The sequence below is a fragment of the Vicugna pacos genome, chromosome 28, assembly GCF_048564905.1.
Source record: "Vicugna pacos chromosome 28, VicPac4, whole genome shotgun sequence".
Classification (NCBI taxonomy): domain Eukaryota; kingdom Metazoa; phylum Chordata; class Mammalia; order Artiodactyla; family Camelidae; genus Vicugna; species Vicugna pacos.
In genome coordinates, this window is record NC_133014.1 from 7875896 (window position 1) to 8020074 (window position 144179).

Genomic DNA, 144179 nt, shown 5'->3' on the forward strand with positions numbered 1-144179 from the left:
TTGAACCTCTTTTATTACTTTTTCTGTCATATGCTAAAAGTGCAAATAATACATTTGTGAAAATGAAACACACAAATTACCTGAGGCAATGCACACAGATGCACGTGCAGTGTGGAAGGAAATGCATTCCCTCCCTTTGCTGCAGCTCAGCTCATTTGTTTCTCGGAGATCAATGCCTCCGTCCAGTGTTTTCGAAACCACTGTGACATACATTTTTATCAGGCGTTTTATTTGTTTCAGGCAGGGGGTGGGGGTGGAAATCCAGTTCCTGTTGTTCCATACTGGCTGAAGTGGAAATACACTGTCATTACTGCAGTTTTTCCCAGCACACAGAAACTGGGCGTTATCATTGAACATATCACTTAATGTCATTGAACATAACATGCGTGGTAATGTAATATCGATAAATTAGCATGCATATCTGTCCTGTAGTCCAGCCTTGAATCCCCGGGGAGATGAAGAGGGACAGAACAGTCTAATGGTCTCTCTGCAACCTGGCACACTGTCAGCACTCAGCTGCTTGCTGAATAACTGAATGAACACATGCAGGCTTACATGAATGCATGCATGTACGAATGAATCACTATGGTTGGATGAATGGCTTCTCTCCCACCCTACCAGTTCTCCACTGTGCAGACCAAACCCAGATAACTGCTCCAGGGCCTTCCAGAGTTCTGGGGGACAGTGTGCTTCCCCACACACTATCTCCTGCCTTGTTCTAGCTCCTTCTCTTACTCCTCAGTTCCTGCCTCCCTGCATTAATACTTTTACTCTGATGCTGAGCTGATGTCTCTTTTTCTTTCATATTTTTGGAAGTGGATTCCTCCTTTAAGCTCTTTGCCATAACCTTGGTGACCCCCCCGCTTTTGGGAATGTAAGCATCACTTTTAATTAGGTTGTGAATTTGAGGGTATCACAATGCTGCCTTACCTTTTCTATTTGCAAAAAGCAACTAAGATTTTCCTTATTAATAATCTGTACCCTATTCTTATCTAGCCCCAGGGCTATTACTGACAAGAAGAAGAGAATTGGGGAAATTTTTTTCACTTTTGAAATTAATGAAGCTAATTTTACCAAAAATCATTGAACAGAAGTGAATAATTTTGTATGCCATTGTTAAAATGTGTTCAAAGACAACAGTAACAAACAGCCCGATAGTTTTGGAATGTTCCCAGTGTAAGAGCTTTTATTCTGCTTCCACGCTCAATTAGAGGGACCTACAACAGACTAGAGACAAAAATAATTAGGGACGGCTCAATAAAAATTTCCAGAAAACAGTAAGATAGGTAACGTTCAGCCTTGCAGCTCTCAGAAAAGTTACTAGGACTTAATTTCAGTCCTAACATTAAATGATAAAATTCCTAATTCAGATGAGATACTCAATTTAAAATTAGATGGCAGGCTTGGATTGGAACTACATCATTTCAAGATTAGAACTACAGATTTCAAAAAATTTAAAAATCCCATGACAGTAATCTGTCAGCTCAAACTTCCAGGGTGGCGTGGGGAGTTTACCGGAAGACTGAGTACAGTTCCGTGAGGACAGGGAGAAGAACGGGATAAAGAATGGTCCGGAAAAGCCAGAACCACTAAGCTCAAACAGGCAGGGGGTCCGGGTGGAGGGCGGCACGGAAGTCTGCCTGTGCTGCAACCGGGACGGGGAGGGCAGGGGGGAGGGCGGCCTTACCTCAGCAGGGGGGCTAGTCCCACAGTGTCCGGTGGCTGAGGCAGCCCTGGAGGGACACTGGCTCTCTCCTACATGGTTGCCACCAGCTGCTTTAAGCTTTCCCAGCGATGCTCCTCAGCCCTTTGCTGCTTTACAAGGGCAGGGTGGGACTGCTCCAGGTGGAGGCGTGGCAGCGATGGTGTAGCTGGTTGACTCCTAGACCCCAGGGCCGAGGACCTTCTCTGGGAAGTGGATGTTAGCGTTACTTAAGGGTGTTAGAGTTTTTGCCGTGGTGTGGCCTAAGCTGGCCCGGAACCTGGGCAGTGACCGCGTGTGCACTACCCCCGGGAGAGGTCTCAGGGTGCTCCGGAGACAAACGATGTCGTCCCCCTCCCGCCTTGGGCTTGACGTGTCTCTTGGGGCAGGACTCTCGGGACCTGTTGCCACGGGAAGAGTCGTCCGAGTCCGAGGATGCCATCTCCTGGAGAGGCAGCCTCTTGGCAGCTTTCTTTTTCTTCCTTCTAGGGTTCTCCTGTTTTAGTGCTTGTGAATCCCCAGTGTCAGCTTCTTGGATTGGCCATACTGGTAAAGTAGAGTTTCTCATGTCCATGTCTTCCCTAGAGAGAGAGAGAAAGAGAGAGATCAGGGTTGCCCTGGTCTTGACAGCTGCTCTGTCTACAGAGATGTCCAAGCCAAGAGGTAACAAGTGTGGGTGAGGATGTGGAGAAAAGGGAACCCTCATGCACAGTTGGTGGGAAGGTAAACTGGTGCAAACACTACAGAAATCAGTATGTAGGGTCCTTAAAAAATGAAAAATAGAACTACCATCTGATGCAGCAACTCCACTTCTGGGTCAAAAGCCAAAGTAAATGAAATCAGTATGTTGAAGAGATATCTGCCTTCCCCCGTTCACTGCAACATTATTTACGATAGCCGAGATATGGTAACTAAATGTCCATTGGTGGGTGAATGAATAAAGAAAATGTGATATGTATGAAATATTATTTTGCCATAAAAAAGAAGGAAATTTGCCATTTGTGACAACATGGATGGACCCTGAGGGCCTTATGCTGGTTGAAATATGTCAGAAAAAGACAGATGCTGTAAGATCTCACTCATATGTGAAACCTAAAAAAAGCCAAACTCATAGCAACAGAGAATAGCATGATGGTTGCCAGCAGCTGGGGGAGTGGGAGAAATGGGGAGATGTTGGTCAAAGGGTATAAGAAATAAAACAAAATATACTGGGCAGTTTATTTTATCTAGAAGTGTTGTCCTTCAAAAAAGGCATCTTGGGAACACCATGACCCCATTCTAGCCATGCCATCATGACACTCCATTTTGGGAACTTGCTTTTTTCAAAGCCTTCAAGGTAAATTAAGGACAACAGCTGCCTAGTGTTAAAACTTATTTTGTTTCCATAATCGGTATCTGCCATCTTGGCTCACCCAGCTTTCGCTCTGAATAACTGTGACCATGGCTGCTTCGGAACCTTTTGGAAATTGTCAAGAAAAAATTAGCAGATGTGAGAAAAGATTTTTAGTTATTTTTAAACAGGAAGTCCCATCAATCATATCCCTCTTCCAAGGATTAAGAGTCATCTACATGTGATACTTTTCAAAGACTGGCTCAAGGACCCAGGAGGTAATTTCCAAGAGAGATTAAAAAACTGGCCACCCCTACTAGGATAGCTGTTGCTGAAAAAAAGAAAAAACAAAACCAAAAAGTTAACAAGTGTTGGCAAGGATGTGGAGAAACTGGAACTCTTGTGCACTGATGGTGGGAATGTAAAATGGTGCAGCCGCTGTGGAAAACAGTATCAAAATAGTAACAATAGAATTATATGATCCATCAATTCCACTGCTGGGTATATACTCACAAAAAGGGACCCAAACGGATCTGTACACTGATGTTCATAGAAGCATTATTCACAATAGCCAAGAGGTAAAAGAAACCCAAGTGTTCATTGACAGACAAGTGGATAAACAAAATATGGCAAAATCATGCAATGGAATACTGTTTAGCCTTAAAAAGGGAGGAAATTCTGGCACTTGCTATAACATGGATAAACGTTAAGCCAAGTGAAATAAGCTCATCACAAGATGACAAACACTATGATTTCATGTATACAAGGTCCCTAGTCAAAATCATAGAGCTAGAACATAACATGGTGGTTGCCAAGGGCAGGGTGTGGGGGGGAGAGGGGATGGGATGCAGAGTTCACAGGTGCAGAGTCTCAATTTGGGAAGAAGTTCTGGAGGTGAATGGTGGTGATGATTGTATAACAGTGTGAATGTATTTAATGCCATTGATCTGCATGCATTAAAATGGTAAATTTTATGTTTTGTTTATTTGACTACAAATTTTTAAAAAAATGGCCTGACTAGTAGCCATAGCATTGGCAAAATTCTTCCCAGGAGACCACCAACAAGATGATCCTGAAATGTTAAGGCCAGCACCTGTGTGGATGTCTAAGTTCTGTGAGGCCAGGTTCTCGGAGATTCATCTTGAAATCACACTGCAGGGTTGTAATCACCAGCCTTGTTCTTTGAAGTCTAAAGTCTTATCCACCACACTACCATCAACTATCCCTCAAATTGCTATCTCCCTCCAGAGCAGACCGAGTTGATACATATACTACTTCCTTCTCAGAGGTTTTTCTTTTCTCTATCTCCCATGTATTAGGATTGGTCCCAGTCCAGTCTACAAGCTATAAACTGTCAGAAAGAAGAGAAACAAGGAAGGAGGCGTGGGAAGAGAATTTTTCAGGTGCACCAGAGGTACCCAAAGAGTAAGGCAGAGGAGGGGCTACCTACCCACCTGAAGGACACTGGGAAGACGATCTTGGGAGGAACCCAGGAAGAAGAGAATCTAAGACCAAGAGCAGCGCACATCTGGCCCTCAGTAGGGGGTTGGTCACCTAAGTTATGGACAACCTGAAGGATTACACTGGAGGCAGGCAATAATGAAACAGAGGTGCCCTTGTCATGCAAAGATGCAAATAATGTATTAAATGGAAAAAAATTTGCAAACCGGAATGTATGGTACAGCTTCATTTCTATTTTTAAGACTGAATGCATGGGATGACTGGAAACCTTTGATTCAATCTCTTAATCGTTGCTTCAGGGAAATGTATGCCAGTGGAATCCTCACTTCCTCCACATTAAACAATCTTTTCTCAACTGTCATAAATAATGAGAAACAAAGCTTTTTATTTTGAGGAGAAAGAATCAACATAGCAGAGAAAACACTCTAGAAAGATATATATCAAAGTATAAATGATTAGTTTTGAACTGAGGGACTATAGATGGTTTTTTATATCCCTTTTGCTTTTAATTCCTAAATTCTATTAACCATGCATTAACTTTTGGAATAAGAAGAAAACCACTTAAGTTGTCATGATTAGAATAAATATGAGCTGGGATTTTGATCCTGGAAAAGGAAAAGCCTTTATTTACATAAACAAAGCATACGCTGCTGGGCCACCCTATTTACTCTCCAGAATGACGGAAGTTGACCAAGTTCAAGATATTCCACAAGGAAATGTCCCCTCATGGGATGGGGGAGCAGGGTAGATGCGATCTGATGTGAAAGCTCTTAGCCACGCCCTCCCCACCAGGCACCCTCCCTCTGCTTGGCCCAGCCCACTCTGTGGGAAGGGGAGGGGTGGCCGAGCTCTTGACACCGGCTGGTGGGCTGGTGGACCGTCTCCATCAGCAGGCTTGGAAAGGCACTGCTAAATGGCTTTCTTTTGCCCCATCTCATGACCAAGAGAGTTAAATTAAGTCCCCTATGCATAACTTTAGGCTACAGAATTGGTTAAATAACATGACAAATGGGCCAACACTGCGGGGAGCCAGGCACTGTACCTTTGTGACCTTTGTGGGCTCTTCAGAAGCAGCTGGATCCACTTCAGGGAAGAGACAGCTGAGCACCCTCTCCCTGCTCGCTCTCTGTGTCTAGCTAGGCCCACCAGTTCGCTTGATCAGGTATTGTCCCCTTGGCCCTGTTCTTGCTGGTTCCCTGAGGCCTCAGGTTTTGTTTTAAGCCGTTCAGACATTTTTTTTTTCTTTAACTGGAGGTACTGGGGATTGATCCCAGGACCTTGTGCATGCTAAGCATGCGCTCTACCACTGAGCTGTACTCTGCCCCCAGGGCTCGCTTCTATTCTGCCCCGAGTGTGTCTCATAGAACATGAAGAACGGGAGGAACTCTGGAGTCAGCACCGAACAGGTGTCTGATAAGGACCAGGAGGCCCCCGAGTTTTAGCAATGCAGGGGCAGAAAATGGAGAGGCTGATGAGAAAAGGCTGTTGTCATCCAAACAGCTCCCACTGGCCCTCAGGAGTAACGAACCTCCACGACTCTCTGCGTTCTCGTCCCAAGCCCGAGCATGCTTTTTGAAGACACAATGGCATCTGTCCCCCGGGATAAGGAAGGACACACAGACACGGTGAATGCTGAATGCCTGCTTTCCCAGCCTCAGGATCTGACCAGAAGGGACCGACAGAGCGCGTGACATACACGGGCTTAATGGGTTCAGGGGCACAGCTCCTTCTAAGGGAAAAATAGTAGTGGCCAAGCGAGATTATGAGAAGTGATTCATCTCATGCAATGTCAGAGGCGGCGCTGAATCTTGAAGTTTTCATCAATGACTTAACATCTGTGCTGTCGGGAAGGCAATGTGAGGCCGCGTGACGTGGAGTAAGGGGAGGAGTGTCCAACAGCATGGGAATTATAATTTCCTTGGAGGCACACTCCTAAATCCAAATAGCTTGATGGAAAATTAACTGCTCAAGGAAAGATAACGAGAGACGAATATTTTGTGTAACAGAAACTGAGAGCTGGCCGCAGACCCAGACAAACCTCATGTGAGCCCCGGGAGGGGGTCTCCTCTCCAGGACTCTCATGCCCAGCCCTGGCCCCAAGGCCACACAGTTACCGGCACACATCAGCGGACGAACACGCCTGCCTTCAGGATCTCACTGCCCAACAGCCTCCTATAGATGCCCGGTGACTTTTCCGGAGCACAGAGGAAATGATTCGTCCAGTCTGGCCTTGCTTTGACCACACTTAGAAGGTGGCTCATTTCTTCAAGAAATCAAACTCCCTCTAAGGCGAATCTTCTTAAGGAGAGAACTTGAAGGTAATTTGCCCAAGTCTTGCTCTGCCAAGAAGGAAGGGAGAATGGATTCCAGCTCTGCTGGGAGGGATTCCCAGCCCGCTACACGGCACCAGCCGCGTGGATTCAGCCCAGGCCTGCCAGGGGCGCCCTGCCCATAGAAGCATGTGGTCCCCACCTGCGGGTGGTTGAGTAACACCTGGTAGAGGCACGTCCCTTCACTGGAGAAAACCAGAAGCCAGAGCATGAAGCCCACCAGGAGTGTTTCCCCTGAAGGGGCCAGAGGCCACAGCCTTCTGACGTGACCAGGACCTCGGGGTGCAGGAGGTAGTCAGGGAGGAGCTTGGGCTGTGAATCTCCAGCCTGGTGAGGAGGGAGGAGGCCAAAATGGGGGAAAATTCCTTCTGGTCCACTCGCTTCTTGGAGTTAGGAGAAATTACATGTGTTTTCTCTAAATGGACAAAGTTATAGACACGTTAGGGAATATTTTCGTTTAGAACAGACATCTCTGATGCCATGAACCGTAGAAGAGCTCATGGACTTTCCTGAAGGTGAGGCAAGAGCAAGCATTCCCCTCCACCCTCTCAGGAGCTGTTAGAGAACGCGGTCACCAGGTTGCCAGGGAAGGAGAAAACTGCAACAGCCTCACTTCATTTCACACCACAAATACAGTGATACTAAAATTCTCTCCTTTAAGAATTAGTTCTTTCGCATTTAGCGAAACAGGTAACCTATTTTACAAGCCAACCTTGCTATAAGTCTTGAAGAATCATTTAAGTGTCAAAATTTTGAACTGAAAATGAAAATTTGCATCAGCTGTGGCCATATTCTGCCATTTTGAACCCCTTCCCCTTCCAAATACTTTCCTTCCTGCCTTCACTGTGTACCACCCTCTTTAGGAACCAGGAGAGATTCAGACAGTTACTAATTTGGGAAGTGAGGGGCTGCAGAGACAGAGGGAAAGCAGTCAAGCAAGAAAAGTGATGATAACGCAAACAACAGTTTAGTGACAAAACCGAGAACTAGTTCTTCCTCAAGGGATAAAAATAACAATCTGACACAGATCTTTGAGTTGTTCTGCAAACATTAAGACCACCCCCTCCACTGACCCAGGGGGAGGGTGGTGACTACATGCCGACCACCTGCACGGAGACCCCAGACTGGTTGGAACTTGAAGGCTGATGATCAAGATTCCTGAAACACCACCATGTTACCTCGCCACCAACCAATCAGAAGAAAGTCCACGAGCTGATCATGCACTATGCAGCCCCCACCTCAAAGGCTGCCATTTAAAACCCTTCCCTGAAAGCCATTGGGGAGTTCGGGTGTTTTGAACGTTAGCTACCTATTCTCCTTGCTCAGTGCCCTGCAATAAATGTACTTTCCTTCACCACAACCGGGTGTCAGTAGATTGGCTTTGCTGCACGCAGGCCAACGGACCCAAGTTCGATTTGGTAGCAGAAAGGAGATGAATCCCACTGTGTGCCAAGCACCTGCTTTACGCCAGGCATGGCAATGGCTGTCTCCAGTGCTCACACCACCCTAACCTCACGATGAAGAACAACTTCTGAGGTGATGAGCAACCTGCCAGGGACACATAAGTGAGTGAGCGTGGGGCTGGGACAAGAGCCCAGGTCTTAGTTTCCGACGCCTCTTCCACTGCAGTCGTCAACCATGGTGGCACACTGCAACCACTCGGGGAGCTTTAAACAACCTGACCCCAGGTCCCACTCTCAGACTGTGACCCTGAGGCAAGAGCACAGGAGCAGTCTGGGTTGGAGATGGAGATAAGAGGTCCTCAGTGTCAACGGAGTCATGAAGCATTGGGTGAGGGTCAAATCAGGCAAGGAGGATGTCCAGAGAGAGAACCAGCCTCAAGAGGCGGGGCTTAGAGAAGGAGGGCGTGGCCGATAGGCAGGTCAGCATGAGTGGAGATGATCGGTGTGAGTGTGTGAGGTGCTGAGCGGTCCTTGTGGAAGCAGTTTCTGCAGGGGGCAGGGTGACACACCCCATGCTTAGGGAGTCAGCAGGAGGTGAGACAGCTGAGCTGACAGGCTGTGAGTCTGCACGCAGAGCCGGGCGGTGAAGGCAAAGGCAGTGCTGGACTGCACTGCAGAGCCCAGCGATGTCTACTTATTTAGGATGTGTGTGCACACATGCGTGCACAGATGTAATAGGGGAGGCAACTGTGGGTTTTCACTGAGGTGAAGGCATTGGGGGAGAGGAGCTAAGGTGAGAGAGGAGGAGAGTCCAGGACACGGGCAGAGGGGACGGGCCTGGTGGACAGATCAGACTTGGACGAGAGGAGGGACTTTGACACTGCGGGGATGATACAGGCTTGCACAAGCCCAGGGGTGGGGAAAGAAGCTCAGGGAGAGAATGTCTGGTGGTTCCTGTTTATGAAGTATGAGGTGAGGCCATTGGGAGATGGATGTTGGCACCCGAAGATGGCACGCAAATTCCAGGTGAAGTTGGAAGGTGTTTCCTGGATCCCTTTCCCCAGCTCATTCTCAAAACCCACCTCCACCTCCAAGGTCTGGGCTCCGGATTCCAACTTTGATGCCCCTCGTTGGCCCCAGGGACCTGGGGTTTTGCCTGCTCTCCAGGCCTCAGCTTTTTCTTACTGATTTTGCTTTAATCCACCTTTCCAGATTTTAGCAATCCTGCTTTGCTGCCTCAGATGAAAATGTGTTCACCCTGCTGTCGCCCCTGGAGACCCACCCCATCCCCTGCCACTCACCTGGGCACAGGCAAGCCAGGGCCAGCACCTCACTCTCACCCTGAAAAGGGAGAGGTGACAGGTGACTGGTCCCAACTGCAACTTAATCTACCTCGTACCTTACGGTGAGACTTCATTATTTGAATCCTTACAAATAAAAGGAAAATAAATCCGTCAGATTTGTGGCAGGATTGAACACCTTTTGGAAGGGTCAGTAAAATATATAATGTTGAATCTGAGATCAGAACCAGACAGACAAATAGCCAGCAGGTATAAGGCGTGACGCTGAAGGCAGGAACAATCGTCACGGAGCTGCATTTTAAGCAGGAGGTCCCCCAACCTTGCTTTTCTCCCCAGGTGTTTAGAGATCATGGATCTCAACTCAGAAACAGAGTAAAGGTGCAAAGATATAAATAAAATTCAGAAAGTAAAAAAGTTGGGTCCACTTACACTTTTGAATCTTCCAGAATTGGAGGTGATTTTATTTGAGAGCAAGAGAGAGCATATTTGTTTTGGCTGATCTTGATAAGTGCACTCCGAGGGCAAAATTCCTGTAAAAATACCAAAAGTGTTCATTCAAATTTAAATCAGAAATGTCCACAATTCAGATGTAATTTTATTCTAGCTCAACCCATTAGAACAGCTACTAGGCCATTATCCTGTTCCAGGCGGTACTTAAAGGGCAGTTTAAATGCTTGATAATTTTACACGGAATAAAAGTCGTCATTTGGTCCTCTCTGTCATTTTCCCATATCCTGGATTATTTGCCAAGTCCGCCCACATAAGATGTGTGTGTACACGTGTGTGTGCACACACAAACACTCCTTCATGTACCCACCTTCCCGTCTATCTTAATTTCAGCCTTGGCCATCTCTTTCCTAGACTTATAAACTGTCACCGCCATCCCTTGCTGGATGTCCCACCATCAGCCCAAGTCTCCCAGAATTTCTATCGGAATTGTGCTCAGTGTTCCTCCCTGAGACCATGCCATCTGGTCCAGGGCCCCACTGCCCTGTGGGTAACTTCCAAGGTTCTTTCTGGGCTCTGAGGCTCTTTGTCAGCGATGCTGGGTCCCTTGCTTCATCTCTCCCCACATCTGGGATCTGCCCATGGCCCCGTCCCTTCTAACGTCCCTTGTTCTGCTTTCTCCTCTCTTGCCTGGTCTACATCCTCAGAGCAGGGCCACCGGGCTGAGATGTTCCCACCCGCTGCCCTTCCAGGCTGCTTCTTCACTGCCATCCAAACAGCTCCAGGAAAGCCCGTTGTCTCTCAGGGAATTTTCCTGGGTTGATAAGAAGACGCCCTTTCCCTGTCTTGTTCTGTTAGATTAGATACTGCGCTCCTGGGGCCACTGGCTCCGATGGTCTCCACTCATCCACCCTAAAATTCAACCCTTCATCCTAAAATCCACTCACCATGACCGCTTCCCTGATGGCCATGCCTCGCACTACAGTCAACAACTGACTGGATAGTATTTAAATACAGGCAGCTGAGCACAGACATTCAGGGTGCAGGCGACTGAATCAGACTGCCTGGGCTCAGATACCCGTCCCACCACTTAGCCTGGGTGTGGTGCACCTCTCTGCTTCGGGTTTCTTATCTGAGGATGGGGATAATAGTACAGACCTTTTAAGCTTTATTTCTTCCCCCTTAACAGAGGCGCTGGGAACTGAACCCAGGACCTTGTGTCTGCCCAGCACGCGCTCTACCGCTGAGCTGCACCCCCACCCCCCACCTGACAGTGTTGTGAGCGTTCAGCTGTTCACCGTGGGAGGCACTCAGGTTAGTATTTGTGCTGGGTAAGAAGTGTGTAACACAGTGAACACCAGTTTGGTTCGCTGCTCGGTGCTGCCAATGCATTTTTCAGGCATATTAAGTGGACCATCAGAATGGAAACATCATTCATTCAAGTACTTTATAAAGCAGTTGTGAGAACTTGCTCTTCGTCAGGAGCTGTGCCAGGGATGCACAGACAACTAGGACGCAGTCCCCGCCTTTAAGGAGTGGGGTGATCGGAGAGGCAGCCAGCGTGGGAGGAAGGCAGGACAGTGTGCGGGGGAGCCTGAGGGCCTCGGCAGAAGTCGGGCAGAGTCTTGGGGTGGCAGGAGCTCTTATGGAAAGAAGATGGGGAGGCGGTTCAGGAAGAGGTAACACCCAGGGGCTTGAAAAAGCCCCGTGTTCATGGAGCAGTGAGCCTTCCACAGAGCTGGAAGCCAAGCTCACAGGGCAAGCTGGGCTTGGGCTGGGGTCACATTGGGCTTTCCCTTGAGTTTTCTGAGAAGTGAGTTTGGGGGCGGGGAGGGTACATCAGGCAGGCAAGTGATATCATCAGATTAGTAAACTGATAAAGATTGTTTTCTCGAATTTCAGGGAAAATACACAGGGAAGGACAGCAGACTCAGCCGCAGTAGTTGAGTCTTATCTCTAAAATGGGTTAGTAAAGTTTCCTCTCGGGATCCTTGAGTCCCTAGCTCCTGGTCCAGCTTCCTGCTTCCCTTACAGCATGCTCGGTCTCAGCCTCTAGCAGAACGGGAGGATCTGTAACAGCACCATCATTCTCTGAGGGCAGGTCCAGGTCACGTCTCAGCCCTCCCTGGGCCCCCTCTACAGCCCTGCTCCTCTGCCTGCCACCCTGGCACCTGCCCTCTCTTATCTCAAGGTTCTGCTCATCTAGCTCCCTTTGTCCCCAGGATGCTGTCCAAACCCCTGCTCGTGGGGGTCACAGCCTTCTCAACTGAAGGCTGAGAGAGGGAGTGTTGCAGTAAGAACCCTGGGAGGCTGTGGCCGAGGCCAGGATGGGAGCGAGCCTCCCCAGCCATTGGATGTGGAATGAGAGCCCCAAAGACCGTCTGAAGGGTGAAGGTGTGCTAGGAGGCCATGGCGACCTTAGTGAGGGCAGATTCTGTGTTGCACAGTGGACAGATGTCTAACCACAGGGAGTGGATGTCGGGGTGGTGGTGGATAGATACAGCTGAGAAATCACTTTCAAGACTTCCGGCAGTGCCAGGAAAGAGAGAAGCATTGCCCACAAGAAAGGCGGGGTAAAAGAAGCTACTTTCTGCTTACAGAGAAAGTTCTTTTCTAAATGAAAGTCTACTTACTCTCCGGTTGTTACACTTTAAAACTGTGTAGAATTTATCTTCAGCTGCATCCTGGTTTGGAAGGGCTATGACAATGGCGGGGACATAGAAATCAAATCCTTTGGGTACCACAATTTTGGCAAACACGTAATCACCAACCTGTAGATGAGAACATAATTCATAGCAAATATTTTGCTTACAGATGCTATAGACAATATCAATATAAGCTTGTTTTACATCCCCCAAGATGATTAGCAAGTACTAATGCTAGAATTCAAATATTTCTTTTTTCTCAATTGGAAAGAGTCACTAGTTCCAAAATTCTCTGGGCTCACTGGGCCACAGCTAGAAACTTGTGAGCAGTTTGGCAAAGCCTCATTTTTAGCAGGACTTCACCTGACATAGGTCCCAGGGACAGCTAGCAAGATGGCAAGGGGTCTGGAAACCATATCCTACAAAGACTGGTTGAAGGAACCTGGAACGTTTAGAGCCAGGCTGGGACCTGGGGCCTGGGGCCCTTTGCTGCAGTGCTTGCACCTGGACAAATGTCTCCTTGAGCAACAGAATACGAAGAAACTATAAGGGGCCAAAAGTAACTGTGTGCATGTGAAGTTGGGGTGAGTTATGAGTAATAAGATATAATAAGAACAAAAACCCAACTGCCACTTCTGAGGTGCGGGGAGCAAAAGTAGGGCACTGCCACACAGCACCACCAAGGGGGTGAGCAGACTACCTGAGCCACCCCTCTGACCTGACCTCTTGACCTGCTCCTACCCTCACCCCATTTTAGGAACAAGCTGGCCCCTCCAAACCCCCCAGGGAGTGAGCAAGGGCACTGTTACTTTTTTTTTTGCTGCAGCACAAGTCCCAGTAAGGCCTTGCCTGAATTCCTCCTCTGGCCTCTTACCGATTTCTACTGATTAAAGGGTCCAGGAACCCGGGTCAGTAACAGTTTCACACGAGGACCACAGAGAGAATGAACAGCGCCCTACACGTCTGAACGGTGATCAGGGCAGAGGAAAGGATGAGGTTTGTTTAATGTGGCTCTGAAGCGCATACATGGGGAAAAGTCACAAAGAGAGAAGTTCCAGCAGAAAGCAAATCTCGTGAAGGGGCACACAGGGCTGCTGGGCATCTGTCAGGTGGAGGGGATTAACGGTCAGGGGCAAAGTGCACTGATGTGTGCCTCAAGTCTGCCCAGGGGAGGCAGGGACAGACACCAACGTGGAATCCTGTGAGTGCTCCCAGGGTGCTCTTTGCCCTGGCTCCCAGTATCCAAGAAACAGCAGCAGTGGAGATGGGGGAGGGCTTTCTCTACTCTTTGGCCTTGGTGCTGGGATGAGGATAGCACAAGGGGACAGGCTAGACACAGCACCATTCTGACGAATTTATAAGCAGATGAGAACACATCAGCCTGGCTCACCCCTCAGATGTATGTTCTGGGCATCAAGGTCTGGCATCAGCTGATTACAATGTCAAGGAAAGTGCTACCTCTGCTCTTTTTTTTTTTTCTTAATTGAAGTATAGTCAGTTTACAGCTTCTCTCTCCTCTTGTTATTAAATCTGTTTTAGTATCATCTTCTGCAGTTCACGAGCACCAGCAGTCATAGCAAATCCCTCTCCCAAACTGTCTAGTGTCTGTTAAGTGACAAGGGCCTCAAGGGGCAATGCAAACAGGTCTGTGCTGTCCTGAGCTCCTTAACAGGGTGTTAGCAGATCAGGGTCAGGAGCAAAGAAATTGCTAGGCAAGAGGTCATAGGAACAGGGGCCACTGTTATCCAGAGCTCTGGGAATGGTGAAAAAGGGCCCGGGAAGAGATGGCTGGAGCAGGTACCTGGAGCAGTGGGCAGGGCATGGCACCCCCTACAGGCGTGATGAATGAGATGGGCACGACCTTGGTGTCTCCATACCGGAAGCCCACGAGCGCAAGGGTGGGGCTCACACACTTCTTCACAACCCCTGTAAGGAGTCAGATTTAAAATAAAATATAAAGACAATGCCTATTCCCTTAGGCTTGCCGCAGCCTGTTGACTTCACTCAGCTGTAACACTTTGCCTGTTTCAATCAGTGTGCCTGCCACTTGATTTCTCCACCAGATAACACTGGATCCTGTGGGATGCCTGCTCAGTCAGAGTGGTCTGGAGCTGAGCTGGGAAGCTGAGAGAACACAGGAAGCCCGTTCAGCCAGCATCACCAGCACCGTCCTGATGGGAACATGGTTCCTAGAAATATTCTCTCCCCAGACACTTCCTAGCATCCGATTCTCTTGTTTGTTTCTTTTAGCCGTATTTCCTTCTGTAACACTTGGAGATAGAAAACCGTTATTGTTAAGTTGTGAACGTGAAAGGAAATATGAATTCCCCTCATCAACTTTTCAGCTAATATTACACACCCAAAGGCTTCCCTAAAATCAGTAATCAGTAAAGGAAGGGAAAAAAAGCAGCAAGTTTTCTTGTCTTTTAGTTATATACAGAGAGAGTATTCTAACAGGAAAAGAAAATACTGGTGTTAAGGTGCACGTATTTTGTCATTTATCCTAGTTGAAATTTCTTTTCCCATTAAAAAGGGATTATAAGCATTAGAGGGAAGTTTTGACATGACATTTCCCTGGCAGTGACAGCTGCACTTGGACCCCCTAGTCCGAGACAGAAATGTGTTCGACCCCACTGGGCTCCCAAGGTGTGAGTGCCTGGCACCCCTGCTCCAGCTCCCATGCTGGCCTTGACAAATCCCGTGTCCTTTCATGTGGCAAAGAAATAGCTGCTGATTTTCGATTCTTAAGTTCATGTGTCTTGTTTTAAATGGCCAAAGAAAGGAAAAAAAATTTTTTTAATGTCAGTATCATGACAGATGATAGGAAAGGCTAGAAAATGATTCTAGATTAAAAATGATGAAAGAGACACGGTAACAAAATTTTAATAACGATTCTGAATTGAGACTTTGTAAGAGAGAAAAAAATGCTATAAAGGTTATTATTGGGACAATTAAGATAATTGGAATATATAGTTAAAAGAGTATATAATAATATTAAATTTCCTGAATTTGATAACTCAACTGTGGTTTTATTAAGAGAATAGCCTTGTTCCTGAGAAATACACACTGATGGATTAACGGGCAAAGGGGCATGATGACATTACCTAATCTCAAATAGTTCAGAAAAAATAATGTATGTTTTATGGGTAGAGCGAAGGAGACAGAGAGAGAGAGAATAGAAAAATAAAATAATAACGGTGGTAAATAAATGTGACAAAATGTTAAAAACTGGTAAATCTGGGCAAAGAGTATTTGGGCGTTTATTATTCTTGCACATTTTCCGTAAGTTTAAAATTATTTTTTATAAAAAAAACGCTATAAGGGTAAAATAGAGTTGAAATTCCCAATTAAAGAAAAGATTCATTGACTTCGGTGCAAAGGGAGGAGGACTGCGGGGAGGGGAACAAAAATTAAGGACATCCAGTTACCCAGCCTCATCATTTAATTCGGCAGAGTCAGTATTTACTAACAAGCCACTAATCAAAATAACTGAGTATAGGACTAAATCCAAATGTTTATTACCTTTAAAATGATTTATTTGAGCCGCAAATTAAAAATTCCCAAATGGCCAAACCCCATGGAGCTGTTAGGAGTGCGTGTCCCCTGCTTCTAGCTGCATACTTAAAATCACCGGGGCAATGATCACTGCCCACGTGGCCTCAGGTACCGCCGGTGGCTAAGTGTGAGCCCCGTTTCCCCGATTCCCTGGGTGAGCGGCGGTTACCCTTCTGCATTTTCTTATCATACAGGGAAGGTGCTAGGGAAAAGTTCGAGCAATACTACTTTTTTCTGGGACCTTGGCCAGCAAATTGATCCCAAGCCTTAATCCAGGCACATTGGGAACCCAGTGCTTTCATGTATTTCCATTCAACTGCCAAATTAGCCTTGGATCCCTCACTACGGCTCAGATTCAGAAAACCAAGCAGGGCTGGTCTCCTATGATCAGGCCCCAGAGAAATGGAAGGTGCTCAGGCCCTGCTCTTGAAAAGCAGAGTTTCATTATCTCACACATCCAGGTCCGTATTTACTCCCATCCCATCAACTTCAAAGCACATTTACCCAGTTTCAAATAAAATATCCTAGTTGTCAGCTCTACACATGTGCCTGCAGGAAACCCAAACTCCTGTTGAAGTATTTTTCCTGCTTCAAAGGCAGATTTGATTTAATTATGCTTAATAAATAATTATTTTTAACTGGAGATTGACAGGTAATGCCTACATGTAAGAGCAGCTATATTTCGAAGTATAATCTCTTGACAGCTCTTTCTCAGGGTTCTTTCTCTAAGCTTTCTTTTCCCAGTAGGCCTTTACCATGATTTCAATGACTTTTGTGTTGAGGTGTCAAAAATCTCTATCTCCAGACAGATTTCCTCTCCAGACTCTAGATCCATATCTCCAACAGCCTCTCTGAGAACTCCAGTGCCTCATGGTGCACCTACAGCTCATCATGTCCCAGACACACCTCGTTATCTTCCTGTCCACACCATCTCCGACAGGTGCCATCATTTACCTTATGGCCCAAGCCAGGGACCTAAGTGACATCCTAATCCACTGTATATACTCTTCACACATCAATGGGAGAGATTTTTTCGAAACTTCAAGTATGATTATGTTTCTTCCTGCTTTAAATGTGGCTCCGCAATAAAGTCCCAACTTCTTAACATGACCCATTATGAGCAGCCCCATACCCACCTTCTCTGAAGAGCTTTGTTACTGTCTACCCTTCCTTTGCATTCTAGGTCCCAGCCATAATCTATTTTATTTCTCCAGACATATGCTTTTCTTCACCTCTAGAGCTTCACACATATGATTTTCACTATCCATAGAGTTCTTGCTGAACTTCACCTGGCTGATTCCTTCGGGATCACTTGCCCCAGATGTCTTCGGCAAACCTCTTTGATCCAGCCACACTGGCTCCCGGGAAGAGGATGTCGTGGACACTCCAGCCTCAGGACTTTGTACTGCTGTTCTCTGTGCTTAGAGCTCTCTCCCCTAAAGAATCTCATGGCTTTCCTGTCCTTTTTCAAGTCCTTATTCATAGGCCACCTTCCCCGGAAGCTCTTCATTAGCCACCATCTTTATTTATTTATTTATTATTTTTTTAAACATTTTTTATTGATTTATAATCATTTTACAATGTTGTGTCAAATTCCAGTGTTTAGCACAATTTTTCAGTCATTCATGGACATATACACGCTCATTGTCACATTTTTTTCTCTGTGAGTTATCATAACATTTTGTGTATATCTCCCTGTGCTATACAGTATAATCTTGTTTATCTATTCTACAATTTTGAAATCCCAGTCTAGCCACCATATTTAGAATTGCAACCTTCACCTTGACACTCTCAACTCCCTTTGTGGTTTGATTTTCCTCACAGCCCTGGATCTGAAACACTACATATTTTATTTATTTGGTTGGTTGTCTGTCTCCTTCACTAGCAAGTAAGCTCCACAAAGACAAGAATTTTCTCCTGTTTCCTCACTACACTAGAATACTTAGTAATATTACACACATGGAACAATAGATATGTAGTAAAAATGTGTTTACTAAATGAGAGATTTAAAATAAACAAGTTTTTCTGGCTATTATTTCCCCACAAATATGAGGAGAAACCTCACCATCATTTCATTTTAGAAGTGGAATACCTTCGTACAGCCCATCAAGTGTCAGTGTTTTAGGGAAAGTGTCAGTGTTTTAGAGAAATTCTAATTCCTGATACCACATTACTTAACAAAGGAATCTTACAAAATAAAACATCTACCTGGAAAATAAAAGCCATTTTCATCACATCTTGCAATCACCTTCTGGCCTTTGAGTGGATCCAGTTTTTTGGATTTGATTTTCTTTGTTGGAGTTCCTTGACTTTTCTGTTGCTTAAAAAAAAAAGATAAAACATTAATAATTGATAGAAAAAGTCAATGCAGACAGTGAAAACCACAGATACAGGATAGCTTGGGATTCTCTACTTGAATCGCACTGTTGAAGAATTATACAATGTGCACATACTATGTACTCACTCTGAGTACCTTCCATTCTATGCTGTTGGGAACAGGCTCTTAAAACTGAACTGATATGGGGACCACTGTACATAGAAAGTAAGGCAGAATTTGCAGCCTAAATTCCATCAAGCTTTGTTAAAACAAACACAACAGCTCGTTCACAGAAACACAGCATCGCTTTCCCGGGATGGAAGGACATCAGTCAGGGCAGCTAGACACACCATCCCTTCAGTCACAAGGTTGACAGCACCTGTCCAGGAAGACGATATCCTGCTGCTTTTGAATCTTGCCGAAGACTTTAGAGACATACATACATGTATGTACAGCCCATGCCAGAGAGCGCTCTCCACCCTGTTCCGTTCCTGCCACGTGCAATACAAGGATGCCACTGGGTTTTAAAAAGAATCCATAGAGGATAAGAGTCAGAGAATGAGAACAAGACATGCTAGCACTAAACCAATAAACCAGCACATCTCCAGGCTTAGGTGCATGGGGGTAGCTGCATGCCAGTTTCACTGAGGAAGTCAGGTGGGCAAGGACACCGGCAGTAAGGATGATGTCCACTGGGCCATTCGATTTTGCCTTGTCTCCAAAATTCAGAGAATCCAATTCACTTCTCTGCCAGATTCCATTACCAAGGGATGTAGATCACGATCCAAAATGGTGCCACCCTCCTTTCGTTTCATTACTTAGCTCCAAGGTCACGCTCTCAGGTTTGCATTGGCGGGGTGAAATCACTCAGTGTTTGATACTTTCGAATTTTCCATTTAACAAACAACGTTTCCACATCAGGTACAGAATGCATTTGTATGACGTAACTAGAACTAGTCTTTGGCTTGGAATCTTGTTATAAAACCACTATATATTTTCCTGACCCAAATCACTGAACTCTGCTGCATGCAACCTCTCAACTGTACCAGGGGCAGCTCCAACGTGCTTGTCTGTCCATGTTTGTCCCTAAAGCCGAGGAAAGTCTGTGACCGCTGTAATAGGATAATACATGTGGGGGCAGGCATGTTCTGACCTTTTCTCTGGCTAGGATTGCTGATTATTAGACCAGAACATTTGCAAACTGTCTCTGTGAATAATTCAACTCTTCTTTAAAACCTTGATGAGGAGATCAGGGCCAGCCTGGAGCGTTTTCTGACCTTCACTGTCTCTCCCCTTATTCAGATTTGGAGGGGTTTTCTCTACCACAAGAGGATCCAGGGTCTGCCTCCCTTTTAGAAATGGGCCCTGGAAAGAAAATGAGAAAAAATCCTCACGGGAAAATGTAAATCAGGGGTGGCAAACTCCTGCCCAACCCATCTCGGCAGCAGAGTGAGGAGTAACCCACGGTATATAAAAATAGATTTAAAAAAAAAGTTCCTGTTGTATATAGCACAGGGAACTATGCTCAATATCTTGTAATAACCTTTAATGGAAAAAAAATATGAAAACAAGTACATGCATGTATATGCATGACTGGAACATTGTGCTGTACACCAGACTGACACGCTGTAACTGACGGTACTTCAATTAAAAAAGAGAGAGAGAAATGAAAGGCTTAGAGCGCATTCCTTCCCAGGGTATTTGCATTTTATCAGGAGTCAAAACCTTAGGCCAAAGGATGAAGCTCCAAGTGGAATTTCCTGCCTCAGCCCCTCCTGTTTGAAGAGGAAGCTAAATCTCCTTGCAAGACCTCTCACAAGCACAGCACATTGGCACGGGGATCACGGGGACAATGAGGACACTGGGTGCGCCTAAGGCTTAAGGGGGAAGCTTTGGCCAGAAGGACGTGCAGAGTTATCATCCCCTTTAAGAAGCCTTGGGCATTTAGCGTTGCTTTAAAATCCAAAGCAGACTTGTTTTTGTGGAGTTGTTTTTCCCCTCCTCCTTGGGGAACGTCTGTCATCACTTCAGAAAACACAGTCTGATCAACACACGTCCCCAAAACTTCTACGTGGTTTCCAACTTCCCTCTGCGGGGGCTGCTTCCCGAGCAGAGCTGTCTAGTCTTACCCTCAACCCAGTGTGGTCCCTGGTGCTGTGCGAGTGGCCCATCAGGAAGCACGAGAAACAATCGCAGGATGAAGCCCTGAATTACCAGACGGTATTCCAGTCCCCAGCCCGGAGCAGCACTGGGCTATGGGGAGGAGGTAACCACCCTGAAAGCAAAAAGCTCCAATCCAGCCTTAACCAATAGCAACTCACAGGGTTTTTGTGAAAGGGGGAACTTTTGGAGGGTGTTTGTTTTTCTCTTTTTGGTAGCAGCAAAGGACCCTAACCATAAATATGCATTATTATGCTGAATGAAGCGCTTGCTTCCCCGAGCTTGCAGAGCAAACTTGTAATATCTTCTCGGGGAATATTCCCTCACTGCTCTTTGAGGGATGAACCAAAGAGAGAAAAACTTGAAATGTTTTAAGTTATTTAAACCTGAGAATCACTACAGCTCTGCGATCTGTCATTCGGAGTTATCCCTACTCCAGAGGTGCACAATAGCCACACTCTGGAGCCACTTTTGTGTCACTGCCTGCAGTGTGGACCACCACCAACTGTCTACTATGGTTGTGTACAGACATCCTGCATGAGGCTATGGCATTAAATTAAAAAAAAAAAAGATGTTGGGCCTTTAAGAAAACTTTTCAAGAGATCTCTGTGCTGGTTACTTTGGTCACTCACCGGGTCCATTCTCCCCCAGCCCTGTCCGGCTCCACGCCCCAGGACCCCCAAGGACAACACGCCCCCATCTCCCTTGCTGGCTGACTTCCCGATAGGGTAAGCCAATGGGAGGCAGGAGTCCAGAGGGCAGCAGCAGGAGGAGACTGGGGTATTGGCTCCCTCCCTCCCTCCCTCCGTCTCTCTAGGAACACCTCCCTCTCCTGCTGGCGGGCTTCACTCTCACCGGCTGCAGTACCTGCACTTTTCCCCCCACCGTTCAAGTCTAGGGGTGACGACAACTTCCCACTATTCCCAGTGCAGGGGTGAAATCCCCTGGTGGCCGCCTCCATCTCTGCGAATAGTCCCTTCATTCATGTGTCTTCACTTGAAGCAACTGAATGGGATGCTGTTCCTGCCTGGACCCTACGGATAAGCCCTCCACACTCATTTCACCTACTCCAGACAGGGAGGTCAGTGACCATCCCCAAACCTGTTTAGAATAAAATTTAGCTAATGAATAAAGATAAGCCTCGTGGCAGGAGGGTGCTGGGGTCCACCCAGCTGAAATCTCCAGCCCAGAGAGTTGTCTTTAGCTTTAGAAGGAAAAGACAATCCGGTCGCAATCTTTGTCCCTAGAGCTGATTTCCACCCCCCTTCCACTCGTGAACATCAAGATACTAGACAGACACCTTTTTCAGATAATATTTAGAGTTGGTGGGAGTTTTTCCTCCCATTGAATTTCTTTCAGTGGCTGGTGTTCCTGAGCTGGACCTTCTCTTAAATCCCTGCTAACTGTGGTGCAATCATGAGGTTGGCAGCATTTTCCCTCCAGCATCCTCACCCATCCCATCAGGGCACCTCTCTCTCTGAGATTTCAGTCCCCCCTGGTCACATGTCCTACATCCTCCCTCAGTCCCATTCCCAGATGTTAACTTATCACCGAGGTACTGGCTGAATGTGCAGGTGTCTCTTTTTTTTTTTTCATGTTTTAAAACAATATTTAATTCAATGGAGCATTGCTTAAGATATAATGTTAAATAAGAAATGATATGAAATATACATACAGTTGATTCTAATATCATTTAAAATATAAGTAAATTCAGTGATTATGCAGAATTGGATATAATCGATAGGCTTTCATTCTTTCCACCCTCAGTCCAAGTGTCATTCTCTGTGTGACGGCATTGCTGATACACAACCCAGACTGGCTAATTCTCCACCTTCTCCCCAGGGTGTCTCAAGTGTCCCTGGAGAACAGGTCACAGTCACCAGGGAGTTAATCTTCCTACCAGACCCAGGAATCAGCAGGAGAGACTGAAGTTTCTACTTGTGGGATGAGAAAGGCTGCCTAGTCAGAGAGGGTTGAGGTGTGATGCCTCCCTTGGCCCTTTAAAGAGGGGCTACTGAGAACTGTCAAATGATGAGCTACAGAGCAGGCATGACAATTGGCCCAAATATTATTCGGGAGCAAATATAACTGCTGATCCTGACTTTCATTTTATGCAACTCAAAGAAACTCCTAAGTCTCCCCAACTAAGTCACAACCCAAGATAATGTTTTCAAATCCAAGTGGTCCCTGATCGTCCCTTCTTCATTCTCCCCAGCCTCACCCCCATCCTCCCTCCCGCTATGCATTTTCCTAACCACTCTTCCTCCTGGATGCTTTTTCATGAAGTGGAGTGCTCAAGTCGCCATCCCTCAAGGCCACAGACTCCAGATTCCTTGCCAGTCACAACCTGGTGAAGTAACCACGTGCAGTTAGCTGTGTCAGTACATTTCCAAGGCCTCTTTTAGTGTTGCATACAGCTGCTTACAGCTTAACAAGATTTTCTGCCTCCAACATTTTTCAAGGCAGTCAAAGTTATGGGTGCAGAGATCCTGTTGGATCTTTCTGGGCCTGGATTGTTAGGATTTGCTCTGGAGAACAATCCTTATTGACAAAGGAAATGTTGAAGGACAACATTGCAGGGGCTGCCCTAGATCAGGCTCCTGGTGAGAACTAGGGAAGGTTAATTATAGTTCAGATGCCCTTGGTGACTTCCACCATATTGCAGCTCTGAGGGCTCAGGATTGGCCAACGATGCTGAAATCTCCCATCATGGCAACAATAGGGCGCGGGTGAAGGGAGCTTTCAAGGGGAATGTAAAATTTCAGAATTAAGATCTCTCCTTTCATTCTGTAGTCAGTAAGCTAAGTGCCCATCTCCAGGGATGCCACAAAGTCAGTGGATTATGGAAATAAGGGGGGAAATTAAGCATGGAATGTGTCCGGTGTAGGGTGCTGGGAAAAGCACGTGGATAATAGTTCTCTCCTATGTCTGATCTGGGGCCAGTAAAGGACTGCTAGTGAAAGCCGGAGCAGAAAGTCAGGATGCAGACTAGCCAGACACTGGCATGTGTAGTTACCTCTCCCCATCTCTGATCCTCATCAACAGAAAAATCACGAAGCTCTCCCAAACTCAGGAAGCAATGTAGCAGCTACGCTCGATGCCAACATGTGACAGAGGACAGTTATCAGAGAGCCACCAACATCCAGACTCCACAAGGTGCCCTGGAGTGGATCAGATCCCGTGACCACTCCCTTCTGAACATGCATGGGCATTTCTGATTGGGTCCCCTTCCAACCAACTTTGATTACCTTTGGCTACGTGCTATCAGTAAACTCTAGGGTGTCTTAATGAGAAATGGAAGGCTTCTTCCTCTCCAAATCACCATCCTTGATCAAAATCCTTGGTCTTTGCTAAGAGAATTTAAAATGAGACCCTATTTATGTATGAATCATTAAAGATGACTTCCATCTGTGATGAATTTTCACCCCAGGATCTCAAAAGCCTTGCAATCTTGAGATTTGGTTCCAACCATATTTCACACTGAAGGCTGACACCTGTTAGTGGGTCATGGGATCAAATCAGCTGGGCATGAAAAAAAAATGGAATAAAAATATCATACTTGGTAAGCAGAAGTATTGTTTTAAGAAAATAATATACAAAGTCTTTCACCGTAGAGGATTACTCAAAGAGAGGAAAGAACTCTGTAGATAAACTGTCAAATTATGAACCTCTCCCTGCCCATTCATTACCTACAGACAATTATCCTGGGGACATGGGTGCTGCCCTGGACAGACACTGGGGGCCTTAGACACCCTAGGTAGGGGCCAGGCAGGGAAAGGAGAGCCTTAGCCCCCAACTGAGAAAGGGGGCACCAATGGACCCATCACTTCCATTACACAAACTAAATGTCTCCTCCTACTCTGGCACACAGGTCAAGTTCCCTCCATCTTTTTTCTCTTTTCTTTCCTACGAAGACCTTGAAACAAAAGTGTTCACTTTCTACCTTTATCTTCCCAACTTCCACCCATGCCTCCACCCACTGCAAACTGGTTTCCACTCTTAAATTTCCACTGAAATTGTTCTGGCGAAGATCACGAACGATCTCCCTCTTGAAACGCACACGGCTTTCTGACATCACCCCGCAGAACTTCTCCGAGCTCCTCGGTCGTACTTTCGTAATGGACACAGCAGTCATGGGCGATGTACGCTGAGGGCAGTTCCTGTGGCGCACTTAGCACTGCACACCGTCCTGAGCACGGTCTGTGTGCTTGTCTCACAGCCATCTTTCCGGTGGGCAATGCTCCTTCTAATTTAAAGATGAGGGCCCTAGGCTTAGAGGGCCTGAGAAGGTCCCACGGCTAGAACGTGGCAGTGCTGAGACGTGCGATGGGGTCTGTCTGACTCCAGGCCCTGGGCTCTTGCCGCCTCTCCTCCTCGGGCTCTGGCATCACAGCTCCCTACCCCGGGCCTTCTGCTCCTCTGACTTTCCTGTCTTGGCCCCTTCCACAGTCTCCTCTTCCTCCCTTAGCACCTCAAATGACCTCCAAATCTATTTCCTTAACTCAGATTTCTCTCCTAAGCACCAAACATGTGGCTGCCTGCTGGCCTTTCTCACCCAGATGCTTTGTGGACATCCAAGAATCAAGAAGACCTAAAGTGAATTACCTCTCCCCGAAAACCCACTCTTCCTCCCATGGGACCTCTTTCTCTCATTCTTTCATTTGCTCATTTGAATGCTTGGAAGTGCCTACAAGGTGCCAAGCAATACTCCAGGCACCAGGAGTACCTAGAACATGACGGACCAAGTCCCAGCCTCATTCTAGCAGAGGAGACAGACCATAAACAAATATTTACACAATGTCCAGTGGTGAAACGTGCTGTGAAGAAAACAAAAATGTGGAAAGGGATTAGAGAATGACAGAGTGTTTTGAGGGGCTGTCTCCTTGAGGAGCAGAGGTGTGATGGATATGCTATGAGCAATGCCTCTGTCTCCCAGGTGTCCAAGACAGGAAGTTGGAGGGTATCCTCAACTTTGCCCTCTGGCTCACCCCACACCTTACTTTCCACCAACTCCTGTCTCTTTCACCTATTCCCTCCCCACTGTACTGGCCTGCCTCAAGGACTCAGCACCTCTCGATGGAGTTTGCACCTGGTTTTGGTCTTTCCCCTCTACGTTAGCCTCATCTGGCTCCCAGAATAATCTTTCCAAGACACAAATCTGTTTCCAAGACACAAATCTGTTACCAAGACACAAGTCTTCTACTTGCTAAAAATCCCTTGCTGGTATCCACTTTCTACAGGCTTAAGTCCCAGATCCTAGGAGAGATGTCCAAGTTCCTTGTATTCTGGGGCCATCTTCCCTTTCCCATCTGTCTCCTGCCATGCCCCTGGTGCACATGCCATGTTCTTCCCACCTTCCTGCCTTTGCACAAGCTGTTTCTCTCACTCAGAACACGTCTCACACCTCCACCCTCAAATTCCTACACGTCCTTCCAGACCCAGTTTAATCATCCTCCTCCATGAAGACTTCCTCAACTGCTCAGCCAGAACCCCCGTCTTCCAGCCGTTCTATGACTGTGCCTCTGCGGTCATATTTACAACACTCTGCTATGAGGACTTCGGTTTCATTTCTTCCATAAGCATTTGTCAAGAGCCCACTGCATGCCTGTCATCATTCTTGGTGCTATAGATACAGCCATGAGTAAGGCCAGACAGGATCTCAGCCCTCACTGGGGTTATGTTCTATTCCAGTACATCTCCTCCACTAGGAGGATTACGTAACAACACGATTATGGTCATTCTGACTGCATCTATGTCTAAAACCTATTCAAGGAAAAAAATTAAAAGTAAATGATCTATATAATCTGACTATACTACGAAAAAATAAAAGTAAAGGATCCAATGTGGTAATAAACAATAAGGCTGTCAGATATTAAATTTTCTTTTGAGAAGGTCTGTTTTATTAGCAATAGTAATTGCTAATACTCATGGGTGGCTTTCAATACTAAGTACTTTAAAATGCTCATTTTACCCTCATAACAACCCTGTGAGGCAGCTACTGTTAAAACGCTTTTTTTTCTGATTAAAAACAACAACAGCTAAGGTTGAGAGAGACAGCGTCACTGGCCAGGATCATGCACGGATTAGGTGGCAGATCTGAGGCCGCACTTTGGTCTGGCTCGTGTCAAAGTCCAGGCTTTTAATTACTACATTATACCTCTGTTTAGTTTTATTTTTCAATTAAAAAAGTATTGTCAAAAAACAAGGCCCGATTAAAATCAAATGGCATTTCCTTTCTGTTGAAAGAAGTCCTGAGACCGTAAGCGGGTTCACTCTAACTCTTAGAAAGCAGTGTGGTGAGAGATGGGAGAGGTGGGGGGAGGCCGGCGCAGGGATGGCAGTGACTTGGGACAGAGGGGAGGGAGGCACAGACACACCTCCACGGCACGTTTCTCTCCGAGCGCCCTGCTCACGTGATTCTCCTTCTTGGCAGCCTCCTGGAGCTCCATGGCCTGCTGCACGTACATTTTCCCAGCTAGGATTTCATTCTCTAGCACTGACAGCTCCTTCAATGAAATGGGCCAATTCAACCGTTCTAACGCCTCGTTTAAAGTTGCCTTGTTTTCCAAGTACCGCATTGGTTTGTTTGCATCTAACCTAAAAAAAAGAAGAAGAGGAAGAAACAGAAAGTGACCCTAATAGAAAAAAATACGGAAAGATGGTTTTTCAGTAAACTCTCCCCTGAGAAACATCTGTCAAAGCAGAAGTTAGGTGTCAGTGAACAGAATCTCAGCCGTGCCCTCTGGTCCATCAGGGCATTGGCAACCCGCACAAGTGAGAAAAAAATCATCTCTGAGTCTAAGTAGGCACTTTTCCCCATTACCTAATTTGGTTGTCTGATTTTATAGAAGTTTGATACATAGCACTATTTTTCAACAATTTTTTTCAGCGTATTTGGAACCCATTCCTTTCTCCTGAGGCCTAACATTTGGCAGAATTTCAAAAGTGAGTTTCAAAGAGATTTCACACAACTATGCCTAGCAGTGATTCTGGAAAACAAAACAAAGTGGGGGAAAAAAAAAAACCCTAAACCCAAATGTTTGTCTCAGTGCAATAATTCTTCTACTAGCTCATTTTAGCTATTTTTATCTCCTCTCCTCTTGTAAGCCTAAATAGGCCTAAACTTTCTGGCTTCACTGTTTGGTGCACAAAAAACAGAAGCCAGACTTTCTACCAGCTGATGGACAGACTGTGTGAGTCCAGGGGAAGCCAGTGTAGAGTGGGAGTGGAGGGCCCAAGTTCTGGGTTCTGTTTCCAGTCCCAGCTACTTTTGAGTCAGATACTCCTGGAAGGAGGTACAGAAAGGGTGGGGGGATTGATCAATTGAGAGAGATATGGGAGGAAAAGCATCTCCTAATTATCATTCTGTTATTGCTGAAGGTGACATTTCATTTTTTTAGATATCGTATGTTGGGAGAGCACAGTGTAAATCCAGTACAACCACACAACTCAATCCACAAACAAACTTTTCTCCAGAAGACAGCAAAAATCCTTATTAAAAATCTAAATTGGAGTGACATCAGCAAGATGGTAAAACAAGAAACCCCAGGCCCTCGTTCTCCTACAGAGACACCGACTTAGCAACAGTACATGGACCAAATTGCCTTTGTGAGAATTCCGGAAGCCAGTTAAGAGGTCACAGCCCTCCAGGAGCACAAAGCCAAGAAGAGCAGGCGTTGAGGTAAGTACGAAAGTTTACTGCATCTTGCCTGGCCTAGCCCCTCTCCTTCCCTGGCACACCGTAATGCAATTGGGAGGAAACTCTTAAATCCTGGCTTCTCCCTGGGGAGGGAGAGAGAAGAGTGGAACATACATCCAACATTCTGGTCTTTTGTGGGGCTGCCTGAGAGACTGGCATCGGTCTCACCTGACTCGGAGCACTAATAAGAATGGCAGTATATTTTGGATGCCAGGTTAGGGGCAGGTGAGAACAAAGGCAAATTATACCACCAGGTATCCTGCAGTACCAACGGCAGACTCCAGCAAGAGCAAAGGCTTATGGGCTCCTGAGAAAAAACAAGGGCAAACTTCTTTAACTGGGAAATTACACACACAAGCCTAGAGAAGACATTTCCCCAGGAAAGGTATGTGAGGTCCCCAGAATCTCTAGTCAGGGTGACTGGCGGAGGTCTTCCCCTGTAAGAAGCCATCTGTGAAGACTAGGAGGTGCCTGTTTTTTTTCCAAATGCCCAAATCTCACCTAAAGATACTAAAACACACAAAGAAACAGGGAAAGATGGACCAATCAAATGAACGAAATAAATCTCCAGAAATCTACCATAAAGAAATGGAGATCTATGAATTATCTGACAAAGAATTCAAAATAATGGTTTTAAAGATGCTCAGTGAACTCAAAGAGAACACAGATAGATAACTAAATGAAATCAGGAAAATGATGCATGAACAAAATGAGAATATCAATAAAGATATTGAAACTATAAAAAAGAACCAAATGGAAATTCTGGATCTGAAGAACACAATACTGAAATGAAAAAATCACTAGAGAGGTTCAAAAGCAGACTTGGTGAATCAGAAGAAAAAATCAGCAAATGATGACTATTTTAAGTCATAAATTGTTACAAGAGGCAAAGGAGGACATTATATAATGGTAAAATAGTCAATCCATCAGGAAGACATGACAATTATAAATATATATGCACATAATGTCTCTAATGTCAGAGCTCCCAAATATAGAAGCAAATATTAACAGAACCGAAGGGAGAAATAGAGAACAGAATTCAAGTAAGAGATTTCAATTTCCATTTTCAATAATGAAACACCAAACAGAAGACCAGTAAGGAAACAGAGGACTTAACACTGTAGACTGATTGGACCTAACAAATACAGGACACACCACCAGCCAACAGCAGAAAACATATTCTTCTTAAGTGCACATGGAACATTCTCTCTAGGACAAACCACACGTAAAGACACAAGCCTGAGTCCCATCTAAGGCTTAAGAGATTTCTCTCTTTGATCTTTCATTTCCCATTAACACCAATTTCCGTAGGTACTTCTCTCTCATTTGATCTTGTACTATTATTGTCTATGTGCACAAAATATGATCATTACAAAGCAGGGCGTTCTCTGAGGGAAAACCCCCTAGTTGATTCAGCTCTCACCTTCCAGGCCATAACATAAGCAGCCTTCTGGAAAGGTGAGACAGAAGAGCCAACGAGTTATGTGCACTCGACAAGGAAAGAATGGGCATCAGACTGATAGCACATAGTCCACTCACACCTTGCTTTCAACAGTGAGGAGGGAAGCGATGACATGAAAGATGATGGAGTAGAAAAATCAAGGAATTAGTCTTTTTACCAAAACAACTATTGAACCAGCAATGAATGCTAGAATAAACTATTTTGGAATTCTGGAATGTAGTGGGATACAGCACCCAGGAGAATGCCTGCTGAAGAGAGAGGCTGGCATTTAAGGAAGTCTCTGTCAGATCACTGGCTAACCACAGAGATAACACAGCAATACTTCAGGGAGCCCACATAACAAGGAATATAGTCTTTATAAAAACAGTGTGGAGAGACAAACACAGCCCCCATCAAACAACACCAGTCATTTCTGGGGAGGAAAGAGAATCTGATTTCCAGAGTTGCTACATTACAGTGTCCAAAATGTTCAGTTCTCAACAAAAAATTACAAAGCATACAAAGAAACATGCAAGCAGAGCTCATCCACAGGTGGAAAAAAAGAAATGGACAGATCCAGACACTGGGTTGGTAGACAAAAGCTTTAAAATAACCATCTTAAAGAGCTCAAAGAGGTGAAGGAAACCATGGACCAAGGACCAAAGAAATCAAGAGAATGATGCAGGAGAAACTAGACAATATCAATAAAGAGAGAGAAATTATGAAAAATGAACTAAATAGAAATTCTGAAAGGCACAATAGCTGAAATGAAAAATTCATTAGATGGTTTTAACAGTAGATGTGAGCAGGCTGTAGAATCAGCAAACTCACAGATAGATCAAATGAGATTACAAAGTCCGAAGAGCAGAAAGAATACACGAATGAAGAATAGAGTCTAAGGGACACGTGGGATTCTGTCAAGCTTACCAACATACGTCTTATGAGAGTGTCAAAGGGAAATGAGGGAGAAAAGGGTAATGAAAAAACAAACTGATATATACATACAACAGATACTGAAAGGAGAAGGAAATACTTTATATGCCACAACTTGGATGAACCTTGAAAACATTAAGTTTTTACATTAACTAAGTAAAAGAAGCCAGACACAAAAGGGCACGTGATGTATGACTCCTTTCATATGTTATATCCAGATGAGGCCAATTCACGAAGACAGAAGACAGACCGGCAGTTACCAGAGGGGGAGAGAGGAACAGGGAAGAATTACTTACTGGGCACAAGGTGTTTTCTGAAGTGATTTTAAAAAGTTTTGAAACTAGAGGAAGGTGGTGGTTTGCATATTTTTAATAACTTAAATGCCACTGAATTGAACACTTTAAAATAGTTAATTGTAGGTTATATGAATTTCACCAATTTTTTTTTAAATGAGAAGGAACTGGCTTACTTTTCTTTTTCTTCTTGAGATAATGCTCTCCAAACAATTTTATTCAAGCGCCTGTTTAAAAAAAATTAATAATTTTATTTAGTAGCAATACTTCATTTCATGAAAAAAGGCTACTCCACGCAGGGAGAGCCCAAGCCAAGCCCCGCCCCCACCACTGGACCACACCCCTGTCACATGCTTAAAGAGATTGGATGTGACCGTCTCCCTCCCTCAGCATCACTGCAGAAGCCTCATGGCTTTGTGGCAACCATGCTAAATAGTAAAGGAGGGCGTAGCTCTCAGCTCGATCGGGTAAACCCAGGCTGAGAAAAGGTAATAAGCAAGCTGGGCCTCATTATCTCCACATGGAGGTATTTCTAAACACCCACCGTTTTTCTTCTTAAGGAAAAATATAAGTGTGCCCTTAGCCTGCCTTCTGTAGACATTCTTCTATCTGGTTGCTTAGAGCAAAAAAAAAGAAAAAAAATGTTACAGGGTCACAAATAAGAGGATTGGGACACACTTTAGAGATCACTCAGTGTGACCTCCTTGTTTTCCAAATGTGGCCACTGAGAGGGGCAGACAGATGAAGCGCCTTACTCATCCAACACAGTGAGCTGGCAGGACTGAGACTAGAGCTCGTCACTGAAGGGATCTGCAGAGAGACGCGGGCAATCCGAGAGGAAGGAAGGAAACTGGAGCTTTCTATCAGGTAGTGACAGCCTTTTCTTGATACTAATCAGCGGTGCTTTTCTGAGAGCTCCCAGTCCAGTTCTGTACCGCTACATCACTACCCAAATCAGGCTTCCTGGAGTACCAGGCACAGAAACTGGCTCCACGGGCTGTGAGCTGCTGTTCCAGGAGGGAAAAAAGCTTCAGTAAGATGAGGTGGGAGAATGCCGCCACTCCCCAGGAGGCACGCTTCCTGAACCTTCCTGGAGAATAACAGCACCGCTCTCCCAGAGCTGCGGTGCAGACTCAATGAGCAGGTGTGTGCACGGCACAGAGAACTGTGTCCGATGCAGGTAAATGCTCTGTGACAGAAAGTCAGGAAGCAGGAAATATGCCAGCTCTGCTTCTGTCTCACTTGAAGTTTTTGGTTCTTTGGGGCCTATTTGGAAATTGGGTTTCTTTTTTTTTTAAATCATGTAGTTGATGTAACAATGATCAGGGCATCTAACACTCGTGCGCATTTCTTAAAAAAAAACTACTTAAAAATCCTTTTAAATCTAAACTTTGAGAGTGGAGGCAGTACACTTGGGAGGCTGGGAGTGTAGACAAGGACTTGGGAGCTACAAGGGGTCTGGGTTCAAATCTCAATGTTGGGGAGGGATAAACTGGGAATTCAAGATTTGGCAGACATCTATCACTATATATAAAATAGACAGACAACAAGGTCCTACTCTATAGCACAGGGAACCATAGTCAATACCTTGTAATGGTCTATAATGAAAAAGAACATGAAAAGGAATATATATATATGTGTATAAATGAATCACTATGCTGTACATCAGAAATTAACACAACATTGACTATATGTCAATAAAAAAGGAAGAATAATCATAAAGATTTAGTACAACATAAATTAAATAATCTGCTATTAGAAAAAAAAAATCTGTCTCCACTTTGCTGCTGTGTGATCCTGTTACATAAGTTTTTGAAACTCTGTTTTCTTACCAAGAATGAAAGCCTCGAAGCCCCAGTGTGCAGCCCTGCACCAGGCCTTCACGGACCAGGTAATTAGAGCACTCAAACATTTGAGTGATTCAAGCAAATTCAATTATAATACGAATGCTATTATTATATTACATTTTGAATAACTGAATTTGAATAACTAAACTTGAATTAGATCAAATTCAAATTAAATTCCAATAGTCAAAGATACATATAGCGACCCCTGCTAGGAAGAAGAGAGCAGGGGAAAGCCGGCAGCGCAGCCCCTGCCCTGGGGGGCCGACATGCACACAGCTGGGCAGAAGCAAAATGACAGCAGACCAGTAAATGCTGGCCTGGGCCACGTTGTTAACTTTCGTCTATTTTATTTCATTTTTCCCAACCACACAGTAGTAAACGAAAACCCAACTGCACAGTTTCCAGAACCAAGAACAGGCTGGCCTGGAGGAGCCGGGTAGCTCAAGTTCAATGCAGCATGTGCACCAAGGATTAGTAAGTGCAGGGGGCTGCGCGGGGGGAGGGGAGGGGATTAGAGAGCTGGGTAAGGGGGACGCGGGGTTACCTGCCCTTGTGAAATGAGGCTCCTAGCTCAGCACTAACACAGAGACTATTTAAGAGTATAATCTTCACAGTAGTCAACTGGGTCCTTTTCTTGATTTTGATATAAAAATTATTTAAATAATAACATAGATTATCTCCATTATCTCATTATTGTGGCGTTTTATTAGTCACTGTACAGAATGTTAGATGCTAAAGTGGCCCAATTCATGCTGCTAAAAGGAAATCTGTAGAGTTCACAGAAGTATGAGATTTCTCAGATTTTGGAAAGGGACGATGGTTCCCTTAAGTCTGTTGGACACTTTCAGGAAACGTACTTAACGCAACGCTGGCAGAGGAAGCCTCTTATGTGAGCTGCTGCCGCGGCTGTCAATATCTCTGATGGACAATTGTTACATAGCTGCTCCTGATGAAAAATCTAAGCTGAAACAAGGGAAAACAAGCCCAAATTCCACATCCATGGAAGAACAAAGCCAGGTGATACTCACTTTTCATAGGACTTAATTGCCTGCTCCACTTTTTGCTTGTAGATATCCAGCTTCACTCCTTGGGGGTTAATTAAAGTCACCTTATTTGTGTCATTGCACACATGTGCCAGAGGAAAGACCTATACACCAATGCCAAAGGAAAGTGTCACTTGATAGGTTACTACAGGCCTTCAAGAACGGATCTCATGGCTATACAGTATGTTTTTCTGATGATAAAATCAATACATTATGTTTGTAGGAAAATTAGAAAATACAGAAAATCAAAAAGAAAAAATAAGAATCAGGTATCATTGCCAATCTTTTCCTTCCAATTTTTAAAACTGCATAACTTTTTAAAAATAATCACCACAACCAAAACCAAAACAAAAAACTGTTTCAGGAAACCCTGATCAGAATCGAGTATCATCTTCATGAGCTTCTGTCAAATTGATGGGTGTTAAGTGATAAGAAATAGGATCTCATTTGTAGCTACTTTGTAAATTTCTAGTTGGGTTAAACATCTTTGTTGTGTATTTATTTAAATTTTGATTTTCTTTTGAGAATATATGGTTATAGTTAATACTTTTTGATTACTTCCTGTATCAGTTTATAAGAGATTCTTATACACATCAAAGAGAGAAGGCTTAGTGATCAATGAAACCACATTCTGTGAGAACAGCAGAGTACCAGAGAGGGAAAATTTTTAAGTTCTTTCTGTCTGCATCTGACACTTGCTTCTGGGTCTGGGGATGCCTCTGATTCCATGCTCTCTTAACAGTACCTGTAATACACACTTACCTGTTTGCATATTACCTCTTTCTCCCTAGGAACGTAAGCTCCCTAAGAGCAGAACTTTGTTTCATTCACTGCTGTATTTCTATCACCTAGAACAGTGCCTAGCCCTCTACAAATATTTGTTGATTAATGAATAAATGTATATTCACAAAAAGATACAGTCCATATCTTAATATTTACATAAAAAAAAGAAAAAGCCTAACAGGAGAATACTGACGTATAACAGCGTTTTGATATTGTGTGTGATCCAACCACAAGGATCACGGGCATTTTGGAAATGTGGGGAATTACTTTTAAGAAGTAAATTTTTACGTTCAATCCAGATGATATGGAGTTCATGCTTTTATGTTCTCCCTTGCCTCCAAAATCATACAAAAATTGTATTGTCACTTAAGGGGGAAAATGCATAGAAAAAAAAAGGAAAGAAATGAAGAAGGAAAGAAGGAAAAAGAAATATGCATGGTTGATATATTTTTATAGACAAAAAACTGAACAAGTCAGCAGGGCTGAAGCTCTGGGTTTGTTGACTCTTGTGTCCAAAGATGGCAGGGACCATGGAAGCTCAATGCCCAGAAAGAGAGTGGGACCATGAGTCAGGCTCGGTGCCTGAAGCCAGCACTAGAATGAGGTCCTTTCACCCATGAAAGAAGGCCCTGCCTCGTGAGAGAGGACACTGGTGTAGCCTCCCAACCAAGAGCAAAATCAGGCCACCCTCAATCTATACTATCCCAGTATCACCATGGGACAAGAGCTCTAAATGCCAGTGACTGGGGCGAGGGGAGGCAACTGCAAAACAGAAGAAGGAAGAAAAGAACAGATTTTTAAAAATCTTGTTCAAATGAGGTGGCATACTAAAATTTCAAAATATGCACCCCAAAAATGCCAAAAATGATACTGAACAAATCAATAAGCAGACCATCAATTCACCTGAGAAGAAACTAATTTTATGAGCTATCTAACAATAACTTCATACTAATTGCGATTAAAATTAATTATGATTAGGTTGGTCAAAGATGTAACTGTCATATAAAAGTAGAACAAATAGATGCGTCATAAGAACACACGGATGAGAAAAAGAATAACGTTTTGAACGATAAAATTAAGTCATGTAAAAAACAGACACTGAAATGGAAAGTTACATGTATTAATTTCATAATGAAAACATCAAGACCAAAACAAACAAAAAATAGCCAGATTCAGAAAACTGAAAAGGAAGGAATTAAGTTAAGCTGAATAGTCAAAGCTCGCTATTTGTCAGACACAAGAATTCACCACGTGGCTTCTAAGCACTCTTCATCGAAGAAAAGGAGTCAGAACAGTGGGTTAAAAAGTGGGTTGACTCGACTTTGAAAACTGAATGAAACTTGCAGAAGTGGAGACAAACAAACAAACACCCCACCATCTCTCAAAATGTCACATAAACTTTCAGAGGAAAAAAAATCAGTCTCACCAAAATGAAAGACCCTTACATTTTTTATCTCCCCTGGGAAAAAGACTAGAAGTCTATAAATAGCTCTTCAAGTTATCAACTTATGGCTCAATTACAAATCAACACCACAAAATATTTTACAACACTGTAACATTTCACCAGGATCTGCTTGACTCCTGATGGAAGGGACTAAAAGAAAACCCAGTGCTTTTAAACAATCTTCTACCTCCCTCTTTCGTGGATTTGGATCTCATGCCTTGCGTGGCCATCGCGGACTTCGGTGTGGTAGGAGTTCAAATTTGGCTCGTGTGCACCCACTCTCATTCCTTTCTGTGTGCAGATTTAGGGAAAGACAAAGTCATGCTCCACACCTTCAGTATGTGGTCTTAGGTTTTACAACATGATGGTCAGGTGGAGGTCCCACAGGATATTCTCTTTATGATGTCAAATTTAGTGTGACTATGAGGTCATAAGGGGCATTCTTGGGGGTTCACAATCATGGCCGCCCAGCTTCTGTGTGGACACAAGTGGGGAGGAGAGTGTGGTTAATAGGAAATGACACTCTGTTTGAGAGGCGATGAAACCACCTGGTCACAACTCCTTAGAAAATGTTTTACTTTTGACCTCTTATAGTGCAAATCAAGCATTACCAACTAATGGAGGACCCCTTTCGGCAATATTTGATAACAAAAGGGAGCCTCAGGTATTACCTATTTCTATTCTCTTGAGGTTAACCTAGAAGCCTTACCAAATTCATGATAATCACAACAAAGGAGGAGGGAGAGCATGTGGGGCAGGGCGCTACCTACCCACAGGTTTGTGATGAGAATTTATCATGCCACAAAAGGCACGGAGCACAAGGGCCCGCGGTGGGATGCACTTGGAAGAATGTACATCTCTTTCTTGGCTTTGCTTTCTAGAGTCAGAAGACTAGTTTGCTCTCCAGAAGAACAAGACTGTCACTGCTCTTTTATTTTTCCCTTCTTGGAAACCACTCGACACTTTTCTGTCTCTCAGCCCCCCGTAGTTTAGTCCTGTCAACTTGACTTTATAAACAGCCCTGGATCCATCCCAGTGTTGTCACCTGGGTGCTAGCCACCTAATCCTTGCTTCCTAACTGCCCCCAGCATCCCAGCCTCGGACCTCTCCAACTGTTCCCCACATGGCAGCCAAAGCCCACCCTGATCTTCTCTCTCTCCTCCGCTAAAAACCCTTCCGTTTCCCTCAGGACGACCTTCAAAAGATCCTTAACTCAACCAAGGTCCTTCCTTCACTAGCTTTCACACCTTTCTCCAGTCAGACTAAATGTTCTTTGGAATGATGAACTTTCTCTGACCCTTAGATTCCCCCCCGGCCCCCAACATTCCCACTCTGCCTAGGTCGGTCCTCTCCACCTCATCAGCTTCTCAACTCCTCCTCCCTGGGGTCCGCACCTGGACTGAACAGAACCCCCAGGTCTGAACTCTCCAGGCCAGGTCCCAAGCCTTCTCTGACAATGAAGCTGGTAGGGGCCCCCTGGGCATCTTCACTCTGCACTTCCCACCCATTACGTTTAACTAGAACTTCGTATTTTAACTGCTGTTTCCTTCATGAGACTGTAAGTTGCTATTGGGCAGGAATTTGGCGGTCTTGTTTGGCTGTATTCTAGAGCCCAGCTCAGGGCCTGCATACAGTAGGCATGTAATATTTATTGAATATTTTTATAATTAAAGCCAGCATTTATTGAGTGCTTGCCAAATGCTGTCTATTAAATGCATTACTTCTTTTATATACTACCTATCTATCTATCTATCTATCTATCTATCTATCTATCTACCTATAGTATATTACATATCCTGTAACAGTCTCTGAGTAAGTATGTTATCATCTCCAGACTACAGATATATTGCATCCATCCTGGAGAGCAGACTTCTAAGTGCTGGGGTGAGTTACTGTTTTCTTCTTCCAAATATGAGGGGAAGACCAGTTGAATAAGAATAAGATTTCACATCTGCATACTATTTTTGGGGTTTTCAAAGTATCTCTATACTCGCAGAATAGAGCTTATCCACAAATATTATACATGGTTCCTCTTAGGAACAAGGCTGTCCTTGGGGATATAAATGAGTGGAACCATATAATCTACTTGGAAGGTGGATTTGGTTTACCCTGCCAAAAATTTAAAGGTACACATCCTTTGGGTCTAGCAGTCCATCTATCACAAAGATAGACTTGTCCGCGTGCCCAAAAATCTCTGTCCAAGAAAATCCATCACAGGATTGTCTGTAATAAGGAAAAGAAGGACATAATGTAAATGTCCATTAATAATGCAACCAACAAAAATGAGACAGACCCATATCTACACACACAGAAAGGTCTCGAAGATATAATTTTGAAAGATAAAATAGCAAATCCATATGGTATTGCCTTATTAGAATTGTTCTCTATATTTAAATTGTTATGTGTATATATGTATAAATAATGTATATATATGTGTGCACACATATGTATTTGTGTGTCTGTGTGTGTAGGAAAAGGACTGGAAAGCTATTCACCAAACTATTCAGAGTGTTTCCTTCATAACTAAGAGTGGTGGAGAGAGCTTTCCCATTTCCCTCTAAAGACTTCTATACGGTCATTCTGTACTGAGAATGTATTCGTATATTACTTATCAAATAGAAATAAACCACTAAATAAACTAAAAATCATTTCCTTTACACTTACACCGTTTTACCACTTACTCTCAATCTGTTTTTCTTAACTTTTTCCCCCCAGCATATCATTAACGTATGTCCAGAGTTGAAAGTACTACAACAAAAATGAGAAGTTATACAAACAAACCCACCAAGTCACTAACAATCTCATCCCTCAGATGAACACTAGTATCACTTTGGTAAAAGAGCAAAGGGTAACCAAATGAACATACTGTCTATGCGGTTTTGTGCCCTGAGTTTTTCACTTCGCATTATTTTGAGAGCTTTCCCCCATGGCATTATTTATTCTTCAGAAACATGACATTCCATAAATGTACGATCTTCCATCACATGGATGTACCTACTAGACATTTAGGCTGTTTTCAACTTTCTCTCTGTTAGATATAAGGCAACAGTAATTATTCACTGAACATGCTCTTCAGTATTTCTGATTATTTCCTTCTGGAGATTATGGAATATCTACATATGGATTTGCTGAAGGAAAGGTTGTAAGCCCTTAACACCTCTGAATATATTGCCAAGGTTACACCAATTCATACTCTCCCCAGCAGGATGTAAAAGTTCTAATTTCATCCTATTTTTTGCTATCACTATTTTACTATTATTTTTAACCTTACAAATTTGATAATGGGGGAAGCTGTCTAATTGTTTTTTCAATTTGCATTTTTTTCAAAATTGCATACATTTGGTTATCAGTTAGAAATATTTTTGTATGTGGTTCTGACTTTTTTTTTTCCTTTAGATTTTCCACTGGGATATTTATCATTTTCTCATTCCTCTATGATATGGGTGCATATGTTTGCGTGTGTACCGAGTGCTGACTTACATACACACATACCACGTGCACTTGTTGCCTTACACGGATACAAACACAAACACATATACTGAAGATATTACTCCTATAACTCTTTCTTGTATATGTTATCAATATTTGTCTGAGATCTGCCTTTTTTTATTTATATGGTTTATGCAAAAATAACATTTTAATTTTTAATAACATTTAATTTTAATAACATTTTAATATAAATCTTTCCTTTGATTTTATGTGTTTGCTTTCCTAACTTCTCATATTTGTGTTTTGAGAATTTACTTTTCAATGTATCTCAGGTTGTTGGGACGCTTAGAAGGAGACGTGATAAGCACAGCAAAATTCTATTTCTGGGGAGAGTTCACTAAATATATTTTCTTTCAAATAAAACTCAAGAATATTCATAAAATAAATGCAGAGAATATGAGAAGCTGTCACCACACTTCCTAGATGAAATAAATCAGTGTTCAGTTTCCTGCTGCTGGAAAAAGACAAGTTCAAGTGATTAGCTGGTATCTGACTAATCAGGTTAGTGTTCACTGGAGGTTTAAACAGAATCTGCCAGTCACAAGGTCACAGCCAGGGACAGGACTGCTCACCCTGAGGCAAAGTCATCAGGAACCCCAGTCTAGGAGATCACACACCCAACTTCCTGAACAGGAATTGCTGGTCATGTCAAACCAGGATGCATGTTGAACTCCATGGGTATAATTGCTTAAATGTGACCAGTAGAAAGAGTCCACCACTTCATCTGCTTCTTCCAAATACATCAAATCTCAGCTTTTATAAGACCAGTTAGATAAAGCCCCTTTTAAAAAAAAAAGTTTTCCTGCCTTTAATTTTTCTCAACTTTTTATTGTGGAAAAATCCAAATACATAAAAAAGCAGAGAGAATAGTAGAATGAGCCTCCTCCTACTCAATATTCTTATTATCCAAATTTAGCAATTAACAGCTCATGGCCCATCTTGCTTTATCTACTCCTCCCTTCCTCCCAACTACCCCCACCCCCAGATTATATGGAAGCAAATCCCAAATATCCTTCATTTCCTCTGTAAATATTTCAGTATGAGATAAGGTCTTTGAAGGATATTATTTCTTATTTAAATCATTCATTGCTGCTATATTTGCCAGGAAGCATCAAGGTCCAATCCTCATACAGAGTTTCTTTTGTGTTCCTCATCCTCGTGCAGTCTGACTGCTGCTCCCCTGGCTCTGTTCTTGCTCAGGGCAAGTGTCTTCCGGTTGCCCAACTCAAGGCAAACTTTACTGTACCTACGGGCCCTCCTCCACAGTAACCCTACCACACCCTCCTACTGGAAGCTCTTTCTCTCCTTAGATCTAGGACAGGACTCTCACTCTGATGACTCACTCTCAGTCTCTCTCCCAACCACTCTCTTTCTCTGTGTCTCTGTCTCTGTCTCTGCTTCTCTCTCCATCCCTCTTTCTCTGTCTTTTTCCTTTGGAGACTTTTGTGATTAAAAAGATGCCACCGTATTCAGGAAAAAAAGATAAGCAAAAGAAAGACAGACTCTCTCACGTGTTCTCCTTGTCCTTTGATACTGAATGACATTCACTCATGACTCTGACCTAGAGGCTTCTCAGACATTTCTGCAGCTCCACACTGCCACCCATCACAACCAGCCATGAATTGCCAAGCCAACAAAGGCCAATTTCTTCTCAGCTTAGAAGCCAAAATGCTTAAGATATTCTCTCTCTCCTTTTTACTGCCTTTGCAAATAATTTTTTTCCCAATGGCTGAAATCCATTACAACTACACAAGACACTCAATGGACTACTTTTATTTAAGGTGGAAATGAAAAGCACCTTAAGCAGAGCACATACAGAAAATCAGTTTTACCTCATCAAAGACCTTGGAAACGACATGCTTGTCGAGGATGGGGACGTAGGTGGGGTTGTGGGGGACCGCTGTCACTGACAAAGCATCCATGATGGTGAGCTTCTTGGCGGCCAAGCCATGGGTCTTGAGCCAGTCTGCTGAAGACATCTCTGAAGAACTAAGAACACAAGACTCTGATGTTTTAAAACTTCTATCAAACAAAAACATAACAAAGCTGTTCTAGGAAAACTTCAAGCACTCACTCTTGGTCAGAAACTTGGCTTTCTTCTCGGGTCAATCTCTCTAATGTCTTGTCATCGGGAAACTCATTTGTCAGCAGGAGGCCCATTTCTGTGGAAAGGGAAATGGCGGCTGTATGATTTCCTCATCTGTGGGGTTCATATCACAATACAAACCACTCCACACTTATCTCTGAGTTCAGCTGTGACTGAGGGCTAATAAATGGACGATATTTTGGAGAACACTGATCTGTCGGTGCGGGTTCTCAGGTGAGATTCATTCGCAGTTGACACTAAAGACCAGCGAGTGGGTGAGCAGGGGTACTACTCTTGTTTCCCTCATCTGCCGCACCCCGTACCCACTGAGATCTCTCCCCATGGAAGGATGAGACACACTCATCCCCTCTGTCTCCAGAAAACACATCTTTAACATGTTAAACAAAAACACCACCTACCACTGATCGTTCAGAGTTGCCCTCATTAGACTCCCCCTAAATTACACAGGAGAGCCTTGTTCATTTCAGTTTTTGACAGTTCCCCCTCACCCACCCATAATTCCTCAGCTCTGTGTGGAAGACTGAAATCCCTATTAGGTCCTGTTTAGTTGTAGGTTCAGATTTTCACATTACTATTCAGAGTTTTATGTGTATATCCTTACATAAGCTTGGATTTATAGATGAAAGGAATATTAGCCAGTAGAATCAGCGGCATCTAGACGGACGGGTGTTTGGGAGAGAGCTGGTTAAATGCCTGAGAAATCATACTCTAATCATCAGATGACAAGCCCTTTAAAGGACAGTGCGTGTAGCAGACGTAGGAGAGACGGCAGGTTAACTGCAACTGAGGAAAAGCCATCACATCAATCAGCACTGAAGAACACAAGGTTTGATTAAGCTATGACCCATAACAACAAGGAGCAAATTTGTCATTCAGGTGCTTCCTACTGCTTAGGGGATTGAGTGTGTGTGTGTGTGCGCGCGCGCGCGCGTGTGTGTGTGTGTTTAGCTGGGGCTGATTATTTATCAACTCTTTGAAACGTAGGGAAAAGAACTACAGGAATTAAATGTCTAGAAATTTCCTATTTTAAGAATAATGATCTTTATCAATAGTAATAAAAATCGAGTGGAAAAGTCACATTTTCCTCACATTTAGCTGCCAAAAGGCTGACAATATGGATCAGAGAGGGGCTCATCCGATGGCACCTCTTGTGAATGAAGGGAAGAAAATAAACCAGCCATGAAGTATTAGGTTTTACAATTCAAACCACGGAGTGGTGACAGGCATTACCACCACTGCCGCAGTTATGTGAGAGCCACGGTGTGTTGACCACTCAGGCACGACAGAGGCACGTCTGGCCCTAAGAAAATCCAGTTCACTAAAGGAAGCAGACCTAATTTACCAGGGAGCCCTCTGAAGGGGAATAAATTTGGACTCACTTAAAAATGGTTTGTTTCCCCCCAAAGTATCTCTCCCCAGCTCTTCTAGGAGCAGACACACTGGGCTCAGGGGGGACAGCCCGGGCTTCCTGACACAGAGACCCTCGCTGGCTTGCCTTTGTCACCTGGCATGTTCCTGCCGGCATCAGATGGGCCATCCTTCCTCCCACTGCAAACTGAGCTTCTAAGGGCAGACATCTGACTTCTGAGCAGGCTGGTTTTGGTTGGTTCTGTGGGTAACACAGGGAGAAGGGTTAAAGGAATTTGGAATGGAAGGAGGTACTTGATGAGATGCAAATATCTCCTTGGACCCTATTTTAAAAAAAAAGCCGGTTCAGTTTCCCAAGCCTCGAGGGATAGTTCTGCCACCAAGGAAATGCTGCAGTAAGGGCTTATGCCACTGATCTGAGCTCCAGCTCCACCCCTCTTGGACAGAAACCTGCTTCCAAGCTCATTCAGGTTGTCGGCAGAATTTATTTCCTTGCAGTTGCAGGTCTGAGGTCCCGTTTCCTTGCTGGCTGTCAGTCGGGGGCTGGGGGGGGGGGAGTCTGTCAGCTCCTTAAGCACCCACATTCCTACTCACTGGCCCCCTCCACCTTCAAGCCAGCAATGGCACACTCATTCTCCTAGGGCTCCAAGTCTCTCTAACTTCCTCTTCTGCCACCAGCTGGAAAAAGCCCTTGCTGTTAGGGGCTCCTGTGAGTACACCGGGCTCTCCCAGACAACCCTGGCTTGGGGCCACATAACACAACCACGGAAGTGATGCCTTATCATATTCCCAGGTTGCGGGGTTTAGAGTGGGACGTCATCAGAAGACCGTTTAAGAGACTCTGCCAACCTCAGTTGCTGTCCAGAACTTTGTATTATTTTCTACCCTCTGTTGAGTCCCCTCAACTAGCAAGTAGACACTTAGCAAATATTGACATTTAATCCGTGTGCTCTAGAGGATAATGACTTTGCACCAAAACATGCCGATTACTTTTCCTACGTGATGACAGAAACTGCACTAATTATAAAAGTGTTCTGTACTTCACAATCCAGAAGCCTTATGTATACCCCAAGGCTTTATGTCATATTCATAAATGAAATGCGTCCTATTTTCTACAAGAAGGGACTTATCCTCTCTTACAAGAAATTAGATAATTAGTGTGAAAATTAGCTAATGATTTGCAAATTGTCTTATGCACAGAAAGGTAAGGAGTGTGCTATGTGCTATTCCTTGCTTTTCTAGGCAACAAATAGGGTGATTCCTATTTTGGTTGCCTCTATAACAAAGAATTAAGAAGGATAAATTTTCTTGGGAGCTATGTCTGTGAGCAAAAGAGACAAATGATACATACAGGAGAGCTGAACTCCTGCCCTTCACTACACGGGCAAGCCACCTTGATCAAAATCATTGGGCAAAAACAAGAGGTGTGTCAAAATGAAAGTGAAATTTAGCCCCAAAAGTCCCCAAGCACAAAAACTGTACTATTCGCAAACTCTGCAAATAATGAATAAAGACATTTACCTGGCAGTGGATTCAAGCATTTAACTACTCCCCCGGCTCTGTACAGTCAGTCCCCACATTTCATCACTCTACCACATTAAAAATTGAAATGGAATAAAAATTCAGCACAGGGATGCCTACCAACAGCAACAATCCAAAATCTAAGGGAAATGGTAGAAGTGACAAAAGGCCATTAAAACATTCAGGACGAATAGCAAGCAGCATTTCTAGCAGAACTCAGGTTTACTGGAATGGGCGGGCAGAACTCAGAGAAGGGATGCTGCCATACAAGTGGCCAGTATGGGAATCCTCTTTGTCCCCATGGGCCCAAGACATTCTTCCCTTGACCAGAGATATCAGAACAAGTAGACAGATCATGCAAGAAACCAAGCTACAGCAAACAGCTCTTCGTTCTTATGGGTTTGAGGCTTTCCTCTCCTGCCCAGAGACACAGGGACACTCAAGAGACTGTGTGTGTGGTGGGGGAAGCCACCACTACCCCCTCTGCCAGCACTGAGAGACATCCAGCATCCTGGCTCTCTCAGGCAGCACCAGCAGGGACCAGGAGGAGCCCCAGTGACACCAGAAAATCAAGCATCAAAATAATACCATGAAGGCCGTGAAAAGGAAATTGCCATTGGAACCGGAGCTCACAAAAGCAGGCCAAGGCCTATGTGCTAACTTTAAACAGGACAACTACTTCCTAAAATAAAAGACTTAAATAGCACCCAGGGTCCCTAACATAACAGACAAAATGCTCAGGATACTGTAAGAAAATCACCTATCGTATCAAGAACCAATAAAATCTCACTTTAATTAAGAAAAAGCAGTCAAATGGTGCCAGTACCATAATGAATCACAAGTTAAAATTATCTGACAAGGATTTCAGAGAAGCCATTAGAAAAACGCTTCAACGATTAATTATGAATTTTCTTCAAACAAATGAACAATCAGAAAATCTCAGCTAAGAAACGAAGTTATAAACATTTCTCGGTGAAAACTGCAGAACTGAAAAATAAAACAACAGAAACAAAAAACTTGTTCAATGAACTCAGTAGCAGAGTGAAAATGACAGAAATACAATGAAAAAAGACACAGCGCCTCAGGGATCTGTAGAATAATAACAAAATATCCGCCATTCATATCTTCCAAGTCCCAAAAGGACAAGGAGAAAAAAAAGTGGGACTGGGAGACCATTCGAAAAAATAATAGTCGAAAACTTCCCCAATTTGGCGGAAGACAAAACACGTGGATCAAGAAGCTGAGCAGATCCCAAACAGAATAACCCGAAGAAATCCATGCCAAGATGCATTATAGTTAAACATTTGAAAATTAGAGACCGAAAATCTTGAAAGCAGCTGGGGAGAAAGGATGCATTACATAGAGAGAAGCACCAACTCAAACCACAGCAGATTTCTCACTTACAGGGCAGGAGGCCCGAGGAAGAGGCACATTTTCCAACTACAGAAAAAACAATCACCTGCAAATTCTGAATATGGCAAAAATGTCCTTCAGGAATGAAGAGAAAATAAAAACATCCCCAGACGAAGAAAAAGTAAAAAATAATTGTGGGTGGCAGATCTATCCTTTAAGACTAAACACAGGAAGTTCTTCAAACAGAAAGGAAATGATAAAAGAAGGAATTTGGGGGAATCAGAAAGGAAGAAAGAAAAAAAGAGAACAAAAATACAGTAAATGCAATCGATTACACTTTCCTCATGAGCTTTATAAATCATATTTGATGATTTTAATAAAAATTATAGCACCACCTGATACTTAAGACAATGATATTTAAAACTGGGGAAGGTAAAGAAACCTAAATTGAAGTAAGATTTCCAAACTCACATAAAATGGTAAAATGTTGATACCAGAAGACTGTTAAAAGTCACATATATAAGCTGTTATACCCAGAGAAACCATTACAAAACCAAAGAGTTACACTCAAAAGCACTGCAAATAAACCAAAACTATACACTGAGACCAAGTAGGAGATATGCCAGACATACAAGCCTGCTCCAACATTTGAAAGCGATCAGTGTAATCTACCATATCAACAGATTAAAAAAGAAAAATCAGATGATGTATCAACTGACACAGAAAAAGCATTTGACAAAATCCAGTACTCAATTCATGATAAAAACTCTCAGAAAACTGGGAATGAGAGGAACTTCCTCAACTTGATAAAGAATATCTATAAAAAAACCTATAGCTAAAATCATACTTATGGTGAAAGACTAAATATCTTTCCCCCTTAAGACCAGGAGAAAGGCAAGGATGCGCGGTCTCATCACTCTTACGAAGCACAGTGCTGGAAGTTCCAGCTTCTGCAACAAGGCAAGAAAAAGAAATAAAGCCAGAAAGACTGGAAAGGAAGATAACATTGTCCCAACTTGCAGATAACATACTGTCCATGTGGAAAATGGTAAGGAATACACACACACACACACACACACACACCCCAAACCAACCAACCAACCAACCAAACAAAAAACAAAAAACAAAAAAAAAATTCCTAGAACCACTAAATGAGTTCTGTAAGATTTTCAGTTATGGGATCAACACACAAAATCAATCTCATTTTGATATACTAACAATGAGCATATGGAAACCTATATTTAAAAACCAATACCATTTATAATTATTCCACATAAAATGAAATAATTAGGTATACACTTAACAAAACCTGTATAGGAGGCATAAGCTGAAAACGCTGCTGTAAAACATCAAAGGAGACTTAAATATACAGTCACGTTCATGGGTCATGTTCCTGGGTAATGGCACGTTCAGAGGCTGGATGAATCAACATCGTAGAGACGTCAGTTGTTCTCCGATTGACCTATAGGTTTAATTCATTTCCAACTGAAATCTCAGAGAGGCTTTTTAATAAACATAGACAAATATATTCTAAAATTTAAGCATAAATTTCAGGCCCTCAAATAGCTAAAATAATTTTGCAAAAGAAAAATAAAGTTGGAAGAATATTAAAGCTTACCATGCAGCTGCATTAATCAAGACATTGTATCGGTGGAGAGATACACACATAGGTCAATGAAACAAAACATGCAATCCAGATTTAACCCACAATGATACGCCCAAATGATTTTTCACAAAGATGCAAAATTAATTCAATGGACTAAGTATAGCCTTTCCAACAAAAGGTGCTGAAGCAACAGGTATAGGTTAAAAAAGACCCTTGATCTAAACCTCACACCTCATACAAAATTAACTCAAGTGGATCATGGGCTTCAATGTAAAATATAAAACTACAAAAATTGTAGGAAGAAAATGTAAAAGCAAACTTCAGGAATTCGGACTAGGGAAAGAGTTCTGAGATTTGACACCAAATGCATTATCCATAAAAGGGAAGAGTGATAAACTGGATCTTATCAAAATTAAAAGTTTTTGCTTGGCAGAAGACCCTAATTAGAGGATGAAAAGACAAACTGCAGAACAGTTAAAATAAAAAATAGCGACAATCAGTACCAAGTTCTGGTGAGAATGTGGGGAAACCGAATCACTCATTCATTGCTGTGATAATTAAAAATGGCACAGCCACTCTGGCAAATAGTTTGGCAGTTCCTCATAAAACTAAACATTCAATTACTATATGACCCAGTAATTGTACTCCTGGGCATTTATCTTAAAGAAATGAAAAAATTATGTTTGCATAAATATTTATAACTGCTTTCTTTGTAACAGTTCCATAACTGGAAACAGCCCAGATGTGTCCTTCAACAGATGAATGGTTAAACCAAGTCTGGTCCATCCATATCACAGGATACTACTCAGCAATGAAAAGGAATGAACTGTTGATACCTGCAAAAAATTTTGGATGAATCCCCAGGAAAATAAGCTGAGTGAAAAAAGCCAAACCCCAGAGGTTATATACTGTATGATTCTATTTATATAACATTTTGAAATGAACATATCTTAGAAATGGAGAACTCAGTGGTTCCCAAGGGTTGGGAGGGAGATGGGTGTGAGCATAAAAGAGCAATGCAGGGGATCCTTGTGGTGATGGAAATATTCTGTATCTTGACTGTGGTAGTGGAAATAAGAAACCACATGTGATAAAAAATCATATAGAAATACACACACACACACACACATACAAATGAACACATGTAAAGCTGGGACAATCTGAGTAAGATCACAGGTTGTATCAATGGCATTATCCTGGCTGAAAAATTGGACTTTTTTCCCCCCAAGATGTCACATTTAGGGAAACTAGGTAAAGAGTAGGTATATGGGATCTCTTTGTACTATTTCTCACAACTGCATGTGAATATACAATGAAAATTTCAATTAAAAAAAAACCAGGATTGGGCTTCTTTTAAAATGCTATGTGGCTTTGGTTTTGTTCTAACTTCTTGCATTGAAGGAAAACCAGTAATGAGATTTAGGCCATTTTGTTCACTGATACCTGCGTGGAGAACTTTCTTTTTCTGAATCTTTTGACTTGAAAGGTCCTCTATTACTTTCGACATATCTGGGGATGACATTCTTGTTGATTCGACATCAGAACGAGGTTTTGCACATTTTTCTGGGGTTGAAGCCATAGAAAAGATTTCTTTTTGATGCCTGTTTTGATTTAGATAAAAAGTAGACAAAGAAGAAGAAAAGAGACAAAAAGGAGAGGGAAACAAAATTTTCATCAAGAAGGCAGAGTTAAATCAATACAATCATGCTGAATGCTGCAAACTTAAGGAAGTGAGCCTCTCCCCTCATATTTAGTTAACAGAAGAATAGCCATTTATGCCTGCTCCCCGCAGAAGGGAGGACAGGAGCCCAGCCCTGGAGTCATTAGATACGGCTCACATTGCAACTCTGTTCCTGCCCAGCCACGTGACTAAGTGAAGTCACTCAGTCCTCTCTAAACTTTGTCACGCTCCTCATCTATGAACTGCAGGAAATGTCAGCTGGGCACTGACAGAATGGAGCTGATGTGAGGATTAACACAGAGAGAGCCTGCTGTAAACCAGAAAGCATTACACAAATCTTTTTTCTCTAACCAAAGAGTTGAAGAGCTTGCTCTTATAAAAGCCAGGGAAACCCTGGCCTTAGACCCCCCCGCCAGCACCAGATCATGGTGAGCCATTCTGGTGAAGATCTCAGGCCAGGAGGGATCCCCAAAATGCCTGAGTATTTTCCTAGACATGCCTTCTCCAAAGCTTTGAAGCTCTGAACAGGAAGGAGTTTCCAGAACAATCTCCTGTTCCAACACTGGAAAGCACGCTGTCCTCCCTTCACCCCGCACCCCCATGCCTACCCACCCAGTGTTCCCTAATCCTTTGTGCGCACATCCTGTGACAAGGGACCAGGCTTACATTATCTGTGCATCCCAGTTCACCTGGTGCATGATTTGTACTCAATGAATGTTTGAAAAAAGAAAGAAGGGAGAGGAGATTTGGGGTCTATAACATTTTTTCACCTGGTGGAAAGCTCGAACAAAGCGATTTATTTTCAATTATAGCTAAGTGGGTGAATTAACTTTTCCTAATGATACGGAAGTTACACGGATGTATGGAAATATGATATCTGTAGAATGAGGCCCTGCATTTTACTCTTTCCTTTATATTAATTCAGAGCTCTTATTATGTGCCAGGTATGCCTTCATTTAATCCACCCAACAACCCCATGACTACCATTATTCCCATTATAGATGAAGAAACTGAGGCTCAGTGAGGTTAAGTAACTTGCCCAAAGTTAGCTAACGTGTAATGGTGGGAAGCCTGGATTAAAACACTCCTCTGCATAACTCTAGAACCTGACCCTTCCAGCCCCCAAAATATGTAAGTATATGTATATAAAACCACGAATACATTTACTAGTCAATCAGTAGCAGATACAGTCAACTGACCACGCCAACTTCTATGCAACAGCTTGTTATCTTGTCCCGGGGTATTTTAGTTTGATTAAGCAAGGGGAAGAAGACAGGTAACGCACCGGCTGAGAGAAGAGAGAAGGCGAGTTACACTGATATGCTGCCCACTTATTGATTCTTAGTTTATTTGCTCAAAATCTCCAGATTTAGATGTATCTGAGCTTTCCCAAACAAATATTTTTTTAAAAAATAGTGCTGTAACATCTCACAAGAGATGCCTGGTATAACACTTATCTCTGTTTCCTGGTTCCATGCTCATGCCCTGTGCCCACATACATTAAATGCTTAATTTGCTAACAGGAAGACAGTACATTTCAGAGAAGATAAAATCCTGATGAATATGTATTCTCAACTTCTTTCCATCTTGTTATCACTCTTTTAAATAAAAAGACATCTTCTTTTTGGGGTATTTATAGGAAGCTGGCACACTTGATTATCTGTACAATGTGAAATCATTTAAATAAGATGACGTTACATTTTCTGAGTATTGGGGTGGTTTTGATTTTTAAGGACTACTTAGAAACATATTAGAATATAGGGTGGGAAAAGGCCTGAGAAATCATCTATCTTAAATCCTGCCACCATAGCCATCATTTTAAAGATGAGGAAATGGAGTCCTACAGCAACCAACAGGTGTGGAGAGAAGTTAGGGTTGCACCAAGGTCACATGCACAAAGTGAAGTCTGGACCTTGAACCTCTCCAGACCCAGAGTCAAACCTCCTTCACCACATAGCATTCTTGCTCATGCTCTGTCACAGCTTGGACTGGGGGGCCTATCCACACTGGGTGGTGGTAAGCCATCCTCTGGGGCCTGCAGGGATTTCAGAACTTATATAGAGAAGTGAATACATGGCCTCTGTAAGCCAAGAGTTACTAAATTATTAGATTCTGACTTGCCTTTGCTTAAACAAAATTCCTAACGCAATCATGCTATGTGATTCTTCAACAGAAATCTCACAAAGTATTGCAGAAAGAAGTGGCAAGGAGAGCAAACAGAGCACCCGAGTGGACACCCTGCAAGGGGCGACTGGGCTCGTTGGCATGCGCACCTGTCTCCATCCTTTTCGCTGTTGTACCACCAGTCCATGACCAAGGACTCTGAATAAAGGTCTTGTACCTTCTCCAGGTCACTACATCCCTGCTCCATTTCCTTAATTAAAAGAGCCAGGTCTTCATTCTGCCAAAATAATAAATGAGTACATTACGAGATTGTATGAGAGTTCAAATTTCAAACATTTCTAACAGGAAGCCAACTGTATCAGGAAATGAAGAATCTGAAGAATTTCATGCAGTTCTTATATTGTTCTATTTTTAAACAGCCTAACTGAGGTATAATTCACTTATAGTAAAATAAACTGAATGTATGTAAAGTGTACCACTTGAATAGTTTTGACATTCAAGCCTGTGAAATCATCACTGCAATCAAGATACTAACACATCCACTATCCCCCAAAGTTTCCTGGTGTCCCATTGTAAATCTGCCCTCCCTCTTACCCTTCCCCCAAGCAACTACTCATCTGCTTTCTGTCCCTGTATATTAGTTTCAATTTTCTGGAATTTTATTTAAATGGAATCGTACAGTATATACCCCTTTTCTTTTTTTGTTTTTGGTCAATAGTACATTCATTTTTATGGCTGAGTAGTATTCTACCATGTACCAAAAACCAAAATTTAGTCACCTGTGGATGGACATTTGAGTTTCCAGGTTTGGGCTATCATAAATGCTAAGGCTAGAAACATTTGTGCACAAGTCTTTGTAAGGACATCTGATTTCATTTCTCTTAAGTATGTATCTAGGGAGTGGAATGATTGATGATACTGAACTTTTAAAGAAACTATCAAACTGTTTTCCAAAATGGTTGTACTAGTTTACATTCCCACCAGTCATGTGTGAGAGTTCTAGTTCCTCCACATCCTTGGAAACACTTGATGTGGTCAGTTATATAATTTTAGCCATTTTAATAGCTGCATAGTGGTATCTCATCAAGGTTAATTCATATTTCCCTAATGACTAATGCTGGTAAGCATCTTTTCATGATCTTATTCGCCATGTATATTTCTTCTTTGGGAAGTATCTGTTCAAATCCTTTGCCCCTTTTTTGTTTCCTTGAGTTTTGAGAGATCATTATATATTATGCATTTAAGTCCTTTATTGGACATACAAATTGAAAACATTTTCTCCCAGTCTACAACTTGTCTTTTCATTATCTTGCCATTGTCTTTTAAAGAGAAGCTTTTAATTTTGATCAAACCAAAGTTATCAATTAATTTTTATATGAACCATGTTCTTGATAACCTAGTTAATTTTTTTTTTTTTTGGTCTAACACAATGCCTCAAAGGCTTTTTCATATGTTCTCCTCTAGAAGGAGGGAACCCTAGATTTTACTTTTAGGTCCATGTATCATTTTAATTTTTGAATATGGTGTGATGTAGGGAGTAAAGTGTATTTATTTCCATATGGATATCCAATTGTCTCAACACCATTTTGGGGGGGGAAAGCTACATCCTTTCTCCACTAAATTACCTTTGAATCTTTGCTGAAAATCAGTTGTCCATGTAAGTGTCAGTTTATTTCTTGCTTTTATATTCTGTTCTGTTGATCTGTGTATCTATCTTTACATTAATGCCACCCTGTCTTGATTACTAAAGCTTTATGATAAGTCTTGAGATTAGGTATTAGTCCCCCAACTTTGATTTTCTTTTTTCAAAGCTGTTTTGGCTATTCAGAATTCTCTGCATTTCTGTGGAATCAGTTTGTCAATGTTTACAAAAAATCTGCTGGGATTTTGTTTGGAATTTTATTGAGTCTATGGATCAACTGAGGGAAAAGGCACATCTTAGCACTGTGATGTCTTCTGACCCATACACAAGATACATCTCTCAGCAATATCTTGTTTTCAGGGTACAGGCCTTTCACATATGTTGACAAATTTTCCCCTACATATTTCATATTTTTGATGCTATTTCAAACAATACTTTTATTTCAATTTTTATTGTTCTTTGTAGAAACAAAATTCATTTTTGTATGTTGCCTTTGTATTCTACAATCTTGCTAAATTCAATTATTAGTTTGAGTAGAATTTTTGTATATTCCATTGAATTTTCTGCACATATAACCATGTGGAATGAAAATAGAGTTCTACTTCATTCTTTCTCAATGGCCTTCCTGCCCTTTGCTTTTATCATGCTAACTAGAATTTCTGTTATACTGTTGAATAGGAATAGTGAAAGCAGTCATCCTTGTCATTTTCCTGACATTAGGGTGAAAGCGTATAATCTTTTACTATTAAAGTATGGTATTAGCTGTAGGTTTTTCCTAAGTGCCATTGAGATTTAAAAAGTCCATTCAGTTCCTACTTTGTTGAGAGCTTTCATTAGATATGAATGTTGGATTTTGTCAAAACTTTTTCTGCATAAATTGAGATGATTGCAAACTTTTTAAAAAGTATGTTAATATGGTGAATTGCATATTGATTTTCAGATGTTAAACCAACCTTGCATTTCTGGGATAATTATGCATGGACTCTTCATATATTATTGATTTCAACTGGCTAAACTTTGTTCTGAATTTCTGCATCTGTATGCCTAAAGGATATTAGACAATATATTTCTTATAATGTATTTGTGAGATTGTGGTATCAGGTTAATATCAGCCTCATAGAATGAGTTGGTAAGCATTCCCTCCTTTCAGTTTTCTGGAAGAGTTTGTGTAGAATTGATATTATTTTCTCCTTCAAATGTTTGATACAAGTCAGCACTGAAGTCTTCTTGGACTTGAGTCCTTTGCAGAAAGGTTTTCAATTACAAGTTCAATTTCTTGAATGTATGTAGGGCTGTTCAGGTTATCTACTTCTTCTTGAAAGCGTTTTGGTAATTTGTGACTTTTTGAGCAACATCTTTTAGATGTCGAATTTATTATTATTTTTTGCTTTACCAGAAAATTGGGTTTTTAAAATTAAACTTTTTATTTTGCTATAACTGTAGATTCACATGCAGCTGTAATAATACACAGAGATTCCATATACTCTTTACCCGATTTTCCCCAATGGGAACTGCAGATACTTTATACCAGTCTGTAGCCTGTCTTTTCATCCTCTTAACAAGGTCTCTCACAAAGCAAAAGGTTTTAATTTTGCTGAGGTCCAATTTATCAGCCTTTTCTTTTATGGATCATGCTTTTGGTCTTAAGACCAAAAATTCTTTGCCCAGCCCAAGGTCCTCAAGATTTTCTTCCATATTCCTTTCCAGAATTTTTATAGTTTTATGTTCTACATTTAAGCCCATGATCCATTTTGACTGAATATTTGCAAGAGGGGTGAGGCTTAGGTTAAGGTTCATTATTTTGCATTTGAATGGCCATTGCTCCAACCATTTTCTTTTAGAAAAGGTTCTTTTTCGTCCATTGAACTGCTTTTGCACCTTTGTTAAAAATCGATTTGGGTATACTTCTGGGTTCTGGGTTCCACTGGTCTAGGTGTCTATTTCTCCACCAAAGCCACAATGCTTTGATTAATGCAGCTATATCATAAGCCTTAATATTGCAAACAATGATTTCTCCCACTTTATTCTTCTTTTTCAAGATTTTTTCATATTTTCTAGGGTCTGTGACTTGCCATATAAATTTAAGCATAAGCTCAACTACATCTGTAAAAAACAATTCTGGGATTTTGATTAGAATTGAATCAAACCTATAGATCAAATAGATCTCTAATATGTTCACTCATTCAATCCATAAACATGGTATACGCCTGTCCATTTATTTAGGTTTTCTTTGGCTTCTTTCTTCAGCGTTTTGTGGTTTTCAGCATAAAAATTATGTACATAATTAAAAATATATACCTATATTTCATTTTCTTTGAAGCAACTGTAAACGGTACTAAAAATTTAATTTTGACTTCTGCATGTTCATTTTTACTTTATCAAAATGTGGTTGAATTTTATGTACTGATCTTGTAATCAGTCACTTTCTGAACTCGCTTAATCTCTGGTTTACAGTTTTAATCCATTTTGTAAAATTTCTGGTCACTATTGCTTCAGTTACGTTTATTAAGCAACTTGAATTTTTCCACAGTTCACTGATGCCTTCTTTTCTATTTCTTGTTTGTTTTTTGGTTTTAATTCTCTTTCTTTTCTGTGTTACATTTTGGATATTTCTACTGCTGCCTTGCAGTTTACTAATGTTTTGTTCTGCAATGTCTTACCTGCTGTTCCATGTATTTTGCATCTCATACATTGCAGTTTTTCCCTCTAGAAGTTTGATTAGTGTCTTACTTGTATCTTCCATGTCTCTCCCTAACTTTTTCAACAAACCAATACAGTTAAAATAACTGTTTTAATGCTCTAATACTAATATCTGAGTCAGTTACACTTATGTTTTAATTTTCTGTTTGCTTTTCCTCTTCATTATGGACCTGTGTATTCCTGCTTCTTCATATACCTGGTGCTATTTGACTGGATACTAGAAATTGTCAATTTTACTTTCTTGAGTGGTGGACATTTTTGCTTTCCTATAATTATTCTTGAAGTTTGTTCAGGGATGTAGTTAGGTTGCTTGGAAATGGATTGATCCTTTCAAGTCTTACATTTAAGATTTTCTAAACAGGACTGGAGCAGTGTTTGATTGTTCCCACTACTGAGGCAAGATCCTTCTTTAAACTCTACCCAAAGCCCATAAGATGATAAGGTTTTCCAGTCTAGCCAATGGGAGGGGTCACTATTCCCTGCCCTGCGTGAGCTTACAGTGCTCTTCCCTCCGACTATCTTCCGGGCTCTGGAAGTTTCCTCATTTGGAAGCACTGATCAGTACTCTTGCTTGTCCTGGATTTAAAGTCATTCCTCAGAACAGACAATAAGAAACACACTCTGTAGAAGGGCATTCTTGAAATGCATTTCTTCAAGCCAAGACCGGAGGACTGAAGGATTGAATTTTATTTCCTTTCTCCCATTAACCCGTTAGAATGAAATGCTTTATCAGATGGTCACATGGTTACACAGCCTGAAAAGTCAGAAGGCAACTACCTAGCGTCTGAATTTTTCTGAGTTTCGCACAAAGGTCTGTAAACAGCAGCAGCTAACAAACTTCACGTACGGACTCCCTGGGGTGTTTGTTGAAATGACAGATTCCTGCAGTTTGGCAAAATGCTGATAATTGTTAAATTTGACTGATAAATACTTGGGATGGTGTCCATCTATGCCTCTACTTTTGTGTTTGTTTGAAACGTTCCATAATAAAAACTTAGGAGCAAAACAAAATACATTAAATTTCCTGGGCCTTTTGCCTAGAGCCTGATTTAATAGCTCTGAAGTGGGACCCAGGGATCTGCCTTTTCACAGGTGCCCTAGCTCAGATTGTCCTTAGCCCACATTTTGTGGTACACTTGCTGTTAAGTGATTCATTTTCTCAATTTAGTCATTTTCATGGTTGCCGTTTTCCCAACTAAGGTACTGTCCGTGGGTCTATAGCCATAAGTGAACACTCTCTTCTCAGCTCATTAAGCTCTTACCTGAACAGCCTCTGGTGGACAGGGATCCTTGCAGCCAAAACGGTCAGCATGGAACTCTCCTCCAGTCAAAGATGCAAGCTCTTTCAAAAACCCATTTGCAATCTCATCATTGTAACAGAAGGAGATGGTATAAATTGGAATTTTCTGGAAAACTTTGACTTGATCTAAAACCATTTCAGGTGGCTAAAATGATACATTTTGAGAGGAGGGGAGTGGAGATAGAAAGAGAGAGGAAAAGACAAAAAAATAAGACATGAAAATCCTCAGCATTTGCTACAGATAGTGAAACTCTCAACTAGGAATTCATTACACAGTGGAGAGTGACCTCTTGGGAGGTGTCAATTCAATGCAATAAACAAAGCAAACACTATTAGATGGTGAGAGTATTAATACCAGTGACTCAGCTCTTGTCTTCAGAGGGCTCACAGTTTGGTGGGACAAATCTTGGAGAAAGATTTGACTAACCAAACAGCAGCCTAACCTAGCTGAAGGGCTGACCCCATCCATCTTGTCAACTTCAAAGACAGAGCAAAGTCCTCTTTGCTGCCTTCCCTTCCATCAGCTTAGCGTCCAGCTTAGCATGTATTACATGCTAGGTACTCAGGGCTCTGCCTGGGCGCTGTCCCTGCCTCCTCCCTACAACGCTCTGAGGAAGGTACTATCATGATCCTCATTTCTTCCCAGGGACCTCTGGCCACTGCCCCTCAGCCCCATACACCAGACTGGACCTAAATTCTGTTCATTTCAGCTAGAAACTACTCCTATATTGACTTACAGCTGAGACATTTGGGACAGGAAAGAAACTAAGGTTGATTTAGTGCTGTTGTGTGGGTGCCAGGTACTGAGGGTAGCATTTTCATTTTTCATATGCTACCTGACATTATTTATATACATATTTGCTCATTGCTCATCTCCCCATGAAACAGAAGCTTCACTGAAGGCAGGCACCTTGTCTGTCTTGCTCCCCACTGTGTCCAAGATGGCAGTACCTGGCACAGAAAAGGTGCGTGGTAAATGTACGTGGGATGCATTCACGAGGACATCATCTCATCTGTTCACGGCAACCCTGAGAGGAGGAGCATTAGCTCTAAGCCATGGCAGCCCCAGGCAGTGTTTGCTAAGCTGGCATGATGTTCTAGTGCCCAGGGTGGTGGTGGAGGGCTGGGCAGAGGGCGGGGCTGCACCTGATCAGAATGAGCTCCATCCCTGCCATGGCAAGCAGTCATTCCTGTCCTCCTGTCCCCAACCCCGCCACAAACCCCCGCAGCCCCCATGGATTCCTTTCGCTGGTGTGCGTCCACACAGCCTTGCAAAGAGACCCGGTACGCTGAAGTAAACCTTTCACCACTGCAGCCTAACTAACCCGGCCGCTTGCTGCAGCAGCTCAGCTCGGGTGGGCTGTGGAACATGGGGGCCACGCCCTGGGGAACTCCCAAAGGACACCAAGGAAGATTTTCTCAGTCCGGGACTCCTTAGCATGTTCACCTCAGAGGTCCCATCAGTCCCTAAGATGAGGCCAAGCAGGACACCTGAGACACTCGCCCCAGTGATGTCTTCCCTGAGTCTAAACAGGTGTGCAGCCCGATGGCCCTTTCACCACAAAGGTCAACTTTGGGTGGCAAGAGAGGCAGCGACGGGGTCTCTCAACTGCCTGAAGGAGGTCTGCTTGCCCAGGTGGCTCAACCCATGCCTTCCGCTGCCCCCACCCCTCGTACCACACGTGAGGCTATACCGTCCATTTGTTCTTGTTTAGAATGGCGCACATGATTCCTCACTCCCATCTTCTTGATTCCTGTGAGGGTGAGTCCCTAACTCCAAAGAAGTCCCCCCAAACCTGCAGCCAAAGATGTGCTGGGCTGATTCTGGCAGAGACCCTACGGTGTTCACTGACACCTAGAGATGCCCACCAAAGGACTCCATGTTAGTGAAGACTCATTTCACTAGAGCCTGTGAACTTGATTAATTTTAAAGACATGTCCTCTATATACTTCTGCCCTGGATATTTAATAAACAAATAGCGAGCTCGTGTCCATGGACTTGAATCCTGAACTGCGTCTCCATATGTACTTCCAGACAGAAAATTCTGCTGAGTATCAGGAATAATAACATTGGCCTTACATATTCGGCTCCTACAAAGTCTGTGAAAATTCAAAACCAAATAGAGATTGAGTGGTCCATCTTAATGTCCTTGACAAAGAACATGAATATCGAATATCCACTTGCTTTTCTGAGAGCATCTGAAGGATAATGCAGAATAAATAGATTGCATGCGGGGAAAAGGCAGGTATGAATATGAAATACTTGAGGAAGAGCGTGTAAATCAAGCTTCGAGTAATTTGCATATTTCTGATTCTAGCTGTCATCCACATCGCTAGACCTTCATGGTTAAGTGGACCTCAGACTCTCTGAGAATCTGGTGACAGCTATTGATCTTCTCCCCAGAGAAATGTATGAGTGCAATTTTATGTACTTTGGAGAGATTCCAGACCCTCGGAAGTCTATGATGAACTCTAGACCAAGAATCCTTCTCAGCACACTCTCTGCTAGCGGGAGTGCTACTTGGTACATCCTCTCTAGGGGCTATTCGGTGGTATCTATCAAAACATGTACCATTTGACTGAGTCCACTTCTCAGAATTTATTCTGCAGATAAACTCATACAAGTGCAAAATGATATATGTGCACAGCTCCTTTTGCAACCTGGTGTATAACATTAAGATTGCAAACAACCTGCACGTTCATCTCCAAGGACCGTGACTAAGTCTCTGTGTGATGGAATAGTAGGCAGCTCTTTTAAAAATGAGAAAGAAAAGTTCTTTATGAAATGAGATTAAGCAATCTCCGAAGTATATTGTTTTATAAATAAAGGTGCAGAATTGTATGTGTAATACGCTACTGTTTATGTATTTTAAGAGGAAATATATATAAACACATACCTGTTTGCCTACAAACTGTCTCTGAGAGAAACTGGTAGTACACTCTGCCTCTTAGCTGATGAAAAGGAGGAGGGAGGGAGAATTTTCTCTACAGATCCTTTTGTACCTTCTTAATTTGTACCATATGACTGCATTACTCTCCAAAAATTAAACAACATCGATTTTAAGATAGTTTTATTAAATCTATGTAATTTAATATGATGCAGTCATTGAGAATGTTGTTTCTGAAGAATTTCTCATGACTGGGCAAAATTGTATATATTAGATGAGAAAGAGCAGAACACAAAATTGAATTCTGAACGATTTACGTCTTATTTTTCCTTATGCTTATCTATATACTCTAAATGGCAATAAAATCAGTTAGAATTTATTAAAAAGAAAAAGACCCCTTGTTCAGATGACTTGCAAATCAGGATCTCCAGCCTACATCTTCCCCAGATGCCAGCCCCAGATTTCTGGGAGCTTCTGGACAGCCATGAACCACGGATGCTCACACTCAGCTTCCCTCACCACCAACCCCACAGCCCGCATCTTCTTGAAATTTATATCAGTTAATAACAATGACTAGAAACCAGAAATCAGTCATCTCGGACCCTTTCTCCCTCATTCCCACTTCTCACCCAGCCTTCCTCCGCCTGCTCCCAGATGGGCCACCAAGTCCTTTGATGCTGCTTCTCTGATCTCAGCTCTGAAGCGTTGTCTCTTCCCCATTTTTTCTGCTCTTACCTGAGGTGGGTCCTCACCAGACCAAGATCTAGTCTTTCCCTGGTGCTATTGAGGCATATTTCGGAAGCACAGGTGGGATGGGACCATCTGCTACTCTGAGAGCCCCCACTGAGGTAAAGCCTACCCTTCCTTTGTGGCATTTAAGGACCTTCACAAACTCCCCGAACCTGACCCCCGAGACTCAGCCCTGACACTCTTTCATCACTACCCTTTGTCTCGGGTTGCTCCCCTGAATGGCCCACGTATTTTCACACCTCTATTCCTTCTGCCCAGGGTACCAGTAATCTCTTCTGTTTAGAAAATATCGTCTCCTCCTTCCAGACACAGCTGAAGTGTCCCCTCCTCGGTGGGGCCCTGCCTGGTCTTCTCTCCATCTGGTGCAGCAGAATTCGTCACTGGGCTTCCTGACATCCCATAGCACAGGCAGCCCCACTCCCTGTGTCACATCAGAATTAACTGTGTACGTCTAGCACATCCCCCAACGTGCAAGCTTCCCTAAGGCGGCATGTTATTCATCTTTGTAGCCTCAAACCTCAGCGCCACACAAGGAGCATAAACAAGGCACAATAAATTGCCTCTGAATAGAAAGTAGAGTGAAGTTGATAAGAAAATCATTCAAAATAAAATTTTACTTTATATACAACTTCTCTGCCATAAATCTAACACTGTTGTAAAATCCAGTTGCCTTGGTATTTAAGCCCTGCGCTGTTTGACACAGGATGGTTTACAATATCTGCCTAGCAGTCTTCACATGCAAACACTTCACAATGAAGGAAACAGTTGATGCTAATTCACTTTAGCGGTTAATTTACATTGTACTGGCCTGCACATCCGTATATTTATTTAATGCCCAGAGCATTAGTCTTTCATTCACAAAGCTCAAAAGAAGATGAACAGACTCCGCTAAAACTTTTCAAATATTTTCCAGTCAGGCTAAACAAAACAAAGAACATTTCACCAGAAAGGCATGCCTTTGTTTAAATGATGACTAAGTTAAAATTAGGGGTAAAACCAAGGACATTGTGCAGTGACATGTTTAGATTCAGAGTCCCCAAAGGAAAAAAAATCAAAAAGAATCTCCTCACTCTTAGTTTATAATAAAATACAAACTAGTCTTCAATGGGAGGCAGACATCTCCTTTCATGGGGCTGGTCTCCAGGCCTCTGGGTATATGTCATATTAACCAGACAACATTCCTGCCACGTGAACTCTCCTCAGTGTTGTAGTAGACAAAGGAATTCCTCAGTGTATTTTTTTTCTAACCTCGGTTCTGGATCCCTAATCCAAGCAAGTATCTTTCAACAGGTTTTTAATGGCAGATGAAAAGGTCCCCCAAACCCACTCCCAGTGTTCACTTTCAGGGTATGCGTGAGTCCCTCTTTCTTCTCAACTTTGATAAGTACCTGATCAGGTCTCCCATCTGTCAGAAGGTAGATTACTTGTGTTTCTTTATCAGCAAAAGCAATCTGCAGGGCATTCAGGGTGTCTGTGGAACTTCCAATCTACAGAAAAAAAGAGAGAGAGACATATACTTGAATCTCAAAAAAAGACCTCACAAACAAGTGTTATTTATTCTCTGCTTCCAAAGAAGAAAAGTCCTGGTGAAAGAAAAGATAAATTAAAATTATATTGAGATAATAATTTAAGCCCAGTAATTCCAAGAAGCCAAATCCCTGGATGTGTCATAAAAGCGTCTCTGCAGACAGTCTCAGGACGGCTAGAAACCAGGACGATGGATTTCCTGTCCTGATGACAGAGCTCTTAATTCAATCGTATCTTTGCGTGTTTCTGTAGGAGGCACTAACTCAGTTGCTGTTCATTCAGCTGTCAGCATGGTTTAAACATGCAGCCTGAAGACACCCTGGTGGGGACCATGTTTGTTTCACACCAGGAGTTATTTGTGACACCCGATATTTGGCAAAAGTTGCGTGTGGCAATCTAGGGGCATAGGAAAGAAACTAAAAAATTTTATACTCCTGCAGTTTCTGCCTAGGGATGTTGAGCACAGGGAGGAGTGTCACTCCAAAACTCATAATGAAAGAAAGCCGGACAAACAGCAAGTGCACGACTTTTGTTATGCTCAGGTGACAGGGCAACCAACTAGCCCCAAATCTGGGGAGAGATGGGTGCCTGCAGAGTCAGGCGAGATGCAAGCGCAGGCTTTCTGGGACAGGATGCAGCCAGACACTAGCAAGAAGAGCTGGGCTGGGGTGACTAGTGAATCAGTAGAGGCTGGCCCCGTGTATAGTGGTGAGAGGCCACAGATTTGGGGGAATCTGAGCTCTCCTGAAGGTTGTTTCACCACTGACCCCATAGGGTGCCCCCAGAATAGGTCGGGAGAGTCTAGAGAAAGAACTGGGGGAGAGGAACAGCGACGCGTGAACCTCCAGACCCTCTCCTCTCTCCCCCCTGCAGAACCAAAGCCTTCATTTGTGAGTCTGTAGGGTGGCGGTGGGGGAGCGGGAAGGCAACAAACACAGGTGAAAACCCAGAATGGCTGGGGGAGGGAAGAGGAAATAACAAACTCTACCCCTGCAGAAGGAGCAGGGCCGGGTGCTGGGCTCACTCCTGAGACTCCTGGACACCAAGCCGACTAACTACTAAGACTTATTCAGAGATCACCCACCTCCATCACTCCCTAGAAACATCAACTAACAAGTAACTCGCAAGAGAAAGAGTCTTTGAGACCTAGCATAGAGGGAAAAATCAAAAGCCAAGGATGGGGGGGCAATACCTCAGTGCTGGAGGGCTTGCCCTGCTGGGTTCAATCCCCAGCACCTCCGTCAAAATAAATAAATAAACCTAATTACCTGCCCCCCTTCTCAAAAAAAAAGAGCCAAGCCTGGAGCAGGCAATCCTCTCGCACATCACCTTCCCCCCAACACAGAGCACCACTGCAAGAATTTGAGGGTAGTGCACTGAAGGTAGCAGTAACTAACCTCAAACCCAGCCCAGATCCTAAGTAGATTAATTTTTAACCCATGCTGCAAAAAAGAAAGGCATGCTCATTTCCAGGCAAAAAAATATATTTATTTCAGTTTCTATCTACTGCATATGATGTTCAGCTTTTAACCAAAAAGAATGCATATTAAAGAGAAGAATAAACAACATACTACCAAGAGATAAAAGTACTCATCAGAAGCAAACTCAGATATGACACAGATGCTGAAACCACCTGACAGAAAATTAAAAATAACTGTGATTCATACATTAAAGCATCTAAAGGTGAACATTCAAGACCAGGTGCGTAACTTCAGCAGAGATGAATAAGAAATAATACAATGGAAATGCTAACGATAAAAAACACAAGTAGTATTTATAAAATGAACAACAAGAACCTACTGTACAGCACAGGGAACTATATTCAATATCTTGTAATAACTTATAATGGAAAGGAACCTGAAAAAGAATAGATACATACGTGTGTATAACTGAATCGCTTTGCTGTACACGTAAAACTAACACAACATTCTAGATTAACTATACTTTAATTTTAAAAATAGTTTAAAAAAATAACACAGTAGTAAGAAGAAGAAGTTTTTCAAAGAAATCAACGTACAGCTGTCCCCTGGTATTCACAGGGGTTGATCTAGGACCCCCTTCCTCTCATGGATACCAAAATCTGCAGATGCTCAAGTCCATTACATAAAATGGCATAATGTTTGCATATAACCTATGCATATCCTCCCATATACTTTAGATCATCTCTAGATTACTTATAATACCTCATATAATTTAAGTGCTATGTAAATAGTTGCCAGTGTACAGCAAATTCAAGTTTTGCTTTTTGGAACTTTCTGGAATTTTTTTTAAAAATGTATTTTCCATCTGAGGTTGATTGAATCTGCTAATGCAGAACCTGTAGATACAGAAAGATAACTGTAGATTCAAAACAGCCAAGGAAGGAAGTAGTGAGCATGAAGATAGTGCAATATAAATTATCTAAACTAAAATAGAAAGAGGGAGAAACAAATCAAAATGAAAAAGAGCATCAAAGAGCTGTGGAACAACATCAAACGGTCTGACATATGCTTAATCAGAAGCACAGGAAAAGAGGGAAACAGGGTAGAATAAATATTTGAAAAAATAATGGCTGAGAATTTTCCAAAAACAGTGACAGTCACAACCCCAAGGATCCAAGAAGGTCAGAAAACACCAAGTAGGATAAACAAAAGAAAATGACCTAACCCTCCTGCCAGAGTGGCGTCTAAGAAGGCCAAGTAGTAAACTGGGACCTTCATCCCCACTGACTATGACATGTCCTCCCCGCTCAGTGATGTCCACTCCCGTTAGAGAAGGCAGTTAGCTAGATACAAGCAGAGAAAGAGAGGCACGGGTCACGTGGCAGGAAACCATACATCTTGTGAGTAACGGGTCCAAGAGGCAAAGAAAGAAAGGTGGCAAAATGCAGGAATCTCCAGTATCTGAATGTAACTCTTTCCTCATTGTGCTCTCATTACAATTAAACAAGTCTTGCAAATAAGAAGTATTCATCATGCACTGACGCCATGACACTTCCAATCAAGACTAAATAAGGACAAAAATCCTTCCTCCCCTAGGGAAGGTGAAGCTGGGATGGAAATCAGGAAATACAACCCCAAACCTCTCCCTCCTCAAAGAATATTCTGTCCAATCATTTTCACACCCCATTTAACCAGCTTGCCAAAGGAACTCAGGGCAGCTACTCACCTGAGCCTGCCCACTCTCTCTCCTGAGAGTGTAGTGTAGCTTAATAAATCTTCACTTTGTTTTTTTGACCTTTGTGCTTCATTTGTGAATTCTTTGTGCAACGAGACAAGAACCTACTCTTCAGTAACACTCTCACCCAGCAGTAAGTAACAAGGTGCTCTATCCTATCAGGTGTCAACAGGTTCAGGGGAACTTGAACTTCAAACCTCACCTGGAAGTACGAGGCAGGGCCCACCCATCCTCTGACGTAGAGGTTTCAGACAGAGCCAACCAAACAGAAGGTCAGAATAATAGCCAGAGTCTCATAACATAAAACAAAAATGTCTAGTATTCAATGATTTTATACTTTTGTGTTTGACACTTAAGTTCATCATCTTTTTTGGGATAATTTTTCTGCAAGCTGTGACCCTTAGGCTTCTTTTTTTTCTTTTCTCTTTTTTTTTGGGCCCAAACATCCTGTTGCTCCAGCTCTATTTGTCACTGTTTCGCTGATCCACATACCTATTTCTCCACCTATACCACAGAGTCTTAATTATTGCAGCCATAAAATAATTCAAGCTCAATTAGACTATTTCCTCTACTTTATTCCTCTTTTCCATATTGTCTTCCTTTGTGTTCCATTGCCTTTCCATATAAATTTTAGAATAATCTTGTATATATCTACAAATTATCTTGGTGTTACTTTTATAGAAATTGCATTAAACCTGTATATCAATTTGGGGAAAATTGATATCTTAACTATGGTCAGTCTATCAATTCATGAACACAGTCTGTATTTCCATTTACTTAGGTCTTCTTTGATTTCTTTCATCAGTGTTGTGCAGTCTTCCATCATACAAGTCCTGTATATATTTTGTTAAATTTACACTTAAATGTTTTATTTTGGAGGGGTGATTGTAAATGGATACTGTATTTTTTTATTTTAAACCCAATTTAGGGTAAAACCAAAGAAATCCACACCAAGACATGTTATATTATACTTATGAAAACTAAAGACAAAGAAAAATCCTAAAAACAGCTAAAGAGAAATAACACCAACTCTAAAGGAACACCAGTTCAAATGACATCAGTTTCTAATTTGAAAGCATTGAGACCAGAAGGAGGTGGCACAGTTTTCAAGAGCCTAAAGGAAAGAACTGTAAACCATGAATCACGGATCTGGTGAAAATCCCCTCCAGGGTTGAAGGAGAAGGAAAACACAGAAAATTTGTTGCTGGGAGACCCACTCTGAAAGAATAGCTCCTGGAAGCTCTCCAAATAAGAAGAAAGTTGGACCTTCAGAAATGAAAAAAGAACAATGGAATGGGTGAGTGTAAAAGAAAACAAAATAGACAACCTATAACCTCATGAGATTCTTTAACCATGTTTTACAATTGAAGCAAAAGTTTAACATCATATAACATGGTACATAACGTACATAGAGGAAATACTTCAGACAATTCCAGTTTTTAAATGGTGAGAGTAAAGGGGCCTAAATGGAAGGAAGTTCTGTACACTTAACTTGAAGTGGTAAACCATCAATATCAGTGGGCTGTGACAAGTTACATATATATATGAAATATATACATATATATGGAAACACCTAGAGCAACCAGGAAGAAAACTATACAAGACAATACACTCAAAAAATTACAAATATATCAGAATAGATGACTAAAATATTTTTCCAAATAATCCATAGGAAGGCAAAAAAAAATAAGAGAAATGAGAAACAGAAGAAATACACAGGCAACAACAAAACAAGAGGCTTAAGTCTTAAATACCAATAATTACTTTACACATAAATGGTCTAAATATACCAATTACTTGATAGAGATTGGAGACAGGACAAAAACATGACCAGCTCTATACAGTCTATAAGAAAGTCACTTCAAACATAACAACATAGGTTGGTTGAAAGTAAAAGAATAGGAAAAATACATTATGTAAATGTTAATTTTTAAAAAGAATGAGTAACTTCTTTAATACCACATAAAGTAGATTTTAAAGCAAAGAAAATTACTAGGAACAAAAAGAGACGTTACATGATAAAAAGATCATTCCACCAAGAAGACCACAATTCTAAATATGTATATGTCAAAAAACAGAGTTTCAAAACATGTAAAGTAAAATCTAATGGAGCTGGAAGGAACAACAGACAAATCAACAAATATGGTTGGGGATTTCAATACCCCACTCTTACCAGTTGATAGCACTACTAAACTGTCAACAAGGATACGAAAGAGCTGAATAATAAGCTAACCACGTCAAATTAACGTTTATAGAATGCTCCACCCAACGACAGAATACATATTATTTTCAAGCAAACATTGACCATTCACAAGGATAGACCATAAATTGAGTCATAAAGCAAACTTTAACAAATTTAAGACAATTGAAATCAAACAGAGTATGTCCTCTAACCATAGTGGGATCAAAATAGAAATCAGTTACAGAATGTCAACATGAAAATCTCCAAATAGATGGAAAGGAAATTTAAGAACATGCTTTAAATAATTCATGGCTCAAAAAATTAATCACAAAGAAAATTAAAAGCTACTTGGAATTGGATAAAAATTTGTGGGATGCAGCTGAGGCAGTGCTGAGAAGGAATTTCTGCACTCAAAGCCTGCATTAGAAACGAGGAACTATCTCAATCAATCATCTCTGTCCCTGTTTCAAGGACCTAGAAAAAGAAGAGCAAAATCAAGCCAAAGAGAGCAGAAGGAAGGAAATAATAAAGGTGAGACCAGAAATCATTGAAATTCAAATAGTGGAACAATAGAGAAAGTTAATGAAACAAATCCTGGCTATTCAAAAAAGAATCAATAAAACTGACAGGCCTCTAGTGAAACTGAGAAGATAAAAAGAAAAATGACACAAATCACCAATATTAGGTACAAAACAGGGGGTATCACAGTATCTCCTACAGCCACTGACAGGATAAGAGTATTACAAAAACCTTTATGCTTATGAATTTGACAGCTTAGAAGAAATAGAACAATTTCTCAAAAGCCACAAACAACTAAAACTCCACCAAGATGTAACAGATAATCTGAATATTTCTCTCCATATTAAATCAAACTTGTAATTAAAAAGTCCTCAAAAAGAAATCTTTACACTGGAGAATTTTATCAAACGTTACACTGGAGAATTTTATCAAACGTTCAAAGAATTAATGCCAACTTTACACAATCTATTCCAGAAGACAGAAAAGGAAGGAACACTTCTCAACTCTTTCATGATGCCACCATTACCCTGTGACCCAAACCATACAAAGACAGAACCAAAAACTACAGACCAACGTCTCTCATGAACTTAGATGCAAAAATTTTCAACAAAATTTTAGCAAAGTTAATCCAACGTATAAAATGAATACTATACCATTCCTGTATGGGATTTATTCTATGCATGCAGGGCTAGCTCAGAATTTAAAAAACCAATAAATGTGACTCACTATATCAACAGGTATAATGAAGAAAGTCCACTGTTAAAAATAGCTGTAATATGTTATTTGAAACAATAATGAAGTTTCAAAAGAAACAAATAAGAATGTTTGAGTTAAAGAAAATTGTATTCTGAAATTTGTTTTCATAAAGGTGCTGAGACTTGAGCCAAGGGCATATCTGGAAATGGAGTGCTGCCAAAAGAAGCTTATCTAAATGTTAAGATATTGCTCATACAACTCAATAAGAAAAAAACAAAGAACCCAATCCAAAAATGGGCAGAAGACCTAAACAAGCAATTCTCCACGGAAGACATACAAATGATCAAAAGGCACATGAAAAAATGCCCAATATCACTAATTATCAGAGAAATGCAAATCAAAAGTACAATGAGGTATCACCTCACATCAGTCAGAATGGCCGTCATTCAAAAATCCACAAATGACAAATGCTGGAGAGGCTGTGGAGAAAGGGGAACCCTCCTACACTGCTGGTGGGAATGCAGTTTGGTGCAGCCACTGTGGAAAACAGTGTGGAGATTCCTCAAAAGACTAGGAATAGACTTACCATAGTGACCCAGGAATCCCACTCCTGGGCTTGTATCCAGAAGGAACCCTACTTCAGGATGACACTTGCACCCCAATATTCATAGCAGCACTGTTTACAATACCTAAGACATGGAAACAGCCTAAATGTCCATCAACATGTGACTGGATAAAGAAGATGTATATTTATATAATAGAATACTACTCAGCCATAAAAACTGACAACATAATGCCATTTGCAGCAACATAGATGCTCCTGGAGAATGTCATTCTAAGTGAAGCAAGCCAGAAAGAGAAAGAAAAATACCATGTAAGATCACTCATATGTGGAAACTAAAAAACAAAAACAAAAACAAACACAAACAAACAAAAACAAAGCATAAATACAGGACAGAAATAGACTCATAGACAGAGAATACAGACTTGTGGTTGCCAGAGGGGCGGAGGGTGGGAACAGATTGGGATTTCAAAATTGTAGAATAGATAAACAAGATTATACTGTATAGCACAGGGAAATACACACAAAATGTTATGGTAACTCACAGAGAAAAAAATGTGACAAGGAGTGTGTATATGTTCATGTATGACTGAAAAATTGTGCTAAACACTGGAATTTGACACAACATTGTAAAATGATTATAATTCAATAAAAGATGTTAAAAAATAAATAAATGTTAAGATATTGACTAAAAAGACTGGATTTATGTGACCTTTGTAGACAAAATGAATGCCTAGGCAAAGACAGGCCATCCTTGGAGTTCAGAGCACTTTCTCAAGCATCTCTATCCTGATCTCAGCAGGGGATTACGTCCTGCTTCCTCTCCCAGACCCAGCCTCCTCCTTACCTTCATGTCTCTAACCCAGGCCTGGGCCCCTTTCAAAGTATCCTCATTGATTTCAACAAGTTTTTCCCGCCAAGCAATGGCTTGAGCATCAAACTGCACAAAATTAAATTTCCTTTTATATTTCAGCTGTTCCTGTAAGAGACAATTATTATTTAGCCATAAAACCACTCAAATGTGAGAAAAGATTAGGACAGGCCATGGTTTGATACATTTTACTCACTATGATATCCATTTCAGTCCTAGAAGCTAAGAATTACATTCGATAGAGAAAATTTCTTTTAGTACAAAAGGCATTTAAATAAAATTTACACAGTTTGGATGTTAAATCTTAACAAATGTACATATGTATGAACATATATATCCCATAAATGTATAAGTTTGCATGTATAATGTGACATTAAATCTTGTCTTTAATACTAACATTAATGGTATGCCGGATATGCACACTAAATGAAATATTCTTTAAAAAAAAAAAGAAATCCAAAACAGTGTCATCATTCCGGTCCTCGTCTTTTTCGGTAAGGCAATTATTCAGTTGCAGATTTATTCACTTGCCTTCCATCAGCCCATGTTTCTCCAGCAGAAGTTCATCAAATTACAAATTGTATTTTGTGTTTGTCAAACACTCCCCACGATTGTTTTCTGTGGTTAATACTCACATCAATACCACCAGCTCAGGACAGTACTCTGATACCCATTTATAGGTGTGGGAACTAGCAGTTAGGGGTCATAAGCAGTCAGCCTCAGGTTGCACGACTCGGAGGCAGCACAGGTGGAAAAAGAACTGGAATCTCCTGCCCATCGGCCTGTGCTCCTCCCACGTGTCAGTTCTGGGGCCAGGGCACATGGCATCCCTAGTACGCAGTGGAAATTAAAATAAAAATGCTGAGCTACAGAGTATCTGGGAAAGCAACACGGCTGTGTGCACACCACAGATTTCGGGACAGAGAAAACCTGGAGCAATGGACATAGAAACTCCCTTAGCAACCTGTACCTTACAGGTGGGACCCAGCGACGGAAGGGTCTGCTGGCAAAGGACACTGACGATTCTCTCACTGGCAAAAGGGAGCCTTTTCCTGAAGTGGCTTCCCTGTGGGTTTCTGAGAGCACACTTGGCCTGTGCACTCTCATAACCACTGCAGGGAATGACGAATAGAGACGCACTCCTGACACACAGGCGCCCAGATGCACAGACCCGACGGCTCCATCTCACCTGGATGAGCTGGATGATCTTGTCCTTCACCAGCTCCAGTTTTGCCTTCATGGAGTGAGACGTGTCTATGAGAATGTAGACATAATCACTACGCACTTTTCCAAAGAGGAGTTGACTCCCATCCTGTAGCCACTTAATTCTAGGCAGGAAACAGGTTGAAAGCGAAAGGTTAGAGCCTGTGACAATGAGAGTAACTTCCTAAGAACTTAATGATACATCTACAAAGGAAAATCAATAGGACAGAGAAATGAATCTAATACTGGGCTCCAAAGCCAAAAGTAAATGACTTCCAGTCATCTGGTATTTTGAGGCCCTCAGCTATGAATTCATACCATTTATTCTTCTATCCCTGCTGACTATAGTCCAGCTAGTAATGCCAGCACATTCCTGAAGCTTCAATGATGCTTATGGACAGAATCAAGCAACCCCAGATCCCAATAATAGCCAAGCACTAGGTAGTTGTGTGAGCAGGGCTGTTTCTGTGGTCCAGGCTCAGGATCCCAACACAGGACTCAAAATTAAGTTCATGGCTGCTGGCAAAGCCTGGGCGAGAGGGTGGGGCAGACCAAAAGAAATGCTTAAAATGAGTTCAGAGTTCAGTGAGGCCCAGACAACTAGATTTTACAGGGCAAAACACTGAAGAAGAGATTACTACATAAAAGGAGAGAAAGGGGGGAGGGGAGGGATGGAAAGAGCAAAAAGGGAGAGAGATCTGCTCCAGAGATCTGCAGAAGGGTGCCCTGGAGATTTTGGCAAAAGGATGATCAGGGCATGCCTGCAAAGACACTACTGAAGCCAGAGAACAAATCACCAAAAAAAGGAGTAGCAGGACCGACCCCTCAGAGCTTGCACGAGGCTGAGAATACTTCATCTTCCAACCAGTCAGAGTTTTGAGAAACTGGGGCTCTGCAGAATGTGTACGTATGGGGGCAGACAGGTGTCTGCAGCTTGTGGCTATATAACAGGAAACATAGAAGGAGGGCAGGAGTTCTGATTGCAAGTTGCTCCTGCAGGCTGGGTACTAGCCTAAACTCATTAGATTTAGTATCTAACCCACAGAACACATTTATAAATGACATTATTATTCCCACTTTATAAATGAGAAAGCTAATGCACAGAGACATTGACTAACCTGCCCAGAGTCACAGCAAATGGCAGGCTGGGATTAGAATCCAGCTCTATCTGACCTTAGAACTCAGGCACCTAAATGGACTTGGCCTTCATGGTCTACAGCATGGATCCCCTGGCATCCAGGAGGTAAAAGCATTAAGGAAGGTCACCCCACGGAGCTGGTGTTGAGGTCATGGGACTAGAACACTAGACACTCATGAGCAATGCCGGATTTTAAGAACCATCAGGGTTGAGAGGGCTCACATCAAGCTATTTTTAGCTGATTACTAAAATATATATATATTTAGAAATAAATACATATAATTATATATAAAATTCCTTTGTATTCAAATGTTTCACAACATTATAATAGTTGCCTTGAAATGTAATATTCGAGAGGACAGAGGACAGGTATAACACAGTCTTCTCTATGCCTAAGACCCATAAAAAAATGCAAGACATAAGCAGAGGCGCTCCTTCACCTTCAGCAGTGATGCACAATCGGCCTGATAACTACATATTTGTTTGCTGTTTTTAAGATTCTACACTGGCATCAAGGCAGCTCAGAATCTACATCCAAACATCCCCTTATGTTATTAACAACAATGCCACCAACAAACTAAATATCAGATGGCAACTGTGACATAACAGCGCTCATTGGCCATTTCTCTTGGTTGAGCTCTACCAAGAGGGCAGGCAGATCTGAATTTCACAAGAGACTGGACCACTTGTACCTCCCCGCAAATATCCCAACCTCCTCTGGATCCGGGCCAGGACCGCGTGAATTCTCTCACTGTACCACATGCACTTCTCCTTGGTAATGCAGACGTGGACCAAGCTCCCATCCTTCCAGGGAGCGTGGACAAATCTGCTGCAGTATTTCGCATGGACTGTCTTCTTGTTGGTCTCCTGAGGAGAAGGCAAAGGTCAGTAGCCACTCAGAAACCATTCAAAGAAGAACAGTCCCCAGATGACGCCTCCACCTCTGCCTTACTTATCCAGCTCCTAGTACTCACTCCTACTGTAAAATTAGCAGTTGGTTCAACCAAACATATACCAGGACCTGCTCCACACTGAGCCCTGTGCTGGACATCATGAATGATGGTCAGAAAAACGTGTGCAATCCCATCTGAGAGAGGCTAACGTTTCTAGCGGGGAGACACTACACACTACACACACACACACACACACACACACACACAGAAAGTAGCAATCAGAGCACTAGATACCTAGTACCTGGTCCTGGGTTGAGACAGTAATGACGGGGGAAGTTCTGGCAAAGAAGAAAGAGTTCACAGTGGACTAGAGGGTCGGGGAGATCTAAAGTAGATGGGACTTGAGACACACAAAACATCTTTCCACTGCTACTCCCAGCCCCAAAGGAAGAAAAGTAGCGAAGAACCCAGTCCACACGGAGCACCCTCTCCTGGACATACAGCACTGGCCCGGGGACAAAGGTCTTCCCCCAAGGAGAGCTTTCATAAGGCCGTTCGCTCTCTATCACTTGTCCAACCAGTCTAGAAATGTATCAGGCACTGCTTCATGCCAGGCCCTCCTCTAGGCACCAAGAACACCATCCATAAACAAAGTCCAGAATTCCTGCAGTCATGGAGCTCACATTACAGGAAAAGAGCCTGATAATAAACCGGTAATTACCCAGCAGTTCAGATGATGACAAATGCTATGAGAGACAAATAAGGCAAGGAAGGAGAACAGAGGGTACCGGGGGAGAGGGGAGGGGTGGGGACAAGTTAAAACCTACAAGGGAAAGCCTTAAAGAGAAGGTGAAATCTGGGCAAAACTTGAAGGAGTGAAGAATGTGGCCCTTTGGAGGGAGGGGGAGGTGGAGAGTGGAGGGGTGTATGTGAGGACAGAGCAAGTACCAAAGTCCTGAGGTAAGCCTGTGCGGGTCTATAGAATTTGGGGAAGCCCAGTGTAGCTGAAATAGAGGGAGCAGGGAAAGAGCAAGATGAAGCCAAGAAACACGAGGAGGAGGATCAGGGAGCAGATGTTGTAAGGCCTGCTCATTGATGGAGAGGATTCCAGCTTTTCCCATGAGCGAAAAAGGAACCACCCAAGGGCCTTAGTATTTTTAATTTTTTAAAACTGAGCTCCCATTGTCATTTAAGATTATATTAGCTGTAGGTGTACAACACCATGATCTGATACATGGATATACTGAGAAGTGATCACCATGATAAGTTTAGTTGACATTTATCACCACTTGGTTACAATTTTTTTCTTGTGGTGAGAACTCTAAAGATCTCTTCACTTACAGAAATGACACAATTTATAGCTTCAAGTGTTACATATAATTTGAAAGTTTCATTTCTAAAACTCTATATTTTAAAGGATAACTGTGGATACTCTGTAGACAGTCAAGGGCAGAGTCAGGAGGTCAGCTCGGAGGCTTGGGCCAGGGGTAGTAACAGACATGGTGAGAAGTGGCCAGATTCTGAATATTATGAAGATAGAATGGATAGGATTTAATGAGAGGTCAGATGCGGGTGTGAGATAAAAGAGGAGACAGGAATGACAGGGGTTTTCGGCCCAGAGAACTAAAAAAGTGGAGTGGCAATAAATTGATAGAAGATTCTGGGAGCGCGGCCTGGAAGGGAAAGGTGGGGATTTGGTGTCCGATGTGTTTGTTAGGTTCCAGATGCCTGCTAGACATCCCAGTAATGCGGCAAGTAGTCAGGTGAAGGTCAGGGAAGGACTTGAGCTGGAGACTTAAATTTAAAAGTATTCAAAAGTATGCACACAGTATTAAAAACCACGGGGCCGGAGGAGATCACTTTGAGAATGAATGCTCCTTTCTGACTCACAATGTTTGTAATAAAGAAAGCAAGGAAAGTAAAGTCTACTGGGCATCTCCTAAGTGCCAGGCACTGGGTTCAGACATACAATTTTTAAATTTATGGACTTTGCACCACCCATTTTATAGATGTGGAGAGTGTGACTCAAATAGGTTAAATTATTTGCTCAACAATTCATAGTCAGAAACTGGTAAAAAGAAGCATTAACACCCAGGTCTTCTCATCCAAATCTAGTTCACTTTCCACCACACCACACTAACTGGTACATGGTGAAGGTTCAATAAATATTTGTTCGAGGAATAAATAATGAGATTGGAGTGAGTTTCTGAACATCAGGGCTGGCTTTGTGCTCAAGTGGCCATGAATGCAAGGTGACTTCAGGGGTGCCCCCAAGTATCAAGTTACTAGATTTTGCTTGCAATTCCCTAATTAGAATTGCATTTTAGTAGGGAGGGAAGGGTGTAGCTCAGTATTAGAGTATGTGCCTAGCATGCATGAGGTCCTGGGTTCAATCCTCAGTACTTCCATTAAAAATAAATAGTAAATAAACAAACCTAATTACCTCCCCCTCCAAAAAACAAAAACAAAAAAGGAGATCAAAGACATGCTCCTCCAAAATGACCAGATCCTACTGGGAGCTGCTCCCCGTCGCTGCAAATCCAAAAGGTTTGGAGGTCCTGGTGCCCATGCTCACTACCAGAAACCCTACCAATGAGCCTACTATGAAGACCAGGGTTCACCTTTATAGGAAAAATGGCCGTGAAATTAAAGGTTAAAAAAATATATATATATATGAAACTCTAAAAAAAATGCATTTTGTCTCCTCCTTTCACCTGCTCACTCATCTTAGAAATGGCACAGAGCAAGGCCTTTTTCATTTATTTATTTGCAGTCAATGAATTTCCTGGATCTGTACCTCCAACCCAGTTTTTATAGTTAAAAGTTTAGGGGGTCCTTCCCAGTGGGAGTCTGCAGGAACCCCAAGTAATCAACCTGTTTCACAGCCTCAGTTTCTCTCCACCTTATACACCCTATATACATTTTAGGTGCAAATCCAGTTGAGACAGGTAGCCCCAAATACTAAAAATAAAACTGTCCCCTTTTCATCAATATTTGTGAAAGAGGATAGTTGTATGGTACCCTTCTCGGCCTTTACTATAGTATTATTTGTTAGCATCAGAAATCTGAGGTAAAATCGTCCACTGATAAGCCAAATTCTTCAAACTGCCCCTGTAAAAGTTCATTTAAAATTGTCCAGAAAGGAAAGGGGAAAATCAGCAGTAGAGAAGAACGGAGCACCCCACACCGTCAGGGGCTGGCTGTAAGCTGTGTTCAAGTGGACAGGAATTAATATTTTTAAAAATCCAGGGCCGAATATATTTTAAAAATGAGAGTTTAATTAGGTATGATTTCCTAAACTAATAGCATTACTGAATGATGTCTACAAAATCAGAAAACTGTGGTGGGGGAGGAAACCCACAAATGAGATTTCCCTGCAACAGAACAATTACTCTGGGTCCCAACATGTCAGCCAGGAAGCCAGTCTTGCGTCAGTTCTGCATTTTTTTTCTAATTCAATTTCAGTATTTTCTTCCCTGCAGTTCATTGTAAACACATGGCAGTAAGAGGCTAAAGCAGAGCATCACGTGGCTAATGTGGCCCCGAAGAAAACAGCCCCTTTTCCAGAGGACGTGCGGAGCCCAGGGGCCAGCCAGCCTCACAGGGAGCGTCAAAGAGACAGGGGCTCCACCTCTGCAGGGCTGAGAGACATTGTACTGATGATCTTGACACTGAATACATAAAGGGGTACTGCCTTTGGGAAGGACCTTGACTTCCTCCGCCAGCAGTCTCTCCATTACTGGCACGTCTGCTCTGAGGCTTGTAGTTTTAGCTGTCAGCTCACAGTGTGTTATCTGGGTCCTTAGAAGGTAGTAACCTCCTAAAAGAGACTTCCTACAGTTTTACAAATTTAGAATATTCGTTTCATCCTGATGCTCCGTTTCATATTGAAATGCTTTTTAGTCTTTCCTTAATTCTAAACCTTGGACAGTCTTCTGGGTCCTGTTTCACACATCAGTGTTTCTCAAAGTGTGGCCCCTGGACCAGCGGCTTCAGCATCCACTGGGCATTGCTGTAAATGCAGGTTCTTGGGCCTGGCCTCAAACCCACGTACTCACGCATGCTAGAAGGAGGAGCCACCACTACAGGTCATTATCCCTCCATCGTGAGCTGGAGTCGGGGACCTTGAGAAGCCACTTTCAGACCCACTGTCACAATGGAACTGCAGCTTCCGGAAGTTTACAATATAGACCCTTCTCGTGCTATAACCCCTTAGAAAATCTGATTTTATATTTACTGGGAATCCACTAAATGCTGGTGGATAGTCACTAAAATAATGTACCTCCAAGACAGTGACAATACCAGGGGACCACAGAAGTGCCTGCTTTGGGGTACATGCACCAGCAGTCTCTCTCTTCCATTCAGTATGGGGGAACAAAGGGCATCCTTTTTGACATAACGTAGAATAATTCTGCTACTCATAATGCCTGCATTTCTACAAGCGCAGCTCCTGGCTTATGTACAATTATTGTCTAATTCATTTATCATAGAAGCCATTCTCAAGGTTTGATCTCCACTCGCACAAGTACCATTCAGAGAAGCATATAGGGCATCCTTCTGTCAACCTTGGTCCTGCTCTGGGTCCAACCTTGACCCCTGATGCCTCACTTGGGGCATCAAGGGAAGGCCACAGCCCCACCCAGGAGTTCACTTCACTTACCGCACTGGTCTGCAGGGATTCGTCCTCTGGTTTGGCTTTTATATCGACAACTCCATCAGCATGGCGGAAGGCGCAGTCAGCGATGACATCATAAAATGACAGCTTCTGGGCTTTCAAACCATACTTCTGTAGCCACTTCTCAGAGTCCCAGGTGTCCTCTGGATTTGACTCATTTTCAACAGAGGTTGCTCCTGATTGTATTTTGGGAATCACAGTTCATCAACCATTCATATTACACAAGACATTCATATGTCATCCTCAACTTAGTATTTTTCCCAAGCTGAAACATGCTCTTTGTCAGATCACATTTGGTTCAGGAAGCATGCGTTCCGAAGCAGGACTGGCAGAGAATTCATTCACAAGACCGGAAAGCAGGAATCTGCTAGTTTTCACTTTACTTCCTCCACTACCTAAGTTGACTGGACCCACGCTTGGGTGGAGGTGGCTGATAGACCAGTCAGTGTGTCAGGAGAGCATTAAACCTGGGGTCAGAAGCTCTGGGTTCAAGTCCTGGCTCCATCAATCACTAGCTTGGGCAAGTTGCTCAAACTTGGATGAGTCACCCCACTGAACCCCCTGAGCTTAGGCAGAAATCTTCCCCTGCAGATAGCATCTGCTTGGCCTTCCCAAGTGCATGGAAGTGAATCAACATGAAAAGCCACGTGAAAGTGTGCTGTAACGAGGGGGCAGGCGAAGCACGGGCATACAGCCTGTGTTGAGGTGGAAGTCAGGCAACCCTAGAAGGCTGGCAGGCCGCCTCCCGCGAGCTCTCCCGTGGTGAATTTATTCTGATTCAGGGCCTGGCTCTCAACTCTGCAGGCTCAGGAAGCTCCTATCAGCTCAGGTGCCTGGAGCTGTATCTATGACTCACCTACGTCAGGGTCACAGGTTCAATTAGAAGGCCAATTGCCCAAATATCCCTAGCCTTAGGCACATTCCTTTGGTGTTTCTTTAAGTGGGAGGAGGTGTTAGTTACCTGAGCAGAACATGCCACGGACTCCAGCTTATCATACAGACAGCAAAGTATTTATCTAGGTGGCTCAAAACCCCTACTGCCACGTAAGGGAGAGCGGGGTATCTGAGGGTGGGCACAGAGGAGGCAGGGGTGTCTGGATCTGGCCCTGAGAGCTGACTGTGTGGCCCTTCCCGACTTCACATTCAGTGGTAGCACGTCGTAAGGTGAAATTGACCATGCCGGGAGAATTTACAGAATCTGAAAATCGGCAGATGCTACAAATTAGGATTTTCTTACTCCAGAGGGGGTTGGATAACATGTGTCTGCATGCCCCTGGAAGGAAGGCAGAAAGGACTCTGAGCTTTTGGCCCCATTGGGACCAGCAGAACCTTAGGACGACCGGGAGGCAGTGCTGGGCAGAGACGTGGTTTTGATTACGGGTGCTACCAGCCATGAGGTCTACCGGCCCTACAGAGTTTGTACATTTTTACTTAGGTCAGTGGTTCTCAACCCTGCACACTGGAATCCTCTGAGGAGTTTCAGAATATATTGATGCCTGTGCCTCACACGTTAGATTCTGTTTTAATCAATCTGGATATTGAATGATTTTTCCAAGTTCTCCAGGTGATTATACTGTGTAGCCAAGCTCTGCACCTGAAGGAAGATGATGAGAGCTTTCTAAATGCTAACCTGGGGATCCCATGACTTAACACTTCTACCAAATGCAGGTTCGAGTTACATTATATTTTTAATTAAAAAGTAGCACTCATTATTGGGGAAATAAAAATATTACCCACAGTTACCCATTACTATATGTAAGGGGATCTATAGTTAGAATAATGTTTGAAGATATCAAATACTTCAGGGCCAATTTTTTCTCAGTAATATACAAAGGGTCTGTCCATTAATATTACATACAAGCCACGTCCTGAAATTTTAATAGAAGAGCTTTTAAATAATGCACTCTGAAATCTTCTAGAGCTGGAACTTCTCAGAGAAGCTCGATTTTTGCTTTTGAACTTTAAGCCAACCTGGCATCAAAAGCCCCTTTGGGCACCATCGCCAATGCCAGCAGTTGGTTTCTACGTGATTCACAAAGTGCCTTTTCACCCTGCACTGGGGGCTGAAATCAGAGGCTTCCCGGCACTTCTGACTCGAGGTGCTCCAGCGTGTTCTCCTGCATCACAGGGAAACAGCAAAAACAGAATGGAGCCACTTTTGTCAGTGGGGTCAGCCTTCTTGGAGAAACCCTTTGGGTGACTATTTTTCCTCAATTATTGTTGATTATCTTCTATACCTTTGTCTCCTCTCTATTCCTACATTATTCTCCTCCCTTCTTTATGATCAATAGGTGTGGCAGGAAATAAACTTTTCTTTCAATTATTTCCATAGCAACATACACACTGGCACCTGCTCCACTCTGTTTCAGGTTGCCTTGTTTTACAATGACAAGAGCCCTTTATCAGTTACAAACTCAAGCTGACCATAAAAGAACCTCCTAGAAACACGTCAAACCTAGAAGCACATCTAGTTCTAAGAAGAGACTAATTTTGACTCCTCGCTTCACCCAGGACCAGGCAGTGTAGTCACCCTGAGGGCATGATTCAGGCTCCCAATTACCCTTTGGAAAGGGGTTTGGGAGGAAGACCCTAAAGCAACTTGAACTTCATAAAGGAAAGAAGGGGCAGTCAATCTTGTGAAAACAAAGAACCTGAGGAAACAAAGCTGAGGAAAGGAGAGAGAGGCAGAGATCTTTTCACTCTCAGTGCTAATTACACCACCAGTGTCTGAGCCTCATATTCCCGGGGAGAGGAGAGGGGAGGGTGTCATCTGTTCATTAGAGTCACTTACTAAGGGGTCCTTCCCAACCTCCTGCAGCTATCTGAATTAAAAGTGTCACATATACTCTCACCTACGGAGCGTAGGATAACACCTTCATCTGTGACAGAGAAGTGAGCTCACAGCACATCCTGATTACAGGGCTTTCCTACTCCATGCGCCAGACTGTAACGATTTCCTCTCACTGACGGGCAGGAGACTCATAACAGCAAATCACAGCTATGCCGCAGGATTAACCTGTCTGGTCCTCCTGTCCTGCTGATCAATCTCAGAACATGTTTTAATGAGTAAGACCTACCAGCCAATGCTTTTGAAACATCACTGCTCCTGCCAAGCCAAAAGGCGAGCTGAGCACAGTTTATCAGTGCCCACTCCTCCCCAGAGGCTCGCAGCCACCAAGGGTTTACCACCACCATAACTGCCCTCCCCATGGTGATGGTTAATCTTATGTGTCAACTTGGCTGGGCCACACTACCCAGACATTTTGTCAAACAATACTCTAGATGTTTCTGTGAAGGTTTTTTAAAGTGAGACTAACTTTACAGATCGCTTGACCTCCCTGAACTGTTAGCTCTATCTCCCAAACTTGGAAGTCTGCTGTGCTCCACCTGGGACCCTTCTCCCTACACCATGGAAACTCTCTCAAAGGATGAAGCTGGGACAAGCAGAGTCCACCTTGGATTTTCCTGTACCACAGGGATCACTGGCCTTTGTTGCTTGATGTCCAGTGTCTTAAAAGACCAATGTTTCATATCTTTTGTCAGTTTTTTTTCCCCTCAGGGAATTCTCATGTCCTGCTCTTGGTAATTTAAAAGAGGTCAAAATAACCAATGGCCAGAGTGTGTGGCCTCACTGTCTTCTTATTCCAGGCATCAGGCTGCTGAGTCATCTCTGTCAGAAACTTCCCTCCTGGTCCTATGGTTAGAGGTGCCAGCTGGTTCTGAACCAGTGCGCGCAGCCCAGGGGGCAGGTGGGAGCTGCTATGCCCAGGAAGGGAGGCTGTCTAATTCACATGAAGGTTTCACGGCCAATGGAAGCCCACCTGATGGCCTCCATACTGGCCCTTCCACTCTCTAGATGGCTCCCCGATCACCACCTGCAGGCTTTGGGCAGCCAAACTCGGAGAATGGCTGCTGCCTTCACACGAAGCAGACCCAGGGCTTGGGCCGACACGGCCTTTGCCTCAATTACGTGGGCTGTGGGGGGCAAGAGGAGCGAGTCAAACACTACATGTGGCCTCGGGGGCCACAGCAATGTTACAAAAGCTTCAGTGGGTACCCAGCAGTGGAAAGGTCCTGACCAAATTTTCCTTTTCAAATAGAGATGGTACATTTAAAGCATCTTTTGAAATTTTATACCTGGAGTCATTTTGGTTTTTAGTTTTTGGGGGGGTGCATGTATTAGGTTGAAACAAAGGATGACGATCTATCCTTCTAAAGACCACAGAGGCAGACAGCTCTTCTGTTTCCTTTAGAATAATATCTAAAACCTTCCATTAACCCAGAAGACTAACTACCCCAGGCTTAAATATTCCCTGTATTCGTCTGCTTGGGCTGTCATAACGAAATACTCTAGGCTGGGCAGCTTCAAGAAGAGAAAGTCATTTTCTCACAGTCCTGGAGGCTGGAAGTCCAAGATCTAGGCGCCCATAGGTTTGGTTTCAGCTGAAGCCACCTTCTCACTGAGGTCTCCGATGTCTCTCCTCCTCTTATAAGGACATCAGTCCTGTTAGATTAGGGCCCCACCCTTACGATCTCATTTAACTTTAGCTACCTCCTTGAAGGCCCTATCTCCAAACACAGACACTGGAGTTAGGGCTTCAGCATATGAACTTGGGGGACAGTTCAGCCCATGGTGCCCCCCTAAATGCACACCTTTGCAGCAGGGTCACCATTCTCTTTGCCTGGCATGGATGTTGACTATATCCCAGGTCCCTTGCTTCACTTGCAGTCTCTCAGGATGACAGAGGACTCTGAGTTCTCAACACTAAGCTCACATTGAGGGGGTGTCACTACAAGTGAGTGCCCCCTCCAGACAAGCCGGATTCAGCTCCTCCTCGGAAACCCCAGAGAGCTGGTCCTGGCAAAGCAACTGCAGCTACTGCCGCCCCAGTCTCCCATCAGGACACCCACTCACAGGACAAAGTCACTGTCACCAGAAATTTATCAGGTCACACAGGGTGAGATCACCTTTGGTTCCACATCTTCCTCCCTCTACCCATGTCCCCCTCCCCATTTCTCCTCCTCAACTGCATGCCTGTCCCCAGCAAGGAGGCCTCTTTGCTCTCCTTCCACACTAAGACTCTGTAATACGGGCAGGGTAGGTACCAGGAGGCAATACAGCGTGGCAGAGGTTCCCAGACCTTGAGGTACATTAGGATTGCCTGGGGAGCTTTCAAAACTCCCAGTCTCCAGATTGCATCATTTATAGACTAAGTCAGAATGTTTGAGTTGGGAGCCAGACATTAGTATTTTTCCGGAGGAAGGAGGTTTTGAATCCCAACTTCACAACTTCTATTGTGGCCTTGGGCAAGTTACTTAATCCTACATGAAGATAACAGTAGCATCTATCTTATACGATGGTGGTCAGGATTAAATGCGTTTATACTCATGAAGAGCCTAGAACAGCGCCTGCCATGTAAGGTATGTGCTGTGTTAACTACCATTTTCACTAGCGGGGCCAGAAAGGAAACCAGGGTGTTCGGAGGAAAAGCCATCACTAACTCAAGAGCTCAGAAAGGAGAATTAATATACTCACTCTCCTAACCGTGAAAGTGGAAAAGATTGAGCTAACATTTCCCGAGTACCTGCTGAGTGCAAAGCATGCATTATTTTACTGAATTTCTACAATAATCTCTCAAGGCTAATATTATCATTATTTAACGGGAGAATAAACTAAGGCTCAACGAGACAGATTCAGGTTAATCTAGTGAAGGAGTTGGGATTTACACCCAGGTCTCTCTCCCTCCAAACTCAGGCTCCTCTGAATCCTCTTTTCAACTAGACCTTGACCGTAGGACTTCTGTGTTTGTCTCTGCATTGCCCAATGTTAGCAAAAAATCCTGCTAAGTCAGTTTATCCAGAATCCCCCACCCTCCATACCTGCAAATTCCTCATTACCATCCCTCACCCTCCCACCCTGGCCAGGTGATGCCTGGGCACCCGCCTGCCTTCAGCAAGAATCCTGTCAGGTGGGTTTAGCCAGAAATCCCCTTTTTACCTTGATGTTTCCTCTCAGGAATTTTCCATCCGCCAACCTTCCATGCTGCTCCTTGGCTGTAAACCTGCACTTGTCCATGTTTATTTATAACTGAGCCAGTTCCACACTGAGGTTTCTTTTCCCCTCTTGTGATAGTCTCTGAATAGAACCTGTTTTTACCACTTGACTGTCCAGCTCTGGTATGCCTTGAACAACCTGCATACACACATGTGCATATACACACGCATATGACACCCCCCACCCCCCACCACCACAGCAGAGCTCTGGAGGCTCCCCCCACGAGCGCTCACAGCCAGGTGAAGGAGCTGTCCTTGGTAAGGACATGGCACCAGCCCCATCCCCATCCAGCCCCAGAATGACTCTTGTACACTGGCGACCATAAACCGTACCCGGAATTACACAGTACCTTGAACTTCAGTCCAGTGTTGAATTCCACCATCAGCTGCACTCCTGATAAGTCCTTTCACAGTGGTCAGTAAAGGAGTTAATTTTTAAAAGGCTGTTCAAGTAAAGACAGAAACAATTATGATGGCTGCATTTCTTTTATTTGCTAGTCTGCTTCCCTCACTTTTCCCTCATTATCTGAGTAGACAACAAATATTTTGAAAGTTTTTCAGAGGTAACCAGTTTCCTTAAATAAGGGCAGGGTTGGTAAATTAAAAATAATCACAATAAGAATCATTGTAAAGTGAGTAAATGAAAGGAGAAGAAACTATTAAAGAAGTTATAAATCTCACAGCTAGACTATGGCTAAGAGAAAGGAAGACTAGGGCTGTCCCCAGCAGAGGGAACATGGGCGAAGGCCCAGCGGTGCGGGTGAGAGACACTGCGCAGTGTAAAATAGAGCGTAAGGGCCTTGGGTCACAGGCATCAGCTCTAGTTTTGATTCTGGACCACTTTCTAGCTATGTGGTTATTTTACCTCTGTAATTTATTCTTTCAGGCATACATTTGTATTTAGAAATACTGGAGTTGTATTTTCTATAATGCAATTGAAAAATACAATTACACAATAAGTACGCATATACACTGTACATTTTAACAAAAAAAGTTACCATGGATACCATTTCATGTCAGTGTATGAAGATGTGTTTTATTTCTATTTTTGCTATTTTAACAATGCTGCAGTTAAAATATTTTCATCTTAATGTGTTTATCTATATGCTTATGTTTCTGTAAGGTAAATTTTTTACAATGGAATTGCAGAATCAAAGACTATGAACATTTTAACCTGAATAGCTATTGACATATTCTCCTTTCAAAATGTTATTTCCTACCAATATTGTATCAGAGTTTGTTCTTTCTATAACTTTTTGTCTTTCTTCCTTATATCCACTTATTTTTTGCTATTATTACTTTTTTAAATTTCAGAGTTACTTACTTTTTAGTTGAAGTATAGCATCTTATTTTTAGTTGTAGTTGTATCTTGTAGTATTTTTCTTTTATCTTTATAATGTTATAAGTATGTATTTTATATTCAAAAATAACTCAGAAAAAATTTTAACAAACATTTAAATTAGTTTCACAGATAAAAGACAGCAGTCTCTTTGTGGGTTTTTTGTTGTTGTTGTTTTAGATTTCATCAGTATACCCTTTACAAAATAACAACTGTGATAACCAGCAAATCAGAATGTGTCACATCCTTGAGGTCACAGGTTTAGTGAGTGGTATAACCTGGATTTGAATTCCAGGAACTCTGCACTTGAACTTTGTGGCTTATCTTTCTAATTTGTGTTTGAGATTTTATATATAGATATAGACATAGATATAGATATAGATACAGACACACACACACATGCACCATATATATAGATACGTGCACAATTTCTGCCATGAGCACGTGAGCAGCTGCATGGTCCTAGCATTTGCATCTGGATTGTCAATTTTATGTGCATACAGAACTCTGAGCACTCAACTCAATAACTAGATTTATCACTGAAAGGCTTCAAAACAACTCCTTCATACAAATATCTTTCCAGTTCTTTTTTTTTTTCAGAAAAACTAAGGACTTGTTAATAGAGTGCAACTAACTCAAATAGAATTTTGCAGAATGACAATGGCAGTAATTTTATAATTTAAAAAATGAAGGTCTACAGAAACTTATTAGTGTTTGCCCAGGATGCTCCTAAGTTACCTCCCTGGTTAATATCACTAAACCAGCATTATCATCACCATCATCACCACTGCCACCATCATTGTCATTGTCACTACCATCATTCCTGTGGGTAGATCTACTTGCAACTAAATTTACTACTTATGTTTTGACATATAGAGAAATGTAAAATTTCTACCCATCCTTAAAGCCATCAATCTAACATTATTATTGACTAAATACAACACATTGTAGAAAAAATAGTACTGTAGTGCTTTTGTTTTGTTTTGTTTCTTAAGCAGAGATGAGAGACCAATAGTAGGGAAGAAATGAGAGAAAAGTCTTGAAGTGTTGGAAAAAGAAGAAAGAGAAAGAACAAATAGAAGGTGGGAGGCATGATGCAAACTCACAGGAAAAAAGCAGAGGAAAAAAAAGGGAGCAGAGGAGGGAGGGAGAGAGGGAGAGGAGAAAGGGAAGGCTAGAAACAGAGATTGATAGATATATACATACACATAGATAGATAGGGAAGTGAAATTGGAATAAAAATCATCAGATAATTAAATACTTCATCAAGTAATAAAATGACTCTTAAAGCTTAGTTTTAACAGTTGGTCAAAAATGACAAACTGTACGAACAAAGATTCTAAAGTCATCTCGTCTAACATAAGATCTTATCAAACTCAAGATTCATTTATGTAAAGTAACATTAGAGAGTCCAAGAGCCAGGAAAAATTGTTCCAGCCTGGTTTTGCTAATGATGGAGGCAAGCTGCCTCATATAATGGCATATCTAGTGTAAATGAGGTGAGGGTTATCCAATTATTACTTCTTGGTTAAATTTGTAGATCTAGAATTTTCATTGCTTCCAAAGACAGACTGAAAACAGAAATCTTAAATGTTTATAATCTTAATGAAGAAATAATCTTTGTGATTTATCAAAGGATTTCCATTCTCTCCAATTAAGGATAATTGTTAAAAAGGCATCCAGGTACAGTGCTTACCAAATTATCCGGGTCCCTTCTTGAATGCTAGTTGAGTGTATTCTTAGATCAAATAGAAATTGTCTTCTTTCAGCTTCTAGAAGTCTCATTATAAATGTAATGTTCTCCTTTGGGTGATGAACCTGGGCTATAAGAGGTCAGAGTGACTGTTCGAGCAGCTGTGACAAGGCACAGAATGACATCATTCTAATCGGCCCCCTTGTGGTTGATTCTCCACTGATGGAGGTGCTAATCCTTAGTCCAGTGAATTTCCACGCTCCTACTTTAATAATAGGGTCCTCTCAGGAAAAGAACATCACCGAGACCAGATCAGCATACTGTTCCACAAGCAGAAATCTAGATTACAGAATTAACCATTTAATCATTTGTTCCTGCACAGTGATCTGTATTTTAATTACAGAATAACCACACATGGTCTCATCCAACAGAGCCATATGCTTCTTAACATGCATTGTTCTCTTTCAAGCTTCAGAAAAAAATTCTTTCTAAAACTTCAGTAGTTACGGGACAGCGATTGGTATCCTTGGGCAATTTCATGACATAAGCAGAATTTCTAACCTATCAAGATTCTCTAGGCTGAGGTAGTCAAACTGACTTCTGTTATGTCCTCACATCCTATTACTTACTGATTTGCTGTCGCCAGTTTTTTTTTTATGTTTGTGTCTCATTCATGATTATTTTAGCACCTCCCCCACTGAGCTCTTGGTGTTTTTCCATCAGACTCCCCATTTGTGAGTTTGATATTATTTAAATATTTGCTTAATATGCCCTGGATTAAATGGTACTTTTTTAATATTTCTCCACTGATTACCCTTGGTTTGCCTTTGGCTATATTTCCATCTCCCAGGTAGGACATGACTATCAGATGATGCAAAGAAGTCAAGAATTCTGCATTTTTGTGGAGAAACACACTTGCCAAAAGTTACAGACGATGAAGTGCTACAATAATTTTGTCATAATTTTCTAGCTCCCTGGTCAAATTATTTTTAATACTGAAGATGTCTTTGAAGTTGGATTAACAAAATACCTACAAAAAGGTACACACCAAAAAAGAAAAAGCTCTATTTTAGTCTGCAGGGCATTGAACTAAATAAAGTTAAAAGATATGAACTGAAACACTCTAATTGCTATTTACCAGCTGTCAATCACTGGGCATAAGTATATTACTGATTTTCTCCAGGTCTTGCTCAGAAGCTGAAAGAAGATGGCCTCTGTAGTTATCACCTTCCAAATCTCCCAGGAGTGCATACAATGGGGAGAATCTAATTTACATCCAGAGATCAAGACCTAGGAAGTGTGGGGAGCATGACTTTCAGCATTCCAAGAACTTTCAAAGTGAAGGTAGGTGGAATGGAGCTCTAGAGAACCAGTATAAACTGCTAATTACAAGTTTAAAACGCGGACTATAGCTGTTCACGGGGAAAAATTAGCTTTTCACACAGGGATATTTTTAAAGGCCAATTGCTTCAAGGTTTCTCGGAAGTAGAAAGTGAAGTCATTGGTTGGGACAGAGGAAAGAGAATAAAGTATCAGGATTTTTAAAGAGAGAGGAAAAGGTAGAAATACTCCTCTAGCACCATGGTCCTGTATCCCTAACAGTCCTAACAGCCCTTTACTTACTTTAGAACAGTGAGAGGATAAACGGATGGTGAAGATGCAGGGTGATGGTCTAACAGCATCAAAGTCTCACTTGAGGTCTAGGTCACGACTGTAAGGGGGATTGGTTAGTGTGGTCCCAAAGTAACACTCACAGGATGAAGCACGACTCTAGGTTGAAAATTCACACAGTCCATTAGCATTTTCTGAAGACAAATGTGAAGTTTGCAGGAGCTGGACTTAGTCTACTATTTGACTTGGGCTCCTGTGGGAAGAGAGCCTAGGGGCCAAGTTAGCCAGAAGGCTGTTGGAGCTGCAGAAATTATCATTAACTGGGTTGCCCTTAATCTGTGCAGGGACAGGGTTGTGTGGCACGTTCCCCTACTTGTTTAGAAGATCCTCCTGGAAATCGATCTCTATTTGATAAATGACTTAGTATTTATCATTGCATCAGCTTAGCTTATTTGTCCACAGATGTGACAAATTCCCCACTTAAAAAAATGTATTCTCAAATCTCTTTAGAAACAAACTTTTCCTTCTCCCTCCAGGTTAAAAGTCTTTGTCTCTATTTTTCTCTGAAAGGTCTGAACAGTGTTGTGCCTCAGTTAAGAATTCCGTAAATGGTGCATCTGGCATCTTCTCCAAACAGATTTCAAAACATCTTAAATCTGACAGAAAGCTGCTACGACTGCCCTGGAACAGCATCTGTTCCTGATTTTATCCCAAACATTTGTTGCTAACTCTTCCTATAATAGGAAGTTTCTTCTACTTTGTGGTACTGATCATTGCAAATGTGGCTCAAAATAGTTTTTGTGGGATAGAATGTTAAAGTCACTTTTCCCTCACAGTTTCATTTTCCAACTAACGTGTGTTACAATTCCAGAACCACAGAGCTAGTTTCTTTAGCTTCTGCTCTTTGATGACGTTTCGATCCTCACAGGGCAGGACAGTTACAGAGCGATAGATACCCGATGACGTGGGATTATTGCAGTACAGAAACCCTCCATTCTTTAAAGATGACGGTATTTGTGGATGTATTTCTCACAGTCCATGAGGCTTTAAAAATTATAATACACTCAAGGTTTAGCCCGATTTGGGGCTGTTTTATAGGGACCAGCACACTTAACTTTCAGGGGTTTTAGGAGGGTGATTGTGGCTATATTAAATGGCTATTTGAATTTGGGGTTTGAATATTGGGCACATGGATAGGATAGCATTAAGATGGAAATTTATTTGAGACAAAAATTACATTTTATGGTAAGGAAAAATGAGTTTAATGTTGATTTTTTCTGACATAGAAATCTTATTTGTGTTTACACACATGTACCCCTGTGGGGGGCTTTCATTCCTTTCAGCGGATCCGGATTTCCATTTGGTGTCATCCTCTGGAGGACTTCCTGAACCTTTCTTGTACTGAAACCTGCTGTTGATGGATTCCTTGACTTCTGAGTATCTGAAAGTCTTTACTTCATCTTTGCTTTGAAAGGTATTTTTGATGAGTATTGAATTTTAGGTGGACAAATTTTGTTTGAATACTTTAAAGATACTGCTCCACTGTCTTCTGGTTTATTTTATTTCTGGTGAGGAGTCTACTGTAAGTTTTATCTTTATTCCTCTGGACATAAACTGTGCATAAAGTTCCTTTATTTTTCTCTCTTTGGTTGCTAGTGACATTTTCTCTTGTCACTGCTTTTGCCCAATGTATTATAATGCACTTTTGTCTAACTTTCTCCATGATTTTTGTGCTTGGGGTTTATTGGATTATTGGATCTGTGGATTTATATAACTGTTACTAAATTTGTGGGGGAAGTGGCTATTATGTCTTTAAATATTTTTCTGTTGCTTTTCTTGTTCTGTATTTTGAGGATTTCAATTACTCGTATGCTAGGCAGTTTGAAAATTTTTCATAGCTAACTGATACTCTGTGTCTTTGTTTTTCAGAGTCTTTTCCCCTTGTTTTCATTTTGGATAGTTTTTATTGCTACCTTTTCAATTGTGAAGTTTTCTATTCTGGTGGGCAGGAAGCCCAAACTAGTTCAGGTCCGGTGTGAGTTTCTGGAATTATTTCCTCTCACATCACTAATCTTGCCTGCCATGCTGAAGATACCTAACATCCTGATGACCTCAGCTCTCCACAAGCCCACCTGCACATTTTAGAGTTCCCCAGGAAAGTCAGTAATAATATACTTTTTAACTAAGCCAATTTGTTCATATTGAAAACTAAATATGCAAACTATGGACATGGTTTTTGTCCAGCCTTTGACAACTGGGTTGGGAGCAGAAATGCCCAAATAATAGGTTGAATGGCATTTGCTTCCTTTGCAAGAATCAACAGGCCCTGAGGTTTGCCAACGCCAACACCAAAATAACCAAGAGCAAATTAATGAAGATTCTAAATCTAATCAAAGTGACTCTAATCTAAGAACACATTTCACTATAGATTCTTACTATCTAATTATAGGGTGTTGGGGGGGGGCTCTGATTCCAAGTTCCCGGAGGCCTGGTTCCCCATAGAACTGATTCCAGAGAATCACCCATGATGAGTTAAGTTTACCATACGCCATTGAGTTAACTTTCCCATACACCACTGATATTACAGTGACTTCTCTACCTACTCAGGTGTGCTAGCAGCCTTCTCTGATACCACAAAGCAAGAATAGAATTCTTGGCAATCGTTAGTTCTTCAGTCATAGTCCAGTAGTTGGGAAGTCTAGCTCAGTTCCTGCTGAAATGCAGGAGGATCATTTTGTGAATATTTACGGGTACTAGACATGGAAACTAAAGCATCCACCACCCCAAGCTGGGTCCATGAAAAGCTTATTTTTCCTTTCCTCTAAAGACTGCGCTTTTAACCTTGAACCATCCTTTCTCCTTCCCCTCCCCCTTCCTGCCCTATTCCAATAACTTTATTCAACATCTCATTAAAGGAATTTGCAAAGGCCCCTCCAAAGGTCATCGTTCTATTAAAATGTTCAAAGCAAACAAAAAGTAAAAATTCTTTTTGATCTTGGGAGGATAAGCTGCCCCCCCCTCTATTTACTGTAAGATGAAAAATGACCAAACGTTAGCAAATCAAAACTCGGGGTGATTCATAAGGCACCTTGGTCAGTGGGAGCGGGCGTGCCCACGGGAGCTGCTTCCCGGCGGGCGGCGTGGGCAGGCCCGGCTACGTGAGTGGGGGGTCGGCGATGCTGCGGTCGGGGTTCGGGTGAAGGCGATGTTGATGGCTTAGCGGGTGCCCCAGCGGACCTTCTCTACCCGGTGCAGGTTCTCGGACCCCGAGGTGAAGAAGGACACCTGACCTGCTCTCGACTCCACTGTCCTGTTGGCCCCCTCGTCCATGAACACAAACTGCCCCCCACCGAAGTCATCCAGGTAGTCGGAGAGGTACAGCCGCGAGGTGTAGTCGAAGGACCCATGGGTCACCTTGTCCCCGTGCGCGTGCCAGTACTCATGGGCCGTCCAGGCCGCGGTGCTGTTGTTGCGGGAGAAGAAGGTGGGCTTTGTCAGGTACCGCGAGGACGCGCTGATGCCAGACGCCTGGCGATCGCCGGCCGGACCTTCTGCCGCACTTCCTGGTACAACTGGAAGCCCTCTTCTGAGAAGACACTGTATTTTATCCCCCAAAGTACCTACACAGGTTCACAAAGTGCTTCCTGACAGGGCCCCCGAGTGCAGGTCCAGGTTGGACACCCCTCCTTCGGATCCTCCGAGGGACAGCCCCTTCTCAGCTAAGCTGCGAATCCACCGGGCTTCGTCCCTGCTGATGACAGCATCGGAGACCCCCCGGCCACACTTCCTAGGGGAGCAGCCTTCAAACCTTCGATGACTGTCACAGTCCTCGGAGCAGGGCACCTCAGTGAACCTGCCTGGCAGGACCTCGCTTCGGAGAGCTAGGACCTCAGTGATGCCATCCTCGCCCCCCAGACTGCCCAGAGCAGGAGCGCAGCCAGCGAGGTACGGGCTCCCAGGACCGCGGCTCTCAGCCGCTTCCTCCGCGCGTCCCCCGGCCCCCGCACACTCTTGGCTCTGCTCGGCCGCCCTGCTGGCCTCTGGCGCCTTGGGCGCGCCCCTCCGCTGAGGTGCCATCGGCCAGGCCGCGGGGGAGCCGGGCCGAGCGGCGGAGAGGGAGCGGGAGGCCGGTGCAGCCAGGGACACGAGCCACGCCAAAAGGTAAAATTTTTAAAAGAGGAATTTCATATACTTTAAGGAATTTTGTAAGTGTGCGCATGTGCGCGCACCCCCCCAAATTTATAGAACTATGGAAGACTTATCAGATAATTTCATTAATTAGTTTGCAGCAAGAAAAACAGTAAGATTCCATTCTTTATCAATGAGATGTGAGGTTTGAAAAAAATGAAAGAAAAAAGTTGTGCAATTTCATTTTTGCTTTGTGATGTTTTTTGTGCTTGTCTCTCATGTGGTTAACTTTAAGTTGTAGCTGTGGCTATCATGTCTGTTCATGTTTTGGAAATGAGGTTAATATTATAATCATTGGTATTGTAAGAATGTCAATTTGTTTAATGTTTCACATCCAAAGAAAACCGAAGTGGGAAAAAAATGAAACAAATAAGAAATTCTGTCCAAGTCACACCTAGAAAGTTCACCAATATTTGAGAGTAAATATTTATATATTAACAGTACATCTGAATGCTGTGAGTAACCTGTAACAATGCCATTATGCAGACTGGACGTGACAGTCATCTATGCAGTCATATCCCGGAAGGGCAGAGATGTAGGACACTAATGTAGGCATTTGGCTAGACATAGAATACAGACTTGTGGTTGCCAGGGGGGCGGAGGGTGGGAAGGGATAGACTGGGATATCAAAATTGTAAAATAGATAAACAAGATTATACTGTATAACACAGGGAATCACAGAGGAAAAATGCGATAATGGTATGTCCATGTATGACTGAAAAATTCTGCTGAACACTAGAATTTGACACAACATTGTAAAATGGTTATAAATCAATAAAAAATGTTAAAAAAAAATAATGCTGGCTGAAGACCAAAGTTGAAGCTGAACTTCAGAGCCTCCCTACTTAAAAGTTTTCTGCAAGATACCCAAATTTGAGAAACAATTGGATCTACACATTAAGAAGGTACCCTTATGTGTCATGTATATAAATGATGGAAGTTCCAAGGGACACCCAGTCTTGAATGTGAAGATGATACTGTGCCCATGTTCTGAATGACAGGAAGAGGGAGAATAGAGTATATGACTGGTCAGGGCACTGGAGGCAGAGACACCATTCAAGGTGGCTAATGTAATGTCTTTAGAGAATCTTTCATTATGTTGGGGGAATTGGGCCTTGCTAGTTGCCATTTTCAGTAGCTCATTAGTAGGATTCAGCTCTGAAGCTTCTTGCCAAGAAACCACTGGTTGCTAAAATAAGTTATCACTGGGGAGTTCACAAACAAAAGAGCCTGTTAGTGTGGAAGTGGTTTTGGCACGAAGCATTCTGAATAATTAAAGCGTTGCATCAGCCTTGGAGACCAAGAGACCAGTTGGAAGGAGATAGTGACCACGATTTGCCACACACCTCAGGGAATGCACTTGTTCCTTCCCTGCTTTATCAGCCAAAGGCAGAGGCTGGAGTTTCAAGGCATCTGTAAGACTGATTGAAAGAATATATCATAGTCATTGCCTCAGTGTAACTCATGACCCCAAGAAATTACACCCTAGAAAAACACTTGGCATTTGCATATAGAAGTCTATGCATCAGCAAATAAATCATACTGGATTAATTTTTCTTAAAGATTTTATTTTTCTAAAGCAGTTTCAAGTTCACAGGAAAATGTACAGATACATCCCATATGCCCCCTCCCCCCACATATGCTTAGCTTTCCCCATTATCAATGTCCCCCACCAGAACGGTGCATTTGTTCCAATTCATAAGCTTACACGTACACATAATAATTCCCCAAAGCCCATAGTTTACCTTAGGGTTCTCTCTTAATGTTACACCTTCCATGAGTTCAGACAAGTGTATAATGATGTACATTCATCATTACAATAGCATGTGGAGTGTTTTCACTGCTCTTAAAATGCTCTGTACGACAACTACCCATCTCCCTCCCATCGCCTCACATTACGTTTTTTAATTATGAAATAGGGTAAAGGTAAATTTATCTTTAATTAGGCCATCTTTTTGAGTTCTTCAACCAATATTTAGAATTTCTTATAGGTTATAGTGCTTGTAGACAGGGCCTTCCATTAGAAGTTATCAGGTCCACTTAGGACCCAAGGTCCTGGGAGTTCATCTATTAAATAGAGCTCTTTTACAAATAAATGGGAGAGTAAATTTGATATATCTCATCATCATTTTTCCAACAGAAGATCTTATTCTACTTAGCGAGGCTTTTGAGCCCAGGCCATATTCTAGGGATCAACAAAATTTATAATATGATGCAATTCACTAAGATCTTTCACTGTGGTGCCTGCCGCCCCCAAACTCTGCAAGTCATCTTTAATCAATGTAGTCATGTCAGAGTAGATGGAAATGCTTTTGTAAATATGCTTCTCACTAATTGAAGCATAACCATATACCTCAAATCTAAATATAGATCACATATTTTAGTAATATTTAATAAATAAGGAGAAGCTTTCCTGCCACAAAGAAACTCTTCCCCACACAAGACATTGGTCTACTTTGGTGTTCAGAAACTTGTATTACAAATATGACAAAGCTGAAGTGGCTAAAAATTGACATTTTTAAACTGACAAAAAATAGGAACTCAGGTTATTTTGCATATTACAATTCAATCCATGGTCTTAATTAAAACAACAAAATAGAACAGTCTTCCACTTAATCCTTTGCTAATCCTGGGAAGGTTATTAGGTCTACTCACAAATCTTCCAGTATTCTTCTTTGGCACATAATTAATTGCATCTCCTGGACCCTTTGTTGAAATGTATGATATTATTTTTAAAGCTTAATACTGCCGTATCTTGCAAACTATCAGTTACATTCATTAAAGACATGTTTTAAAATGTTCATCCTTACTGCTCATAGTAATCAAATATTCACTGGCTGGATAACAGATAAACACATTTTGAGATAATCACACAATGGAGTATGATATAGCAGTGAAAATGAATCTACAACTATATTCAGTAAGCAATATAAAACTTAGTAGGGTAGTGTTGAATGAAAAAATAAAAGCAATTTCTAGAAGTTTGCATAGAAGATGCTAACTTCTTTAAAATTCAAAGCCAGGAGAAAAATACATATATATATATATGTATATATAATTTTTAAGATAAAATCAAGATATTGGTTACTTTTAGCATGAGGCAGGGGCAGAGAAGAAAGGGGTTATAATACATTTAATTATTAGTAATATTTTCATTCTTCAGATGGTGTAATAGAGGAGAACAAATCTAACGCTATATTGTATCTGCTCCTTTAGTTTTGACCACTGTGCCCTGTTTCCTAGGCTCAGTCTTGCCAGCTCTGCACCTTTTGGGAAACAGTGTTGCCTTTAGCCTAAAATAGACAGGAGAGCCTATTCTGGGGGCTCTGGCCTTTAAGAGTCTTAGCACTAATGCACTCCTATAAAGATAACAAGTTGCAGAATGGAGAATAGTGTTTGTTTTGTTGGAGGTTTACAGGGACACCATGGCCTGACCCACATGGAGAGCTGCAAGAACAAAGCATTCCTGCAGCAAGAAGTTTGCAACAACCAACAACATCCCCTCCTCTGTTTTTGTTTTTTGTTTTTTTTTGTTTTTTTTTTTGTGTAAAAGGAGCCTGTATTCTGACTGGAGTAGGATGGTTCTCCAAGACTTTAGTCTGCCATCCTCTCTGTCTGCCGGCTTTCCAAATAAAGTTGCTATTCCTTGCCCCAACATCTCGCCTCCCAATTTATTGTCCTGTGATGCAGCAAAAGCAGAATGAGTTTTGACTCAGTAACAATGATAGCAAGTTTACTGGGCTTCACTTTATTATTTATATAAATATAAAAAAGCAGTAATATAAAATGAGTAAAATAAAAGATGTTAAAATAGTTCGGAAATGTGTGAAATTCTAGAGTTGAAAATTTATTATCAGAATAGGTTTCTTCTGTGTATTGGTCCTAATACTTTTTTGTTGAGTCTATTTTCAATCAGGCTCTGTCCATGTATAGTAAGTTTAGGCAGGAGTTCTGAGTCTGTACTTTCAGAAACTATTAAAGGAAAATAAGATTTTTTTCTCAACAGTCCAAAGTATTTAGTTGCATCTCATTTGCTAATACATTCCTGATCCATCATTACAACCTGGGGAAACACCTTCTGCTCAACCATGCAACAGTCATACCCTTGAGAGAAGCACTCACTACTCCTACCTGTATACTGAAAATGGAGAAGTTCTAGATTCTCAGAGGAAAATCAGGGTTCAGTAACACAAAGAAGAAAAACTGGACTCCTGTCAGGCCAAAAAAAAAAAAATCAGAGCCCACTAAGAGTTTTTACTGAACATAAAATACAAAACAGAAACACACTCATAGACATAGAATACAAATTTGTGGTTGCCAGGGGTGAGGGGGGTGGGAAGGGACAGACTGGGAGTTTGAAATTTGTAGATACAGACAGGTATATATGGAATAGATAAGCAAGATTATACCGTATATATAGCACAGAAATATATACAAGATCTTGTGGTAGCTCACAGCGAAAAAGAATGCGACAATGAATTTATATATGTTCATGTAAAACTGAAAAATTGTGCTCTACACTGAAAATTGACACAACACTGTAAACTGACTATAACTCAATTTAAAAAAAAAAAGACAAACTAAAAAAAAAGACAGTTTTTACAACTCATCTTTAATATTCTTATGAGGCAGGCTGGAAATAGCTGCAAAAGCATTTAGATATTTTTCAGCAAAATAGCAAATGTCCTCCAAGGGTTGAATGCATCTTCCTTATTGATGCATTGATTCCACACCACATCATGAAAAAATCATACTCTATTTTGGGAACAACGTGACATTTTCAAAGTCCCATCTGACATTCAGTGGGAATCAATGTCCTAGTTCTGTTGATTCTAAGTACTATTGAGGCACCTCAATGAAAGAGGCTCCTGGAGGACTATGTGTTGTGTCCCAAGACCTGAGCTCACCTCGATCTGCTGTCCCAAGTTAGTAGACATAATGTAGTGCGGAAAGACACTGTCCACCTGGTAACCCCTACCCCTGGAACTTCCTGGCTCCACCTGGGTCAGAGGCCCCTTAGATGGATGAGTCCAGCTCTCATTCTTTATTTTCCACAGCCCCCATCCTGCCATCCTGGCCCTTGTCTCTCAGGCCCCTCTTGCCTTGCCCATGAGCACAGAGGCTTCCTGCAGACCACGGCTAGGTCTGTGTGGTTCCCAGCACCTGCCACCGTGGGTACAGAGCTCAGAGATGTCGGCAGGACCAAAGCCAAGCTCTGGTGAGGGAATCCCACCGCCCTCAGCAATAGCAGGACGTGGCCCCGTCAGTCTCGGGAGGGGCCGCTAGAAACCCAAGACCCTATCCTTGCACAAGCTCTGTGCTTGTGCCCTGCAAATGCCAACGGGCCCTTCTGTGTGCTTGGCTATTTTTCCCTGTTATTGGGGACCAGTGTGATTCCCCCAGATTGTGAGGTGGTTGAGGGTCAAGTCAGGTCCATTCCACAAATACGCATTGAGTACCAACTGCATGCCCAGCTCTGATTGTGTTCTAGGGTCCACCTCCTCACCCACCAGTTGGCTGAAGGGGGCTCACCTTGATGGAGTCCCCATTCCCTGGGGTTGAGGGCTGGGGAGGGTCTTGGCGACCATCCTGTGTCACCCTACTAGGAGTCTGAGGCCCAGAGAGGGACAGCATGCTGCCTAAGGTCACACAGCAGCCCAGAAGTGGGGGAGCCCAGGCCTGACATTCTGAAATGATTGACGTGAGATCATAGGTCTGGGGGCCACACACAGTCCCAGAGATGGGGCTCAGAGACTGAGACCAAGTCAAGTCCAGACTCTAAAACTGGCCAGTGGGGTGACCTTGGACCAGTCAAGGGGACTTTCCGTGTCTCAGTGTCCCCACTTTGCAAAATGAGGATAATTGCTCTGATAAGGCCATGCTCCTGGGAGGCAGGCCTGGCCCCAGTACACGGGGTCGCTGAACTGTGCTTTATGCCCACATGTGTGACACACACCACAGACAGGCTCTTTGCGGGTGTACGCAGGTTTGGTCATCCATGAGTCCCTATGCCTGTGTCCCTGGGCATGTACCTGGACTTATGTAGAAATGCGGTTCCCATGAGTGTGAGCATGTGTGTGCACCTCTGTGTGTGTCCGGACTTGTGGCTAACGCAGCTCATGCTTTCAAACCTGCCTCTCTACCAACCTGGACTTGCCCCTCTTTTAAAAAATACAGTTTTTCCTACAATTCATCAGTAAAAATTAAAATTGGGCAGAGGATCTGTACAGACGTTTCTCTGAAGAAGGTATAAAAATGGCCCCTGAGCACACCAAAAGATGCTCAACATCACTGACCCCCAAGAAAACGCAGATCAAAACCACGATGAGACAGCACTTCATTCCCACTAAAATGGTGGCTAAACTAAAAACGGACAATAGCAAGTAAACTGTTTCATAAAGTTCTTTAGGACAAAATGTCTAAATGTGTTAGAAGAGAAGGGAGAGAAGAACTAGGTGTTTCAGCCATTAATCTGTGCTCTGCCCTCTGCTACAGCACTCTATTTCATTCAGAGGAGATTTCAAATCCCCTCTTTTCAGCTGCATCCTCCAGGCCTCAAGTTCCTCGCTGTCTCCGCGCGTGATCCGCCGCTCCCCGAGCAACAGTTAGTGGGCCGGCAGGTGCGCGCGCTGCCCGAGTCGTGCCTGCCGAGCTGGGTGGACTGCCAAGGTCAAGGAGCCAGCCCGGGGTCACGGATCCGAGGCCCAGTGCTCCCCTAGGCGCCAGCCCCGCCTCTCTCCAGCTGCCCCAACGCACTAGCCTCCCCCACTGTGCACGGTTCGCGGCGCCTCCCCGGGCGCGCAGTGCGCAGGCGCCTCCCCAGGCGCGCAGTGCGCAGGCGCGTCACCGGGAGCCCAGTGCGCAGGCGCCTTCCCCACGGGAGCCCAGTGCGCAGGCGCCTTTCCCCCCCCCCCCGGAGCCCAGTGCGCAGGCGCCAGCCATAAAGTCTGCGGTTGCAAGCGGTGAGAACTGGTTTTCGGAGCTGTGGCAGCGGCGAGGAACCCTGGGCTGAAGGAGTGAGTCGCGGACTGAGGAGCGGACGGACCAAGTCACCGGGTGTCTGCTGAACTGGAGGGCCGAAGGATGCCTGCAGTGAGGAAGGTGCGAGCCGCCGGGGCCGGAGCCACGCGGGGACCCGGCGCGGGGCGCGGGAGCCCTTGGGGGCTGGGGGCGCGAGGGCTGCGCGGCGGGACGGACAGCTGGGGCCCGCGAGGGCGGCTGGGTGGGGGGCGGGGACGCCGGGGCAGCCTCGCGCGGGGTCCCGGCACCCGGGGCTGCCGGCGGGTGGGGAGCGAGCGGGTCTTCGCGGGGAGGTGAGATTCTCTGCTCGGCCATGCAAGCTGGGGACCCGAGAAGAGCCGGGAGGTGATTCGGGCCGGCGAGGAGCTGCCCGCCGCGCTCAGGCTAGTTACCGCGAGGGGATGGAGGCGGCAGCAGACCGCCCCCCTCCCCCCAGCTTGGTCAGCGGGCTGGGACGGCGACCGACCTTAGGAATGGATGGAAGGCGCCGGGAGTCTGGGCTGCGCACGGGTGATGCGGGGTGCACGGAGGTGGGGGAGGCGCGGCTGGGAGGCGGGAGCAGTCGCTCTTGCTGGGCGTGGCTTCCGCGGCGACCAGGGGGCTGGCGGACCGCACCGTGAGGGTGGCCAGGGGCTTTCCAAGTGGAAGAGGAGCGCGGAGGCTTTTTAGGGGCGGTTGCTGTTGCTGAGGGAGGCTCAGGATTCTGTAAGGAGCCTCCCCAGGCAGCAGCGACTGTTGCCGTTCTGGTGTCGCTGGCTTAGAGTAGCAGGAAGGTGTAATTACTGCGGTCTTCCTAGCGACGTGTGGGGGTGGCAGGCATGGTGGGTGCCTGCCGGGCCAGGTGGGTGCTCGGTCCCCTCCCGCCGGTCGCGGGTGGCGCGTGCTCCGCGGAGAGACGTAGGGCGGAGTGCAGGCGATCCGGCGGGGTCCAGGGAGAGAATCAGGGGTGAAGACGGGCGGCAGGGCGCAGAGCCCCGGGCCCGCGGGTTTTAAGGGGGAGAGCGTCCAGAACCGGAGGTGGGGTCGGGGGTGGGCGCCACCTGCGTCGGAAACTCAAGAGCGGCTCCCCTGGCGCTCGCTCTCCTCCGGAAAGTTTTCCTGCAGCCTGCGTGTCGCTTTCCCCATGAATGGCGACTAGGCCGGTCTCAGGATTTGAAATTTGGGATTTATTGGTGCCACTGGCCCCCCCCCCGCCTTCAGTTTTATTATACAGAATTATTATAGTTTGCGCATACACAGTATATTGCGGTAAATACATATATATAGTTCATTGCACTTTTTTTTAGTTTACAGATATGTGCTAATTATTGTTTCTAAGAACAGACTAGATCTTTAGCTTTTTAAACTTACATAGTTAGCAAAGGAATAAAACCAACTGTAAAATAAGAATCAACAGACTGCGGTCATCAGTCATAAAGGACGGTCAACTGTGCTTACATGTATTCCAGAAATCAAAATAATTAGTTCATTTGTGTCCTTTTTATTGCTATTCTTTTTGAGATTCTTCATATAAGTGATGTCCTATGGCATTTTTCTGTCTCTTTCCAGTCCACTTTACTTAGGCTGACAATCTTCAGGTCCATCCATATTGCTGCAAATGGCATTGTTTAATTATTTTGTATGGCTTGAGTAGTGTTCCACTGTACATATGTATCCTATCTACTTTATCCAGTCATCTGTTGATGGATATTTGGGTTATTTCCATGTCTTGGCCGTTATAAATAGTGTTCTGTAAACATTGGGGTGCATGTATCTTTTTGAATTTTATTTTTCTCCGGATATATGCCCAGGAGTGGAATTGCTGGATCACCTGGTAAGTCTATTTTCAGTTTTTTAAGGAACTTCTATACTGTCCTCTGTAGTGACTGCACCAATTTACACTCCCACCAACAGTGTAGGAGAGTTCCCTTTTCTCCACACCCTCTCCAGCATCTATGTGTTTGTAGACTCTTCAGTGATGGCCATTCTGGTTGGTGTGAGGTGATACGTCACTGTAGTTTTGATCTGCATTTCTCTGACAATTAGGGATGCTGAGCATTTTTTGATGTGCCTGTTGGCCATTTGTATGTCTTCATTGGAGAATTGCTTGTTTAGGTCTTCTGCCCAGTTTTGGATTGGATTGCTTGTTTCTTTGATACTAAGGTGTGTGAGCTGTTTGTATATTTTGGAAGTTAGTCCCCTGTCAGTCACATGATTTGCAAATATTTTCTCCCATTCTGTAGGTTGTCTTTTCATTTTGTTGATGGTATCATTAGCTGTGCAAAAGCTTTTAAGTTTAATTAGATCCCATTTATTTATTTTTGCTTTTATTTCTAATAGTCCCGGAGTTGCTTTAAGAAATATGCTGCTGTAATGTACGTCCACGAGTGTTCTGCCTATGTTTTCTCCTAGGAGTCTTAAGGTATCTGTTACGTTTAGGTCTTTAACCCAGTTTGAATTTATTTTTGTATATGGTGTTACAGAATGTTCCAATTTCATTCTTTTACATGTAGTTGCCCAGTTTTCCCAGCACCACTTATTGAAGAGACTGTCTTTTCTCCCTTGTGCATTCTTGCCTCGTTTGTCATAGATTAATTGGCCATAGGTGTCATACGGTGCCACTGGCTTTTATGGAGCAATAATAAAGTGATGGGCACTGATTCCTTCCTGTGATGAATCCTGCCAGCGGAGACTGTGGGTGGTTTTGAAGCCGGAAATGTAAAGCTCACTTGTTTCTCTAGTGCTGAGTTGTAAAAGGTGCTCTCATGGTAGACTTAGTGTAAAAGGTTCTGTTTACGTAACATACATCAGTTGTAGAAATACAGTTTTTTTTTGTGGTTGTATGTTACAGCAGACTTGAAAGAAAACCAAAAGCGAAACGTGTGTAGACAGCCGACGAGAAGGTATAATGACCTTTTCCTCGTACTTTGGGGATGTCTGCAGGACCAGATGGGAAACTGTGTTCAGGAGCCAGTCTTTGGACTCTGGCTCCCCCCCAGTCTCCTTCAGCTTAGTGTTTGTGTGTGTCCAGTGGACAACTCGAATTTCTGGGTCTTGTGTTCCTTCTTATTTCCCACGGTGCTTTCAGAGAGGTGCCCTGGAACGTGTCTCAGCCGGAGACGGGGCCTCTTGTCCTGAGTGTGACTGTTGTCCCCCCGCTGCTGCTTCCTCCCAGTCCCCCCACCCCACACCTTTGGGAGGGCGGTCCCGGTCCCCGCTCCCCTGCGATGGTGCCTGGCTGCTGTGAGCCCTTTGCCTGTCTGTCTTCCCCTTCAGGAAGGATGGTTGGAGGCAGGGTGCCTGACTATGTCATCCCTGGGACTCCCTAGCCGTCCTTGGCTGAGAAGGAACCGTGAGCCAGGGAAAGGTGGGCTCCTCCATGTGGGCTCCACGTCCCACACTGACCACTGTCTCTCCTCGCTGGTCCCTGCTGCCCCTGCCCGGTGGGAAGACTCCCTGTGTCCTGATTCGGACATGCATTGGCGGGACCCTGTGCGTTCACTCACTTGTCACCATTTCTCTTTTCTGTGTTTTCCCTCCCAGACCTGGTTGAAGGGCAAGTTCCCTGTGGCATGAGAATGGATGCTTCAGCTTGGTCACCCCGGGGTCCTTTGTGCCTCTGAAGGACACTTTTGGGGAGATCCTGCTCCTGCTCTTTCCATGGAGAAACAGGGAACCGGACAGACTTGCCAACCTCCCCCCCCCCCCCCGTTTCCCCCAGAGTGTTTTAGATCCTATCACTGGATAGTGTTTGAGTGAATAAGCAAATCCCAAACCAGGTGACCCTCCACCCCCCTCCAGAGGTTCCTCAGCCACATGCCTTTCCTTTTGCTTCTCTGACTTGTGTGAGTCTCAGCGAGATAGGAGACCAAGGAGCACACGAATGGATTTGCCTGTTTTATGAAGCTTTGGGCTCTTTAAGGATAATTTCTATTTTCTTGTGTACTTTGTAATATTTTCACAGTTTCTGAACAACTTTCTAATACCTGTTTGTTGATTCTATGAAAAACTTAATATAGAACGTAAGTTACAGCTAATGTAGAAATTTCCATAAGTAGCCAAGTGGTGTACCTTGGAACTTCTGTTGTGGCCCCTGTATCGCATTCCTGAGTCTCTTGCTTAATTGTCTAGAAATTTGCATGGTTAGGCTTGAAGTTTTATTCTGGCTGTGAAGGGTGGGTCTGCAGCTCTTTAAAGCAGCTGAACAGCTCATCTAAGTCTTCAGTTCATCTGCTTGCTTGTTTCTCTAATGCTGTTTTATTAAGAGTCATGACAGGCACTCAATTTGAAAAAAAATGCCGTCTTCTTTTGTATATAACCAGTCCCAGCGATTTCACTCCTGGAAATGTATCCTAAGGAAATTATCATGAATTTACAGGAAGTTAGCTAAGCAGATGTTCACTCCAGCTTTATTTTAGAGTAAACTGTTGGAAACCAGCAGTAACTGAAGATTGGATAAATTCGTTATGATAGAGCAGTTTGTAAAAGAAATACACATCCATTAAATTCTTTATGATACAACAGTTTGTAAAAAAAATAACATCTGTTAGAAAGATGATAGTTGAATATTTAATGCTATAGAAAGGTGTTCCTATTATGTCAGATGGAGGGAGCAGGTTGTAAGACAGGACCCACAGTGTGGTCCTTGTTCCCTGAAGCTGCTGAGCAGAGGGCAGTCTGGAAAGACCCTGAGCAGCCAGGGAGGAACAGGCTGTTCACCCAGCGGCATCTGTACCTCACTGGGGCAGGGGGGAGCCTCTTTTTAGGGGCTCCCTCTGGGCCGTTCCCTGAGCTGCCTCCTTGAAGGCCCGGTGTCAGGGCCTTTGTTCGGGCCTTGCCGGGTCCACGGACATCGAGGGTCACTCCCCACGCAGCACTTCCTCAGTGACTGGGCTCCATCACTCCCCTACCGCCCTACCTTCCTGTTGCCAGATAGTGTATCACAGGGTTTACTCCTTACATGTGGGTGTCTGGCCCCTACTTGTGCTGGCGTGACTGGCATTTCCTGGGGTCTTACTCTGTGCCATATGGCCTGCGGAGTGTGGTATGTATGCTGGCTTGTTCATGGCACCAGCCCTGTGAGGCCAGCCCCTTGGAAGAGGGGCCAGACTAGCAGGAGGGTCAGTCCTGCGTGGGGTCTGGCCGAGCCGGGTGTGTCCCCGCTGCCCCCAGGGCCTCTGGCTGCAGAGTGGTGTGTCTGGGTCAGGGCAGTGCGGGCCCGGGAACCCGGGTGCAGTGTTTGCTGAGCTAGAGGAGGTGATGAGAGTGCTAACACTCTTACCTGGGGATGCTAAGCCTGGAGGTGGTTTTGGTTTCTTTTTCCTTTTTTTCTGTTTGCATTAGAAAGTGGTCTTAGGTCATGGAAAGTCTTGCACAGAGTGGGTTAAGGAAGACTGTTGGCTCTTAGTGAGGCTGGGGCAGAGCTTGCCAGGAACCCTGGTTCTGCTCACCTTCCTGCTCTGTGTCCTTTGTTGTGGTGGCTTGACCCCCCATGTTACAGAGGGACGTCACCGTTCAGGACCACCACAGTCAGGTGTGACATAGCCTATGGAATAGGGGGACTTGTCCCTCCCTGAGGTCCCCGAGCTGCCATATCCAAGACCCTCTGCAGCTCATGTGCGGAAACAGGGCACAAGTTTTTCTCGAGCTCAGGTGAAGTCGGGAGGTTTTCTTGGTCCCCCGAGTGGTGGTTCTGTAAGCAGGCTCTTCCTGCCTTGTGTCTTCGCCACTGTCACCCTCATCCACCCGGAGGGGAACCAGCTGGGGGCCACGTGGGCTCTTCTGCTCCAGCTCCCTTGGCGTCTGTCAGGTGCTCGCTGGCCTCAAGGCCTCAAGAGGCGGGCAAGAAGCGGAAGGGGGTTGTGATCAGCTGTTTCTGTGAAGCCTTCCTGGTTTCATATTTGGAGTGATGATACTTCTTGGAAGTTCTTCAGAAGGCTTTCCCTCCTGTCCCATCATGCCGGACCAGGTGTAGCAGAAAGGACGGGACACTTGTTGGGGTTTAGATTACTTGTAAGGCACCTTTGGGCTGAGCTGTGCCTGGTGCCCCCAGGCCACGCAGAGGAGGCCCAGCCGGGGGCCAAGCCCACTCCTCTTAGAAATCAGGAGTGGGTGGCTGTTTGGTTTTTTACCAACAGCGTCTAGTACGCAGCTGTTCTGGTTTTATAAATTGCCTAGTGCATGTCACACTTGTGTAATTGGATGTCTTGAAGGAACCTTTATGCATCCATCTCATGAAGACTTCAAAGATACTGTAAAGTGAATAGGGCAGAGAAACACTTTCTGAGGACCCACTGAACCCAGGGTTGGGAGTCCCCCTTTGATCCGTCAGTCACAAGGTTGTCGTCCGATGGATAGACGTTCACATATGTGTCCGTCAGGGTTCTTCATTCACAAGTCCCAGAAAGTCTGGCTAATGCTAGCACCACGGATCCACAAAATCCACTGGAAGGAGCTGGACCAGCCTCCTTCCTGAGGGAAGGTGGGAGCCCTGTGGCAGGTCCTGCGTGAGCCTCTCCACACTCAGTCCCAGCTTTGTTCTGCCAGGTCGAGCATCCACGGGCTGCTCGTTTCTACCCTGAGGTGTGCAGGGCACCTGGGTTGGGGTGGCGCTGGGCCAAGCAGACCTAACCAGTCTTGTTCTGTGGGTCCCGGGGTCAACCCATACCTGGCCTTGCCCCAGGAGAACACTGGTGTGCAGCCTGGGGGGAGGGCGAGAGTCACCACATCTACAGCGTGTCTCATTCTGTTAAGATAGATGCCACCTAGGCAGGCAGGTGAGACCAGGGTCTGTGGTGCTGAAGTGCAGCGGTGTCCCCAGAAACCACTCGGATTGTGACCGTGGGTGTGCACACGACGTTCTCGGGTGCTTCCTCTCAGCCGCTGTCCCTCCTTCACAGTTTTCCTCTGTTCTGGGTTTAGGGTGTGCATTGCAGAGTATTCAGTGTTTTCCCAGGAAGCCAGAATAGGCAGAACCCAGAGGTCAGTGTTTTATTGTGGGGCTTGCTAAGGCATTTCCTTGGCTCTCAGATCTCCTCTTTGTCATGTTTATCCCACTTTCGGAAGCTCGTTACTATGTTGGAGGTATTAGCAGAGGTGGATGCTGGCAGTGGTTACAGGTCTCTGTGCTGCACAGTAAGTGCGTTTAGCTCAATCAGTGACCCTTCTGTCCCCAGTGTGACTTGTGAGTTGCCCTGTTGCGTGTCCCATAGAAGTAGACTTAGGTAGTGTGATATACTTGGATTGAGAATTTGTCTTGTAGGTTATCAGTAATAAACTAATTGCCAACAGTGATCAACTCACTTTTATATAAGGGAAGATGGATTTGATGGATTGATATTTTTATGACAGAAACAGAACTTTGGCCTGTGTCAGGCCAGGTTTAGACAAAGCCTGTCCTCAGCATTTCTGTTGCTGGTGATACTGAGCCTCCACCTGCTGTCCTGAGTCCCTCTTACTGTCTCTGAGATGTTTAACATAATTAAAAGGCGTCTCATAAACTTACTGCATGTGGCACGTTAGCTGATACTCCCTTAGGATTTGTTATTCTTCGGCATAGTTGCATTTTAATGCTAGTCCAAGGAATAAAGTGACTCCCTGTTGGTGGGATGATTTTGGAGAGTGGGATGGGAGAAGTAGGCACACACCCTTCTGCTTCCTTGTGAAGCTGGTTCTACAGACTGGATGGTCTCAGATGTACTAAATTTACTTTCAGCAGGATAGCCTTAAGGATGGCCAACAGGATGGCCTTAAGCAGTGAACTGAAAAAGCACCTTCAAACTCTGTAACCGGAGGGTATTGAAGGTGCTTCACACCAGCAGGCTGGAGTCAGGGAGAGGACTGGGAAGCCCTGCCTGAGTGCGGCCTGGCAGGGGGTCCCGCCACACAGTCTGCACAGCTAATGTTGGTCCTGGGGCAGTTTTGGAGGGGGGAACCAAAAAGCTTTAGATCTTTTGCTGAATCATTTTAATGTGCTTCTAAAGCAAGTAGAAACCATCTGTGAAAAGGTGAGAATAATGCTGAGTGGCCTGTACTGTTATGCAGTTCTTTGGTGTCTTCAGGTTCCTTGGCAGCTCACTTAGGATTAATGCCTTTTTGTAGAAGAGAACTGTGAGACGTGTTTTGGATGAAATTTCACAGTGCTGGCCGCTTGCCAGTTGAAATACCTTTTTAAGGTCACCTAGTTTAAGGTTTAGAACCCTTTTTATGATTTAAGGTGCATAATTTATATTTAGGATGATACCGTAAGATATATTTTAAACTTTCACGGCAGGACGTGTTTCCAGATCTTGGCAAAGGTCTCAAACAGCTCCCCTGTAGGAAGAGCTTTTTCTAACAGATGAGTGAGCTGGAGAGAGCAAAGCTGACACTTATCCTTGTTTGCCGCCAGACCAGGCTAGGCGGACAACAGAACCGTGTGGTCCTGCAGAAGCTGAAGCCTGATGCTCCTTACACCATCACCGTGTCTTCCCTGTATCCTGATGGGAAAGGAGGTCAGATGTTGGGAAGAGGCGAGACCAGTAAGTGAACCCAGGCTCCTGTGGCCTTTTTAGTAACTGTCATGGGGATGGAGTCACAACTTCCACTAGAAACACTGGGGTGACAGAGTTTTGCTAATCTTTTAAAATGCATGTTAATAACGACCTTCATTGTTTTCAGGTTTTGTTGTTGTTGTTGTTGTTGTTGTTGTTGTTGTTGTTTTTGGTCTTTTTTGGGGGTGGGAGTAATTAGGTTTTATTTATGTGTTTTGTAAATGGAAGTACTGGGGATTGAACCCAGGACCTCACGCACACTAAGCACACACTCTACCCCTGAGCTATACCTTTCCCCCAAGGTCTTAATTGTTTTCAGTATCCTTCCGGGAGTTATCTGTCTCTGGTCTTGTGTTCTAGGATAACACAAAGAAACAGACTGCTCTGGGGCCAAAATACCTTGTGGAGGGATGAGACATGACCCAGATGATCACAGACATTTTTTCCTTTATTCACTACTTTAGCGGACATTTGTGGGGGGCCTACTACAGGGGTCCTGCTGTGTTCTAGGGTTCCCGGGACCCCTCAGTAAACCTGGGCTTCACGTGTGCTGGGTTGTTAGGATCACACATGCTGTGCTTTCTGTGCATTTCAGGACCTTTGAATACCGTGAGGAGCGTCACTGAGCCTTCCACCAGCACTTTGCACGAAAGTGCTGGACCACGCAGAGGGAAATCCTGGTCAGTACAAGCTTCTCTATGGACCAGCAGCAGGTGGTCCAGAGGAACTGGTCATTATTTCCAGTGGGGAAGAGTGCATGTTAGTTTCAGCTGTAGATTGCAAAGTGAAGGTCAAGAGTTAGCCAACTTACCACAGCGCTGAAGGAGTTCATGTTCCTTTAGTAGCAGCTGACGGAGGGTAGTAGCTTGGTGCCTCAGAGCCTGGGTCATGGGGGCTTTTGGGGGATTGGGGCTTGGGGGATTGAATTATTCCAGAGACTTTTCGAGAAGGAGTGAGGTTGCAGGCAGACAAGTCTTCATCAGCGGTTACAACAGTTCATATGGGGGCACAACCTTTGGTCCCAGTATTGCAGAACTTGCTTCTTGACTTCGTCTTGAGTTCGTATTTTTAGTATGTTATTGTTCAGAGTATTATTTCTTATATAAGATTTTCAAATCATGTACTTTATATTTTATTAAAATGTTCAGGTGCCAACCCCTGGGAATACCAATGATGCCGTTCTTAGGAATCTCCAGCTGGATACCCCGAACAACGTTTCAGTGGTTCCTGTTTATCCTCAGGGCAATGGAGGGTGGACACCAGACACTGGAAGGACATGGAAGTAAGAATGGAAAAATTTAGCTTTTTCATGATGCATTTGCTTGTGTAGTATAGTACAAAGTTAAAATATAAAGAAAATTTGGGAAATTTGGAATGATGGGATAAAAATGGAACAGTTACCCATAGTTTACCTCCCAACCTCCACCAACTTAATATTTCAGTGGATGAGATAAAAAATGTATAATGTCATTTTTCTGGAATGGTAACTTCAGGATTCATAAATGTGTATACAGTTATCAGTATTCTCTGTCACTGACAGAAATTCATGAGCTTTGCTTTGTGCTTGTGAATCTGTGTGAGGCAGTGCTTCGTCATTGGCTTTCAGTGTCAGTTGTTGAAGTCTGTTCATCATGTTACTTGATAGTGCATTTCTCTGCTGGTGAGGTGCTTTTCTCTCTCTTTTAGTTTTCAACTTTTTTTTTTTATTGAGTTATAGTCATTTTGCAATGTTGTGTTAAATTCCAGTGTAGAGCACAATTTTTGAGTTATACATGAACATGCATGTGTTCATTGTCACATTTGTTTTTCACTGTGAACTACCACAAGATTTTGTATGTATTTCCCTGTGCTATACAATATAATCTTATTTATCTATTCTACATATGCTTGTCAGTATCTACAAATTTTGAACTCCCAGTGTATCCCTCCCCACCCCCTCCCCCCTTGGCAACCATGAGTTTGTAATCTATGTCTGTGATTCTGTTTCTGTTTCGTATTTATGTGTTTTTTTTTTTAAGATTCCACATATTATGAGCGATTTCATATGGTATTTTGCTTTCTCTTTCTGGCTTACTTCACTTAGAATGACATTCTCCAGGAACATTCGTGTTGCTGCAAATGGCCTTATGTTGTTGCTTTCTGTGGCTGAATAGTATTCCATTGTGTAAATAATACCACATCTTTATCCAGTCATTTGTTGATGGACATTTAGGCTGTTTCCATGTCCTGTCTATTGTAAATAGTGCTGCTATGAACATTTGGGTGCAGGTGTCATTTTGAAGTAGGATTCCTTCTGGATATATGCCCAGGAGCAGGATTCCTGGGTCGTATGGTAAGTCTATTCGTAGTGTTTTGAGGAATCTCCATACTATTTTCCACAGTGGCTGTACCAAACTGCATTCCCACCAGCAGTGCAGGAGGGTTCCCTTTTCTCCACAGCCTCTCCAGTGTTTGTCATTTGTGGACTTTTGAATGATGGCCATTCTCACTGGTGTGAGGTGATACCTCATTGTAGTTTTGATTTGCATTTCTCTGATAATTAGTGATACTGAGCATTTTTTCATGTGCCTGTTAATCATTTGTATGTCTTCCTTAGAGAATTGCTTGTTTAAGGTCTTCTGCCCATTTTTGCATTGGGTTGTTTGTTTTCTTCGTATGAAGTCATATGAGGTGCTTATATATTCTGGAGATCAAGCCTTTGTTGGTTTCATTTGCAAAAATTTTCCCCCATTCCATAGGTTGTCATTTTGTTTTACTTATGGTTTCCTTTGCTGTGCAGAAGCTCCTAAGTTTCGTTAGGTCCCATTTGTTTATTCTTTTATTTCTGTTGCTTGGGTAGAGTGACCTAGGAGAACATTTTTGAGATGTATGTGAGATAATGTTTGCCTATATTTTCTTCTAGGAGGTTTATTGTTATCTTGTCTTATGTTTAAGTCTTTGATCCATGTTGAGTTTATTCTTGTGTATGGTGTAAGGGAGTGTTCTAGCTTCATTGTTTTACATGCTGCTGTCCAGTTTTCCCAACACCATTTGTTGAAGAGACTGTCTTTATTCCATTGTATATGCTTGCCTCCGTTGTCGAAGATTAGTTGACCAGAAGTTTGTGGGTTCATTTCTGGGCTCTCTGTTCTGTTCCATTGGTCTGTATGTCTGTTTCTGTACCAATACCATGCTGTTTTGATGACTGTAGCTCTGTAGTATTGTGTGAAACCTGGGAGAGTTGTTCGTCCAGCCTCTTTCGTTTTCTTCAGTAGTGTTTTGGCAATTCTAGGTCTTCTGTAAGGTCAGTTTAGGCTTGATCAACTCTTAGTTTTTGCTCATCTGAGAAGCTCTTTAACTCTCTTCCAATTGTGGTTATTAACTTTGCTGAGTGGGTAGCCTGGGTTCTAGGTTTTTCCCTTTGAGGTCTTGAAACACCTCATGCCTGTTCCTTCTGGCCTGCATTGCCTCTGCTGAAAAATGGCTGATAGGTCTCCATGAGCTCACCTTGCCATGGATAACAGTGAACCGCAGCTGACTGCCAAACAACCATTGGAAAAAGACTAGAACTTGGTGAAAAAGATCTTCAACTGGAAACGTAAAGAGGGAACGACAGCAAGACGGTAGGAGGGGTGTGCTCATGATATAATGGGGCCCCATAACTCCCCAGGGTGGGCGACCCCCAAACTGAAGAATGAGTCACAAAGGCCCTCCCGCATGAGTGAGAGTTCTAAGCCTCACGTCAGGCTCCCCAGCCTGGGGTTCTGGCATTAGGAGGAGGAGACTGCAGGACATCTGGTTTTAAGGGCCAACAAGGCTTAGTTCTAGGAGCCCCTCTGGACCGGGGAAAACAGAGACTTCATTCTCTTGGGAAGCATACACAGAATCTCACAGGCGCCAGGTTCAAGGGCAGATGCAGTGATTCCATAGGAACCTGGGTGACAGATGCCTGCTGGTTTTGGAAGGTCTCCTGGGGACATGCGGAAGGGCTGCGGCTCACCCTGGGGATAGAACAGCTGGTGGCTAACATTTGGGGAGAATTCATCTGCATAAGGTTTCCTGGAGGCTGACATCTTGATCAAGTCATCAGCACCAAGACCCAGACCCACCCAGCAGCCTGTAGGCTTAAGTGCTGGGAAGCCTCAGGCCAAGCAGCATACTGGGTATGAACACAGGCCCACCCATCAGTAGACTTTCTGAGCCAAAAAGACCTCTGCATGGGGCCCTACCCAGCAGAGGCCCGGGAGCAAGCTTCCCCCAGCAGTGGACAGGCATCGACTTTTGCCAGGGAAGCTGCAGCCTCATGCACCAGGGAGCAGATACCAGAAAGAAGAGAACAACAATCCCAAAGCCTGTGGATGGAGCCCACACACACAGGCCAGAGTCCACACTGGGACCAGCTGGACCTTGGCCCTTGGTTGACAAGAGAGGAGCGTACTGCTGGGACACAAAGGATATCTACCAGAGGGGACCACTTCTTCAAGGTTGAGAAATGCAGTGTACCTACCTAAAAATACAAAGAATGAGGCAGCTGAGGAATATCTCCCAGGCCAAGGCACAAGATAATCCCAGAAGAAGAAGTAAGTGATGAGATAGATAGTTTATCTGAGAGTTTGAAGTAATAATGGCAAAAATGTTCAGGGAACTCAAGAGGAGTATAGATGCACAGAATGAAGTTTTTAGCAAAGAGTTGGAAAACATAAAAATACCCAGAGTTTAAGAATAAAATCACTGAAATGAATAGCACACTGGAAGGAACCAAGAATACACTGAATGAAGCAGAACGGATCAGTTAGCTAGAAGACAGATTAGTGGAAATCACTACCGCAGAAACAAGAATGAAAAGAAATGAGAATGTTTTAAGAGAACTCTGGGACACCATGAAGCGCACTAGCATTGGCATTATAGCAGTCCCAGAAAGAGAAGAGAGAGGACCTGAGAAAATTTTTGGAGAGAGAATGATGGAGAACTTACCCAGCTTGGGAAAGGAGTCAGTCACCCAAGTGCAGGAAGTGCAGAGTTGTACACAAGGTCAACCCAAAGAGGAACACACAAAGGAATAGAGCAAGTAATCTAATCAACAAAACTTAAGGATAAGGAGAAATATTAAAATTAACAAGAGAAAAGCAACCGATGACATATAAGGGAACTTCCATAAGGTTATCAGCTGATTTTTCAACAGAAACTCTCCAGGCCAGAAGGGACTGGCATGATATATTTAAAGTGATGAAAGGGGGAAACTTACAACCAAGAATACTCTATCCAGCAAGGTTCTTGTTCAGACTTGATGGAGAAATCGAAAGCTTCACAGGTAAACAAAAGCTAAAAGATTTCAGCATCACCAAACCAGCTTTACAGCAAATGTTAAATGAACTTCACTAGTCATCAAATCATTAGAAAAGAGACCAAGAAGAAGAAGTGGAGGAAAAAAAAAAACCTACAAAAGATTACTTTGACAGTTTGGGGTCTTTTATGGTTCTATATAAATTCTGGAACTGTTTGCTCTGGTTCTGTGAAAAACCTGAGTATTTTGACAGGGGTTGCGTTGGATCTGTGGATTGCTTTGGGTAGTGGGGCCATTTTGGTAATGTTGATTCTTCCAATCCAAGAGCACAAGATATCTTTCATTTCTTTGTATCATCTTCAGTTTCCTCCATCAGTGTTTTACAGTTTTCAGAGTATGGGTAACTTCCTTGATTAGGTTTATTTCTAGGTATTTTGTTGTTTTTAATGCAGTGGAGATGTTTATACCAGTCATAAAATTCTGCTTTTTGAAGTGGAAAAGAAAGTGAATGAAAGGTTGCAAATGGCAAAATATCCTTCTTTCTTGTGAGTGGCTTGCAGTCCACTGCATATATATGGTGCATCTCCTTTGTCCATTCATCTGTTGATGTGCACTTGGGATGCTTTCATGTCTTGGCAATTGTAATTAGTGTTGCTGTTGATAACGGGGTGTATGTATACTTTTGAATTAATTCTTATTTCGTGGTTGGCTTTATTCCTAATAACTCCGTAAGTTTAAAAAGCTAAAGGTCTAAATGTTCTTAGAGACAGTGAACAGTGCATATATGTAAAATTTAAAATATGTGAAGTACAAACAGCTGATAAGCTTACGAGAGATTTCCTTTTATGTGAGGCTTTTCTTTTTTCTTGCTGTCTTTAGAATTCTGTCATTTTCTTTAAATTTTCCCTTTTGAATGATGCTGTGACTTGATATGGGTCTGTCTCAGCTGATACTGTTTGGGATTCTCTGTGATTCCTGTGGCTGGATATCTGTTTCCTTTTTCAGATTAGGCATGTTTTCAGCCATAATTTTATCAAGCGGTTGCCCACCCTTTCTCTTCCTTCAGGGACCCCTATAATGTGAGTGCTAGTATGCTTGGTGCTGTCTCAGAAGTCCCTTAAAGTCCTGTAACATGCTCTCTGCTTGCTTTTCTGGTTGGGTGTTTTTCATTCTGTCTTCCAGATTGCTGGTGGATCATCTGTATTGCCTGATCTTCTGTATTACCTACACTTCTGCTCTGACTGGGTCTTTTTTCTATTTTCTAGTTCTTTTTTTAAAATTCTCCCTGTGTTCATCTGTTCTTTTTCCCAGTTCAGCTGTCATTCTTAATATTGCTGCTTTGACCTCTTTGTCATGTAAATTACTTCTCTCTCTTCATTATGGTTATTTCCATTTAACACATGTTCCTGTGTCTTCTCATTTTAACTTTCTGTATTTCTGTGAAATTAGGTGAAAGTTATTTGCCCCAGAATGAAAGGTGTCCTTGTGTGAGAGCACTCCTGTGCAGTCTTCTGTGCCCAGCGGGTTTGTTGGGAAGAGATGGACCTGAAGTCATCCTGGGCTGCCCTCTTCCCCTGGGACGTGCTGGCAGCCACTGCAATGGGGGCGGCAGGGCTGGAGTCAGAGGGACTGGAGCCAGTTCCACGTTCAAGCAGGGGCTTCTCTGCTTAGTGACTGTTCCAGCCCTATCAGGTGGAAAAGTCACCTGTTCTGTGGGGCTGGAGCAAGATCTCTGTGGGAGTGGGGTTCTCCTGGGTGTGGTGGCAGTCTCTGCTTTGGTTTGGGATGTGGCTGAGGCCTGAGGGCTTGCAGCGGCCCTTCTGTACTGGTTTTACCTTTTCCCCAGTGTGCAGACGTTGGCTAGAGGGTGGGTCGGGGCCAGAGAGATTGCAGCCACACCACTGAGCCGGTCCCACTGCCCGTCAGGTGCGCACAGGAAAGTGAGTTCTGGGGGTGAGAGGCCCTTCCCTGGTGCTGGTGCTGTTCCCTGCAGAGGGTGTGCAGGGACACTCTAGCTGGCCGTGACTGCTGGCTGTCTTTTCAGAGGCAGGGCCACTCCCAGGCCAGCACCACTTTCTCCCACTGTGTGCACGCTCACTGGCAATGGAAGCCTCCGCCTGAGAGGGGAGCAGCACCAGAACACGGAGGGCGGGAGCAGGAGTCTGGGGGGCCCGCCTGAGCCAGCCCTGCCAGCCGGCCAGAGCCCCAGGCAGTGTTCAGCCTGCTGTTTCCTTGCCGTGACGGGGAGTCAGCGGGTCTCTGCACAGGCTCTTCAAGAGCAGTGGCTCCGCGTCTTACAGCGCCCCTGCAAGCTCGCTGGTTTTCACCCCAGCTGAGGGGACTCCTCTTCCCGGTGCTGAACCCCGTGCCTGGGTGCCTGACACGTGTTTCAGACCATGATATAAGGTGTGGGTGGTTGTGAGGGCTGGAGCACCGCTGTGACATCATGCTGTCTGAGCATGGATACCCACAGCTCCTACTGTGTGTGGCTGGTGGGGAGCCCTGCCGGGAGCAGCTATACGTCTGTCTGGCACAGATGGGGCTCGTTATAATCATTCTTTGTAAAGGTAGTTTAAGGACAGGATATGCCGTCTGGTTTTTCCAAGGGATTGAGTGTTATGTGTCATGTGCCCCAGCTGCCTAGTGTGAGCAGCATGACTGCAGGTGCTCTGGGTCCAGGAATGCAAACTCCAGTTAAGCCCTTGGGAACCAAAGGAGCAGGTCCTAAAGGGGTCTGCTTACTCTAAATGCTCTTACATATGTCATTCATAGGGAAACACCAGATTAAGAAATGGATGCTGTCTGAGTTTAGTGTTGAATTATTATAAAATGTAAGGAACCTACAAGATTCTGGGTAAAAATTTGTGCAGTGACAAGTGGAAATGATCCAAGGAGTACATACAGTAAGAAACAGAGTCCTGAGTTTAATCATCTTGCCTGATTTTCTCAGTGGGTAGTAAATAATTAGAGTTTTGACTAATGTTGTTTTGATTAAACTTTAGAATGTGGTCAGTTGTGAAGTGTGAAAGTTTAAGGATGTTTGTAGTAAGGATATTTGTGATGATACAGTTTTGGGGGTTAATGATTGCTGGGATGAATGAAATCGGCTGGCTGTGTGTGCTGGTGGAAGAAGAGATGTTGTTGATGCAAGTGGAGGCACTAACAGAGAGGAGGCTAGTGAAAAGTGAAGGCTGTGTCAGTTGATTCAGGAAGAGTGAGCTGATAAGGCTGGTTAATAGGCTATAAGGTTTAGTGTTAATTCAGAGGATATAATTTTTGATAATCATGTTAATTGTATTACTATAATGTTTGGAATAATGAGTTTTAGCCTTGAAGAAGGTTAACATTTTGTACATAATCAGTACCATAGGCGTTGGATCCCACAGCTATTAGTGACGGTCCCGGTGCAGCTGCACAGGCGGGGAGCACTGATAGTAGGTGTTACGCCAGCTCATGTAGAATGGATGCTGAGCATGGTGACAGCGGCTGTAATGAAAACTGATGATATTGTGCCATCTAAGCATAGTAATGGGGATATTAAGTGTGATTTGTATATTAGTATCCATATAGGATACTGTAAATGCAAAGAGGATAGTAATACAGACTAATGCCATTTGATAATTATGGAGTTACTTATAATTTTATGAGTCAAAATGTTTTTGTTTAAAGTAATTGCCATACGTTCATTCTAATCCTTTTAAATTCATTCAAAGGCTAACCTTAATGACTACTAGTAATGCGATTACAGTTTGTGCCATGAAGAGTTTAGTTTTTAGGTTACTCTTGAAATGCTCAGAGTAGGGGTAGTTGGAGGGCAACTTCTAGGTCAAATATAGGAAAGTAGTGACAACTGAGAGTAAGTAAATGGAGAAGGTGGGCATGCTGGCCCTATAGAGTCACATCCACACATATGTGGGCTTGATTTTTCTGGGCACTGACTAGAGGAGGTCAGAGTGCAGTCAGGACAAGCTGTAAGTCTGGTAGTGTATTGGTGAGTGACATCAGTATAAGCTTTATTGTTTCTCCAGTTACAGGAAAAGCTGTAGATTGGAAGTCAGTTGCTGTATTTAATACTAAAAGAATAAAATGCTCATCAATAGGTAGCAATCTATAGGAACAATCAAACTATCTTCAAAATGCACTATCAGGCCACAGACTGAAATCCAAAATAACGAGATGTATAGGGAAATTTTAGTTGGGACAGAAAGCACAGAATGAGAAAAGTAGAGCCAATAATTTTGTGTAGTCAGTGGAAGCTTTTAACCATGAAAACTACTGAGCCAAAAACTCCATCTGAAATTGAATGTTATATTCTTCTGACACTTGCAATAATATAAGTTCTTAGAGGAACCGTAATGAATCAAACTTGAAGTATTGTTTATGATTTCTTTGTTAGATGATGGTGAGCGCAAGTGAGGGGAACTTCAGAGGCTCATAGAACTGAAGTATTAAGAAGTTATGGGAACTGTGTGTGTGGTCAGTGTGTTGTTAGGTGGTGTGAGCACATATCTTTATCTTTTTTCTGATCAGAAGGTAGATGGTCATTTTAGGATCTATGTGCATTTACTTGTGTGTGTGTGTGTGTGTGTGTGTGTGTGTGTGGTGAGAGTTTGGTCGTGGGGAGAAGCACTGTGAACTTACCCACCCTGTACTGAGAGCTGTAGGACCTCCTTCCCTGCTAAAAATGACCCTGCTCTTGTCACCACATCCCCACCCATGACAGCACTTCTTTGTAATGAATGTACGTAATGTCCTGTTTGTCATGGACCAATGCAATGCATCCATTTATAGTTCATAAAGTTACTTATATTTTAAATTAAAAGTACTTATATGTATGATGGATTTTATGTTTTTACTCTTATTTACCTTGGTGCCCGAATTAATGATAATAGAAGACCCATTTCCTGAGACAAAGTTGACTTGCCGTTTAGAGTCAGGATCCCTCGTGAACACATCCTCACCGTTTGTCCTGACTGATGCATGACTTAATGTCATTGCAAGAGGAATTTCCCAAGGGAAAGCCAACGGTCTTCCTCAGAACTTTAGGGAGCAGGTCACAGGACGGGCTCCAGGTGGAATTGCTTTCCAAGGTAGATCTTGGTTCAGGGTAAAGTTACAGCACTTGCTGCCCTGAGACCCTTAGGTGATTCACATCCCCTCTGTCTTCTCACCCATAAAATGGGTTATTGAGAATGTTGTGTAATTGGAACACTGCATTTTGAATTTGGTCAGTTGGCATATTTTATTGCTTAGTGTGAGACCTCAATACCTTTGACCTGATGCTAATTGGTGATTTACAGGGGGTCCCGACTCCTGAGGGTTGGAAGGAATTCTGATTGACAGTAGGAGGAGACCCAGGATCCCTGAAGCCTGTTCACCCTGGATGGGACTCAGTCCCTCCAGGCCAGGGGATCCTGGAGCCAGCACAGCACCTGAAGCCTGGCTGTGGGACCAGGAAGGCCCAGCAGTGCAGTTGGAAACACAGCCCCACTGGGTCTGTGAGGAGTCAGGGTCAACTCCCCACAGGGCAGGCTCTGGAGTTTCCTCCCCAGGGGCAGCCCATTCTCCTGGAATTCAGCCCCAACAGAGACAGACACAGAGGCTGGTACCAGCAGTCCCAAGGAAAATGGGAGGTACCAGTCTTTGCAAGTACAGTGGCCCCTGGGGAGCTCAGCTCCAGGGAGGTGAGAGCCTTAGAGCGGGAGGGACTGTGATGCCAGGATTCCTGCCTTCTCTGCCCCCTCCACTCTGGGCCCCTTCCCAGAGTCAGGCCACCCTGGCCCTTCATCCTCCACCATGCACTGTGGGCTGGCTCCCTCTTTCTTGCCTCGTCTTTTATCTGCTCTCCCTACCCTGTTCCCCCGTCACTGTCTGTCACTCTCTAGGACCTGACTCCCATCTCTCTCAGTCACTCATGCACTGTCCCTCTCCCTGCCCATCTCTCTCTGTCTCTCCCCCCAGGCCCTCAGGCCCTGGGCTCTGGTCCAGCCCTGTCCAGGGCCACAGGGCTGCACCTCTCCCAGCCCTCCCACCCTCACTGATACGTTTTGGCCCTGGCCCTGCTCACAGTGGAGGAGTCCAGTTACAGAGGCTGCTCCTGCTGGTACTTACTGCTTCACTGCTGTTCCCCCTCTTCCTGGGCAGCACAGTCATACCTTGACCTGTTGGTGGCCCCTGACCAGTTGGTGGCCTAGCCTGGACCCCAGAGCTGCTGCAGGGCTGGCCACCTGCCCCAGCTGGAAGGAGGGAGGGCCCTGTGGGCTTAAGGGGCTCCTGGGGGATTGGACTGAGGGACGTGTAAGGAGCCAGGTATTTTCACCCAACTCCTCTTTGTCAATGGCAGAGCGTCCCAAACCACTGACTGCCCCCTGCCCATTTCTCACTAAGAGCACTGGGCAGACGGTGGGAGCTCCTGAGACTTAGGAGAGAGCTGCTGCCCTCAGCCTCCCTTAGAGTTTGCCTGGAATTGGGGCTCCTGGGGGAAGCGGGCAGGGCTGGGGCCCAAAGCCTGGATGAGTATGGGGCCCTCTCACTGGACTCTGGTGGTCACTCCAGGCACCTCATCCCTTCCTCACTGTCAGCAGTTGGCCACTTCACGGGGACAGATATGAGGGTCTCCCTGACTCGAGACTGGCAGGCCCCATGTGCTCAGTATTTCTTGATTGAGTGAACACAACCACCCCCCATATCTAGACACCAAGTCTTCCCACCACCCCAAAAGGGTTTCTCAGGCCCCCTCACAGCCAGTACTGCCCCAAAACACAACTTTGCTTCTGTCCCACCCAGGTAGTTTCTGCCTCCTTGAACCTGGGTGTAAGTGAATCACCCAAGTGCAGTGTAGGGGGGGGTGACAATATAAAATTATTTTTTTATAGTTTTATATATTTTTGGCAAAAATCATAGGGCTTATTTTTATGCATGTAACATATGTACTTAAAATTAATGTGTCATCTACAGGTGTACTACAGATAAGGACAGCCACATGAGTGTGGCGATGTGATTAAGATGGTGTGCTATTAAGATGGTGTGCTGTTAAGATCTTCTCGGTCTTGTGGATGTTCTCTCTGCATTTTGTGTGCAGTGCTGAGTGAAGGGGAATGAGGACCTCCCACCCTGCCTGTATATTTGATTCCTCTTGGTTCTGTCATTGTCTACCTAATGTTTTTCAGCCACTGCCTAAGGGAAATTCTGGGAATTTGGTAAAGGAGGAGGGAGCACCCCAAAAGTAGGGGGCAGGGGACATCGGTTGGGCAGGACCAGAAAGCATAAGGTCAGAAAAGTTTGCAGAGAGGACCCAGGGATGGATGGCAGTTGGTGGTGGGGGATTAGGCGGGGCACATCCTGAAAGTGAGGTCACTCAGAATGTCCACTGTGAGGTGCCAGGGGCAAAGGCAGGTGATTGGTCGAGAGAGAGCATAAAGCATCAGGTGTTGCTAAGGCAGCTTTCAGACAGGAGAAGGCTTGGAGGGAGACATCTTGTCCCCTCCAGCTGCTCCTGAGAGTCCGCTTGCCTGCTGTTTGTTTTCCTGACCTGCTGACCTCCTGACCTCCTGACCCGACTGAACCCTTCTTCTCCTCTCAAGAGCTTGATTGGCCCTCATCCTTTCTGTGACCCCCTTCTTCTCCTTCCAAGTGCCCAACCCCTCTTCCTGTCACACTCCCTCCCTCCATCCCCCACCCCTCCCCTCCCCTCCCCTCCCCAACCCTCCCCTCCCCAACCCTCCCCTCCCCTCCCCTCCCCCCCTCCTGCCTGGGGACCTCAGGGCCCTGAGAGGACCAGGACATGGAGGTGATGGAGATGGTTTGGTCCCACGTGCTGGGGTGTACTGGATATGAAATTACAAATGTGAGTAAACATCGGGCATCAGGTGTCCTCCTTTTTCCTGGGCTCTTTCACACTGTGGTTAAATAGCTGCTTTCTCATGGGGTCCTTGATGGGAACACATTGTTGGTGAAGCCCGAGGCTCTCAGGACAGGTTTCTTGACCAGCCGAGAGCGGCCCTGGCCACCGGCGTCCTCAAGATCTGAGTCCTATCAGGACCTCTTGGACCAAACAGCAGGTTGACAGGATGAAACCTGAAATAGTTACTTTATTGCATCAAAGAAGGAAGTGTGAACATCCTAAAAGCCATTGAGTTGTATGTCTAAAATGGGGGAATGGGTGAATTATATCTCAGTAAAGCAGTTTTTTAAAAAGCGAGAAACTCTTATTTACTAGAAGTCATAGTGAGACTGGCTCCCGGAAAGCTTGTCAGGATCCTGCTTCAAGTTGTGCGTGTTCCGGTCCCGTCCCCGTGTGGTGCGCTCTCCTGTGCATGCACCCTTCCTGGTAGTGACGTCTGGCAGTCCTGGGAGCAGTGGGGTCTCAGCACTGGGTTGGTGCTGGTCTGTTAAACAGGGAAATGTCATCTGTGCTCTGTGCTTTCTGGTTTGTTAATTTACAGCAACTGTTTTTTCTTTGAAGTGTGTTCTTTTCAGAAATTTTAATGTAACAAAAATATTCAATAGCCCTATAAATCTTAAAATATTTTTATTGAAGTATAGTCAGTTTACCATGTTGTCCATTTCTCGTGTACAACAGAATGCTTCAGTCATATAGGAAAATACATATATTCATTTTCATATTCTTTTTTTTTACCATAAATTACTACAAGATGTTAAATAGAGTTCCCTGTGCTGTACAGTGTAAACTAGTTGTTGTCTACTTATATAGATTAGTATCCATGAATCTCAAACTTCCAATTTTTCCCTTCCCTCTCCCTTCCCCTCTGGTGACCATAAGTTTGTTTTCTATGCTGTAAGTCTGTTTCTGTTTTGTAAATAAGTTTGTGTGTTTTTTTTTTTTGATTCCACATGTAAGTGATATCATATGATATTTTTCTTTTCCTTTCTGACTACTGCACTTAGAATGACATTCTCCAGGTCCATCCATTCCCTGTTGCTGCAAATGGCATCATTTAATCATTTTTATGGCTGAGTAGTAGTCCATTGTATAAAATACACCACAGCTTCTTTTTTTTTTACATTTTTTATTGAGTTATAGTCATTTTACAAGTGTGTCAAATTCTAGTGTAGAGCACAGTTTTTCAGTTATATATGAACATACATATATTCACTGTCAGAATTTTTTTTCTCTGTGAACTACCACAAGATCTTGTATATATTTCCCTGTGCTATACATTATAATCTTGTTTATCTATTCTGCATATGCCTGTCAGTATCTACAAATTTCAAACTCCCAATCTGTCCCTTCCCACCCCTCAGCCACTTGGCAACTGCAGGTTTGTATTCTGTGTCTGTGAGTCTGTTTCTGTTTTGTATTTATGGTCTTTTTTTTTTTTTTTTTTTTTGGATTCCACATATGAGCAATCTCATATGGTATTTTTCTTTCTCTTTTTGGCTTACTTCACTTAGAGTGACATTCTCTAGGGACATCCATGTTCCTGCAAATGGCATATTGTTTTTTTATGGCCAAATAGTATTGCATTGTATAAATATACCACCTCCTCTTTATCCAGTCATCTGTTGATGGACATTTAGGCAGTTTCCATGTCTTGGCTATTGTAAATAGTGCAGGTATGAACATTGGGGTGCCGGTGTCTTTTTGAAATAGGGTTCCTTCTGGACATATGCCCAGGAGTGGGATTATTAGGTCATATGGTAAGTCTATTCCTAGTCTTTTGAGGAATCTCCAAACTGTTTTGCACAGTGGCTGCACCAACCTGCATTCCCTCCAGCGGTGTAGGAGAGTTCCCTTTTCTCCACAGCCTCTCCAACATTTGTCTTTTGTGGACTTTTGAATGATGGCCATTCTGACTTGTGTGAGGTGATACCTCATTGTAGGTTTGATTTGCATTTCTCTGATAATCAGTGATAATGAGCATTTTTTCATGTGCCTGTTAGCCATTTGTATGTCTTCACTGGACAATTGCTTGTTTAGGTCTTCTGCCCATTTTTGGATTGAGGTTTTTTTTTTTTCTTATTTAGTTGTATGATTTGTTTATATATTCTGGCAATTAAGCCCTTCTCAGTTTCATGTTTTGCAAAAGTTTTCTCCCGTTCTGTAGGTTGTCTTTTTTGCTTATGGTTTCCATTGCTATGCAAAAGCTTCCAAGTTTAATTAGGTCCCATTTCTTTATTTTTGCTTTTATTTTTATTGGACTTCTAGCAAATTCTTAGTTATCCCTTTCCTTTTCATCTTGGAGGCTGCCCCCAGGGACTGTGTCCAGCTAGGTCGATGGGGGAGCCCCGAGAGCCGAGAGCCGAGCTGATGTGAAAATCAGTGGCTGCAACCTGCTGTGATGTTTACAATGAGGAAATGCTCAGGAGGGATGTGACCAGGAGGTGGACGAGTTGTCTTTTTAGTGACGTGTCCTTGTAAAGAATGTTGATTTCCCCAAAGCAGAAAGTGTCCTTTATGTCCTTAGAATTGTCCAAATATAAAGAAAATTCAGATACATGCTGTGAAACTTACTGTGTCAGGAAAAATCACCTCCACACCCTAAAAGAGAAAGACTGAGAACACCTCATGGATTTAAGTGGGTTTGTTCTGATAGGCTTCCACCAGATTCTTACGGACCTGGAAAAACTGAGTGTCAGGAACAATCCTTGCACTGAAGCAGAATCAGTGCCACATGAACACTCCACCCAAAGAAGAGTCTGTTCTGTGTCTTTGAGCCTACTAAGGAGGGCGCTTCTAGGTCATCTTTGTTGGGATTTTTTTCCCTCAAAGGGAATGAGGCTGAGTTCTCACAGATTAGTCAGCCCTCTTTCCCTACCACATCTTTGAGCATTTGGATAAACTAACTTGTCCTTCTCCACCGTTGCTCATGGCCGCTGACAGAACCTGAGTCCATCGGCCCTGATGGATAGACTCTAGGTAGGAGGCAGCTGCTGACGTCAGCGCTCAGACAGTGCCGTGTGTAACAAGCATGCCCACGGCAGAGGGGGTTTTACCAGTTAGCGACTAGATGGTGTTTGTTTTTGTGCCTTTGATCTGCGTGTCTCTCCTTTGTGCTGAGACCCACTGCTCTCTCAGACGGCAGCTATGCAAAGACAGTGCATGTTTTCCACCAGCACACATTTTACTGACCCCAACTGTGAGAGCTGACAATGACAGTGTTACTGATTTCAGAGGCTGCTTTCTAGAGAGGTTTTATTTGCACAAGATTGAAACTTGATGTCTAGATAAAGTACAAATTACATTGTGCATTTATTCCCTCCTATAATACTTATGAATCTAGTTTTTACAAAACTGTGTTTGGCTTTTGTTTTGGTGACTGTACATTCCAGAAATACAAATTAATTTTCTTGGTGCTGTTAATGGACATAGGTGCAGTACTGTGAAATATGCATGTAAATTATTTGTACTGATTATTTTGAGTTCTCTTTTCATGTAACTTCATTTTTTGAGTAATCTTGTATAATATGATTAAAACTGTGTTGTACAAATCCTTATTTATTTCAGAAGTCTGACATTACATGCTCTGGTTCAGAACCAAAGTGAATATTGAAGAATACCTCCATGGTTTTTAGATAGTTGGGCTGAAATATATCATTAATTTTTGTTGGAATAGTAATTTTGACATTATTCTAAGAGCTGGTCTGCTTACTCATGTCCAGTCTATAAATGTAGAAATACATCTCTGTACATCTCTCTGTATTTTAACATATCTTCATTGCTCTTTCCCCATACATGTTGGGTGTATTTTTGGAGACATTTCATAGGGGTTTGTCCAGGTACTTCATGAACATACAATAGAAGATGGAGGCGTCCCATGCCCTGTAGGTTTGTGTTTGCTTATTTTCAATTTCAAGTTGGCTTCTACATTCATAAGTTAAGTTTTGCTAACTATTTTAAAAATATTTGCAATGTGCCTGTCAGCAAAGTCAAATCTCTAATATTTTGGGTATCAGGTATTTGACGCATGTGTGCAGCAGTGAAACTATTACCAAATGAAGGCAGTAAACATGCCCACACTCCCAAGAGCTCCTTTGAACTCAAGTGTCCCTTCTCGCCTCTCTGTGGAGCTATTTGAGGATGTGGTTGAGGGTTTCTAAAGATGATTCTCTGTGACATATACACTGTGAATGTCTTTGAGGTTCCTCATTATATCCAATATCTTTTCAGATCCTTCACACTTTCGTTCTCGTTTTCCACCCTGGGTCTGATGTTTATGAACTTCTGTGGAAGCTTATTCTTCTTGCTGCCTCCTGGGGAGTTTCTAGTTTCCTCTTATTCATCTGGAGGACCGTCTTTGCTGTGAGTATTACTAAAGTACCTGACACTGTCTTTTTAATCACACCTAATAGGAATTTTTATAGTCACTGGACATTTTATTTGCCTGCCTGGGCCAGAATCCAGGAGTCTTTTCTTTGTTTCCTTTTAGATTACTAACTTGAACACAAATTAGTTTTGAAATGGAAATTTGTTGCAAAATCTTTATAGTAAGAACTCATTGAGCAAGACAACAGTATATTCTCAATGAGATAATGGCAATTTATAAACTCTTCTCTTCAATAACAAAACAGGAAGGTTAAGTATTTGGTGAGCCCATCTATCTCTCCACCTGCCCCTGCCTGTGTGTTGGGTGACAGGGGACAGGGAAGCTCAGTGTTCCCGAGCAAGTGTGAAGTTAAGGGAACATCTGTGGTTTTCTGTTTGCCCTCCGTGGATGCATTCTTCTATTGCCACATTATTGCCACTGGAGCTTCGACACTGTGATGATATTCCAATATCTTGGCAAGGTTAGGGGCTGGCCTTAGTCTCTGATCATCACTTAAAGTTTTGAATGAAGAAATAATGTGTTAAGGGTCAGGGAAATGTGTCTTTACACGGTATTAAAGTGGAGTCCTGCCTGGGTTTTACTGAACTATTACTCCTCAGACGATGACTTGTCTCTGAGTCAAGAAGCACGTTCGCTTCTTGAAAATGGTCGCTGTCTGTCCTGCTGCTACGTGTGCTTTTACTACAGCCATTGCTCACTTTCGTTCTCGTCTGATGTCTCATTTGATGTCCATTTGTTTTTAGTGGTCTTGACAAATCTTATGACATATGTTACAATTGCTTATCAATTCAACAGTCAACTCTATAAGATTTCAGAAAACCTTTCATTGAATGAAAGGGGTGCATTTTAATCTTAGTATAAAGATTTTGCCTTTATTTTTCTTTTAGTTTTCTCCTCTCTGTCTCTGTCTCTCTTTCGAAGGTTACACAACAATCCAGGTTCTGGACTTAAGTGGATGTTTGGTCTGACCAAAAAAAAAAAATTAGATAAATGATGCATTACAACAACACATCATGAAAATAATATAGTTCAGTGTTGTTAAATATGAATATGCATTATGAAAATTGAATACAGTGATGTTTATTTAATAGAATGTAAGCAGATCTTTTGTTCTAAAATAAATTATTTACCAGTGTACTATCAGAAATGGTGAGTGAAAGATCATGCCTTAAGTAGGAAATTCTGATTTTTCCTGATTTTTAATCATATTAATTGTTATGCTGAACCGAAGTGATAATTGTGATTTCAATGGATTACTGTTTTGATAGTTTATTAGAAATTATAGATTTACTAATTACATGTTTTGACTTCAAATTTAATGTTTCTTCCTCTCCTAGGTAAAGCCTCCAGTGTGTCAAGGTAAGATATTAGGGCTTAGTTTCCTTTGTAATATTTTCTCAATACCAGGATTCGATGTGGATTTTAATTCAACTGAGAGTAAACACAATGACTTCTGATGTCTAACTGACTTCTCAACTCTTGAAAATTTTACTCCTGCGGTGGTGTCTAAATGACATCATAGAGGAAGTTGGCATCTATTGAGCCAAGAGGCCAGGAGAGTCACAGGAGTAGGGAGACTAGGATGAGTTTAATTTTGCATAGCAACCTTTAGGAAGCAGGTGATGAGAAGAGTGTAATGTTCAGAGTGAGTCCATAACATGAGCTGGCTCTTGGTGAAAAGTAAAGATGCTGAAACACTACTTGAGCCTGTCAGGACTCTCCAGGCTGAGGGAGGGATGCAGATGTAGCCAGGCAGTGTGTGTCACAGCAGAGGGGAAACCATAGGCTGTGACTCAAGTGAAGGGAGCCATTCATGGCAGTGGGGACTTAATGGAAGTGATTCAGCCTGAGGATGATGCTTTCTGTGCAGGCTTCACACTCTGCTGACTGAGTGGGGCTGTGCGTGGTGGGCAGGGTGGCTGCCCGGCGCTCAGTAGGCCCTCAAGGGCTGCTGTTGGTGACTGATGATGCAGAAGGGCTGGTGCTGAGAAGAGGGATCTCAGCATCAGAGCGTCCCCGCTGGGCAGAGAGAAGATGCTTGTGCACTGTGTGGTCAGATGAGGGACTTAGATGCCTGAGAGAGGAGTCTGGTTCTGAGGGCTGTGTTCTAGAACTTCACATGTGGAGTCGCCTGTGACTGGCTGTTTTACGTGTGCTGCTTTCCTGAAGCAGTGATGGTAACATTCTCATCCTGGCGATGGAAAAGCTTGTCATTTAGGGCCTGTGTGTTATCCAGGTCCTCCAGTGACTAGGTGGGGAAGCCCACATGGTACCAAAGTGTTTAATTCCAGCGACCTTGTCCTTCAGGGCCCCCAGCATGGTTTTCATGAAAGATGATCTGCCAGGCAGCAGGAAGACACTGGAGGCCTGTGCAGGCCCAGTCAGGCGATGTTTTGAACTTGCCTTCTGTGGTGCTGCAGATAGGGCCTGGCTGTGGGGTGAATCTGCGTGGGATAAGGGTTCTATTTTTTTTTTCTTTTTTTTTAAGCAGGGGCATGTTTACTTACCTTAGTAATTGGAGGAGAGAATGTTAAGGGGACAGGATGCTTGGTTTTTCTTTTTCATCTCTGGTGATGTCAGAAGTATTTGAATGATTGAATTTTCTAAGAATGGTGCTTATAGCTGGGAGAGAATTTAGGGGAAGACTTTTTATTGTGTTTCTGCATCTTTGAAAAAAACTAATAAACTAGGAATCTCAATGATCTAACATTTAGAATGCCACTAAGATTTGCTTCCTTTAGGCACAGTAGTAAAGCTAAAAAGTTAATTATACTCATAGTGCCAGCCAGACATGTCTCTACTGCTAATAAATCATGATAATTCTATTCTACTGGGTTTTCTTGCCAATATGAGAAATTACTTCATCTCCTTTTAGTTAATTTAAAGCAGATGACTGAGCAGATCAAGAATTTGGAGAACGAAAACAGAGAACTTGCAGAAAATATATCTGCTTGGGTGCAGAAGGTATCCTTGTCTTTTTGCTATTTTTTTTTGTGTGTGTGAGATTTCACCTTCAGTTCAGTTATTTGGCTCTCTTTTTCTTTCATCCTACTGTCCTGTTCCATGTGTTCCATAAGAGGTCTAGGTTCAAAGCAAGTGTCCTAGATAAAAAAAAAAAAAAAAAAAACCTCAAAAAAAACCCCAAAAAACAAATTTCTTCTGTAGAGCACAGGGAACTCTACTTGATATCTTGTAATCTATAATGAAAAAGAATGTGAAGACAAACATAGGTGTATATATGTATGTGACTGAAACATGCTGTACACCAGAAAATTGACACATTGTAACTGACTGTATCTCAGTAAAAAAATAAAGCAAGTGTCATAGATGTAAAGCACCACTTTCTGTATTAGTGGAAGGGGTCACACACAAGATAGGTTCAGCTAGCAGTGTAATTAGTATTTGTAATTCAGTTTCCTTCATTGTATTGTTGCATAGACCAACAACGCAAAGAAATGCTTAAAGGAGGCCATCAGGCAAAAGATGCTCTCTGAGAAATCATTGAAGTTTAAGGTACGAACCTCTTCTCTTGTTAGATTACATTCTGAAAACAGAAATGAAAGTAATGAGTAATTGTTACTAATTCAATGTTTCATTGAAGGAGAACTTGAAAACCATTGAGAGGGTGGATGAACGTTTGAATGACATCATTCAGATTGCTCAAGCTAAGCTGCAGGCAGTAAGGGATGCCAAGAGTCCACACTTGGTAAGAGTTGCCACGTTGACCATAGCCGGGCTTCTGAGGCTTTTTGTGCCCTGGGCGAGCTGCGCGCTCCCGCTCCTCCTGCTTTTGGCCACAGCAGAGTGTGAGAGCCCAGGAGCGGAACCTCCCTGTGAACAATGACCCAGAATTTCATGGACTAAAACCTCTGTGACTTTTTCTATTTCAGAGACTAGGAAATATGTCTTATTTTCACAACCTAGAGGGTTTTCTCACCACTCACACTGCCCTCCAAGATACACAGAAGATGCCAGGAAATACCTGAGAGGTGAAGGAAGTTACTAGACTAGGTGCACAGCTCCTTGCCCTGTTGATGTTAAACAGAGAATTTTTCATGTGAATTTGGGTAAACTTTGTTTATATTTCACCAGGGACACTCATTTGTGAGCTCTTTGACATTAGCAGTTTACCACCCTTGCTTCCCCTTGTCGTCCAGTCATGCCCTCCATTGTCCAGTGAGGAGGAAGCCTGTGGAGGCGAGGAAATATCTGTGCCTGGAGGTCTCTTTTTTCCACATTTCTTTATGGGCTTGACATTTGTCCTTGGCTCAACCTGGATCAGCTGCCATCACAGGAAACTTAGGGGTAGTTGTGGATACTGGCTGAGAAGGGACAGGATTCCAAAAGGGTTGAAGAGAAGCAACTGCCCATCAGAACAAACCAAGACTTTCTGGAAGAGATTGGCAGGCTGGCAGTGGAAGAGGACCAGCTGAAGAAGGAAATGCAAAATGCAAAGGGTCAGAACGAGCTGCTAGGACGCCCAGTGCTAGAACTTGAAAGAAGAGGCCCTGTCTGCTGTAAACTCTCAAATGGAGCACTGTCTTCAGCCCCAAACCGAAATTCAGGGAAAGTCCCAGATGCTTTCAAGCATGTGTAAGGGAACATATAACACTTGCTTTCCTTTCTTTATAAGATTTGTATGTTGAGATTCATTTCACTGCCTTAATATCTTCTGGAGAGAATGCTCACCGAAGTCTTTGGACATGTACCAGGGCTAATATATTTATTTTCTATGGTTTGTTTTGCAGTTAACAAAATACTTTGTTTCTGGAAAAAAAATTACACTTTTTAAGCATATCACCCTGAGTTTTCATTGAAATCTTAGTGCATACTTTATTTCTGTCCTGTGTGGAGATACTGGAAAAAGGAACATCTCCAGAGAACTTGAAAGGTGCTGTTTCAATGAACACTTCAGGAATTTGAGGTAAATGCCTCCAGTTGCAGCAGGATTTCCACTGTACACATTAGCTTTCACAAGGAACAACAATCTCATGTTTTATAAGATTAAATGTTGATATCTACTCAAATTATTTTTCTTGGGAATTTAGTCATCAGTGAGAATGTTTTAAGTTGAAATTGCTCTTAATAAATCTCATGTCTGTGAAGCCACAGTGAAATCTGAAGAAATGCATGTGCAGGAGGACGTTCAGCTCAGCAGCAAGAAGAGAGTAAGGAATGTTACTCACCCCCAGAGATGCTTACCTCAGAGAACCGAGCATCACTGTGTCAGTGTTTAATTGTGCTGTAATGCACGTAAAGCCGATGGCCTGTCTTAGCTGATTCCAAGCGTACGATTCCTCTCGTGTTAGGTATGTTCACATTGCTGTGGATCAGTACTTCTTGAATGTCTTCTCACGTCTATCTTACAGCCAGGTGTTTCGAAGACCAGATCTGAGGGTTCGATGCAGCAAGCTGTGACAACTGAGGACTGCAGCCTGGAAGGTATGTTGCTTGTCGGGAAGAAAACTTTACATACAGGCTTCCTGGGAGATGTTGTGGCTTCAGTTCTAGACCCCTAGAATAAAATAAATATAATAAAGAGAGTCAAATAATTTATGGGGGTTTTTTTTTGGTTTTCCAGTGCAAATAACAGTTAAGTTTACACTATACTGTAGTCTATTAAGTGAGCAATACCACTGTGTCTAAAAACCCCAATGTTCATAACTTAATGAAAATACTCTTTATTACTAAAAACTGCTAGCCATCATTGGAGCCTTTAGTGAGGTGCAATCTTTTTGTTGGTGGATGGTCTTTTTTTTTTTTTTTTTTTTCCTTTTTTTTATTGAGTTACAGTCATTTTGGTGGATGGTCTTGAATTAATGTTGGTGGCTGCTGACTGGTCATTGTGGCAGTTGCTGAAGATCGGTGTGGCTTTTGCAATTTCTTAACATAAGACCACAATGAAGTTTGTGACAGGATTCTCTCTTCCTTTCAGGAACAAGTCCTCTGTCGCAGGCAATTTGACACATTTTACATACAGTAGAACTTCTTTCCAAATTGGAGTCAGTCCTCTCACACTCTGTGGTAATTTATCAGCTAAGTTCATATGCTCTTCTAAGTCTTTTGTTATTTCAACCTTCTTCACAGCATCTTCATCAGTAGATTCCATCTCAAGAAACCAATTTCTTTGCTTGTCCATAAGAAGCAGCTCCTCATTCATGCACATTTTATCATGAGGTTGCAGCCAATCAGTCATATCCTCAGGCTCCAATTGTAACTCTAGTTCTCCTGCTATTTTCAGCACATCTGCAGCTCCTTCCTGCACTGAAGTCTTGAGCCCCTCAAAGTTACACATCAGGATTGAAATCAATTCCTTCCAAACCCCAGTTCATGTTGATATTTTGACTTCTTCCCATGAATCACGAATGTTCTTAATGGCCTGTAAAATGGTGAATCCTTTCCAGAAAATTTTCCATTCATTTGCCCAGACCCATCAGTGGTATCACTGTCTATGGCAGCTAAAGCCTTCAAAAATGTTTTTCTTAAATAATAAGACTTGAAAGTCATAATTACTCCTGATCCATGGGCTGCAGAATAGATGTCGTGTTAAGCATGGAAACAGCATTCATCTCATGCATCGCCATCAGAGCTCCTGGATGACTTGTGCATTGTCCATGAGCAGTAATATTTTGAAAGAAATTTTTTTTTGTGTTTTGTTTTCTGAGCAGTAGTTCTCAACAATGGGCTAAAATATTCATGTTGTAAATAGATGTGCTGTCATTCAGGCTTTGTTCTATATATAGAGCACAGAGTAGATTTCACTTGATACTCATGGGACATAGGATTTTCATAATGTTAAATGAATATTGGCTTTGTTAGCCGCTAACAGGAAAATCAGCCTATCCATTGAAGCCTTGATGCCAGGCGCTGACTCCTCTCCAGCTGTGACAGTGCTGGGTGGCCTCCCCTTGCAGTTCTCTGCATTGAAAACCTGTTGTTTAGTGCAGCCACCTTCATTAGCTGTCTTAGCTTCATCTCCTGGAGCACTTGCAGCAGCCTCTGGGTCAGCTCTTCCTGCCTTACCTTGCACAAGTATGCAGTGGAGATGGAATCTTGCCTTAAACTTCATGGGCCAACCCCCTGCTGGCTTCACACTTTTCTTCTGAAGCCTCTTCACCTCTCTCAGGGTTTATAGAATTGCTGAGAATTAGGGACTTCTGCTGAATTAGGCTTTGCCTTAAAGGAATGTCATGCCTGTTTTAATTAAAATGATAAAGAACGAAATATTTCAGGAACTACCAAAATGTGACACAGAGATAAGAAATGAGCAAATGCTGCCAGGAAAAAATGTCACCAATGGAATTGCTGTACTCAGGGTTGTTACAAATCTTCAATTGTTTAAAAATATGCATTACCAGGGAGGGCAGTAAAATGAAACATGCCTGTAATAGCAATGAATTTGCACTGGGAAGGTAAAAAGTGGATTCCTGCCTTCAGAATTCTCTCCTTTCTCCACTCCCCGGCACAGCCAAGCTCTTGAGTGCACATGTGCACACACAAAGCCAGTTGTTTTATGTTTATAGAGAGTAAAAAGAAAATGCAAGACCACCATGCTGCATCGGGATCTCTGAAAGAACGTGAGGAAGACAGTTTCCAAGAGGAGGTGAAGAAAGTACGTGTCCTTGACAATGAAATCAGTAGACAGAGAACTATGGACACTGAAGGGTAAGATGTTCCCGTGTTAATTATGACAATGTGTGAATGAATGTGTGGAGTTACGTGGATATTGTAATACATTTCAGAATACTTAACACCATATTTCTTTACCATATTCAATCAGTACAGATGTGCATTTATTTTTCGACCTTGATTTCTGTAATCTGCTGCTTCTGTTCATTCTAACTGGTTACCAGAGTCTTGTTTGTATTAGGTTGAGAGTTTAGCGGGTTCTTGGACCAGATTTAGTCACTTCATTATCTGGATCCCCCTAGGTCCATTTTTATTGTCCTTAGGTTTCAGCCACATCAAAGTGTCATGACCTGCTATGTGTCTATCATTTTTAATAAACTCTAGACATTGGGTAGAAAATAGAGAAAATTTGAGGCCTCGTGTGAGGTTAACTTGCTGCAGAGAAGGTGGGCGTTACAGCTGGCAGGTGGTCAGGGTGCCAGCAGGGCTGCATCCTGTTAACCCAGTTAGCAGCTGAGATCAGTCAGTGCAGCCAGCCCTCGTGAGGCCCGTGTGTCTCCTGTCCACCTTTGTTTCTGGCATGTAGCTCTCGTGAGATCCCAGCTAAGGCCTGTGGGTCTTTCTAGGGATCACCTTCGCTGACAGACCGTGAGCTCCAGCTGCCTGACTGCGGTGCCCGTGCGTAGGGGGCACTGGCTGCCAGGCTGCTCTGCATCTCAGTGGTTTCCTCTGCAGTTACCGGGTGATCCCCGGGGAAGGTGGGCCCAGTCCTGGGCTTTATTCTTCTCCATCTTGGCCTCATGTCCCTTCCTGGCTTGTTTGCAATTTGGTACATTCGATCATGGATTTCATAATTTGTCCAGAGTTTCCTGTCATTCTCAGGGAGAGGTCATGGACGTCACACCCATTAACCTGCTTTCAAAAACAAACATTTCCTTATATTTCCTAAAGGATCAGGTTTTGCTCCAGGTTTTGACTGAAATCTGGGCTCTCTGTGGGAGAAATCAAACAAGTCATGAATGCTTGCTTTACCCTAATGTGTTTGGTTGTGATGACTTGGTCAGACCCTGATCCCACGTTGAAACACAGTGAGCTCGCGCTGCCCCAGGCAGAGGATCCTGAGCCTGGGGGGGGGGGGGCAGAGCACACCTCACATGGGCTTTTCCTGTGTGTTTACTTTATGCACAAATGAGTAGGGGTGGGGACACTGAAAGGAAGCCCAGATACCAAGCACTTGCCAGAGGACTGAGTGTAGTTTTTTCATATTTATTAGTGAGGGTACTTTAATTCTTTCCTGTGTATTTATCAGCCTGAACATTTATGGGGAAGGGCGAAAGGAACATGGAATTCTTCCCTTCCAGTTTCTGGGAGAGAAACTGGCAGAATTTCAGAGTTTCTTTCCCCTTTCAGGAAGGTGGACATGAACGGATGTGAGCTGGTGGGAAAGCAACGGCTTCTGGCATCAGAGGAGAAGGCAAAATTGGCTGAAGAGGAGACAAGAGAGTACAAGTGAGTTCAGCTCCTCCGCACCTGTGGCTCTGAAAACACCTGTTGGATTTTTTGAAAACTTTTCTAAAATGTTTAGATACAATATCATAAACCGACCCAAACAAAAGACATTTGTATACATGGCTTTACACAGGAGGAAAAGTGTTAAGTTTTACACATGTTAAGTTAAATGTTTAACTTTAAAAAGTATTAACTTACTAAGAATTTCCTGGCCCCCAGTGCTGGCCAGACTGAGAGGAGAGAAGGTTCACAGAGATGTTTCTGAAGGTGCTATAAACCGTTCTCACCCTGAGGACAGCAGTTTACTGTAGCGTCAGTCAGACCAATAAACATGCCCGTGCTGCTGGGGAGACCCAGGTGTAAGAAGTAGGGTCAGGATGTAAGGAAAGGAAGAATCAAGCTTTGTGATGAAAGATGCTCAGCACAGGACATGTGAGGGAAATGCTGAGAACGGGAGGAGGAATTGTGTCAGCTCAGAACCCGGCAGGCGTTCAGTAACGGTGACGGAAGGAGTGGCTGCAGCGACAGCTTTCCCCTGCTGTGCTTCTGCAGCCGTGTGCAGTGTGTCTTGAGCGGTGAGATGATGTGTGTGAGTGTGCAGTGCAGATAACGTGGACTGGGGCAGGTTACTTAACAGCATACCCAGCATTGTGTCTTCTCTGATGGAACAATTTGTAACTCATAGGATAAAGCTTGAAGAATGTCACGTTCAAATGCGGGAAGCAGAGATCACTTGGAGACACCAGGTAACCTGCCTTCCTCCTGACACACCGAGTCCTGAGAACCTGATGCAGACGGTTACTGTGGCCCTGAGAACCCCTCACCATGGGGTGTTTCTTGATGTGTTGACTTTTTCAGGTCGCTCTTGCCGAGAAGAAGGCCCAAGACAGCTCGGTAAGAATTTGTTTCCTTCCTTCCCTTTGTGCACAGTTGACCACAACTGAACGTGGATGTGTTTTTCTCCCACAGCTCAGGGCTCAGGAGCTGGAGAGGGACAACTCTGACCTGCGAAGGGATAACTCGGACCTGCGAAGGGACAACTCGGACCTGCGAAGGGACAACTCGGACCAGCGAAGGGAAGTTGCCCACCTGAAACAGAGGTACAGAATTTTGACACATTTTTACGGGTGTTTTGAGATTTTTAAGGACTGGTTGTTTTGTGCCTAGTAGAAGAATTGGTGGTGTAATTCGTATTGAAGCCATTCTTTATCTTTAAGATTGGATGCAATCTGCAGACGGAGGCAGGCAGAGGAGTACATGAGGCAGGAGCCCACCCCAGAAGGACCGTACAGGCTGCACCCTCCCCTGAGAGGTAAGGAGCGCACTGTGAAGTGCGGCAGCTCCATTTCTGCAGCAGGAGTCACCCAGTGGGCTGCTTTTCCAGGTAGTTGTCGGGTTTCCTGGACACCACACCACACACTCACTGCGGGGAACAGGTTCACAGCTGGGTGACAAGATGCTGTTTTCTTCACGGGCCACCAGCCAGCAGGGCTCTGTCCCCTGTGAGCGGTGGAGCTCACTCCCCTCCAGGGACTGCAGGCCGCCCCCCAGGCTCTTGCTTGGCTGGCGTGGCTGGCATGGCTGGTTTCTGTGCACTAGAAGACGTGAGCGTCAGCCCCCTCTTCCCGCCTTGACACGGTGTTGAAGGCTGAATTTCCTTCTCATTTCAGGAAAATAACATGGATGACGTTTTAGAATGAAGGCAGTATGTCATAACAAGAAAAACATTTTTCTTTATTTGCCTTGGTGGATAAATATTCTATTCAAGATCTGCTTTAAGGCAGCAGGCATTTCTTCACTAATTTTGCAGGTCCCTTCATTCTTATAAAAAAGCTTGCACAGTGACCTAAAGTAGCCAGTTAGTGAGTGACATGACTGCGTAACCTCACTCTCCCAGAGTTAACATGTAACTCTAAAAAGTCTCCCACCAGCTTCTCCATGTAATTCACCATTCTTTTGCCGGTGATTACAACATGAGTCATTGAGGCCACTTCTTTCATAAATGTTTACATGACATCTGGTCACTTATACAAGACATATCCTGTCAGACAGAAGGCTTTTAACAGTTTACCAACAGGCTGAGGAGGAAGAGGTGGAGCTCACAGTCAGGGGTTTTTGGATACTCTTCCTATGAAAGACTCTTCTTACTTTAATGTATAACCTGTGTACAGACTGATTTGCCCTGAAGTGTGCTGTGAGTCCCCTGTGTCAGTGCTGGTTGCCAGGGATCTGAGCCCTGAGCCCCCGTCCAGGGTGATTAGCTATTAAAACACCTGAATCAAGGCTCTGTGGTGTCCTCATCATGGATCAGGGGTCCAGTCTCCCCTCATCCTCGGGGTCACCTGAGGCGTGAGGGAGACCTGCGGCCTCTGTGAAGAGCCTGGGGCGCGGGCGGCAGTGAGAGCTACTAGAGGAGGGCACGAGGGCTCGGCTCATGTTTCCCCCGCACGGCCTCTGTCAGAGAGAATCCGCATTAAGCACTCCTCTCCCTTTACAGCTTCAGGGCCGGGTGGCACCTCTGTTAGGAATGGCACCGCCTTCCCGGCTCATGAGGGAGAGGAAGCCCAAGTAAGTAATTTTTTCCACTTGTGTTCCAGTGATCATTTTCTATTGAAATTATCTCTTGAAATACCATTTTCCTTTCGAAAAATCCTTTCCTGCCTGCCCTTCCCTATGGATTTGGTATTCCGAGATAAGGATGCCCTGTGATCACTATGACATGTGCCAACACTGTTTTGTCCCCAAGTCCTCCTGTGCAGCCTGGGCTGCAGGCAGACACCAGGGCTGATGGACAGCATGGCGCTTGGCTGCCGCCTGGGCACCCGGTGGAGGGGAGGGTGCCCGGTGCCGACAGCTGCTGCTGCGTTGGGTTTCGGCTCCTGTCGGCGTTGGCGCTTTTGTGTGTCATCCAACCCAGCTCTCCCTTCTGTCCTGCAGGCCACCCCGTGGGCCGGAGGGCCCCAACCTTTCCCAGGACCAGTCTGCGTGGCCTGCCCCGCGTGCGGCCCGTCGTCGCCCAGCTGGGCACCTGCACCTGTTCCCCCTTGGTGCCCCGTGCCGCCTCGCCCCCCACCGCCAGCTGCTCCGCTCGGTAAGAGGAAAGCATAGTCCTCTGTTTCTTCCTTGAGTCACTGCAGAAGAAGGGCAGGTCGCTCTCCGGGGCTTCCCCGTGCACGGGCGGCCCTGACTGGGCTCACGGCCGCGTCCCTCTGGTCCCTTAGCAGACGCACTTGATGGGCCGCGTCTTCCCCGTCCTGCCCTGGGGAGGGAGGTGTCTCTTGTAGAGGGAAAGAGGGTCCTCTGACGGAGGGCAGACGTGTCGGTTCTGCACACGGGCCTTCAACAGAGACCACGTTCCGGGCTCCCTGGAGGAGAAGCCCGCCCCTGTCACTGTCGGCAGCGAGTGGAGCCCTGACCTTCCACAGCCGATGATCGGTTATGGAAGAAACACCCGAACCCGTGGCCTGTGGTCTCTTCAGTCAAGGGTCCCTGAGACCTGTCTCCCACTCGGTCTGATGTGAGACTTAGTGTGATACGGGGAAGAAAGCCTCAAAGGTCTTCCGCGCTTCAGCAAAGTAACATGTTTTGTAAGGTAGTGAACGGTGAAAGAGTTTTTTTGTATTTTATTTTATCTATGCCGAGAAGCTAGTTTACTCGGGGAAGGATATAGGTTAGTGGTAAACAGAATGCTTGCTTAGCATGCCGAATTCCGTGTGCTCATTCCCGGTACCTCCACTTAAAAAAGGAAGAAAAGAAAAAACAAAAACAGGAACGAACTTCAAATGTTGGAAGTACATAGTGCGCAAACCCGACTTGGATATCCATTCTTTTTACGTGTTTTCCTCTTACTGCTTGGTTTGAAATCTATCCCAACCGTGACTTAAGCTTTTGGGTTTTTTGGGGGTTGTTTCCCCCCCCCCCCCCAGAAAAATGCTCTTAACTCTTTGAAATTCTTTTCTGCCACTTTTGTTTTGACATATCCACGGACGGAGATAGACGCACGTGGTGGTTGTAATTTGCATTCGTGAATATTCTCATTAATGTACCTGTAACTACATTTTACAGGTGGTATGTCAGTGCACCACTTTGCAGAAGAAGGAGGAGGAGAGTCTTCCTCTGAGGAGGTACTGTCTCTTGTTGTTAATGTCCTTGTGTGACTGTGTAAGTATCAGGGGGTTCTGAAACATAAGCCGGGGGTTGGTGTGAGTGTGCATTTTCACGTTTGCATCTGCTGATGAGAATTTTTGACTTACATTTTTAACTTACAGTTTAGGATGTGATTCTGTGCTTAATGCCGTAGGACTGGATAGTGCACTTGTGTTAATTTTCCAGACTCACCTAGTGAAACCAGTGTCTCTGTATGTGAATTCTTTTTTTCAGGGTCTTTCCGTTACAGTTTATTAGAGGGTATTGAAAAGAAATTCATCCCTGGGAAAGTTAGGTGTATCTTGGAGTTGGTTCTTGTTTTAGCCGTCCTCACTTGAAATTAATTCAGTGGTGGCTCATTTTGAAGGCAGCATGTTTTGTCTTCCCATTCCACCGCCAGTAACAGTGTGTTCTAGTTTCCTTAATGCCTTACGCTGTTTCCCACCTGCTCCTTTTACTCAGGCTGCCCTTCCCCAGAGCCCCTCCACATCCCCCCTCTGCACTGGATCTCTCTTTTACGAAACAGTGCGGTCTTCCCAGCATTCCCTGAGCTATCCACGTGCAGCGGACTCTCCTGTCCTTTGTGGCGTTACTGTACCCGTTCACCTCAGTTGTAGAGCTGTTGAAACTTTTCTGTGCTGACTTGTTTTCATGGATCCTGTGCCTCTGGCAGAACAGAGAGGAGAATCTGCCTTTTATTTGTACCGCCAGCTTCTCCCAGGATAGGGCTTGTGTTCTGATAGGTACGGTAAATAACTGTTGTCTACCTGACCGACCGACCGACCGACCAAGCGTATGAACATGATGGTTTCTGAAGTTCGTTTCTTGTTTTATCTTGTTTTGTGTTCCTAGGAAGGGGCGACTGAGCCCGAACTTAAGAAACCGGAAGACGCTACTGGGACTGTAGAAACGGCTCCATGGGAGCTAACAGATCATACCACGCCGACCTCTTCTGCTGGAGCACACGGAGCTTATTATACACCGGGTAAGTTAGTGAACGTGGATGGCGTTCCTTGTTCCTCTGTGCCTAGAAACTAGTGTGCTCTGGGGGGTGGGGGGAGGGTATATGTAGCTCAGCAGTAGACAGAATGCAGGCTTAGCATGCAGGAGTTCCTGGGGACAGTATCCAGTTCCTCCAAGAAACGAGTGTGATGCGGGGAAGGCAGGCAGGCAGGCAGGCAGGCAGGCAGGCAGGCGCAAAGGTTTTGTTTCGCTTCAGCAGTGTCTTCACAGGAAAGCCTAACGCTCCATCCTTTTCTGTGGTTTTCAGCCCACGCGGGACCTGGCGCGGCTCCGATGTGGCCCGACAGCGCCTGGCCACCTGCGGCGGCCCAGGTAAGTGGGGTGATCATGCTCTGTTGGACCTCGTCCTGGGAAAGGTGATCTTCCCGTTTTCCCGGCAGCCGTTCCTGGCCTCGTCTCCAGACTGTGTGTCCTGTGACGGGTCTGGCGTGGCGTGGCGTGTCGCTGCCTTTTCAGACTGAAAGCTCTTGCCCAGGAGCCAGCGGGCTGCTTGTCCCGGGAGCCCGTCGCCTTGGCTGGTGCCTGCAGGAGCCATGAGGGAGTGCTTAGAAGCCGGGGCCCGCAGACTTTGACTGTGGGTTTCTCGAAGCAGCGTGAGGAGGGTGAGCCCGCGCTCCACACTGACTTCTCCCGGCTCGGCTGACTCCTTCCTGTCCTCCTGCACCTGGGGTTGCTCCTGGGTCACTGAGACGGATTTCTGTGTCGTCGTCCTTTTGACTGGTTTCCCGGCTCAGGCCAGGTGATTCTCCTGTTTGGAACGTCCATTCAGATCCTGGTAACTGAAAAAGGGGCAAAGCCCCCCCCACCCCGCCCGCCTCCAGCTCTGTACCGTGTGCTTTGTGCAACTCTGAGTCTTCCTGGGTGTGGTAAATGTCACAGCCCGTCACTGTCTTTTCTCGGGAGGCAGGTGTGTCTTGGCCGCTGCCTCCAGTTGTACTCTGGGCAGAAAAGCCTGGCTCTCGGAGATGGTGCGTTTGTAGTAGGGAATAGAGGCTGGAAGGGGAAGAGCCCGCCGTGAAAAATGGCTCCTTCCCTGCGGGGGAATTCCCATGCGCACCGGCGTGCGTACGTTGTGTTCCCCACCCTGCGCCGGGTCGGGCCTGCCCTGGAAGCTGTCAGAGCTGCTCGTTGGTCTCATGGCACACCGTGGGGTTTTGCGCACGAGCTAGTACAGTCCCTTGGGTGTCAGGTGTGGGGTTGAGACTCCCCACGTCACTCTCCCATAGCACGCAGGTGTAGGGTGCGTTCCGTAGGGACCGTAAAATCCAGACGTCCCTGAGGATAGGGATGATGGTAGCGGAGCCTGGCTCCCTTCTGAGGACAGCCTTGTCCCCTCAGGAGCCCTTGGCCAGCTCCGCCGCAGGACTCCGGGATGCCCAGCTCCCCAGGGCTCTTTGCGCCCAGGGGCAGCCCCTGCGGGGGGCGGAGGAGGGCCCTTTGTGAGGAGGGGGCAGAGAGGGCCTGGCAGGGTCCTGCAGGCAGAGCCCTGCAGGCAGAGCGGTGACCCAGGTGCGGCTCTGCTTGCTCGTGTGGAGAATGGGCTCTTCACGTCCGTCCCATCTCCGTGTTCCTGGTCCGCGCCGGGCAAGCTTCCGTGGAGCTGGGGAAGGTGGCGGGGAGGGCCGTCCCGCCCAGAGCGGCTGGCTGTTGGGGAAGGCGCTACTTTGTCCGTGTGCTGGCAGCTGCGTGTGCAGCCTCTCGGGCAGGAGGACCCTTGGCTTCCTCCACTTGGAGACAGCGGCGGCGACGTGCGGCGTCAGTGTCGTATCCCCGTGTCCTCCTGTGCGGCCCAGGCTGCAGGCAGGCCCCAGAGGGCTGGGTGGAGCGTGTGGCGCCGTGCTGCTCTCTGGGCACCCGGTGGAGGGGAGGGTGCCCGGTGCCGACAGCTGCTGCTGCGTTGGGTTTCGGCTCCTGTCGGCGTTGGCGCTTTTGTGTGTCATCCAACCCAGCTCTCCCTTCTGTCCTGCAGGCCACCCCGTGGGCCGGAGGGCCCCAACCTTTCCCAGGACCAGTCTGCGTGGCCTGCCCCGCGTGCGGCCCGTCGTCGCCCAGCTGGGCACCTGCACCTGTTCCCCCTTGGTGCCCCGTGCCGCCTCGCCCCCCACCGCCAGCTGCTCCGCTCGGTAAGAGGAAAGCATAGTCCTCTGTTTCTTCCTTGAGTCACTGCAGAAGAAGGGCAGGTCGCTCTCCGGGGCTTCCCCGTGCACGGGCGGCCCTGACTGGGCTCACGGCCGCGTCCCTCTGGTCCCTTAGCAGACGCACTTGATGGGCCGCGTCTTCCCCGTCCTGCCCTGGGGAGGGAGGTGTCTCTTGTAGAGGGAAAGAGGGTCCTCTGACGGAGGGCAGACGTGTCGGTTCTGCACACGGGCCTTCAACAGAGACCACGTTCCGGGCTCCCTGGAGGAGAAGCCCGCCCCTGTCACTGTCGGCAGCGAGTGGAGCCCTGACCTTCCACAGCCGATGATCGGTTATGGAAGAAACACCCGAACCCGTGGCCTGTGGTCTCTTCAGTCAAGGGTCCCTGAGACCTGTCTCCCACTCGGTCTGATGTGAGACTTAGTGTGATACGGGGAAGAAAGCCTCAAAGGTCTTCCGCGCTTCAGCAAAGTAACATGTTTTGTAAGGTAGTGAACGGTGAAAGAGTTTTTTTGTATTTTATTTTATCTATGCCGAGAAGCTAGTTTACTCGGGGAAGGATATAGGTTAGTGGTAAACAGAATGCTTGCTTAGCATGCCGAATTCCGTGTGCTCATTCCCGGTACCTCCACTTAAAAAAGGAAGAAAAGAAAAAACAAAAACAGGAACGAACTTCAAATGTTGGAAGTACATAGTGCGCAAACCCGACTTGGATATCCATTCTTTTTACGTGTTTTCCTCTTACTGCTTGGTTTGAAATCTATCCCAACCGTGACTTAAGCTTTTGGGTTTTTGGGGGGTTGTTTCCCCCCCCCCCCCAGAAAAATGCTCTTAACTCTTTGAAATTCTTTTCTGCCACTTTTGTTTTGACATATCCACGGACGGAGATAGACGCACGTGGTGGTTGTAATTTGCATTCGTGAATATTCTCATTAATGTACCTGTAACTACATTTTACAGGTGGTATGTCAGTGCACCACTTTGCAGAAGAAGGAGGAGGAGAGTCTTCCTCTGAGGAGGTACTGTCTCTTGTTGTTAATGTCCTTGTGTGACTGTGTAAGTATCAGGGGGTTCTGAAACATAAGCCGGGGGTTGGTGTGAGTGTGCATTTTCACGTTTGCATCTGCTGATGAGAATTTTTGACTTACATTTTTAACTTACAGTTTAGGATGTGATTCTGTGCTTAATGCCGTAGGACTGGATAGTGCACTTGTGTTAATTTTCCAGACTCACCTAGTGAAACCAGTGTCTCTGTATGTGAATTCTTTTTTTCAGGGTCTTTCCGTTACAGTTTATTAGAGGGTATTGAAAAGAAATTCATCCCTGGGAAAGTTAGGTGTATCTTGGAGTTGGTTCTTGTTTTAGCCGTCCTCACTTGAAATTAATTCAGTGGTGGCTCATTTTGAAGGCAGCATGTTTTGTCTTCCCATTCCACCGCCAGTAACAGTGTGTTCTAGTTTCCTTAATGCCTTACGCTGTTTCCCACCTGCTCCTTTTACTCAGGCTGCCCTTCCCCAGAGCCCCTCCACATCCCCCCTCTGCACTGGATCTCTCTTTTACGAAACAGTGCGGTCTTCCCAGCATTCCCTGAGCTATCCACGTGCAGCGGACTCTCCTGTCCTTTGTGGCGTTACTGTACCCGTTCACCTCAGTTGTAGAGCTGTTGAAACTTTTCTGTGCTGACTT

General features: G+C 44.0%; 2 protein-coding genes and 1 pseudogene across 2 annotated transcripts in view; 1 reads left to right on the plus strand and 2 right to left on the minus strand.

Annotated features, from left to right (window-relative positions):
• Positions 1–1155: 1155 nt before the first annotated feature.
• On the minus strand, positions 1156–73365 carry LOC140689981 (von Willebrand factor A domain-containing protein 3B-like). Its single transcript, XM_072951355.1, is given in 20 exon segments — positions 1156–1227; positions 1688–2039; positions 2041–2283; positions 9957–10057; positions 12608–12745; positions 14421–14545; positions 18383–18494; positions 27029–27248; positions 31194–31244; positions 33893–34011; positions 41456–41612; positions 41698–41785; positions 43235–43339; positions 49022–49179; positions 51533–51660; positions 56988–57170; positions 62052–62150; positions 70153–70284; positions 71366–71504; positions 73230–73365. Coding segments are annotated over 19 exon segments (2505 nt in total). The 5' UTR covers positions 73280–73365; the 3' UTR covers positions 1156–1227; positions 1688–1882.
• Positions 73366–91936: 18571 nt separating this feature from the next.
• On the minus strand, positions 91937–92859 carry LOC102543552 (2-oxoglutarate and iron-dependent oxygenase domain-containing protein 3 pseudogene; annotated as a pseudogene).
• Positions 92860–121521: 28662 nt separating this feature from the next.
• Positions 121522–144179, plus strand: part of LOC107035216 (uncharacterized) — an 84925-nt gene continuing 62267 nt past the window's right edge. The window contains exons 1-20 of the mRNA XM_072951369.1: positions 121522–121609; positions 125894–126025; positions 127388–127409; positions 128926–129014; positions 129489–129563; positions 129652–129756; positions 131420–131492; positions 133574–133715; positions 135090–135188; positions 135874–135934; positions 136047–136082; positions 136158–136288; positions 136406–136500; positions 137686–137756; positions 138126–138279; positions 139254–139312; positions 140187–140319; positions 140605–140669; positions 142327–142480; positions 143454–143512. Coding sequence (XP_072807470.1) covers positions 121547–121609; positions 125894–126025; positions 127388–127409; positions 128926–129014; positions 129489–129563; positions 129652–129756; positions 131420–131492; positions 133574–133715; positions 135090–135188; positions 135874–135934; positions 136047–136082; positions 136158–136288; positions 136406–136500; positions 137686–137756; positions 138126–138279; positions 139254–139312; positions 140187–140319; positions 140605–140669; positions 142327–142480; positions 143454–143512 — 1818 coding nt within the window. The 5' untranslated portion in view covers positions 121522–121546. The remainder of the gene's footprint in view (positions 121610–125893; positions 126026–127387; positions 127410–128925; positions 129015–129488; positions 129564–129651; positions 129757–131419; positions 131493–133573; positions 133716–135089; positions 135189–135873; positions 135935–136046; positions 136083–136157; positions 136289–136405; positions 136501–137685; positions 137757–138125; positions 138280–139253; positions 139313–140186; positions 140320–140604; positions 140670–142326; positions 142481–143453; positions 143513–144179) is intronic.